The sequence below is a fragment of the Barbus barbus genome (assembly GCF_936440315.1).
Source record: "Barbus barbus genome assembly, chromosome: 7".
NCBI lineage: Eukaryota > Metazoa > Chordata > Actinopteri > Cypriniformes > Cyprinidae > Barbus > Barbus barbus.
Window position 1 is genome coordinate 14,271,154 of NC_136735.1, and position 144,179 is coordinate 14,415,332.

The window sequence follows — 144,179 nt, forward strand, 5'->3', positions numbered from 1 at the left end:
GCCACTTCATATGCATCTTCTGTAAAGATGAATTTTATTGATACTGATTTCATTTGTTTAGTAACAGCCTACATGTATTGTTATAATTGACTGATTAAATGTAAGAATTTTACTCAAAAGATGATGGACACTTTTAGAAAAAAAAAAGGTTTTATAAAGGTAAAAATGCCCATAAAAGGTAAAATCAATTTAAATTTATTGGAAAAGATTCATTTCTATCACTGCTGTGAACTGATCACACAGAATATGAAGGATATCAAAAACTTTAGGAGCCAGCTGCCCACGGCAGTCCTTAAGATACCAGCACAATAACACACTCAGCAAAATATCGTCTAATTATCTTTATCGATAAAATCCCAGAAAATGTTGAGATAATTTTTTTGTTAGTATTGCACATCCCAAGTACTGACGCAAAAGGATTTGCAACGGTAGCTTTGTCACTTACAGTGTAGACAGCCTCAGGCTGTTGGTTTATTTCTGTTGGGGTTTTTTTTTTTGGCTAGTAGAAGTTATGAATGGCCGGTAACTTAAAAATTTAATAGCCAAATTGGCTGGTGAGTGAAAAAGTTCATTTCAATCCCTGTATATATATATATATATACACACACACACACACACACACACACACACACACACACACACACACACACACACACATGTTGGGTTTCCATGTTTTATGGGGACATCCCATAGGCGTAATGGTTTTTATACTGTACAATCTGTATGTGCTATTGCCCTACACCAACCCTACACCTAAACTTAGCCCTCACAGGAAACATGCTGCATTTTTAGATTTTCAAAAAACTTTATGCTGTATGATTTATAAGCTTGTTTCCTCATGGGGACCAAAAAATGTCCCCACAAGATTAAGATTTACTGGTATTACTATCCTTGTGGGGACATTTGGTCCCCAGGACGTGATGAATACCAGGTGCACACACACACACACACACACTGTATGTGTATATATAAATATAGATATATATATACACATACCGTATGTGCGTATACACACACACACACATACTCACGCACTGTCAAATAATCTAGTTTTTCTCTATTCTTTTTGTTCTTATTTCTGTATTTGTAATTTATGTGTAAAATGCATTTTTGCCTTTATTTAAATAATTAAACTAGTAAGCTGTTAACTAACACATTTTTTTTCTGTGCTTCAGATGCAGTTTCTGTCTGTCTTTGCAGTGTAAAAACAGCAAGAAAGAGTTTGATTGATTTAGCATAATATACTTTATAACTACCTGTAATTCTCTGCCTGGTTATTTCTATGGGTTCATGTAATGTCAATAAAAGACTTGACATTAAGAAAAATGTCCAGAAAAAAATGAGCATAGATTTCCCTGTTTCTGGCTGGAATAAAAATAAAGAACTGTACGCTCTTTCCATTAGCAAGATAAATGGCATAATATATATTATCAAAACCACATATTTACAATACCAGAACGAAAAAAAATATGTCTTTGTGTCATCTTTGTGGCATCTACATAAATGTTGCATTTGTGGTTTTCTCTCTGAATCACCTGACGCTATTAAATTATGTGAATTTTCAAGTATAAACAATCATCATGCTTTCATGAACGCCGTCCTGTTTCACAAGTCTATTCAGCTTATTTACGTGCCACGCACATCAGCGGTCTGGCTCATTGTTAGTTATTGGTGGTGCAATCGTTGCGCAACAGCGTTCTTTTCTTCTGCAATCTTTCCCAACAGCCCGTTCCCATTGCCATCACCCCGTATCTTCCTGTGCCAGGTTTCTAAGCTAAACCACTGATATCAATAACTTCGTAAGGACCAGAGGACCACAGCTAGTGTGGCCCGCACAACCCCAGAGCACTTTAAGCTTAAAGAAATAACAACGACATTGCTTTTCAATTCATACACACACTCTGCTGCAACATGAATGTCATAACCCTTATATAAGTATCTCATTTTATAATACAAAACATGCTTGGCCTTTTCCCGCACTCGAGCTCTGATTTTTTTCTCTCTTCAGACATATTCAGCACCTGGTTATTGTTAAAATAAAGTTTTTAATACAGACTTTTTGAACATATTTATCTCTCTATAGCCATTTAATCACAAATCCAATTAAAGCGGTCCTGTCTGAAAAAGCATTAGCCTGCTAAAAAGGAAGCAGGATGCACTAAACTACATATATTAGATACATTAAGACACTCCTAAGATAAAAGGCTTTAGTTCTCATCTAATTGCTTATTAAGCACTTTTGTAAAGTTACCTGAAGTAATTAGGCGAGTGCGTTTTTAAATTGCAACATGCTTGAAAGTGTTTGGATGTGTTGCTTATTAGTACACAATTTTGCATGCTGTAGTGTTTAAATGTGTGTGTGTGTTTACACCTACACCCAGGCATCCTCCATGAAGGAATTTCTGTGCCCTGAACTGCTGGAGTAAGCCGGTTAAGATATTTACAGGATTTGCATTACTGTTGACACATTTTTCTTAATCTCATTAATCTGACACCTATGTCCCTCTTTATATAAAACATAAGGAAAGGAGGTGGACACTTCACTCCACCAAGCAGAAAATCACTCCCAGAAGTCTCTATCACCTCCAATGATTCAGCAGTGTCAGGACGGAGAAGTTCCTGCTTCTCTCCTGTCAAATCCTTTGATGTAGCTTCACAGGCTCTTAAAAAACGGGGCGAGTTTAGATGCCAGTTCTGGAACTTTCTCTCCCTCAGCCGGGTACATGGACTAATGGGAGCGCAACTGCTTCCTTGCTCACAGCAGGGCAAGCTCTCTCATATCTGCTGTGCAAATTTTGATTAAAGCCCCTCAAAATAATGAAATAACCAAAATCAAAATGGAGACACATTAAAACCTCAGTCGGGGAGCGGTGCTAACGAGACCCTGAATAGTCAGTCGAGGTCTTTGGTTCTTTCTCCCGTAGTTAGGGTTCTCCCCCCTTCTCTATCCCTCTTCCCCTGAACCCCCTGTAGTGCACAGATGTGTGTGTGTATGTGTGTGTGTGTGTGTGTGTGTGTGTGTGAGTGAGAGAGAGAGAAACACAGAGGAGCTTCAAACAAACTCAAAATCAAAAACCGATCCAGACAGAGGAGCAGGTGTCATATGATGGCAAGATGGCTGCAAATGACAGAGGAGGCATAGCATTTTCTGCTGGATTCAAAGAAAAGATGAAATTAATTTACTAGAATATTAAATTATAGTAATATTTCACAATTTGTTTATACTGTATTTTCAAACAAATAAATGCAGCCTTGGTGAACATAAGAGATTATTTTAAAAACATTAACAAATAAACAAATAAATAAAATATACATGCAAAATCAAATTAAATAAACATTTACTACTACCATTATTATTATTATTATTATTATTATTATTATTATTATTATTACTGTTGTTGTTATTGTATATATATACATGCATACATGTAACATCATAAATTCAAAGAAAGAAAGAAAGAAAGAAAGAAATTTTTTGCTCTGGTGTGAAAACCGTTTGTGTGTGTGTGAGTGTGTGATTGTGTGTGTATGTCTTTCCCTCTCCTTTCATTCGCTCCCTTCGGGGGAGTGAGCAGGTGTCCAGTGACCCAGGAAGAGGTAGACACGGGTGGGCATGCGGTGAAGCGCATCCCTGGCTCAAATGTCCCCTGGAGACGGAGGACAAAATATCCCTCCTTTGTTAGCGGCCATCTCTCACTCGCCCTCACCTTTCCTTTCTCCCTATCTCTTCTTCTCTGCTGCAGTGGAACACATTGTGCTCAGGTGTTTCTCCCGACCCCTTCTCCATTACAGGATATTAAGTCCAAAGAGCGAGAGTAGGCATTGTGACTGCTCTCTATGCCGAGCCGAGAGTGTCTCTGTGCAAGCGTCTCTTTCAGTGTACTCTCTAATAGAGTTTAAAGGTGAACTTGGAAATGTGGGACCAGAATTGAGATCCTTTCACTAGAACCGTGTCTGACAGCACTACACACATCTCTTTCACTTCCACTCTCAGCTTCGGGTTGACAAATCCCACTTTTTCTCCAAATGGAATTAACCTCCATTGCGTTTGAAGTCAAAAGCCAGTGTCGCGAGGGCCAACGGCCTATACGCACAAACACAATCAAGCTCTGAGGCGACAAGCAGAAAAATCTTGAAAGCTACAAATGACTCCATCTTGAATTCGGTAGAGAGGGGAGTCAGGGAAAGAGGCCGAAAAAGCCAAACAGTGTGTCAATCATTTGGACACACTTTCTTCCATGGTTATGCCAGGCACATGTAAACAGGAAATATTTTGGTATGGCTGGAGAAAGCTTTTTTCAACATTCATGTCAAGAGGCACGACTTGACATGAATGGAAACGGTAGCTGAAGTAAATTCCAAAGATCTTGTAATGGAGAGCAGTGAAACAAACCAAGGAAAGAAAGAATATTTTCTTTTTATTTTCTCCTCATGGACTCACTAACACTGTCTGCAGCTGTCTCTTGTTAGGACATAAGCCTCAGCAACTGCAGCATATGCCACAATTCAATGAGACAATTAGGAAAAAACCCACACGCACTTATGTTACATGTTAACACTAGGAGGCATTTTAAACATCATAGGCTGTTACAAAAGATCTGTTTACTTAATTATGCTGCATTATACAAGATCTTATTTCATAGGTATCCTTCACAGTGAAGACAAGCTCAGTGAAAAAAATAAATCCAAGATGGTGGATAAATGTTGAACATAAATAAATCTAGATTTTATTGCAACAATAATAATTTAGTTCATATTTCATGCAACAATAAGAAAATATTGGTGTTTGGTGATGAGTTTTTCGGCTCAAGGTCTGCATTTAAAGTCACACCAGAGGTGTTCAGCTGGGATTAGGACTTGGCTTTCTGCAGACCAGTCAAGTTCTTCCACACTGACTGAATCAATCATTTCTTTTTGAACCGTGTCTTATACACAGAGGCACTGTCATGTTAGAATAGAAAAGGGTCCTGTTCAAACTGTTGCTATACAATTAGAAGCACACAATTCCCTAGAATATCATTATATGCTTTAACATTAAGATTTGTACTCATAGAAATTACTAAAGTAGTCAAACATGTTCATTAGAAGGGGGTGACCCAATACTTTTGGCAATATAGTGTATATATAACTTAGAAAAATGCTAACATTAAACTCAGAAACAACAAGAGTTGACTTTCTTCTCTTATTGTTTTATCAATCTGAGTTACACACACATACAGCTTCTTTCACAAATATTAACTACATTAAGTAAAGTAAATAAAGAATCCACAGAAAATGCTCTGGTCATCGGAGATATGAGAGTCACCCCACACATTCATCTCATAATGGAAGCAAATTTAACAATCCTCCACACTCAGCACTTTGCTTTCCTTAATTAAGCCAAAAGGTGTTAATGAAAGTGATTAGATAAGGTCTTCTTAAAGGTTATTTTCACACAACACCTGTTAGTCTAAGGAATATTAATAAATGAGAATAAGTGACAGGAGAGTGAGTGTGCAGGGAAGATAATGAATGATCCAGCTCTTCAATTTGCTTCATTTTCCCCCTTTCTTTCAAATTGGCTGACCTTTACCTCATTGTCAGCAGCTTCTCAATTCATTTCATTAAAAAAAAAATACAGAAAAAAGAGAGGGGGGGGACTCCCCCAATTCATTCTCAATTGGACCTGAAAAGAACAAGAAACAAATCTGAGGGATTTTAGTGTGAATAAAAATATAATCAAAAACGCATGTGAGGGCGTAATGACATATCCCCCCCCCCCGCCGAGGCCCCGCTCTGGGAGAGTGGCAGCGGAAGTGTGGCGGTGAGGCCCAGAGGAAGCCTGTCACCTGAGCATTCTTTGAACCATCACAGCTGCTTTGTGGGAATGAACGACGGTACCAAAGAAAAAGATGGAGAGAGAGAGGGAGAGAGAGATCGTCGCTTCCATCACTTCTCCAGGTTTCAAGCATGATCAAATTTGCACTTCAAACCGCTGGGGCCTGTTAACCAGCCATTGTGTGTGTTCGCTCATGCGAGTGGAGCATTCCAATGATGGCTAGGTAAGGTCTCCTAGCGCCCGACACAAAGACGGACCTTTGATTGGGCCGCTGGAGGGTCCCCTCAGGGCCGCGGAAGCAGTAGTATGGGTATAAAGAGAAAGAGTGCATGTGGATGTATTGACCTCCTTCTGCTAGTTATTGACTCTCAGGCCAGTCGTGATAAAAGTCAAAAGAGTGTGATAATGGTAATATTGTGCAAGAGAGAAGTGCATAGTAATTCCTTTCACAGGGTCCTCTATGTTAGAAAAATCCATATTAAGTTTTGGAACATGGTAGCTGATTTTCTAAGCAGTTCAAAATGGGTTTTTGAACACCCACAATTTCCCAAAAAGCAGCTTGAGCACCTTAAGCTTCACCAGACGCTTGTTTGCTGTTGGTCCAAGAGTGGCTAATGACCATCTCAGACCAGCTAGAATGCAGTCACCATGTTCCAAAACAGAGCTATCAGCTTAAGTTGGATTTTCCAGCATGGTAGAGAGAGAGTTGGAGTTTTTTTTTTTTTTTTTTTTTAATCTGTTCGATGTAGCTGAAACAAGACTAAAAGGCTGAATGCAGCTCTAGCGTGGCTCCACTCACCGTTCTCACTGTCTGATTTGTTCTCGTGCTCTGTGTCGGTCAGGGTCAGGGCTGAGTTCGAGCGGCTGGACAAGCAGGAATTGCGGCCAGACTTCACACCCCTGCCCCAGAGGTGCATGGCACGTTCCGGTGACATCACCCCCTCATTCTCAGTGTCAACGTCTGAGCCTGCGCCAACAGAGTAGCCGCGGTGGGGGAGGCCCATCTCTGCACAGAAGGCCAGGCCACGGCGTGTAGCTGGTTCACATATTCCCAGCTGCCTCAGGTTAAAGTTCTGACCTGTAAAAGAAATGCAACACACTAATTCAGCATATATTTATATACATGGTCCAATACAAACAATCTGCAGGTGCCAAATGTTAATACAAACTGGCATTGGTGAGTAATTGAACTCTACCGTTTCTAAGAATCAGTACGCGTGTGTGTTTTAATTGCTATGAAAGAATGAGTTATTTTGCTTGAATTTCACAAGTAAGCAAAGCAAATTAAAGTAAAAAAAAAAAAAAAAATATATATATATATATATATATATCAGTGTCTATGCTACATCTTTTACCATTACCATTTTTATATTCAGTGTTCAATTGTTTCAAACCCTAGAAGTATATGAATAGACACACACACATACTCACACTTCCATTCAAAAGTTTGGAGTAAGAAATACATTATTTACATTTACCTTTTATTCATTTATTACAATACATTTATTCAACAAGGATTCGTTACACTGATCAAAAGTGACATTTATAATGTTATGTTAAAATGTATTTCAAACAAATGAATTTTTAACAAAAATATTAAGCATCACTAATGGAGTAATGTCTGCTGAAAATTCAGCTTTGCCATCACAATAATTATTTAGTATAAAAAAACATTAAAATAGAAAACAGTTATTTAAAATTATAACATCAGTTCACAATTAGTTTTTGTCTGATAAATGTACATAAATGCAGCAACGGTGAACATAAGAGAGTTATTTTAAAAATATTAAATAATCTTACTGACCTCAGACTTTTGAATGGTAGTGGGTGTATATGAAAATGAATAATATATAAAAACAAATTATATAAAAAGAAATAATGATAATAATAATGAAAAAAATAGCTTTTGCACCCAGGCATATTAATCTGTATTACCTATAAATAATTGTAATTAAACCAGGGCTTGCAAACTTTCTAAATCCCTGGTAGCCCTTCGGGCAGGTACTCTTCAGATTTTGGTAGCCCGAAAATTTATTGAACTAGCCCAAATAAAATAAAGACCATAAATGTCAATCAAAAATATTTTCAATACACAAATATCAACGAATATCAAGGAAAGAGTTTTATTTGACTATTTACAAGGTATCTGCAGAATTCTTAAAAATCTATTTAAGGCTATTTGAAAAATTATTTCTTATACCATTTAACATATTTAAAACTGTCTAAGGCCTTAAAAACTCTTCAATTTAGTTGTATCAAATATAAGGACCCGTGGGAGCAATGTTCCCTCTAATGTTTTTTTCTTGCTGAGCAAAACTTTTCTCCATTTCGGTCACCTGAGCAAAAGCATTCTTTATACCAGACCTGCACAGCATGCACACAAAAAAGTGTGTAACTTTTAACTTTAATGTGCTATTTATATTTTTATTGATTTGATTTGACCCTTGATGAACTAAATTATGCAGATTTTAGGTTACCTGAGAAAGCATTCACTGCAGTTCAAAAGTTTGGATCAATTTTATTTTATTTTATTTTTTATATACTGTATTTTTGGGACCAAAAAAGAACAGAGTTTAGTGTTTAGTGTTTTCTTTCATTTTTAAAGATACTTTAAAAATGTTTAAAGAAAGTTAAACTTTATTCAGCAAGGATGTGTTAAATGGATAAAATTGATAGTAAAGACTTGTTAGAAAATGTTGAATAAATGCTGTTCTTTTAAACTTTTTATTAATCAAAGAATCAAAGAAAAAAGTAACACAGGTTCCAAAAAAAATATGAAGCAGCACAACAGTTTCAACACGGATAATAAATCAGTATATTAGAATGATTTCTGAAGGATCATGGGACACTGCTGGCGTAATGATGCTGAAAATTCAGCTTTGATCTCAGGAATAAATGCTATTTTATAGTATAGGTATTAAAATAGGAAACCAATATTAGAAATTGCAATAATATTTCACTATATCACAGTTTTTTCTGTATTTTTGAAATGAATACAGCCTTGATGCACAAGAGACTCAAAGTCAAAGACTCAAAAACAAGGTCAATAATTTATCAGGTTTATAATATAGCCCTAACATAATATATTATCAAAACTTAAGCTGAGATCTGTAAGTTAAATATTAAAACCGTGAACATATGAATTCTTCTATAGCTGTCTAAACATGGTTATGAAGTACAGTTTGTACAATACTCTTGTGTGTGACTGTACATGTTTCAGAGTTTTGTCATCCTCTGCTAGTTCCAGCACTTAATCAAGCCACTCTTCTTTAATACATGAGGACGTTTTATTTCACATGTCTTTGCGTTTGTTGTCTCTCGTGTTGAGCGCACCGCAACTATTGAAGCATTCAGTTTCTACAGCAACTCATTTGGTGCATATCGTTCTCTTTCTATGAAACCGGTTCTAACTCTGTCGTGAGATCAGCTCTATAGCGGTTTGCCCGAGCATTGCTATTCTTTCCCTTTTACTGGCGGCAGTCAATCAAATGGCGGCCGCGGCGGAAGAAGAGCGCGGTCGCGCTCGCGCTCAGCTTAGAGGGAACATTGTGTGGGAGCCCTGTATTTAAGGTAGCCTGTCGGACAGTGATACATTTTGGTAGCCCGACTGGAAAACACAATAGCCCCGGGACGTCGGGCTAGCGAGCTCTGTAAATACAATGCTAAAAAAGACAAAACATACACACACACACGGTTATAATGCAGCAACCGTTTCAAACACAGTAAGACACATTCCACATGCCCTAATTAAGCAGAAGAAACAATCAATCAAAGAGACACTAAAAAGAGCTCATTTAAAATTCTATTTTGAAGTCTGACTGCTGTTTTCTGCGATTATTTCTGCCATGTGCACTTATAGTATCAAGAGAATGACAAATAAACTAGAATTCTCTAATTCCCTGGACACTAGAAGCTCCTTTCTAACACACACAGACGCACACACCCACAGTCCACTGTCAGTATATGAGCATGAGAAAAGTGCGTTTTTTCTCACCGGAGGGACTAGGGAAAGCCTAAGAGGGCTCAATATCACTCACAGGCTGGACGTCATGGTAAGTAGTTCTCATTGTGAGTACAGAGTGGTCTCTTTCACATGTGTGTGTGTGGAGGGGGAAGCTCAGGTATGCTTTGCTGGCCTGTTCTGTGGGGTGGGAAGAGCCCATAGAGTGTTGGTAAAACACAAGCTGACAGGTAAATGGGCCTTGCTGGCATCTGGGGAGCCATTTGGGGAGTGTCGAGCAATGAAAAGATCCACAGCTCCAAAGAAAGGGGAAGAGAAAAGAAAAATAAAACTGTAAATTGATACCGCAATCTATCTTTTTTTATTTGGTTTCTCTTTTTTTTTTTTTACAATGGGAGATTGTATCAACTGACCCAAAAGCCAGACAGAAAGGAAAGCTTCTGTAAACAACTCACACACACTATACGGAAGGCAAACTAACAATGTGTGGAACAAAGAGACTATCAAGTCTCATCAGACAGTCAAATATCCGCAGACTTAGCAGTCTGTTCCCCGAACACCCACAATACACTGCACATGTGAGTCTTGATCGCTTTTTGGAACCACAATTATAAACCCAAGTTACCAGAATATATCTCTCTGCTGAAAGACTATGATGTGTATTCCAGCTCGCCTAGTGACAATACAGAAAGGAGGGGAAAAAATAGAAATATAAAAAAGAAAGAAAGAAATTCAATGAGGACAAAAATGTGGGCAAGTAAAACCCAAAGGAAACCAGTTAAAAAAACAACAAACTTAAATTGAGACAAATGTAGCACTGTTTTTTTTTTTCATTAAGTTTTTTCAAATACAGATACAAACTCAAGTATTTGAGAACGGTGGGCAGTCACTTGACTAATTGTTATCCTGTAGCATCACGCATGTTCCCTGGCAGCCCTAGTTGTGCTAAGTGAGCTTGAAAATGAGCTTGAAAAATATGTTTCACAGTGAGACTGATGATGTTTTCTATGTGCACCTTCTACATGTATTTTGGAAGGATGCAGATAAACGGCAGCAATTAGCCATGAGAGGGAACACCGCGGCAACACGTCTAAACAGCCGTTTACACGCTCTTTAAAAATGTTTTAATGAACTGACTGCAGTCTCTTGGGCTGTGCAAAGTCTCAAACTGAGAGAAAACTGCTACTGAAATAAAGGATTATTTATATCTGTGTCAACCTGGCACAGCCGGAATCACAATTTATATCTGATTTTCTGTAACCAAAACTGTCATATAATTTATTGTAAGACTTAGTTTGCACAATGAAGGTGATAGAATAATAATAATAATAAAAACAGCTCTAGCATGCTGCTGTCTTCAGTTGTCTAATCAGTAGATAATTTAGTAATTAAAATCAAATTATTTTTGCAGTGAAATGATTGAGCTTGAAGTTTGTGAATAGGTGCCGTTTCTCTCTCTCACACACACACACACACACACACACACACACACACACACACACACACACACACACACACAGTATAGACTGTAGAGGAAAAAGTGGTACAGACTAGAAGATAACTTTATCATGCCTTAGTGTGTTAGCAGTCAGACTGGTACGTTTAGCACTTTAAATCTGGATGATGATTTCAGAAATGTCTCCAGGCTGTTAATATCTGACTTCAAAGGCAAGATGACTACCACAAAAAAAGCTACACTATGAAGTCATATTAAAATATATATTTGAAAACACATATGAACAAACATGATTAGAAAATACATCTACAAATTGAACTACATTGTTGTTTTAAATAATATGTACTGCTAATTAAACTAATAATGCTAATACTACGCTGATTATGAATACAGACTATATGAAACATCACTTTTCAAGGATTAAATTACAAACACTGCATAGATTAATTGCATTTTAAATACTGACACATTCAACAAATGATTAAAAAAATTCTCAACAATTAGGAATAACTGAACAAAAAAGTGGACAATTTATACATACTAAATAATGGAGTAATCACATTTACTTCAACATAAAAATAAAGTAATGAATAATGTGCTACTGGGCTAAAATGTGTAAAATAAATGCACAACTACATTTTTGAACAAATAATAACAATTCCATATATAAGAATACATTTTTTGGAATTATTTCACTTGTGTTACATAAACAAATAAAAACAAATAAACCAAAAAAAAAAATCATAAAACAACTAACAACCAAATAAATAAATAAAAATAATCATAAAACAAAAGAAATAATAACAAAATCTACATAAATAAAATTATATACAAATCAATCAATGCAAAAATAACATTATTTATTATTTTACAGTCCATTAAATCCAAACTTAAAAATGTATCTTCACATTAGACTATGCGAAAGGACTTAGCAGCCGCTCGGACTTATAATTCATTTCCTGTTCTTTTTGTCTGGATCCAATGATTTCCAAACTCTGTATTCTGTAGAATTAGTCTGTGGAGCAGACTGAATTCCACGGAGGGAGCTTATCTGCCATGGTGATAGGTGTGCGCGGCTCCAAAAACACTGAGGCCTGAAAAACCGCAGTGCCAGAAGAAAAAAAAAAACTTTCCTCACATTTACTGAGAACCATATATATTGCGGAAATATATTGGTCTTTAAACGGATCATTTATTTAGTCGTTTGCAAGCAGATCCTCGTAAGTTTTAATGGTTACGACTCTTCAAACGACGCAGAGTAACAAATTATTTAAAACTGTTTTTAAATGCATTTAAATGCATCAAAAAATCAGCTAATTCAAATCAACTAAATTAGTTATAAATCAAATATATCATATCTACCTTGCAATTGTTAAATAGAATTTTAAAGTAGTTTATTAAATATACCTAATAATGTAAAAAAATTTAACTTCATAAAGTTTTCACATTTAAGTGACTAATTATTTTAATCTACAGAATTTCATGTTAAATCAATCACAGCAGAAAGCTGCATATTTTATTAGCTTGATGATAAAAAAAGGGAAATAAATGAAAAAGAAAAGCATTGATCCCCTGCATTAACAGGAATTAATAAGGGCTATTAACTACAGAAATAATCGGCATTCCACTGAAGTTCAATTAAAATCATATAAATTCCAAATTACCAATTAGTGTATTTGAAATTGTACAGGATAAGATAATTGAGCAATTACTGCTTTTCTGCTCAAATATTTATGAAGTGTTAATTTGAGTTTGAAAGCAATCAATGAACTGGTAATGACCTTTATGGAACTTTGTAATGGAACTGAACGGCAGCACTTCGCAGCAAGGCTACATTATTTCAGATCTCAGTAATTCCAATCTGCCATTGTTGTGTAATGGCTAATTAACAATTTTAGTTCGCCTGCCTGGTCCTTTCTACTCCACAAATTAATTATCTAGGTATTGCTGTTTGCAACGGTCTAAAGGCTAAAAAATATTTCACACGGGAGGAATTAGCTTAATGACGAACGCGGTTGCGTGCCAAGGTTAGGGCTTGAGACTGGGTTAGGTGACGTCTGCAGCAGGGTGATTATGGCGAGAGTGTTGAAGACCGTGTTGAGGCCAAAGTGCAGTCTCTCAAGAGCTCAACGGTGTCTGCACTACATCTGTGAGCGCCTTTGCTCTCTCTCTCTCTCTCGCTCTGTGATAGAGTGGGCTACCCTGCATAATGGTTGGAGGCAGGCTGCTCCTTTACCCCCTGCTGTAATCTGGTGTCACTTCCTGTGCTTTCTAAAATAAACACACTCAACAGACAGAGCCTCAAGCACTCCAGTGACTGATAACAGCTAGGCTGACCTTCAGCTTAACACAACACTTACGTTAAGGGTACACAAACACGCAACACTAACCTCTATCGCAACACAGACAAGCACGACACCTAGGGAGAAAACATTTGACCCAAATCTACATTTGTGCTAAATCCACAGCGCAAAACTCACCTTTAGCGGTGTGTATTTTGATGAAGCCTTACATTCAGAAGAACAAAAAGAAAACAACAAAGAACTCAATGAATGTGAGTGAGTTTATAAAAGCACGGCTGTGCGAATGCTTGCGGACCCTCTGTGCTCATAATTAGTAATAAAACTGTGGCCGAGCAGGGCACATTGCAAACTTCAGAACAGCGCAATAATGCTGTTTATGTTTTTTATGGTGCCATTCATTATTGCCAATGGGACACATGGGCATATGTTATAAGGGAAACTTCGGATCTGAAAATGAGAGGCTGGGTCGAGGGGTTTGGATTGCGCTAATCAGAGGAAATGTTTTATTTCTTCGCTCTGTTGACTAGACAAGTATCAGAGCGAGTTTGTGTGCATCTAATCTGTTTTGAATCTGCTTCATTTTTCAATTGAAAGTAAGTAAATGTTTTCTCAGAGAAAGCGTGCAGTCATGCCATACCAAACTTGATTTCCTCTAATTATGTGTAATTATGGTCGTACATCTCATATATTATTATTTGAATGCGATCCATCCAAAAGCGCATTCTTGTCGTATTTCTAACACGTTATTTTTCTTTTTTGTCCTCCAGTGTGCGCTTTAAAGCTGTATGACATGTGACCTCTATACTGGATGAAGTCATAATGGATTTCTGAGGGATGACAGGCGCAGGTGACTCACCTTGGTGGCTGTATTCGTCTGCCTCTCGGTGGACCATCTCTTTGACGTGGCCACCGTAGAGCAGGCGTGAGGAGTCGTGGTCGAAGGCCTTGAGCGTCTCGCTGGAGCTGTAGGACTTCTGGGTGGGCACGCGGCAGTCCTCACTGTCGCCGGATGAGCCCGTGTAGCGGCGCTCTTTCTCTCTCCTGCTCTTGGTCAGTGAGCAGTATGGCCTGCGTTCTTTCACATCCATCCTGCCCGCATGACGCGGTGAAACGCAACGCAGCAACCAATCGGAGCGCTTGCTCGTCTCAGGCTCCGCCCGACCGTGAGCTTACTGTTGTCTACCTGGAGAGCGAAAGAAGGGGCACATAGGGATTGGAAAAGAGAGGGAGGGAGAAATGGAGAGAAAGAATTAAAAAAAAGTATAAACTAGCGGTCACACAGCACTAAGCTGTAAACTTAATCTTCCCAGGATTCACAAATCCTTTCCACCTTCTGGACTGTCGGGAGACGGCATGAGGGCGGCGTCTTTCGTCAGACAGCGTGAGAGTGCTTCCCTCAGCCCTCTTCCCTCAGAGTTTTTTTTCTGCAAGAGCACTTCCTGGAGATATTAAATGTAGTATATTGCAATGTTTCTTATACAATGTTTATCTATTTATTTAATTTGTCTAATTACAATACATATTATTTACATTGCAGATATACTCACTGAATATAAAACAAACAGACCGCTCAGATCATTAGGATCGAGCCAGTTAGAAATACCAAGGGTTCACACAAAACAAGGGGAGTATGCTTTTAGCTATTATGCTGCCCACATTTGGAACCAGCTTCCAGAAGAGATTTTAAATCCTTTAAATCTAGACCCAAAACTCCTCTGTTTAGCTGTGCATTTACTGAATGAGCAATGTGCTACGCCCAAACTGATTGCACTGTATTTTATGTATAATCATTTTCTATTCTAAACTGCTTTAACTCATTTCAAATAAATTTTTCAATAACTTTAAAAGTTTTTAAATTCCTTGTTTTTTTTGTTGTGATTGTTTTTGATTATTTTTCTTTCTTTTATGTAAAGCACTTTGAATTACCATTGTGTAAGAAATGTGCTATATAAGTAAACTTGCCTTGCCTTACAATGAAATGTATTACATTGTTTATTTATTTATTTATTTATTTTTGTGAACATACACTAACATTCAAAAGTATGGGATCAGCAAAAATAAAAAACAAACAAACAAATAAATAGGTAGTCCCTTATTCTAAACAAGGCTGCATTTATTTACTCAAAAATACAGCAAAAACAGTGATACTGTCAAATATTACTGCAATTTAAAATTATTATTATTTTTTTAAATATATTTTAAAACTTTTTTCTGTGATTTTCAGTAGTGATTACTCCAGTTTTCAGTATCACATGATTCATGAAGCAATTATGCTGCCTTATAGTTTTGTGGAAACCATAAAACATTTTTTTTTCAGGATTCTTTGAAGAATAGAAATTCAAAAGAACAGCTTGTAATTATAAAATGGTATATAATGGTCTCTGCTCAATAAAAGTTTGAAACAAACAAACAAACAAACAAACAAACATACTGAGAAATTAAGTTATTAATAACTGATAATGATGAAACATTATATGTATTTGGATTACACTAATTGTGTATAATTGTTTTTGCATGTAGCCAACAAAGGAAATATGATAGAAGGTGTTTTGTGCATTTGCATTGCATTATTTAGTGAAACACAGTCTTTTTAGAACTCATAAAACATCATTTCTTTTGCAATAGCGCTGCGGCTGAATATAGGTGCCTGAAATATTGCAAATAAAATCTTTGTGAATGTGTATAGGCTTTGAGCTGAGTGTGAGTATACATGTGCTGTGTGCAGGTCTGTGTGTGTGTGTGTGTGTGTGGAGGAGTGGTTTGTTTTGGGAGTTGATAAGCTTAAGTGTAGTGCTGAGAGGTCAGAACGGGACACTCGTTGGGGGTGGTGTCGGTTAATTGATGACCGCTTTTTGTCGGCCTATAATACGCCAAGAGTTACTGATAACAACGATACAGCCATTAGAAGACCGAAATAAAACACCGGATCAGTACATCCCAAGCGGAAGGGACTGAGAAAGGAAGAGGAAAAAAAACAACAACAACCTTTCATTAAGCCCTGCCAGCAAGAATTAATAAAATCTACCTAAAACATCCTGGGAATCGATGAAGAAAAAAAAAAAAAAATGAAGAAACCGAAAAAAAGAAAAAAAAAAACACATTAATGGGAGATGGTGGAGTAATAAATGATGGTGAGGGCCCTAGGGTGCGTTTCAAATGTTTATTAGTCCAAAACCCTCTGCTTCTAATTCTGGGTCCCGATAATCGCTGTACTTTAATTTCTTTCTTGGCTGGCCCTTTTTGGAGCTCTCCCAACATGCATGCTTTGCTTTTCATGCTCAAACATATTTTTTTCGCCCTTCCTTTCATCCACTCTCTCTCTGAGGTGGACCGCTTGATTTTTTGTATGCAGTGTGCGTAGATAATTTTAAACAGCTTCCATATATAGATGTGTTAGAGGACAGGAGATTCGAAGGGCCCTGAGACCGAGGGGTTTGGATGTTTTACTACACAAAAATGGTTACTGGTCACTTCCACGTGTGACGTTAATGTGTCAGATAGCAGAGAGAGAGAAAGAAAGAGAAGGTTGAAAGGCAGAATAGAGGGGTAATTGTGATGTTTCTTAAGTGTGAAGGAGTGTTTGAGTGCATGTGAGTGCTCTGTTGCTAACTGAAATGGCAGAGAGCATTTTGAGGTGCTTCCAACGCAGATCACTTCTCTTATTGGTTTGTACTGAAAGTGGGCGTGAATATCTTTGATCTGGCATTAATGTTGTATAAGTTGACTTTTTTCATATGCTTCTTTTATGTGCCTGCAGATATCATGTGAGCCTGAATTGCAAATAAATGCATGTGTATACACACACATACACACACAAACACACACACATGATATTGCTCTTCAGAGCAGAAACAAAGACTTTTGCTTGTCAGGCCCATATGCTGATGTCACTGCAGTATGAATTGCATTGTTACCAGAAGTTCCACTTTTTATTGACCATTTATCTTCTCACCACCATCATAACCAGCAAACTTTCAGAGATATTTATTAGAGCCTTTGGCACCTAGTGTGGGAATGTAAAAAAATATTCATCGTGCTGTTAAACATAGAAATAAACTTACAAAAAAAGTTAAATATTATGAACAAAATGATAAAAGACCAAATATATTTTCTTATCAGCTGACTTAACAAAGAACACTTTTGTCTACGATGAATATGTGTGCCATAATTATCTGATTTCTTTCTGTCCTCATAAATGAATTAGAAGCAGCTGATCAACTGCATTATTGGTAATTAAATTCTTAATTAAAAATTGCTGCGGTTCAATGACTAGCACAAACCCTAAAATAGAAAAACACTGACATCACTAATATGGCAAACTGTTACACTAGGTTTGTTGAGGTAATTTGAGTATTATATTGGCATGGGAGTCTGAGGGAAGAAAAAAACCTGAAGGATCATTTACGTTTGCAGTCAGACAGAGTGAATATGTTAAATTATCAATGAGGATATATTAGTATGTCATGCTCCAATGCACGTATCAGCACTGATGTCCTGCACAAATCAGCCAGTATCATTTAATATAAAAAAATAATGTTAACGTCAACGTACAGTTCGAATTATTACAATGTGATTCATATAGAAAAAAGGATGTCCTCTAATAAATTAAATAAGCAGTATTTACATCATACATATATGGATGGCCCATCAGTGTCTAACACAGTGATGTTGTTGTGGGGCAAAATGTATTTATGATAAAGAGTATTAATGACAGCTCACAGCACAGATGAAATTTGCCTGAAAAATCGGAAGTTTTTTGTATTTTAATAAATAAAGTCCTCCTCAACAAGCAACAACAGCTACAACTGATGTTTTCTCCTTTCATTTCTACCCTTAATCTCTATTACTATTTAAACAAACACTGTGCGACAGTCCACAACTTCCTCTGCAACAGTTTTAAACACCCACCAGACTGTGAACTCCTCGCCTAAGAAACAGCCCTAATCAGTGTGCATATGTCTTTGTGTGTTTGTAGAGTGAGTCACTCAGTGTTGAAAGAGTATGTGTGTGTTTTGTGTCTGCGTGTGTGTGCTTGTTCGTGAGAGCAGATGCAGGAATCAAGCTGAAAAGTAACACTTGGCTCAACAGGGGGAATTTCGGCTTGAACCTGCTACAACCGAAGATGAATATGCAGTGTTTTCACATGTGAAAATGTGTGCATTTGTGCTTCTGTATGTCCCTGCTGGCTTCATAGGTGACCTCAGTCAGCGCCAGGTGACCCGTGTGTCTGTCCGTGTGTGCATTTCTGTGTGTGTGAGTGTCATGCATGTGACCAGAGACAGTGTTGGGAGGAGGAGGAGGCGACACACCAGGATCACAAAAACTATACTAGGAATAATTGTAACACACAGCATAGCTGTAGCAACAGAAATTCTGCCTTGCCTTTTTTTTTATTAAAGGTATTACCTATTTGTTCCTAAAATGGACATTATGTGGAGCAGCCTAAAAAAAATAAAACAAAAATAGAAAACATACACCATCAGACAATTTTTATGAACAGTGAGATTTTTCATGTTTTTTTTTTTAAAAAGTCTCTTGTGCTCACCAAGTCTTCATTTATTTGATCCAACGTACAGCAAAAAGAGTAACATTTTTAAATATTTTACTATTTAAAATAATTTTCTATTTCAGTATATTTAAAAATGTAATTTAATTCTGTGATTTCAAAGCTGATTTTTTTGCATCATTATTCCAGTCACATGATCTTTCAGATATCATTCCAATATTCTGATTTGCTGCTCAAAAAACATTTATATACTCAATCCAAGCTGTTGAATGGTATAGTGTATAATGTTACAAAAACTTTTTATTTCAGATACAAAAATTGCAGATAAATCTTTAGATCTGAAAAAAATGTACTTGATGGTTTTAAATATTAATAATAATAATAATCAGAAATGTTTTTTGAACAGCAAATCAGCATATTAGAATGATTTCTGAAGGATCATGTGACACTGAAGACTGAGTGAAGACTGATCACAGGAAAAAAATGCATTTTAAAATATATTTAAATAAAAAGCAGTTATTTAAAATAGTAATAATATTTCACAATATCACTGCTTTTGCTGTATTTTGGATCATATAAATGCAGGCTTGGTGAACAGAAGATAATTCTTTAAAACTAAGCTTAAAAATCTTACTGTTCAAAAACTTTTGACTGGTATAGATTGCTGTTTTCTCTTTGTCTGGTCAGAATGATTAATGGAATGAATACATAAAAATAAATACATATATAACCTTTTTTTTGCAGTTTGAGCTAAAGAAACCAAAACTTGAAAAACTGTGGCTTTTGCACAACTTTAATTTTGAAAATTTCCTTTTCTTCTGTCTCAATGCACAGGTTAATATCCTTATCACAACAGCCAGAAAGGGAGAATGGAAAATAGAGAAATGATCAGTGAGAAAGCCAGCTAAATTACCGGCTGAGCACACTTGACGATGACTTCATTCAGAAGGTTAAAAAGCAACTAAAATAACTGGAGAAAAAAATATATTCCCTTTCCGTAACACTGCCAGAACTCCCATCATTCTCAACAGCTTGGAAACATCAGCTGGGCATTTCCACTTTATGAGAATTTCTTCTCTCCATCTTTCTTCTTTTTTGGCCGGTGGGAGGGTTGCAGGTTTATGTTTTGCCAGCTTGTATGATATGAAAGCTCAAAAAGAGAAGAAACACAAGCCAGACCGGCACAACTGTATCCAATATAAAACGACCTAGGTTACGTATGTAACCCAGGTTCCCTAAGGGAACGAGAGCTGCATCCGAAGACGCTATGGGAACGCTCTCAGCGTCATTCCGCTCTGAATATCGTATGCAATCAGTCCAATAGAAGGGCGAAGCGTCACGGGCGGGGTGACGTCACGACCAGGAAGTATATAAGCACATGAGGCGGCGCCTGCGTTAGCTCCATGTCATGAAGCAAGCGCTGGCAGGGATGCCGGAAGTATGGCTGCGAGACGCAGCTCTCGTTCCCTTAGGGAACCTGGGTTACATACGTAACCTAGGTCGTTCCCTTTCAGGAACGTTGAGCTGCGTCCGAAGACGCTATGGGAACGCTATACCAACGCCTCCATACTGACAAGTCCCTGTCTGTGTCAGGACAAGAGGACAGAGGAGCCCGGAGTGGCTCGGACATCAAGGTTGTAAAACCTCGCAAAGGTCAGGGGCGTGGACCATCCCGCAGCGTCGCAGATGTCCCGTATTGGGACACCTGCCCAAAGGGCCTTTGAGGCCGCCATACCTCTAGTTGAGTGCGCTCTGACTCCCAGCGGATGGGCAAGCCCAGAGGCCTCGTAAGCAAGGTTAACAGCATCCACAATCCACCTACTAAGAGTGGGCTTCGTAGCAGGAAGACCCCTCTTAGGCGGACCATAGCATACCAGCAACTGGTCCGTCTTTCTCCACAGGGCAGCTCTGTGGATGTATGCGCCCAGTGCTCGCACTGGGCACACACAGTGGTGCTTCTCCTGGTCAGGCTCCCTGAAGGGAGGAGGACAGAAGGCCTGCAGTACGACCGGCTGTGGTACGACTGTCGGGACTTTAGGAAGATACCCCGGACGGGGGTAGAGAAATACTTTCGCCATGCCGGGCGCAAAGTCAATGTGAGAAGGGGCCGAAGAAAGAGCCTGAAGGTCCCCCACCCTCCTCAGAGAGGTGATGGCCAACAGGAAGACAGTCTTAATAGTGAGGAGTCTATCAGTTATCTCCTCAAGAGGCTCGAACGGCGCCCTACTCAGAGCCTCCAATACCACAGCCAAGTCCCACGTAGGGACTCGTGGTCGCACCGGAGGCCTCAGCCTCAGCGCACCACGGAGGAAACGTATCCCCAGGGGTTGTCTGCCCACTGACTGGCCATCGATAAGGGCGTGGTATGACGAAATAGCAGCCACGTAGACCTTAACCGTGGAGTGGGTTAACCCTGCGGAGAACCGGGCCTGCAGGAACTCCAGCACTGTACCAACTGGGCAGTTAACTGGGTCAAATTGGTGGTCTCCGCACCAGGAAGTGAAGAGTTTCCACTTCAGGGCATACAGTTTCCTCGTAGAGGGAGCTCTGGATTGAAGGAGGGTCTCAACAACCTCAGTTGACAGACTGGAAGCTACGAGTTGCGCCCCCTCAGAGGCCATACCCACAGCTTCCATAGCTCCGGGCTGGGGTGCACAAGACCCAGCGGGGCTGGCGGAGCTAGAGAGAACCAGAGGGGACATTGCGCTGACTCTCGAGTGGCGAAGAGGTCCACCTGTGCCTGGCCAAAGACCTTCCAGATCTGCTTCACCACCTCTGGGTGAAGCATCCATTCCCCGGGCCTCAGCCCCTGCCTCGACAGAACGTCTGCTCCCACATTGAGATGCCCAGGGATGTGAATAGCTCTCAAGGATAGGAGCTTGCCCTGGGCCCACACCAGGATCTGGCGCGCCAGCTTGTACAAGGGGCGCGACCTCAGACCTCCTTGGTGGTTGATATAAGAGACTACTGCCGTGCTGTCGGTGCGCACCAGCACATGGCGGTCTCTTAGGTCCGGGAGGAAGTGCTTGAGTGCACGGAACACAGCTAGGATCTCTAGCAGGTTGATATGCCACGACTGGTGGCGTCGACTCCACAGACCATGGGCAGGGTGGCCACTCATGACCGCACCCCAACCGGTGAGGGATGCGTCCGTCGCTAGCGAGACACGGCGACACAGAGCTCCCAGCACCGGGCCCTGAATCAAGAACTGAGGATCTCTCCACATGTCTAAGGCACGGACACCACGGCGTGACACTTTGACAGCGCGCAGCGAGTCTCCCCTCAAGGAGACCCCCCTGTTCTTGAGCCACCACTGTAGGGGCCTCATGTACAGCAGGCCAGAAGGAATCACGCTGGACGCTGCTGCCATAAGCCCTAGCAGCCTCTGAAACTGCTTGACAGTGAATGGCTGGCCTTGACGCACTCTCTTGACTGCCGTGAGAATCGACTCGATCCGAGCAGGGGTCAGCCACGCCTGCATCGTGGTCGAATCCCACACCACGCCTAGATAAGTGGTTCTCTGAACTGGAGACAGCACACTTTTCTTGGCGTTGAGTCTCAACCCCAACTCTCTCATGTGGGCGAGAACGACATCTCGATGCCGAACCGCCAACTGCTCTGTCTGAGCGAGAATCAACCAATCGTCGATGTAGTTGAGTATGCGGATGCCCTGCAGTCGCAACGGGACCAGTGCCGCATCCACACACTTGGTGAAAGTGCGGGGTGAGAGTGCTAGGCCGAAAGGAAGAACCCGATACTGATACGCTTTGCCCCCGAAAGCGAACCTCAGGAACTTCCTATGAGAGGGAAGGATGGATATATGGAAATAGGCATCTTTGAGATCTATCGAGACAAACCAGTCCTCGGACCTGATCTGAGATATAATCTGCCTGACTGTAAGCATCTTGAACTTCAGCTTTCTGACTGAGCGGTTCAGAGCTCGCAGGTCCAATATGGGCCTCAGCCCCCCATCCTTCTTTGGAACAATGAAGTATCGGCTGTAGAAGCCGGCGCGGGTCTCGTGAGGAGGAACCAACTCGATGGCTTCCTTCCTCACTAAATTCTCGACTTCTTGTTCCAGAACCAGAGCCTGCTCGGGGCGGACCGTAGTCACGCAAACCCCGTTGAACGGCGGAGGTGGCCCATCGAACTGGATGGAATAACCACGCTCTACCGTCCGCAGCACCCAAAGGGACACATCTGGCAGCCGCCGCCAGGCCGCCAGATGATCTACTAAGGGAATCAGTCTCTCGAGACTGACCTCTGGTGTTAGAGATATGGCCAGACCACTGTCTTGCTGCGGCTCTCCGGAGGAAGACGCGGTCTCTGGCGCTTGAGGCGAGTTTCTCAGGCCCGCAGTCAGAACCGGCAGGGAACTCTGAGAACAGCACTCGCTGGGACCTACTGTGCCCTGGAACTGCAGGGTTGACAGACAGATCCCCGGAGGGCACCGAGAGGAGACGGTCACCGGGTACCGCGGTGTAAGCCGCTCCACCCCAGTAGGGGCCGCCCTCCGAAGTCCTGGAGCACGCCCATCAGGACTTGTGTGCCGAGGACCTCCTAGCCATAAAGGTATCCCGAAGATTAGCCTTCGGCTTAGAGGTACTCGGCGCAGAGCGCTGCCGCACTCGGCTCCGCCGCGGGGGAGCACGAGTGGCCACGCTCTGCTTCTGCGCAGCCCGGTACGAGGAGCTGGTATGCGGAGGGGACTGCTCCCGCCCAGCAGTCCCCCGAGTTAGAGATCGGCGAGGGAGAAACCGCTGAAACGTCTCCGCCTGCTTCGCCGAACAGACCAGAAGGCTTAAGCGGGGCGTCCATGAGGCAGAATCTGTCTTTCACCTGAATTTCAGACAGATTCAGCCACAGGTGCCTCTCCGTCGCCACCATAGCTGCCATGGAGCGGCCGATGGCACGGGCCGACTCCTTGGTAGCGCGGAGGGCAAGATCAGCGGTCTTCCTCAGCTCAGAAATATCTTCTGGCCTAACCTCGCCGCCCTCATCTAACTCTCTCAGCAGTTCGGCCTGGTACGCCTGTAACACCGCCATGGTGTGCAGACATGCACCGGCCTGGCCTGCTGCCGCATACCCCCTGCCCACTAAGGATGAAGTCGTGCGCAGAGGCTTAGTAGGCAGGGTAGGAGCCTTCAAGGACGACGCCGTGAGCGGGGACAGATAGCTCGCAAGCGTCCGTTCAATCCGTGGCATCGTCCTGTACCCGCACGCGTCCAGGTCCCGCACATTGCCATAATATGATGCGGGGACGAACGGGCGGGACGAGAACGGTCTCGACCACGATCTCGACACCTCAGCGTGGAGATCGGGGAAAAATGGAAGGCTCCTGCGGTGAGGTGGTTGCCGCGAGCGCAGAAAACGCTCATCTAATAGACTTGGCTGCGGCTTTGTTGATTTTTCGGGGGGCCAACTGATGTCAAGCTTGGCCACTGCCCTAGTAACCACCTCTAAAAGCTCCTCGTACTGCAGTGTGGGCGGCGAACCCTCGTCGGCGCTCGACGCCTCAGCCTCCTCAGGGGACGAGAGACGGAGCTCCGAGCCCTCGTCTCGAGAGGAAGGAACCGCTCCCTCAAGAGACGGGGCACCAGATCTGGCGGTTACGGGAGGAGATAGGGAAATTCCCGTCTCACTCTCGTCCGCCAAATCAGCCTGTGAACCCCACGAGTGCAGCCGCCGCTCTGCCTCGGCAAAAGCGGGGCCAGCACCATGTGGGACGCTCACAAAGGCTCCCTTCTCAAAGAGAGCCCTCCGGGTGCGGAGTGTGCGCAGCGAGAGCCGCTCACAGTGCGGGCAAACGGCTCCCTCGAGAGCCGCTGCCGCATGCTCCGCACCCAGGCAGACCACGCACAGATCATGTGTGTCCTCAGCCGTAATGTAGCGCGGGCAAGGACTAACACACAACCTATAACGTGATCTGAGATCACCCCCTGCCTTGGTCTTAGCTTTAGGCATTCTTGTCACTTTCACTCAGGACAAACAACAGTAAATAAGACTCACAAGACAGATTGGACTGACACACACACAGAGCGCTTGCTGAATGACAGAAAGCTAACGCGGGCGCCGCCTCATTTGCTTATATACTTCCTGGTCGTGACGTCACCCCGCCCGTGACGCTTCGCCCTTCTATTGGACTGATTGCATACGATATTCAGAGCGGAATGACGCTGAGAGCGTTCCCATAGCGTCTTCGGACGCAGCTCGACGTTCCTGAAAGGGAACTTAAGAGTTCTGTATGAAAGAAAAGTGAGTGAAAGAGAAAGAGAGAAATAATGGGAAGGAGCTCTGTAAATTGGGATCAAAGAAAGAAAAACTTTAGTGTTAGCTGCTGTCGAGATCTTTTGTTTATCCCATAAATGCCATCATCAAAAACGCAGCTTTTCCCTCCTGCCGTTAATCTTTCCTATGACTATTTGAATCGGTTAGATGAAAGGAGTGTGGAATTAAAGAAGAAGAAAGGGAGGAAAGGACAGGAGACACTAAAAGAGGGAATAAATCAGGTTTGGAATGGAAATGACCCATTTTCCAATAGCAAGGGATTACATGCCTAAACACTGCTGCTCTTTTTCCTTTTGTCTTGTTCCTTCTTTCCTATTCCAAGACTCCTCTGTTGAGGAATTGTGTTGGGTTGAACTGAACACGACTAAAACTGCTCACTTGACCTCAGTCCTAAGGAAAAAGATTTCTCTTTCTTCTTCTTTTTCTTCACAGACTATAAATGCAACTAATGGAAAAGTTGTAATGTTGAGACACAAAGTCCTAGAATGTGAAGTTATGTGAGGCAAAACATCACACTTTTCTATTATCTACAGCAGCTGATTATGCAGAAGCTCTGTAATTTCGTTGTATCTTGTGTACAATGACAATAAAGACATTCTAATTCTAATTCTAATTCTGATTAAAAGCATGAAAAAGTAGTGAAATATATTAAAAAGGTCACAGCCATGATGGACATATAGTGTGGCTAATACTGTACAATCATAAAATACCGCAAACCTGGCTTTTGTGTTTAACACCTAAATTATATAAAGAATTGCAAGTTGCTTTTGTCAAAATAAGAATGAAGATAAACGTAAATAAAATTAAACCCTTTATGCATGAATTATTATATCATAAATTAAAATTATGTTCTTATTATGCAAGGGTTGAATATAGTTAAGTAATATCAACTGAACAAGTCTACTTTTGTTCTGAATATCAACATGATTGTGAGTGGGATACTAAATACAACCGTTAAATAATCAGCAACTTAACTTTTAGATAATATAGCCAATTATTTACATAAAGGAACAGCACTGGTGTTTCAATAATGAAGAGAGTGGACCTGTCACAATACCCACACATGCTGACTTGGAGCAGTATTTGAGGCTAAGCGTAACATGTTTAGGAACTTATGTGCCCCAAAATGGTAAGAATTGCAAAATTGATTAAATTAATTAGAAAAGACAGATAATTTGGGAGCAAAATGAAATGTGCTGTACACTGTAATGGTGATGAGGATACAGTATACTGTATGTATTTTAGTAAGACGTTTGCATTGGTTTTTTAACAAGATTAGAAGCACCACAATTATCAAATTGTATTATATGTTGCATGCACTGTATTTTTTATTTTTATTTTTTTGAAGTTGTAAAACAAACATTTTTGGCGAATGTTTTACAAGAAAATACAATAAGTTTTTCTAGTTCAATATTTCATGTTTAATTCAATTTGTTACTTGCTGTTTCTTTGTAAATGTTTGAGTGAATTTTTGTTCCACACCTCTTTTTTTCTTAGTGCAGAGACTACTAAACACACACTTAGAAGTTTATTTTAAAACACAAATAATTAAAGTTTAAATAAAGCTCTATACTTATACTTCATCAGGTAAAGTGCGACACAATTCAAATCCACTTAAACACTTGAGCCAAATACAGTAAATATATCATGTAAGTAGATAAACTTGCAAATACCACAAGTGTGGGTATTGGGACAGGCCCGGGCACTTGTTCAGTTCCTAAATTAATCTCTATTTTTGAATTAATCGTTTAAATGTGTGATTCAGTGATTCACCAATTAAGCCAGACATCTGCAGAATGATGTAACCTGCAGTAAACTTGGTGCTTTACCATTTTCATCAGCCATTTTGAATTTGTATTTCACACACACACACAGAAAAAAAAACATAAAGAGGCAGTCACAAAGAATAATGATCAAGGGTAAAAAGTCACTCACTCACATCTTGGTTGACTAAAATGGCTTTTAAAGATGGATATCATGCATCAAAGGGTTAACAACAGAGTTCAGAGGATGTTACACTAACATGGAGGGAGAGAGCAAAGTATTTAGAGAGACGGGTGTGTTAGAGTGTGTATAGTTGTAATAATTATCTCCATCAGTAGAGTGATTTAACTGTGGGAGCAAGACATTCAGGCCACATGCTAATAATCTGCGATCTGTTAAGAGACAGACTCAACAGCTTGAGCTCATCAGACACACTCGCACTAAAAAGATGGAAAGAAACACAGAAAGAAAGGGTGCGAAAGACAGAGGGCGCGAAAGTGAGAGAGAGAGAGAGCACAAGAGCGTTTTTCACCCAGAAGAACACCCAGACACTGACAGTGAGGGCTGGTAAAATTGGAAACAGAGGAGCTATCAATGTGAGAAAAAAGGAAACGTATCAAGGTAGGTGGGGGGGTGGATTTTACAGGGGTTGACAGAGGGTCCTTGTGGAATAGGAGGGTTCGATGCGGCTAAACATGGTGTGAAATTGAAACTTTTGGACGACGTTGCAGCCGAGCGGCCGCATCGCCAACGCTACATAATCACCGGAACTGTGGTGGTATGGAGGGGAGCGGGCCGAAGAAAAGTAGCCAGAGACTTCATTTCCAGCCGGCTGGAATGAAAGCTCTGCTCACTGAAGAACGGTCAGAGATAATATGTGGAGGCCTGGTGGCATCAAAGCAGGATTTGCTGGAACTCCTGAACACAGCGCGACTTTTCTTTCTCATTCTTTTTTTTTTTTGCCATCGCCTCTGCCTGGAAGTACGAAGGCATCATTAAAATGTTTCAGTTCAAATGGTTGTCACTCCGCGCTTTCAGAAACATTCAAAAGCGTGTCACAGCACGACTCCCTGCATCACTCTGCCACAGCGCCCGTGTCAAGCGCTCCACGCCAAATGTGCAGGAATGACAGGAAGTTCAGGCCCATCTCTTTCCCTGAGAGAGAAGAAATGCGGAGGGATGAAAGAGTGTTTAGGCAGTGTGTGCGTGTGTTGTGTGTGAGTGAGTATGTGGGAGGAAAAATAGAAAAGAATGAAGAGGGATGAGTGCGAGACGGAGAGAAAATGAAATAGAGCACCAGTCTGTTAAACATCGCTGATCACCCAATATAAACGACATCATTCCTCTCAACAAATCGCACCCAAATGCTTTCAGCTGGAAGTGTTTACCCTCTCCCCCGTATATATGTCTCTCTGTTCTCTGTGATTTATACTGCGTTGTGGTGATTGGCTGTAAGTTTGAGCTGCCACGGTCAACAGGATGCCACCCAGCTCCAAATTGGAGAAGCCCGTTCTCTAAACTTCGTCATTAGCGGTTCTAATTACAAACAGCCTTCAGTTAGACCAACGCTGACACATTTAAACACACACCTGGATGGAAAACTTCAACACGTCTGAATGTTACAAACTCAATAAACGTGTCTAATTTAGCTTCGAGACATTGGAATAGCTAAAGATGCTTCAATCATAAAAAAAAACAGAGACCTCAGTGCGAGATTGTGTTGCTTTAACCTTGGTTGCCAGTGGTGACCATTTATGTCGATGGTTTGGAATCTGCCATGTATTGTTTTTTTCACTTGATACATCCGGTGAATTATGTTTATCACCCGAGGTAATCTATTACACTAAACTAATGTATCTATGTGAATGTCTATGACATGTCAGTCAGAAGACGTGTGAATATAGGACAGCGGTGCTGAGTGCTAGCTGAAACCTGAGCCGGTGGGACAGGCCTCTAATAAATTAGCCCCGCTTCTCTTAATTTATGTCGGGTGTTTCAAGTGGGGCCCAGTTGTTTCCAGATGGCGGAGGGCTGAGTTGTGTATGTGTGTGTGTGTGTGTGTGTGTGTGTGTTAATGGTGGTCAGTGGGTTTTAGTGAGGTTAGGGGGTGAGGCTCTGATGGCAGCTGCATAAGACACAAAAGAATGGCCTGACATTGATGGCTAATTCAGATGAAGACGAAACTGATCCGTTTACACAACAATGTACAGCTGCGCAGAAACTACACCTCCTTTAGCCACAGCAGTCACAGGCCCGATAACTGTTCACACAAGCACAAAACACGGTCTGGAAAAGAGGGGATGAGATAGCAAGGCTATTTTCACCAATTCCAGATACCATTACTCAGACAATTTATCCTTAGTACAAATTGCACATTACTTATGCAGTACTTTGTGTGAATGACTATTGCTCTTTTATTTGCTGCCTAAAAATTGTTTTTTCATTTTATCGGTCTAATGAAGACATTCTGTTTTCTTTGTTATATCAGTTGAATTTTATATTTCTTTATTTTTCACATAATCTAATTTAATCATTTAAAAGGTTAAACATCCTACATTTAGTCTTAAAACTAAACCATATTCACAGAAGGTATTTACATTTCATTTAAAGGGATAATTCACCCCAGAATAAAAATGTAATCATCGTTTACTCACCCTAATATCATTCCAAAACCACAAGGCTTTGGAACACAAATAAATCTATTTTTCATGTTCTCTTAATAATTTAAAAAAGAGACAGTAAAAGTATGAATCAATGTGAATCAGGTGGTTTAAGCCTAGTTTTCTTAGAGACGCAATTACTTTATAAAATAAACAGATTAAATTTGGGATTTTATCACCTCATCAAACACATATACAATATGGTAAATGATGTTTATAACAAATATGGTTTTTATGGGTGTATAATAACATGAAGGTGAGTAAATAATGAGAAAATTTTTGGGTGAAATACCCCCTTTAATATTTAATCAGTGTTTGTTTGTTTGTTTATTTATGCACTTTTTGTATTTGAAATGATCTATTTTTTCAATTCCAGAAATATTTCAAACAGAAGCATGTTAAGAAGACATTTTATAATCCACAATTTCATGAAGTAAAAGTTCATGTTATTGTTAGGGTTACATTGTGTCTTCAATGAAAAGCTCATGTTGTGAGATGCTAAAAAACACACATCCAGAGTGAATGTCTCCCAAGACCAGCAAATTAACCTAGGTATATTAACTAACTTTCTATTTATAAGCTTTCAATTAAAACCAAAAGAAGAAATCAAGAAAGAAATCAAAATCAAAAAAGAAGAAAAAGAAGACACTGTATCGTACAAAAATATACAGCAAAGGCACAACCTATAAAACACAAATACATATGCACACATGTCACTGAACATGTCTGACACGCAGAGAGAGCAATGAAACAGAACTTTGGCCCAAGAGCATCACTGAGCTTTTGGAAGCACTTGTCTCTCACTCCCTCCTCTCATTTAGCGGTGGCATAACCCAGTCATCTCTGACACATCAGCCAATCTGTTAAATGAGAAAGCCATCATTTGAGAGAGAGCGAGAGAGCCTGAAAGAGAGAGCAAGAGAGAGAGAGAGATTCATCTGGTGAATTTTTTAAGAGGAGTTCCAGTAAAGCTCCATATGGCACAGAGCAGCAACAGCAGGCAGTCAGGGAGGGGAGGGAGACAGAGAGAGAGAAATGGCTATAGAGAGAGATGGAGAAAGAAAAACATGCAGTGAAACAGCAAATCAGACTGTAGTCTCCTTGATAAAGTCATAGAAAGTCAGCTCAAACAGTGTCATGTCTACTTGTCTAAGGGGCCATTCACACAGGACGTGTTTTTGCCTTCAAAAACAGCGAGACATGTCTCAACAGCTGAAGACATCCATCTACGACCTGATTATGCAGGAAAACAGCACCTATGGATGCAAAAAAGTGAACTTTTCCAGGTCTCCTCCACTGTCCCTCTACTGCGTCACTGAGAAACACTCTCTTCTTGCTTTACACCATCCCTCAATGGTCGTCTGACCTGATAACCTCCCTCTTATCTGAGCAGAGCAATGAGGTCATAATTACACAAAGAGAGAGTATTAATCCCACCCAAGAGAGCAGAAGGATTAATGCCCCGATACAAACTCCTGTTATCGGCCACAGAGAAAGAGAGTGTGAGAGATGGAGAGAGAGAGAGAGAGAGAGAAAGAGCTCTGCAGGAGAGTGGAGCTGGGCAGCACATTGACAGCTCCCACTATACGAGGGAGGTCGAGTAATTTAATAAGCCACTCAGGAAACAATAGGGAGGATGATCAGCACGCCGGGAGCTGCTTCGTCTGAGCTCAGAGAGTGAGAGCCAGAGGAGCCATCCAGCTGTTTTAGCCATCAAACACACACTCGCATAGCTAATTAAATCATAAAAGAATATGTAGCATGCTTGCACCGAATGCGCAGCAATATACACACACTTACTTAAATATATATATATATATATATATATATATATATATATATATATATATATATATATAATTTAAAACTACATCTGTTAGTTTAGAAATGAATTGATGATGAAAAAAAAATTAAAAAATGACTAAGAAAAAAAGCATTCCAATTAAAAAAGGCTTGTACTCTCAACTGAATAATGAACAGATTCCATATAAAGAACAGGGATCAGAAAAGGAGATTTGAGTTATGAATATTTGCCTTCAAATTAGACTCCAGGCTGAGGCAGCAGAGGATGGTGAGGCATGGCTCTATCATCTGTATTTCTGAAAGTCGTTTCTTTCCTCTTGGGAAAGTGATCAGAAGAATTAGCTTCTGATTTATTATTATTATTAGATTAGAATAGAGTAAGACTCGAAGTTCAAAAGTAAAAAATTGTAATAATAAATTAAAATGTACAACACACTCTCAACGACATAAAAGGGAAATTATCTAGGCGCAAACCATGTGCCAAGATTCATTGCTATGTTGTGGTATAATCTCACAGGTAAAATTTCAGCTAACGAATGCTATGAAATAAAGTTACATGAGGACGCAGAAGTGATCATATCCTAAGATAAAAGGTAAAAATACTGCATCAGTAGTAGTCAAACTTTTTTACAATTCCACAGTTGTAGCTGGTACTGCCTATCTCTTTTTCAAACTTTAATTACGAAGTATAAGGTAGATATACTCAAAGGACTTACAGAGGGCAACAATCGATCTGAGGGAGAAGTACCAAATCAAGACTTCTCGAACAATTATATAAATAACAACTGTGTAGCAGTCAGCAATAACGGAAAATTAATTTCCTTTTCATCTTGTCTTGTGTACTAGGGCAGCACAGAAGCTGCATCTGAAGTGGGATAAATATGAATGGTGCACAGATTTTTTAGGCACTGTAAAAATATTAAGAAAAATATCTTAAAAAGCCTATTTCGACATTAATATAATTGTGAATTATAATAGTCATTTCTAAGTAATTTTTAAATTGTTTCTAAACTTTTTTTCAGGAATTGCAATTACAAAACAAACAAACAAAAAACGTTGTTTTTACTCTTTCCCTTTTTTCTACTGTGCTGTGTACTAAAACAAGGTAACCCAAATAGCAGTTTCACCTCTCCTCCCTATTGCACTTAAAAGTTACAATGAATCCAAGTTAATTTTTTAAATAAATAAAGTAATTATTATAGCATTAATGTTCAAAATAATAAAACGTTAACTTACTGTATAAAATGAATGAAAACTGAAACAATTAAATTATAACATTAATAAAAACAAAACATACACACTACCATTCAAAAGTTTGGGGACAGTTTTTTTTAAATAAATTAATACTTCTTCAGGATTAAATTGATCAAAAGTGAAAGTAAAGAAATTTATAATGTAACGTAAAATTTCAATTTCTAATGAATGCTGTTCTTTTTAACTTTCTATTCATTAAAGAATCCTAATCTTAAGCACCAAACCAACATATAAATCATTTCTGAAGGATCATGTGACACTTAAGACTGGAGTAATGGCTGCTGAAAATTCAGCTTTGAATTTTAAGCATGAACTTCTGTTTTGAAGTTTTAAATTGTAAAAATTGTAAAACTGCTCAGGCCAGAAGAAAACAATATATATAAATGACTAAAATGTAGGAGTATTGATTTTAGTCAAACCTCTCATATTGCCATCACTTATCTTAGTAATAGCAGCACCATCAACACCAGTTTCTTCTATACCAGTTATTTATCTTACTTCTAAGCATTCTCTCAAAAGAAACACTCTATTTGCTTATCACTTGTTGATTTTTAGGCGAGCTAGCTGACAGAAAAAAAGACAGGCACTGATTGTCATGACAACAACAACATTTAAATGAAATAATTCAAAATTGTATTCTGGATATTATGGGCTAAAATGGGTCAGAGCCAGCATATTTTACAATGACTTTAAGCAGCATTGCATTTTTTACCCTGCTCAAAGCAGCCGCACATCAGATACTTTTGCTCAGGTGGACGTCTTTAGGTGAAAATCAGAAAGGGTGATTAATTGGCTGGATCTTAATGCTTTGCTCTTTCTCTCTCTATTGAGCTGAAGAGGAAGAAGGTGGAGGAAACATAGCCCCTCACAAAGCAGCCATTGATGAAACACTTTTTCCGTGCCCTCTACTCTCACTGATAGTACCAGGTAGCAATTTTCAACCATGCAGACGCTGGACAATAGCGAGATTGTTGGGTCTCGGCTGCAGGCAACTTTCTACAGTATCAGACACCGGTTACCCTCAACCACTCTCCTATACAATCTGGAGCCTAAGAAACAAGGAGGAGCGTGGGGAAATACAGTTTCCACAATCCTCTTTTAATGGTACACAAGAGAGGTGACTCTGAGGCTTCTGGGGGAGAGAGGACAAAACCTTGGCTGGCACAACGAGGACACTGGCAAAGCATGAAAAGACAGGGTACAGAAATACTTCCTTTGAGAGGAAAACAATATTCCTGACCTACAAGAAGGTGCGGTCTGCGGCCTTCAAGATATGGACCATCAAGTGAGCGCTTTCATAATGTGACAAACATCTCACCTTTCCTTCACTCTCACTTTGTTTTTCTCTCTCACACTCTCAGCCTCTCTCATGTCTTGTTTTAAGCACGCATCAAGTGGCTTTTAAGGGTCAGGGTTATTTCAATTATGCAGACATAAGACGAGATCAGAACCTTATGAACAGCATAATCACTGCAGAACAAAAGCCTCCCAGCCCAGAATAATATACAGATTAGAGCCTATTATCAGATAAATTTACCTCTCGTTGTCTCTGAACTCCATCGTCTATTGCATCAGAGGTGACTCGCTCACCCCTGAACTGAGATGCCTTCCTCTGGTCTTTACCTGTCGTCTTTTCTTGATGGAGGATTATGCAGAACAAAGCGAATTGTAAAGTTTTAGAGAAGCGTGAAAGTGAAGAAAGTTGGGCACTTAAGTTAGTGTGCAAGGAAAGCGATTAAAATGTCTTTTTTGTTTTCAGAGCAGGCTAACGATAACTTCAGAGAGTCGGGAAGAGACTTAGTGGAGACTTGGACCGGCTCGGTGCGTATACTGGATACCTTCGGTAGTATCAAGTCACAGATATTTTGAAAATATACAATTTCATGACGCCTGCATTCCCAGAGCGCAGGAAACAGATTAAGATCTCTGTCCCTACGGTCTGATGAGTGTGCAAGCGTGTGTGTTGTGGGACTAATCAGAACACATTTGGGTGGTGTGATATTACCAAAGACAAGTCTCTAAGCTGTGTACTGATAATGCCATTGACAGGTAAGGTCAAAAGCGAACAGAGCTGAAAGCACACACTAGTTCGTTTTTATACCACAGTGGGAACCTTCATATCATGGGACCATTGACTTTTATGTTTATATTTTAAGCTAATTATATCTGCTACACACTAATACCAAAAGTATGTCTTCGTTTTCCATTTGCCGCTACATTTAGCACACAGTGCGTGACAAATTTTGGCATCAACAAGCTCCACGCAGACTGTTCGCAATCAGTCAGAGTTTTACAATGCTTTTGCGCATACTTTGCATCATCCGTGCACGTACCGAACTGAATTAATTATTTGGTCCACTAGGTGGCAACACTCACAATTAGTTGAAGAAAATGGAAATAATAATAATAATAATCTGCAATTTTCAGGAACAAGCATAAACCATATACTGGAAAAAAAAAAAAAATGCAGATGATTTCAGGAACATATCAATCATTTGTATAATCACTTTTAATGTGACAATTACTTTTGACCAATAAATGGCACAGTGACCAAATTGATGTGACACAAAATGTGGTGTAAATGTGCTAATGCATTGCAGAGACATAGTTTGGATACATTTTGGCATCATGTCATCATTCATTTGAACAATACATTTTAAAAGAAATTCAAAATGTTCAACCAACTATGCCATTATTGGTAATGACTTCTCAGCATAACGCAATGAATTTTCAAATTGAAAAATACATTGGATTTCAAAACCCAATGAATTTTTTTAATTTTTTGCCTAAGGATAACAGGCAAAAATTCATTTTGGCATCATGTCACCAAATTCATTGATGCATTAGAAATTAAATCTATAACTTTTTGCTGCAAGGTCTGAAGATGATCTCAGTCTAATTTGGTGAAAATCGGATCAACATTCTAGGAGGAGTTAAAAAGTAGCTTTTCAAAGAAATTGAAAACATTAATTTTTCATTAAGTTTTGCGTAAGGATAATGTCACGGATTTGTGGTTGTAGGAAAATAAACAAAAGATGAAATAGCATCAACACACTTTTCCATTTATTAGTCGTTAAACTCAGACAAAGACTGAGGACTTATAAAGGAAATTGAACAAAGGAGTTAACAAAATGATTAATGTAAGACAGGTGATCTAAATAAACGAAGATTAACTAATGACAAGAACCGGAACAAAACCAAATATGGGCAAAACTGAACTAAACAGAAACCAACACGTGACAGATAATAGGCAAAATGAATCAAAAGCTATTAGAATCTTATTTTATTGTAATTTTGACCACAAGGTGGCAAACTTCTGTTCCCAAACTTAGTGTACCCTCAGCTCATAGTGCCAATTATACACATTATGTCTCATAAAGACATAATGTTACATAAAATACATTATTTTGAACTGAATTTCAAAATGGCTGGCATCCAAAATGGCCAATATGGAAAAATTGGGCATTGCTTGATGATGATCTCATGTTTTACTATAATTTGGTCCCCATAAAGCTAGTAAATCCAGGTAACACAATGAAAGCAGCAGGTGTTGCAATACCTCTTTTGGCACTCATGATCAACTACTACCGCATGTAGCAGCCGAGTGCCGATTTCCTCTTCTCACAAAACAAAGTCACACTTGAATCTGCGATCTATCATCGACTCATCTTGAGGGAATAATTGTATTATGACATATCTGTTTGGGTTTTGGGTCTGTCCATCATCTGAATCATGTATCAAACATCAGACAGTTTCCCTCTCAGGTCAATGGATTGTCGGAGCACTTCATTACGGGCGGCAGGACACAGTGATGTGATTCTGCCTGATTCCCCCTTCCTCTCCCACCCTTGCTCCAGGCCTGGAGTCCAACCTATAAAAGCACACTTGAGTCTGGGAATTTGCAGCTGCAGTGTTGATTTCCCAGTGCAATACGGCGCTCTTTTGTTAATATTGAAATCAACCCAACTGTTACGGCGGCCCACATCAGCCCCGACGAGCCATTATGTTGCTTTAAAGCAAAATCTCAGTAAGGAAGGCAGGGAGTGAAATGAAATCAGTTATGGTTCTTACATTCTTGCGACAGTCTCACAAGGAGTTATCAAAGCCCTTTTCCCCCCACGACTGACCTAATGCTCACCTCCTCATTTGGCTTGGACACATCATTAAGAATATGCATGAGAGCGATGTTTTTCTTCTCTGGTGCTGTACTACAGCAATGTTGTAGTTAGCTCATGAACCCTCAGGGCTTTCTGTGGGGTTTGTTAACAGAATGAAGCATGAGAAAGGGTCCTGGATAAGGACCCAGGGCAAACACATGTGGTTTGGCTACATTTTTACCCAATACCATTTATCCTAAGAAGATTTTATTAAAAGCATAAACGGCAAGCACGAGCTGAGAAAGAGGCAGTAAAGGAGACACAGAGTGTAGGACACATAAAGGGAAAACGTGTTTTATGGTTACGCTTAATAACGAAGGAATATAATAAAACTGACCACTGTAAAAATGATTACTACTTAAACATCAATGTTTTCCATTCAAGCCTACAGATTGCAGTAGAAAACCTTTGCAGCTGGAAAAACGACAAATGTTTTATGCAATGTGAACTGATGTTTTGACAAACGCATGTAAATATGTAATTCAAACCATACAAAGACAGAATAACTTGATCTGTGAGTGCACTGAATGTTTACTCTTTCCATACATTAAATAAAAAGAGAAGTTCTACCATTTCAAACATGCAGCTGGAAAAAGTAATTTTGTGATGTTTACAGCTTATGGTTTATTAACCCATGAAGCAGGTGAATACACTCAAGAGGAGAGGGCCTGTTATGCTTATTTGGCTTTTAATGCTAAAGCTACACGTCACCACGGTGTAATGCATGTGTTACAGAACTTACTGGAACAGTTTGTTATAGACAGCAAACCTGCCAAGACACTTACCCGCACCTGAATAAACAATCCATCCATTTTAAAATCACACAAACTCACACACCCAAAGCAAAGGGGATACTCGTCCTATGACAGGAGTCACAGGCAGCTTCCTGTCTCTTCACATTACTTGGTATCACATGGTGTCAACAGTTTCCAGTCACTGCGGGCTACACTCTTCACTTCTCTGAGGAAGCGCTCATCGGATATTTTTAATCAGCCTGTTGCTTGTCAGGTGGCTATGATTCAGCTACCGTCACTGCGTGGTGTGCTGAAGTCATACCTTTCCACATTGCTCGCTGAAGCCCATTTTCTGCCTCAGAGTAAATAAATATAACAGATAATTGTGAGATATAAAGTTGCAATTACAGAAACGATTGTAAATGCAAAACACGAAGTTACAATAATAAAATCACAATGAAGATATTAGGAATTGTGAGATAAAATTGCAATATTAAATAATAAAGTCAAAATTGTGAGATATAAAGTTGCAATTATAAAAAAAAGTTGTAAATGTAAGTAAAGTCAAAACAATAAAAGATTAAATCTAAATTGAGATATAATAATTGTGAGATAAAATTGCAATATTGAAAAATAAAATCACAATTGTGAGATAAATTGTAATTACAAAAAAGTGGCAACTGTTTGTTAAGTCAAGTTAAGATAATAAAAATAAATAAAAGTAAAATCACAATTAAGATATAAAATAAGAAGTGTGAGGTATAACGTAACACTGTGAGATATATCATCACACTATCAAGAAACAGTCTTATGTGATATAAAGTTGCAATTACAATTGAAGTCAAAATAATAAAAACAAAATCAAAATTGAGATATAAAGAATTGTGAGCTAAAATTGCATCAATAAATAAAGTCGCAATTGAGACATATTAAGAGATATTAATTCAATTAAGATATAAAGTAAGAATTGTGAGATATAGTCACTGCGAAATATAAAATCACAATAGCAAGAAAGTCTTTTTTTGTGATATGAAGTTACAATTACAAAAAAGTCGCAATTGTGAGTTATAAAGTCAAAATGGTAAAAAACTAAATTACAAATACACTGAGATATAAAATCACATTATCAACAAATAAACTCTTAATTGTGAGATAAAGTTGCGATCATAAAAAAATGTATTGAAGGTTATGAAGTCACAATGATAAAAAAATACAAAATACATACAATACACAGACATAAAGTGAGAACTGTAATCTCACAGTTCAAGAATTTTAAGATATAAATTATACTTTGAGATATAATGTTGCAATATCAGGAAATAAAGTCACCATTTCTGAGATATAGAGTTGCAATTATTAAAAAAAAATAAAATCACAATTCTGATACACATTGCTACATGTGAAATCACAATGGCAGCTAATTAAGTCAGAAACATGAGATATAAAGTTAGAATTATGAGATATAAAATCCATTATTTATTCTTGCGTAATGAGTGTTTTATTCTTTTAATGAGTATTTATCTTATTTTTAATTATTTTTTATTTTACTCTAATGCAGGAAACTGGCTTCCATAGCTATGAGAAGAGAGAATGAAAATCCAATTTGAGATCTGACATTTACATTTGGAGACGATGGTAGCAAAGATTTGTACAACCGAAAACAATTGAAAACATCTAAACATGTGGCTTACACACTCCAAATTCACCGAGTTGAGTTCCACGGAGCCCCGAGCCCACGAGCAAAGCTTAAACGTCAACAAACCCAAGCACTCACCTTCCTGACATTCCTGACGGAAAATAATCCCGCTTCTACAAACAAACACTCCAAAGGCTGCTGGGTCTCTACATACATCAAAATCTAAAGAGAGAGAGAGAGACAGAAAAACCTCTGAGATAAGCACCCAGCGCTAAGCTGGCCATTATGATGTTTGCGGCCTGAGACAGCAGAGGGTGATGTGGCGGCAGCAAGCCTGGGCTAAGACGACTCCCTTGAGTCGTGCCCTCTTTCCCTTCACCTCATTGAAGAGCCTTACATAATCTTGACAAACAAATAAACAACACAACAAACAAGCGGCGCATATGGTTTAAGATGCCACAGCTGCAAAAAGAAAAAAAAACAAAAGATAAAGGACAACAACAAGGGATGTTCTGTCATGTGTCCACCCAAATACATCAAAAAGCGAGCTCCAAGACAGGTTCGACTCATCAGAGTGTCTTCTTTTTTACCTTCACCCTATCCGTCGCTCCCTCCCTCAGTATCAGCCCCCCAGCTGAGGAATGTAGGTCATGATACAGAGCTATTTCAATACAGGCAGATCACAGCACAGCAGGGGCACACGCACGCATTCACAACACACACACACGCACAATAAAAACTTCTTTCATGAAGGAGAAGCACATTCTTACAGAATAAGAGGGCTTGCGAGTGTGAAAATTTGGAATGGATAAAAATATCTGCAGGAGTGCTTCACAGTGGTGCGTCATTTTGCCGATTCCATTCGTTGACGAGCTAAAACAGGCTCTTTTCGCTTTCATACATGTAGATTTGCACCTCCTCTTGCCCTCGCCATCTTCTCGGGGGTTATGTCAGCTGAATAATGTAGAAGGAGCAGTCGAATGGTTGGTTGGGGGTCCTCCCGCTGGGCTGGGATCCATGGGCCAAAGAGATGGAAATCTCTCAGACGCAGGAGCCTGACACATCTGGGCCATCTCAAGCGACAGTGCCGAGCTCCCGGGTCCACGATGCCTCACCCCTGCCGTGTGCCGAACCGCCGAACTGAGCCCTTTATCTCCGTCTCCCTTTCAGTCTTTTTCTCCTCTGCCGCTGCGTCTCCCACGTTCCTTCACTCCCCGCTGCCTCTCGTCTATAGGTCGGTGCGTATGGATGAAAGAAAGGATTTTACTTCGTTTTGACAACGAGAGAATGGCTGCTTCTTTTGTATTGTGATGTTTGGAGAAATGTGTGCATGTGTATGTGTTGGAAAGCTTCCCTGAAGGATTTTGTGTTGACACTTGGTTTGGAGTTAAACTGAGAGAGTCTGGCAGGCTTGGGATTTATCTGGAGACAAAGTGTGTGTGTAAAAGAGAGAGAAAGGACACATAATATTGTGATAGGCTGCACTCACTAAAACAGAGGAAAACACACCGAGTCCCTGATGCACATCTGCAAACACAACTTATTTTTCCACATTTTTTTAAATTCTAAAATAAATATAAACCCATAATATGAAATGCTGCAATTATGGAAAAATATTAAAGAACATTAAAGTTTATTCAGTTTAATAAAATGTTAAAAGTAGTTTTAGATAAAATATATATACAATGCACTTAACATTTGCAATATTAATGGGATAAAATTATAAAGATTACAATGAAACTGCCAATCAATAATAATTTAAATAAAAATATTAAATTATAATATTAAATGAAATGTGTTTAAATGATAAATTACTTGATGTTTTGATGTATGTAAATAAATTATTACTAGCATCTTATGTAGAATTTACTGATTTATGAGTGGCAAAAGACATTCCTCATATTGATTTATTGTGAATCATTATCCTCCATTGCTGCTTGATTTTAAATTTTGGTAAAATGCTTTATTTTAAATGTTATGCATTTATATTGTATATACAATTTATATATGTATTTATGTATTTTTAATAAAAAAAATAATAAAATGCTATTTACTCATTATACTGCCAAACAGAAAAATCATAATACTGCACCATGTTGACTGTTATTTAGGCCATGACTTGGTGCTCCAAGAAAAATAAATCGTTTCTGAATGACTGCACCAATTTCTTAGTTCTTGGTCACCAGGTATTCGACCTGAATTCACATGGTCAGATGTGACTGATGGTTATGTGTTAGATTTCCATTATGCCTCCTTGTACAGAAAGGCTTTACAGATCCGCTGTGCTGTTCACTGGATATTAACATCAGTCTACAGAACTTCAGAACAGAGCTAATGGACATATCGCTAGTCCTAAAGCTGTATTCTCTTTGTCTCTTTGTCTACCACATGCTGTCATGTACGCTCTGCTACAAAACCTACTGAGCCTCACTGCCTACATAGTCTTGTGTACAAAACCGTAAAAAAGTGATGGATCTGAAATGCGCTACATAGACAAAAACGCTGTGTTGTGACTCAATTCACAATCGATTTCAATACAAGCGATGTGACGAGAATAATATAAATATACATAGAACACATACATTTTGAGTAAAATAATATTTTTTAAACATTTCTTGTCGATTCTTTTCAGTGTTTAATTATGTTTGTAATATAGAGAAATAACATTTCACCTTCTTTGGATCATTTTTTTTTCAATAAGCTTATTGTAATTCATTCTCTTTGATGAACACGTGATGCTGCATTAAAATGAACATTTATTTCTTTTGAAACAGCCTTCGAGTCGGAAACATGCCTATAAGGAGGAAGCTCACTAGGTTTTTGGAACAGAGCTCTGAAGTGTTCTGAACTAATACCACCATTTAGTGAATTTAGGCAGATTTAATTCTCTACCGCTAGCTAGAGAAGCACATTTCTGCTAACACAAACACTCACACACACACACACACACTTTAGCAGCCTCAGCCAGGGATGTGATAGGACACAGCTGGGAGGTCAAGCTGACAGTAAGATGGAGCGGGTGTGTGCGACCTGACTAAATCCCCCCATACATTCAGTCCTGGACACACAAACACGGGGTAACCTGAATGCGCAGAGGCTACCGTCACCTATTCACTCAGTCTCACTTTACACGGGGCTTATTTGCAGCTAGAGGCAGGAAGAAACATTCTCACAACTAACGTGTGTGTCACCGTACATCTCATCTGGATGTATAGAGAGTGTGAGAGTGATCGGGCCTGTCTTACTCCGGGACTAAAGAGTGTAGTGTGCACTGCAGCTGCGCCCCGCTCTGGTGATGCATCACAAACCAAGGGAACGTCTGAAATATCTCGACGGTAAGCACTTTTGTACACACTGGAGTAGATACACATGTGAGAGACAACAAATATGCAGAAGAAAGGGGTGGGGGGTGCGTGAGAGGGAAAGACAAATATAGAGAAAGCACGATAAATTACTGGCCACAGCACATGATTTCTATCATGCGTAAACTGGAAAATTGCTAAATGATTTAGCTGTGGCCAAACAAAAGAACACAATCCACAGTTAACATTTGAACTCATCTCAAGCCTTCCCATTAATTAAAAAAATGTTTTTGTATGAACACAACATGCAAAATAATTGGCACACACACACAAAAGCAATTTAGCACAATGACTGTAAACAGACTACTGAGTCGGGAGAAAGAGGGTTCCTCATTATAAAGAATAGGGAGGGAGTCTAATTCTTTATTAAAAGTGGCGAGAGAGACAGAGAGAGCACTAAAATACAGAGAAATACAGCACTAGCACTACGCCAATTACTAACAGCCCATAACTGAGTACAAAACGATAAATTTAGGCAAGCCTGGAGGAGTGCACCTATACGGGTGAATCTAACGAATCTTATAATAAAATATAATTAAATGAAATCAAATTAATATAAATAAAATACTGTATAGATAAATAATTACACTTTGTCCTCACAGTGCTGAATCCAAACACTTTTTTAATTAGTTTTTCATTTACTTCATCAAAATCATCATAAATTAACTGCAACACAAACTACCATCATGTATAAATACTTTACCATTTATTTTCTCACAGCACCATAATGTAGATGACATTTTTGCATTATGCTAAGGAAAATTTAGGAGCAAATTTGAGCAAATTATAATAAACACATTGTTACAAAAAATTACACATCTTGTCCTAGATAGTCTTAGTACAAATGTAGTATAAAATGTAAATATAGATTTTCTTAATTTTGTTTTCTTTTAAATTTGGACTGGATATGTTATTGGCAGGTTTCGTGAGATTTGCCCATATGATGGTGCAAAAGCCATATTGAGTGACAACTGATATTAAACCATACTCAGTCAGTAGACAACATGAAACAGATGCTTGGGTTAAACAGCTCAACGCTGTCTTTTTTGTATGACATTTTATGTAAACCAGAACTTGGGACAATGAAAGATTATAAATGTGTTTTCCTGCCTAATTATTAAGCTGAATGTCACAAGATACACAGAGCTAATTTGGTCTGTGCGTTAGCCTCAGAGAAATAAACATTCCCCAAGCACACACACACACGCACACACACACACACACGCACACACACACACACACACGTGAACACAGCCAGCCTTCAGATTATAAGTATACAGTATTTAAAGTACAATACCAATTACGTAATTACACACATTTAGAACTCAGAATATCTCACTGGTTTAAAGGTAAGAAAGACAAGAAAATGTGACAAGACAAACACACACCAATGGGGGCTGTTGTTTGTTGTTAAAGCGGGGAAACACAACACACATCACACATTACTTAAAATGAATAGTTTCTCCCTGTTACTGAAAAAAACAACCCTGCTTCTCAAACCACTACTCAGAACTGTATGTATATATAATTTTTTTGTTGTTGTTTTTTTTTTAATTACAATATTTAGAAATGGCAATAAGCTTTTTTTTTTTTTTTTTTAATTTCAAGATTCGTCAAGTCAAATATATTTCCATTTCATTTTTGGCCATCTATTGCAAAATCAGTGAGAACTCATCCATTTATAATATTCCAGGAAGAACAAAATTACAGTTATTGAAAGCTCATGTCTAATGAAAAAATCATATATATGACTCAGAGTGAAGTAGAGTCCATACCAGAACCAAAATGTTGTGTTTAGAGCCTTTTGTCCAATCAACATCAATCTTTACCGCTTTCAAATCACTGATACAGCTATCTGCCATACACTCCAAGTGAAGCATGGAATCCTATGCACAGATTCATGTAGATTAAAGCGGATCACGAACAGCATGACAGAGCTGCATTATATTAATGCAAACACTAAGAGCAAATGAGGTGAGACACAAATCACAACCTATTTGCAATTCTTTGAAGTGCACAGATACTTAAAACCCATTTCCCACACAATGACTAACACAGTATCCAGAAATAATGAGCCTGTGTGAGAGTGTGATTTTCCAGTGTGTGTATACAGTGATCAATACCGTCGTTTTTGCGAGGTGATTTAGCATTCTGTGTAGCGCGCGTACAGAAAATGTAGACTGGCATTCTGTTCACTAGGGAACATGCTCCTTAAAGGCTTATCTGTATTAACAAAATAAGCTGTGAAACATCTATGCAAGCTGGACTGCAATGCAGACTAAGAGGGAGAACTAGATGCCTGGTCCATTACTTGGGGGTGGAGGGCAAATTCAGTCACTCCATCAGCTAAGCATAATGGAAAACATGCCTCTCACCTGACATGCCTTAGTCATGTCCAAAAACATGGCAGAAGGACTGTAAAAAATAATTGTTGGAAACTAATATAAGAGCAGCTAGCATGAACTAACAATGTCAAAGACCCCCGCATCCACCAACACAGAGCCACACAGTCTGCGAGAGGAGACACCTGGTTCGCCTTTCACACCTAAATATAAAGCGTGAAGACTCAATCCACTTTGAGGACACAATTCTTGACAAAATGTCCCGCGTATGCCTCTGCGCAAGTGAAAATCACTTGCTTGACATGCTAAGGGTCATTAAGGTCCAGACACAGGTGGGTGGACAAATGTCAACAGCACAGGAGGCTGTGGTGGAGCACTGGGAGGACTCTCATTAAACTCTGACAAATCCACACATTCAGAGTGCTGCGCCTTCAAGCCTGGACCTCGACCGGGCTGTTTCCATCATGGATGGATGAGAGAGCCGGATGTAGTGCTAATCACTACAGGGTGCCTGTGGGTATTGTGTTAAAGGACCAGAGCAAATCTTCAAAACGATACGGATGTTTCATTTACATTTTTGACGTGCTGGAGATGAGAAATCAATGACTAGATATTTCATATCCGTTTGTTTTCGGGATGTTCACTAGTGTATGGAGCCCAAAACACGCACATACACAAACCCACCCATTTACATAAAAAAAAGCTTTGAAATGAAGCAAGAGAACATCAGAAGCTCTAATAGAGATAAAACAGGAACAATATCACAAAACAACGCCCCAAGGAACATCACCACATATCAAATCGCTAGAATCAAAGCCAATGATGTTGTCGCTTTAATTTGGCAAAGCCCGCAGCTAGGACCAGATCCAGTGAAGATGAAAACTACACACGTGTGAGAAAACAAACACTTTAGTTGGTGGCCATTTATTTGCAGTCTTTTATTACTGCTGGGCATCTTTGGTTATCGGCAGGCAGGCGGAAAAAACGGATCTTTCATTTCGCGCCAATGTTTGCTGGTGGAAACAGTGGAATGTTTGAGATCTGTAGTGTTGAGCACATGTCTCTGGGGTCTAACTGGCTTTATGGCCATTAGTTTAATTTTGAAATACGTTGAGTGTGCCAGGCCAATGCATGGGGCTCTCTGGTCAACACGAGCACTGCAGTAACAGTTACAAAAGTTGAGCTCAGTCAGTGAAAGCAGTGCTGGATGCTGATATTGATTGGCTTGCCTCATGGTTTTTGTGAGTGACAGCCAGCTCTATGGCTGTTGATTAACACCATGTAAGATGCTCAGAGTACTTTGTCACAAGATGAGTAGACACTCTTTTTTATTTCATACTCTCTATGTCTCTTCTCTTCTTTTCTTTTGGAGTAGAAATGATGCTGATCGATCAGTATAGTGCTTTTAAAAAAAAGTTCCAAAGATGTGGGTATTGGTGCAGAAAAACAGCCTTTGTGTGAAAAATGGCATGCGCAGGGAGGTGGGGGTCCAGAGTTTTGGCCCTGAGTGCTGGGAACTGTGCACAAACACATGAGAGGAACAAAGTTCATGGCTCTGGGAAGGAACCCTGACTGCTACGGATATAAAGCATTATCCTTGAAGATACACAGTCTTCTAGCTCTAAAGACTTTTAGGCTTTTATTCACTGCCAGTGAACTTTTGTTCTCTCTCTCTCAGATTCCAAGATAGAAATCACTATCATAAAAGAATCAGAGTTCTGTTGATTGTAAGCACACATCTCTTAGTAAGTGTTATTTGCTGGTTGATGGCGAGTTCGGTGCTAAATAGACCTGTCACCACGTGGCTCTCCTGTGAACCCTATGCGGAAAGGCTTCCAGATGATGGCGGCATGAACAGAGAGATATTCCTCTCTCCCCACTCAGAGAATTCTCCGTTAGGACGGCCGATAAATCAATGAGGACAATGTTTTCTTTGGGCTAATTGTTTGAACAGTGTAAGGTCATTTGCTGGTAACGCTAAAGTGTCCTGTTAGGCTGGGCGCCGGGCCGTAATTGACAACATGTAGGATGGAAACAGGAAATAATCTGATCCCTCTTTGCAAACTGACTCCGCTGACTATGTCGAACTGTGTGTACATAGGCCTGCATGTGTGTGTGTGCTTAAGGGGGGAAATGTTAGCTATGGTTAGCATACATTCCCTCGAATGCTGAAGGGTAACCAGGTGCAGTCTGTCTCCGGAGGCAACGGGATTAACCCAGTCCTCTAGTGCCCGTTTAATGAAGTCATCCCACTCTAGAGGCCTCAGCTCTACAGGGAGAGAGCAAGGGAAGTCTGTAAGTTTTCCATCATCTTAAAAAGAGCATTCCTTCCCTTAGGATACAGTGGAAGAACAGCGTTAACACACTTTCGATAGTTTCAAAGTGTATTCTGCCTGAGCATTTACTATTAAGAAACAAGAACACATAGTGTTTCAGATAAAACACTGTTACAAGTGCACAGACGTACAGTGCTTATGAACCCGTTCAATGAAGTCTTCAAGAAGTTTTCTCTGAATATTGCATGAAAACAAATCACAGTTATCACAGTTATCTATTCATGTACTATTGAGAGAATGATGAGACATTTCATATTAAGTGGCATTTACAAAAAAAAATATATATATATATTTATTTTAAGATTATTAATAAACTACTAAAGGTACGTACATGGTATCCCTACTAAAAAAAAAAAAAAAAAAAAAATATATATATATATATATATATATATATATATATATATATATATATATTTAAAATCCAATTATTTCATACTAAGTATGGTTCAAATTTATTAAAAGATTTACTGAAATATCGCTCAAGGCTTACTGATATAAAAATAATTATTACAATTTATTGGGAGTACTACTTGTGCACAATGCACATTTCTCAATATTAAACCTAAAATGTGTTTTAATGCCACTATTGATGAGGATTTGTGATCTTTGAATAATATATGTCTTTTTTTAATACAATATATTAAAAGTGTACCTGAAGTATACCTGAAATAGTTCCACTTTAGTACAATCAAATATACTTCAGTATATCTTTAGTTGGACTTCTGCACTACTTTTGCACAATTAAAGTGCATTAAGTACACAATTAGTTGTTCCAATTTAGCAGACTTTAAGTATACCAGTTTAGTATATTAAAAGTACAATTGCAGGGCATTTTTATTAAGTATATAAATATGTAAATGTATTTATAGTATACTTATCATGAAATAAATGTATTTCAAATACATTTTACTATATTTGTTTTTCACTAGGAATTAAAGATGCTTAATTATTTTATTTTTCCAAGTAAGACCTTTTTTTATTTTTTTGAGACAAATATGACTTAAGAAAATCCCTAAGAATATCTCAAATATATATAAATAAATAAATAAATAAATTGTCCTAGAAGAGGATTGATAATACCAGTAAACAAGGGGGAAAAAAACCTAGAAATATCTTTAATAAATAAATAAATTGTTCTAGAAGACTGTTCATAATAGCAAACCACTAATTATAGAGAATTATTAACAAAAGGGATTTAAGACTTAACTTGGACTAGTGACATAAGACTAAAACTTGATTTAATCATTCAGTTATCCTCACTCTTAGGCATTGGTTCGTGGAGATGCTGAGGATTGGAGTTCTCTAAGAAATGTCAATGTCTATTTCAGCCATTTTTGCCTGTGGGAACATGACACTTATCCATAACTGTGAGACCCTTTACAAAATCTGAGGCCTGAAGCACAAGCCTGTCGAGTGAGATAGCTTTTGTGGACACCTTGCTTTTATCTTTCAGTTTTGCATGTGTGCATGTCTACGTGTTAAACACAATCTACAGCACCTGTTGAGTGTTTATGAACGCCACATCCATTTGATGCACATCGAAAAAATTCTCTTCACTGCGTGATCCACTTGAAACTCACTATCAGACTGCTGCACAACAATAGAATGACAGACATGTGCAGTGCAAAGCAGTGGGAACTGTCACGTCTATGAGTGGGAACAGTGCCCCTCAGAGTGAAAAATGCTACTCACAGATAGCGACTCATTTTCAAACCGGCATTTAAAACCAAACAGCCACTCTTGATTAGTGAGTAGATGATTCCATTTGAGTTTATCCAAACAGCTCTTTGACACCAACACAGAGTTAATGGCATATTGACACACAGCAATTAGTAAACACGACAATCTACATCCTTTTGCACATTCAAAGTAGTAATAATAATAATAATACTAATAATAATAATGGTGCTGAGTGCATGAAGGGGTCTTGTATTTGCTAACAAATGCTGTTCTCCACCATGACTAGGATAAATGTCATCGTGAAGGAGGCCCCCTTTTGTACGCAGACTGTGCTAAACCTGAGTTAGGAAAATACACTTGGCTCCTTCTGCAGAGACAGGCCGTCGTAGTGTCTCTGGGCCTGTGGTGTTTAATTGCTCTCCTGACAAGCAAACAATAGCCAAGGTGCAAATCCTCTCATTATAAACATATGCGGTGTGTCAGTCACGCTAATCTTCCTGTTGTTGGTTTATTGCGTATTAAGATAATCCCAATGACAACACTAAAGGCCTTTGCCCAGCGAACATCCAAATCCTTTTCAATACTGTATCTGTGCTGTAGGCTGTCAATGTATTTAAGTCTTTACGCATGTTATTATCTGATCAGAGGACAGGAGTTTATTATGGTGATTACCTTTATTTAAAACAGACCTTGAAAGTATTAGTGGAACTATCAATGCAAAGAATCATGGTTTAACTTTGGTTTGAGGATTTGAACAAATCCGTAACCCTAAGTATGAAACTTTGGTACGTAACTCACCCTGCACAATCTGGACTACATGCATGAACAATACTTTGAACTGTGTGGTTTTGGAATACACGTGTTGTAGTACATTTCAAGTTTCGCCTGACAGACAAATTTCCTCCAATGTCTTGAATATAGTATGAATCTCACACTGAAGACTGGAGTAATGGCTGTTGAAAATCAGCTTTTTTTTTCTCCAGATTTTAAAATATATGAAATCATTTCATAATATTTTACATAATATAAATGCAGTTGTGGTGAGCATAAGATTAGAAAGTTAGTAAGAATAAGAGAGCCGTTATATATTTGCATATATTTGCATGCATATCCAACAACAGTAGCATTACATTGTGACCTTTTGTATGCGAGTATCAAAGGGCAAGATCATGTGTTTTGGTGTTTAGATACACAAGGTTCATGTTGCTCCAAGCCAAAACTGCCACAACATGGCTAACTGCCAACTAAGGTCAAACGCAACAATAGAGAGCTTTTCTCAGAAATTCTCTTTCTTTCTCTCACACACACATATCTCCCAGTCCACATCAAACCACTCAAACGCAATTAAACCTGCTCTCCATTGTGCAAAGTGTAAATGAGATAAACAGTGAATGCATATTCTTGTTGCAGGCAGGCAGCATGTTTTCTGGACCATTAAACAGACAGACCAAGATCTTATCAAAGCCTGTGCGTCCACAGAGGAGCGTGTCATAAAAATGAGAAACTCTCTCAGATAATGAATCTGTCAGGTCACAGGCAGTCAAATATGGTAGCACAATGGTGTCTCGTTGCCATGCATGTTTAATTAAGCTTTAATTTCCCATGGAGCAGCCATTACGTCAAAACGAGGGGCCAGGATGAGGCAAGCGTGACTGAAGCTCCAAAATGGGAACTTGACCCCAGAGCAGGAGGTTGAGTGGAGCGTGTCTCAACGCCTCAGTGTCATACAGAATTCAACCACATAATGCTTTAAACAGGACGGCCCATAGGAGACAGTAAATAATGCAGTACAATAGAGCAAAATGCTGTTTTCATTTACTGAGCCGTCAGTGATGTGGGCGGCTCACAGATTATCTGCGAAGGTGTTATGTAGAGGAGAAGGGTGGACTAAACCAAACTACAACTATTTTTGGGACTATTTTGGGTATTTGCACACACATAGGCAAATCTCCTCTTGTGGTGAGAGCGAGTGCTCTTTTATGGGACAGGGTGGTGTTGGTAAAGGGCTCTCTTCACTTTGAAGTTGATTATGATAATGGCTGATGATTGCAACGATGTAAACCGTTTTCTAATTGCTCATCAGCACACGTTGTTCTAGATTGATTTGAAACGGCTGCACATCCTGCTCGGATCCAAGCCAGGCCTGCTTTGGCAAATTTAACACTCCCTTTCCACCTTTGAGTTATTTTCACAGGACACAAAACAATCAATAAGTTTGAAGCTTGAAGGGTACAGTTATTCTCTGAAGAACTTCCCGTGACTGCCGCTTAGTGGTCCTGTGTGATTTCTGCTCTATGAAAGACTAAATTAAATCATCAGAACAAAGATTTCTTCATTAAGAGACAGAATAACCAAATGGCTGATCTAGGGTTTACTGTACCGACCAGTATGCTAATCTCACAATAATTTCTAATCGGAGTCAATCTGATGTACAATCAGCCCTAGAGGGTTCTTTTTCACGGGATAACAAGAACCGTAATGCCATCATCACTTACAGCTAACGCCACTGATGGAACGCATGCGTTTGGCCATAGACTTCTGGTTCTGGAAACTAAGCTATAAATGTCCAGTTGATTTATACATCTGTACCTGTCCAGTTAAGCACTAAAATTATTGTGCATTGACTAAACTACAAGTTACAACCAAAACCACTCTGTGCTGAGCAACCTCAAAAACCAGTGGCTCTCAAACACAGTTTAATACAGCTTACTGGATAAATGGGACAACACTTCTGGGGTGTCACAAAATAGATTTCACTAGATTAGTGCCAGAAAGTTGTAGAAGCATAGACTGACAGTGGCATACATGTATTCTTAGCAGTATTTATTTAAGCTTAGAATGACCCGTTTAACATTTTTTAAGACTTGTAAATCTCAGACGGATAAATCCTCCAGCACTTGGAAGAAAGAGTGCTGACACATGTGGAAGTGCTGGGATGGGTCGCTTTCAGCTAGGTCACAGATACTCCCTCACGGATCGAGAAAACCAGAATCATGTGGGAACATATTGTGAGCATGTGTTTGAAGCGCAGCAGAACATTGTTGATGATTGTTAAAGTCCTGGCTGTAAACTGAAGAAAATGTAAGCAGACACAGACAGGGGAAACGCTGCATGATTCTCTCACTCTTGAATCACAATGCTTGTTATGTCTCAATCTTTTCAACTAGTTGTTCACCTAAAAAATAGTTGTCACTATTTACTAATCTTCAAGTTGTGCAAAACATATGACTTTATTCTTCTATTCTGTGCAAAACTATTTTAAAAGTAGTTCTAAAGAATATATATGCAGCCCTTTTCCATACAGTGAGAGTTCAAAGTGATCACAGTTGTTTGTCTAAAAATGTGAAATAAAATATATATATTTATGAACATACTGTGGCTTGTGTACAACTTGTATTCTATGGTCTTTTGAAGCCAAACAATAGCTGTGTGTGAACAAACTAAAACAGACCACTGATAATTATAATATAATAATATAATAATATTATAATAATAATCTTTTTATTTTGTATTTCAAAATATAGCATTATAGATTCTGTTACCTTTTTTACTATTGAAAAAGCTCATACCTTTTGAGAAGTGGTGGATCCATGTGAATGACAAGCATACAGGGAAGTTGGAGTCAAACAAATATGCAGCCTAATCAGTGGCAAAAAAAAAGAAAAGAAAGAAAGGTAAACGTTTTGATGTTTCACCAATGGTAAGAAAGGTTTAGGTAAGAACGCACCAAACTGGCCATAAACTGCATGCCTTCAGAGTATTCTAATTACCAAGTACTATTAATTCCTACATTTACTGATGAACTACATTTAAATCAAATTTAATTTAATTAAAACAAATTCTATTTATTCGTATCACTTTTTAAATTATTTTTTAATAATTACTTTAAATTTTATCTATACTATTTGATCAATGTTCTTTACACCAAACAAAAAATATTTTCACAAATATGATGGGAGCAGCTGGAATATCAATTAATAATTGCTTAAATTGTGCTCTGTTTCTCACAAAAAGTTAGTATATGGCTTGAGAAGATGTAATGCAAAAGTTACATGAACTGGTTTTATGATAATTTTCTGGTCATTTCTATGGCTTGACAAACAAGATGACAATGTGTTATGCAGTAAATATCCCATATAACACCCATATATAATTTAACACCTGAATGGCTTAGCTAAAATGTTTGTGTTGCATAGAAAAACAATACATTCACATACATACACTATGCCTGAATCAACATGGGGATGATTTTTTTTTTTTTTTTTAGGATGAACTACACCTTTAAATGTTATCATTTATCTGACGCAAGTTGCTGCCTTTGAGGTGATTTCTCATGTTATGGTGATTGTTCATAGAGATAAGCAGCAATGCAACTAATCAAACAGAGATATGGAGGATTCCTACAGTTTGGCAGAGCTTCAGGACATCTGGGCCAAGAGCTTAAAAAGATTTGTCAGAGCAAGACGCCGATATGCTGTTAAAACTGCTAAAAACACAAGTGCATGCATACAAGAAACAAGCACACACAAACAGGTAAGACACAGATTGTGTGAATAACAACACCAGTCTTCAGATGGTGTAAAAAGGATACTTGGGCTTTACTGAAGTGTGAAGTGACAGTCATCTGAATGCCAACAATATATCCATATAAAATAGAATGACTCTGATCTGCATATTGCCATCCACTAAGAAGAACAAAAGATCACTTCACAGTAACTAGCTACATAAAAACTATAGAAATACATACCTAAAAATATGAAACATATTATGCTAATGTATTAAAATAAGCATGTATAATGTGTTGGTCAATATTATTAGTGAATGGAAATGGGCAAACATGAAGCAACAGTGTGTGTGTGTGTGTGTGTGTGTGTGTGTGTGTGTACTCCAGGTGTGCTGACGAATAGTTGTTTCAATTAGCCTTTATTTTAGTCATCAAGCGCACTTGTCTGAATGAGGAATATGTCAGTGGATACTAGAGAGCCACTCTCTTTTTGTTGGCATGTAGAGATGTAGATAGAAGGAGAAAAACTGGAAATAAGTTTTACAGATACCTCACACCAGTGATTTAAAAAATGGTACCCCTGTAAATAAAAAAAGAGTTTGTGAGATAAGGAATTTGGGTTTACAAGTGCGTGGAAAAATTGCCAGTGGGTTTTAAAAACATGTGCATGGTAACTCTGAATTAAATTCAGCCTTCCAATGACCTCAGTCTAAAAACATGAATGTGTCAAAAGCATGTGGGGCTGTTGAAGCCTTAAGCGAGTAATCGACAATGAAAACAAACAGTAAACTCTGTTTTGGAGACGAAAGGCACTATTGAATTTGGTGTTCGCCGTTGAGTGCCCGTAGCTACATCAAGCGAGTGGAAATCTCGGTGTGTGACACCTTAAGGTAAAAGACAAGCTTTATTGTTTGGTTAAAACCCAACGCTGTGACATATGGTTGTGCATAACGGCGTCTACTCCAGGGACCGTGTGTCTAAGCACCAGCCGTAGTGGGATATCAGTATATCAAAGCTTTCCTGGAGAATACAGTACAGTAAGAGCTAACCACAGTGGGTCTTCTTCAGGCCCCGTGGTCCTTCACACAACAGCATTCAGCCCCACTGTGCAGCTCTATCAATGTGTGTGTGGTGATGGATGGATAACCTTTACTGGCTTTATCTGCAGCATTCACTATGGAGCTTCTAGCTGTTGCAGTTAGGCATTAGTGAAAATGTCTATCAGAGACCTGCACCATAGAAAACATCAAAAACCTCCTCAAATAGGCAAAGTGTAGAAAGAAACTACAGGGTTGTTGTGACTTTGCACAAAATCGCCATTGCTATATTGTTGCTCCCTCTCCATGCAAGTAAAGCATATGGGAATGCAGATAGCAACTCTGTGTTTTATCATAGTACTCTGAAGTATCACTGTGATGTAATTTTCCATGATTTTAACAGACATTCCCAAGTCCCTGCATTACATTTGACAATTTTATATTTTACTTAAATATGAACACATTTTTCTACCTATTTTCATGTTTCTTACAGGTTTGTTTATTTTCACTAAGCAAAACATAGTTTTGGACCCTTTTCACAGACTGGGATGATGCGTTTCCATAGTTATCATCATTGTAAACCTAGCAGAGTTTATATATATATATATATATATATATATATATATATATATATATATATATATATATATATATATATATATATATATTCACTTTTTTTAAATTGTGATACACATTTATAACACTATACCTAGGGGTGCCCATAAGTTTTCAATCTGGTTCTCATAAGAGCACCTGGAGATTTGGTTTGGTGCTTACACTGCACATAGTGTGACTCATTAAATATAACTATAGAAATAAAATAACAATCATAGTAATAATAGTACAATTGCGCTTTATTTAATTTATTAAAAATAATAATAATAAACAAAATAAAGTGTGATAATACCATTTTATTTTAAAATAAAAAAATACTATTAATTAGTATTAAATAAAAATACAATTATTTTATAGTACACTTAAAAATACAATGCTAATATAATTTTTTAAAAATATTTATATAATATAGGTATTCATTTATTTGAATTTTCAAACCTAAAATCAGCAATTTTTTTTTTTGGCAGGTTGCTGCCTCTAGGTCTGTGCACTGCCAGTGTTATCGCTGCTGCTATAAATGTCAGCGCGTAACCTAGATTTATGTTTTCAGTTCGTTTTGCAGTTAGTTGATCTAAAATGGTGATTGTGCATTAACAACTGTAAACCAACAGTACGCAACTTATTTACCCAGCGCATTGCACATTTTTTTTTATTTGGGTTTCGCATCCCCTGACTATACTTCAGGTTATATTACCCTAAATTTACAAAAAATTACAGAAAATTAATTAAGGCTGCTGTGTTTGTAATCCAATGGCTGAGAGAGTGATATTTTACATCTTTCTCTTCTATGAAAAGGGTCTATTGTGCCATCATTTCATGATGTTTGATCATAACTGTGGAACATAAAAGAGGGTCCCAGAACTGAATGAGGAAAAATGGATGATTTTAGGCTGCTTACTTCCAGGGGGGTCTTGGGCCAGTTGAGCAATTCTCAAATTGAGATGAATGGGAATGCTAACCGACAGCTTTCTCCAGGCATTGTAGAATAACACGGTACATATGCTACTGTATGCATTACCTCCCTCGACCTGCTCAAACAAGCAGACGTGTAGAGACTACACGACTCGCCCTGTGATGGGGGGTGTTCACAGCAAAATCAATACATGTATTATGAAATAAAAAAAGTAAGAGAGCTTGGTTGGAGTGTACCTGCCGTCGAGGGAAATTAGCTGTTGACTTGGCCAGCTCAACCTCAGACAAAGGCTTTTCTCCCCTTCTGATGTGCCCTGCACAGTGCAGGAGACTGGTGTAACCTGGGAAACTGGAGCACCTTGCGGAGGTGGGAAAAAACAACTCATAAAAATTAAAGGATTCAACTTTCAAACATATGCACTAACCACTTTCTATCATGCTGTGTTGCAGTCTATTGACAGCATATAACATTTCATTTAATCATTCAGGGGGCTAAAAATATAAGAATGTCCCCATGAAAAAGATGATAAGGAAGGATGGAAAATGAAAAGCAGATGGGAAGATTGCCGTGGCGCTGTCAAGACAAGAAGACCATGTGGAGCTGATCAGGAGAGGATCGGTGCCCGTGTCGAAATCCGATCACGGCGACGTGGGCTTGTACTGAATGCTTAACCAATTAGGCCGGACATCAGAAGCCCCGCCACCCCGGCCACTCCAGGCAGAGGACAGGAGTTACCTTACCGAGCCCAGCCGTTGCGGTTTAGCTCAGGTTTATTCACATCCAGCTCAAAACCTCCAGACTGAGAAACATAAGCCTGTCTCCAATCACATAAATAAGAGATGTTTATGCCTCAGACATGACCAAACACAAAATAGGCACATGTCAGGGCTGCTGGTGGTATGGATGTGTTTTTGGGATAGCTTACATTAAGCACATAAATACCTGCCCTGAAGCGCTTCAATGTTGAGGAAGAGGTCCAGAGAGACAGGCAGAGTCATGCATTAAATGCCTAGGATAGAGTGGATAGTTTGTTGATCCCAGCTAATCATAACAGATTTGGGGCCAAAATCACATCACAATCAGGCCTATGCAATATAGAAATCTTTATGCAAGCATTAGCAGAAACCTAATATACAGGCCACGGCAGCGCCAAAAAAACACACACAAAAAAACCTTATTTACATGCAAGATCGCATCCATGAAGTGTGGGGAAATTACTGTTTTAATAATTTAATTGTTGTAGATTGTTTGCATTTTCCATGCATTCAGAAATCTAGAATTGGTTTGTTTTAATGAGACCGGCACTGTTGCATAAAAGTACTTCTTGTCTAGATTTGTACGTTTATTCTACCATGAGTGTCATCCACTCAAATTGCTTGCATAATTACTCATATTATTTGGTTTTATTTAAGGTAAATGAATGTTAATGTGTTAACTAGCAAAACAATAAAAAAAATAATTAGGAGATCAATCAAAATTAAGTATTTTAATCGACTGACAGCACTAATTAATATTGATACTTGCACTTCCCTTTGATCAATTATTTCAAGCGGAACAGGAACAGACAGTGTGTTATGGACAAGTCAGATGTGTTTAAGCAGCTAATGCAGCCCATCATCAAAATGTGAGATACTATCTAGGACAACAATGCATTAGACTGGGACAGAGAGAGAAAGAGCGACACAGTATAAGGGAAAAAGCATGTCCAGTATCATTACACTAGAACATTGCACTCTGGGGTATCATTAAAGGATTCAATTGTGTTAGTGCCGTTAAACATGGCGCTAATTCGGGCCCTCTGAGAGGTAATGACCAATCTGTCAACCGCCATCCAAAGGAGGTAAAGGGAAACGCAGCAATACTAAAAACAGCAGAGACCAATTACGTCTTTATATCATATTACACATGGCCAACACAACCGGGCCAAGCAAGTGCATTATGACATTAATTAAGTTCTATGATGATGTAACCACCGTTCAAGCTGAAGTACATTCTGAGAATGCTGCGATATTAAACAAACAGAGCATTAATACAAGTCTGCTGCGAGCTAGTTTGATTGCTTACCGATAAATTCAACAAAGGTCAACATGAGCAAAGATAGAAGACATATTCAAATGGGTCTGATCACTAAAAGACTAAATCAGAGAGGCTCCACAGAATAAAAAAATATTACTAAAAAGAATGAACCTGTAGAGGTTGTGTAAGCATTAAAACTTAACATGGTCTTCTTTAACCCCTATAACAACATATACAGTGTTCCCAGACACTTTTTTTCCCATTTAATTTTGAATAATCATATAAATAAATAAATGAACACCAAACAAATAAATAAAACGATTTAAGATAAATCAAAAAATTATAACTGCAAATGCAGTAGTTAATTGGTATTTTTGAGTCATCTGAATTATTGGCACAAATTAGAAGAACAGCAACTCATACTCAGGGATTATTTTATATCATCTAGTTTCCTGATGTATTATATATTTATCATATACATTAACACACTCTCTGCATTATATAAAACCTTATGATGTTCTCAGAAGCTAAAACGTCAAAATTCCTAATATTAATTCCAATAATTCTAAATTATGTTGTCCTATTAAGACAGTTAAGACTTTGTATTGTAGCACAGAGGTCATGCAAATGCATTTACTTAGCAAAGAATATTGTTATTCATTTTCATGACTGCTCCAGGTCTGTGAGAATCCTGTATATGGAACTTGAAATATAATGGTGGTTTAAAGTTTTAATAAAAAATAAACTAAAATGAATAAATTACAAGGTACTTTATATATAATCAGAAACATATACTGTTTGAGTATACATGTTTAAGATAAATATATGTGGAAGAACAAGAAAAAGCAAAGAAAGGAGTGAGGAGACTGCCTAAACCAAGCCAAGAGGAAAATGTGACTAATGGTGTACAAAAAAAAAAAAAAAAAAAAAAAACAGGGCCCTAAAAGTGCCAGCATGTTTTTGGCAGGCCAGCGTCACATATGCCGTCAGGTCCTGAGAATCCGTATGTCATGTTCCAAGTGACAACAAGTGACAACTGGTACTGCAGTCTGTGCAGCATCCCTGATTGCTGGTTGGGGGAGACTGGAGTGTCACACAGAGCTCTGATTCGCCACCCACATCATACCAAATATATTACACCCCTTACAAATTCAGACAACCACAGCTACTCTTCAAAGTCAAAGAGGGAAAGTAGCACACTTTCTATAGAAATGGCACAAAAATACATAAACTTGAATATCACTTGACTTCATTGAAGGTCAAACCTGTTTTTTATTTATTATTTTATTTTTATTTTTTACTTATGCCTGTTGGAGGTGGATGTATAAGTGGTACGACAAGGAAGGAGGGGAAAGTGGAGTTGAACAGCATGAGCCCGAGGAATCATTTGCCTCCACATACCGTCATCAGCAGTGTAGAGAGGGAAAGCGATAGCAGAGGTGAGTGCTTTGTGAGCTTGACCTCGCACGGATCTGATAGTTTACTGCAGGGGTGCTGCCATCGAGCAGCTGGGATCCCTCCTCCAAACCTTCTGTTGAAGATTGAATAACAGACACTGAATGGTCAACAGACAGGGTGCAAAACGCATTTTCGGGACACAGCAGATACATTCTGTGATAGTAACAACAGGGGACGGCGAGCGAAACAACAGAAAGTCAATTTTGGAAGCGAGGAGCCCTTAATGGAGCTGATGCATGGGGGTACAAATAAAAAAGCAGAACGGCGTTGCGATGTACAGGGCAGATAAAAGGGAGCCGGCTCGCTCCGCTTGACACAGGGGAAGATGCACGACTGGAGTCATTGCAATGGTGCGGCCCAGAGGAATGAGCGTCAAACGTGGTAATGGAGTAACGGTGTCACTGAGAGGGCAAAGGCGAACAGCGGCACACTCCATGAGCGATAACAAAACGATAATTGTAAAACTCATTTGCATTAAATGACAGAAACCATTAGGGGCTAATTAATTCTAGTGGATGCGTGTTCCAAAATGGGAGTGTCCTGCTGGCTGACGAAGAGGGGTTCTTGAGGAAGAAATCACAAATGGGAAAAGTGTCTACTGGCAGCTGCTCATTAAGGATAATGGGGCAATGGATAGTCACTTGCGCTAAGAGAATCATCCATTTCAGTAAACAGAAACTGATTGATATTTGAGCTATAACTGCCACCATTAGGGCCCTCGAATCGTGCGATGTGTGCAATTTCCCTTCTGTATCGCTTTTAATGGATCTCGGCATTGTCAGGCTTTGATATTTCCTGCGAAAAAACAGCAAACAGCATAAATCATAATAACAAAGAAAAATCTCTCTTGATAAGTTATAATTGCTTAAAGTGCTGGTCTTGTACAATTGAACACTAAGGGCAGAAAAAAGTTTTCCACAGGACCGCTGGCGAGTTTCCCCAAAGGAAACGGCTTTGAATGTAAACTCAAATTAAGGCACTTGAAAAAGTATCTTTCGGAGAAAACATTTCCGCACCGGTCGTTAAGCCATCAGAAGTTTGCTCTGTGAATGGCTGCGTATGCTCCAGTGGGGACCATAATGAAACAGCATTATGGGAATGGGCAGCAGGGAAAGCAGCCTTCCTCCAGGGCCAGGGGGAGCTTGTTAGCTAGCTGAGGTAAAACACTGGAGACAATCCCAGACACCTGGCTTCCCAAGGACCACCAGGGGAAGATGCGAAGGGGGGCAGGTGTATCTGAGGGGAGCGAGCAGCCCACTTTAAAGAAAAATTTGAAGCGGACCCGGAGACCAAGCAGCCTCCAAACAATCGGAGCTTATAAACGAGACCCCTGATTCCGTATCGGTTCACGGGGGGACTCGGTGCATTGCTGAGAAGGCAGGGCGAGTCTGCTGCACCACTCCAAACTCCTCCCTCCCGACTCTCGAGAACACAGGGACAAACCAAGGGAGGAAGAAAGGTCTCTGGAGGACAATGTAGCGTGTTCCAGCAAAGCAGGCAGCAGACTAACCACTCCAAGAGCCTCTCCCCTTTCCATGCTGAAAGGTTCTCACTGTGGCTGCTGCTCCAGCCACTAAATGGAGTCTTCCTCCTCTATAGAACATTCCAGAGGGCTGAAACAACACTGAAGTGGGCGCCTCTCAATGTCGCTCTTTAGCGCAAGGGAAAGCATTATCAGAGTGGAGAATACGGGAAGAGAGGCCAACATTAAACATGTATACGCTCTCCAGCTCTCATTATAAAACACCCTCTTGAAAACTCTCACCCGCTTCAGAGCTGAGAACAACGCTGACCGCTTACTACGAGCTTTCGTTCCACCTAACGTGGTTAAGAAATGTGCTTCAGGACATCTGATTCCCCATCCCATCCAACTATAAAAGAAGCCATTTTGCGATCTAACAGGAGGACTATCAAAATACGCCGTTTTGCAAACACAGGTCAGAGACTTCAAAGCTGAGCCTTGTCATTGACCTCTAATATATCTGAAGGTCCTCACCACAGATGATATGAACCCATCCATATGATATGAAAATCAATAGGCCTGCAAAGGCACAAAGCACTTGAGGAGAGCAGCTCCACTACATGCTGCTAGCTCAAATTGCTGTGTCTGTGATCGTATGATTGTGCTGTAATTGGGTTGTGGCGGGGAAGGGCTGCATGGGCATTTGACTTGCTGGTAGGGGGTATATGTGTATGGACAGAAGGTACGGTAAAGGGGCAAAGGAGTTGCCGCTGGACGACTAATAGACTTCACTCGACTCTGAAAAAACCGTCACTCAGAGTATTACAATGTAAAGTCGAAGCGAAGATGCTACTTGATTTTAGACAGACAGACAGACAGACAGACAGACAGACAGACAGATAGATAGATAGATAGATAGATAGATAGATAGATAGATAGATAGATAGATAGACAGACAGACAGACAGACAGACAGACAGACAGACAGACAGACAGACAGACAGACAGACAGAGAAGAAATGGTTTAACCACTTATTTCAAAACCCCCCACAGAACCAAGGACGGCAACAAAAATCATCACTCATATGGATCTTACAATTATCATGATAAATTTGGCAATAAACTATCAGCACTATCATTCACTTTTATTCATTCATATTTGTATCATGCAGCATTGTGCCCTCGTTGCCCCAAGCGATACCATTTCCCCCTCATAAGTCTTGAGTGCACAGCAAGCATCCTCTCCCTACTCTCTACTTTTTTTTCCCTCCGTCCTCTTTTCTTTTTTCAAAAATTGCATTTGGTGTCTCTATTTTTGGTGCGGCTAATTAATCCTCAGCATTTAGACAGAAAGCCGCAGGAGTAACAAGGCATTTAGGGGCCGGTGGGGCCCTCAGCGTCAACGATGAGCCTGGTTATGGAAAGCCCCCCACCGTTTGTCATGTCAGCCACCGTGTGCTGCTCCTATTAGGCTTCGCCCACACCATTGCCAAAAGGCAAGGGCACCCACGCACACCATAGGACAGCCATGTCAGAGAGAGTGTCTTCACCCACGATATCAAGACATGCACGTACTATCCAAGGAGGTCTATAATAGCTATCTGTTAGGATTTAACATCTCAATGGCACACACTCGGCTTACGCAGGTCACCCCAGTCTTATTTTTTGCTTTCAAATTAGGCAAATCTATGTTTTTAAGCAACTGACTTAAAAAGTTACGAGCAGTCTTAAAACAGATGACTAACTTGTAAGAGAAGTCTAAGTATTTAATGCAACCAGCCACAGATGTTTGTTTTGAGACAATCAACTAAGCCATAAATGCCATGTTACAAAAAAGGTTCTCATAACAAGGTAAAGTATATAATTTAAATATGTTTATCAAATTTTAATAAAATATATTATTGACAAAAAAAGCAGGACATAATTATAGTGTGTTTGTGGTTTCTAAGCAACTTTTTTTTTCTTCCTCAACGTTGTTGTAACACAGCTTGCATCTTTTGTGTTTTCCCAACTGGGCTTTTAGTGTTGAGAGCGTCTAGCTGTTATAGGCTCGGTGTTTCAGTGGCACTTGTGCATTCCTGAATATCAATTTCTGTGAGAGCAGATTAGAGGCTGCCTCCCTCTCCCTCCCGAGCTCTTCAAATTAGTTTGATTTTCCCCCAGATGGTCAGATTAAATTACATAAACGCTGTCAGCAAAGTCCTATTCTCCACTGTATTCATGCCATCCTTACTCTGAGGCCCTACCTCCCAGTTCTTTTGAAAACTTTTTTTTTTGCCCTGTCCTCTCCTATACCGATTTAACCTGCAAACATAATTATTTTGTGTTTGAGTTTTTAATAGATCCTGAACCTTTCACTCTTTCTGTTCCTTGTTTAAGAATGTGTGTGTACCAAAGCTGTACAGCTGACAACGTCTCTGTAGATGAATCACGGTAAAACTCCTTCCTGTGCCCCGCTGTGTGTCATTCTGACAGAAACCCTGGGCTTTGGAGGAACTCCAGTGCCAATTATTACAATAACAAGTGTTTAATGAACAAGACTGCACAATTATAGCACTTAATTACTCGCTTTAATCCGCATAAGATTAGAGATTGCAGATCTACCGCTACTATTTTCTTATGCATGTCTGGATAAATGGAACCGAAACATGCGGTTCGGACACCAAAAATAAGATTTGGCAGAAAAAGAAGGAATTTGTCAAAAGTATAAAAGTAAACCGGTTTGGTTGTTTTTGAAATAGGATAATGGAATTAGAAGGGAAACAATGATACCATTTTAAAAGACCAAGGATTTTTTAAGGAGTGCACATTGCGAGATTTTAATCTCTGTCTCCCACACAAGCACATCTACTTTCTGGCTTGTCAACATAAAATGTCGGCCCCTGCAAAGCCAAAGAGGCACGCGGAGGATTTCGTTTACAACTTGGTGGCTGTTTAGGCCGGAGAAGTAAACTACTTCTGACAGACTAAACAGAAGTGGAAGCGCTGGGTGGCCCGCTCAATTAACAACCCCAAAACGTCTGGGTGCAACTGTTTTTTGAGCTAACACAACATTCTTTGTGGCATTTCACAAACTGCAATAAACAACAAATGTTGAAAAACCAGTGAGAGAGTGAAATTACACAATTTCCCCTCTCTACCCAGCAACACTAAAGATACCATCTGGTCATCTTGTGTGAGGGAAGCAGAATCCTATCATTGAGGTGTGTGTGTGTGTGTTATGAACATTGTGAAACCGCCACTTCCTCGACGGTGGGATGAAGTCTGGTATCACTTCCTGTAAATCTGGACAGTGTGCTTTGAAGTTCGATATGGTGTAATATTGCTGGAGTTTAATGTTTTCATTTCTCGCTGGACTGAAAACTAATTTATGCACCAAAAAAAACAACAACAAAAAAAACAGTTGCAATTTCCCATAAATTATTCAGTTATATAAATAAAGAGAACAGAGGACACCCCTTTTAAGTTTGCCTTTGTAAAACGCATCATTTCCATCCCTCCTGTCTAAACAGATGGACAACTCTGTCTATAAGCTGCGGGCTCATATGGACAGACAGTCCCTTGAGCTTCCAGCCAGACCAGAGGTAAATAATACCCTCTGTGCGATGCTATACAAATGAGAACTGGGACGTGGGTACTCGTCGGCGGGTCCATCCAGAGGCAAAGGCTTGGGCAACAGAGACCTTAAATTTGTGAATTGTGCAATGGGTCCAGATTGTAAACATGTTTGTTCTGCAATTGGGCCAACACAACTGAATGAGAGAGGAAGGCAATTAATGGAACTTTAGTGGAGGCTGGATGCTTGAGGACATTGGGAAAGACGGGGCTGTGCTCAGCTAATTGCCCTGCTTTGTCCGTTTTAAAGTAAAGTGTAGGGTTGAAGGTCAAATCCCATTCAAACGCAAACAAGAGGTATTTATGTTAGACAGCCTGAGATGAGGGAGACAAACGTTTGCCCTGTGAAGTTTTTAAATATGAATATTTCATTTTGTCATTACTGTAGCCCCTCGTATTAAATTAAAGAGAGTGGACCATTATTTTCAATAGGATTGGATAAATACCCTTGAACAAATGATCGCAGAGAGCACTGAAAAACATGCTGAATGAGTATCACATGAACTATCAACAGTGAAATTTACAGTAAGAAGAGCCTAAAAATGCAGTTGCAATTAAATTCTAACAATGATCATTCAATTATAATCATAACAATAATGAAGAAGGGCATACTGTAATTTAAGTCACGTCACTTGTTTTCCCAACTGATGCAAAGATTGTTTATGCACACAGTTATTACTCTCAGATGAGACACTGATAAAAGCAGAGTGTAATAAGTGTTGTATTATTGTCTGTCACGTTTTTAACCAGTCAATATTCTAAATAAACAGCAAAGTCAATAAGCAGTTTTTTTTTTTAAATGGAGTTCTTTAAATATATCATGTGGTAAATACAGAAATACATGTATTAAATTATTACATTTTAAATTTGACATTTAATAAGGTGTGAGTAAAACCTTATAAAAAATGCCAGACTTCAATTGAATGCATTTTTTTATATCATATCTTTATTTCAGTGCTTACTCCTCATGCCTATGACCAAAGTATTGTAGAGCGGTACATAATTTAGTCATTTGTTCTACAATGGTTTTATTTAGTTACTTCACTCTTTGCTTATTCTGAATGTGACACTGTCAATTAGGGTAGAATAAAGAACACAATTTTGATGAGGATTTTCTTTATTGTACTTTGTTCTAACCCTCTACATCTGTTGGCAGCTTGCTACATATTACTGCACTGGAAGCAAGAAGAGAAGAAATGTGTCATATTTCAAGTCCATTTAATAACAAGTTGTCACTTATCAGGCTTAGCATCAGTCATGCATTTTTTTTATTATTAATTTAATGAGACAGATGTGAGAGAAATATTAACTACGGCATTAAAAACAATATACTTTGGCCAGTGTGCCATACACAGACATTGTTTTAGCTCTTCACTGAATACTGTTTTCATAATAGTTGCAAGAAAAAAAACTACTGACATTCAAATAAATAAACAGAAATTTGCAAAAAATCTATGATGATTAGTTTATGTATTTTTTTTTTTTTTACTTTCACTTTTTAGGGATGGAGGCATTTAATATGCCTTTCTTGGTTTATGGCAAACTTCTGGATCTAAATCACACTGTTGTTAAATTTGGGAATTATTAACTAAACCTTAAAATAAAAGAATAAAAAATAAAATAAAAAGTAGTGAAATAAAATAAATAAAACAAAATAAAATAAAGCTATGAATCATTTGTTTATAAAGAGTTTGGAAGCTGTGAACAATTTTTCAGAAAGGGAATATGGTAACTGATATCCCAGACAAGACAAAGCTTACAACAGGAACAAACACACCTCCATGGTCTCATTCCATTTCCTCTGAACCATCATTAAGTAAAGGGGGTCAATTTGGCTTCCATTCTGTAATCGCATTTGCTCATCAGACCCTAAGTACAGAGAGAGACAGTTACCCAACCACAGAATGCCTGACCCACCAGCATGACCCAGACCCTGCAGTCCCTGTGGTGGAAAGTCATCAGAGGGTTGGAGATGCTGAGGTGCTTGCTGCAGCGCTGCTTCTCTGCGGGGTTGTAAGGCTCATTAGTCATGCGGTGGTCGCTTCTCACCAAACACAATTAAGACTATTTGCCCTCCTGCAGCAGATGCTGATGAGACAGGCAGAGAGGAGGATTGTTTGAATGGCCCGTGCTGCTACGAGAGGACCACAGCGATGGAGGCAAAAATTGAATTTTGATAATGGAGTACATCCATTTGAGGGGCTTGGCAGGGATGGCGAACGAGCAGGAAGTGAAAGAAAGAAAGAAAGAAAGAGGGGTGAGGGGAGGGGGGCAATAATGACCTTACCGGAGTAAAAATCTAACAGTTCCATTGCATCCGATCTGTTATGCACATTTCATAAAACCAGAATCATTCGCAGTTGTTACCTGTCACTCACCTCTAGAAAGGTCAAATGAGATTAGAAAACACAACTACAGCCCTGAGCCTGTTATCAGAGCTCTCTATTCAACAGGTGAGCTCTAGATGCTGATGCTTAGATATTCCAAGATGCTAAACGTTTTATACAAAAAAAAAAATCTGTTTCGGCAGAATATGACATATTTTTTGCTTTTTACAAAAAAAATAGTGAGTGGCCTATAAAGGCAGCATTTTAAGGTATTGTAAGCCTGCTCTGAATTGTTTTCAAAGGTCAGAAAATTATGCTGCCGGTTAAAAAAAATAAAATAAAAATAGTTTAGTCATACTGAAAGAAAATAGTTTAGTGTTAGTAAAAAATACATATACCAATGTCTTTAAAGTCTCTTATGCAGTAAAACCCGTGAAACTGTAAAATAAAATAAAAATATTATGGTATAAAATTCATTTTAAAATAATACACTCTATTATAATATGTCAATTTAATATGTTAATTCATTCTCATGATGGCAGAGTTTAATGTTCAGCAGCTATTACCTCACACGATCCTCCAGAAATCATTCTAATATGATGATTTGTTGTTCAAGAAACATTTCTCATTATAATCATTGTTGAAAATGGTTGTACTGCTTAACATTTTTTTTTTTTTTGTGGAAACCATGATTAATAATTTACTTGATGAAATGAAGTATTTATATGTAGTGTTGGGGGTAATGTGGGTTACATAATCAGATTACTTTTTTCAAGTAACTAGTTAAGTAATGCATTACTTTTAAATTTAAAACAAAATATTTGAGTTACTCTTTCAAATAAGAAAAGCAAGTTACTTTGTTTTCCCATTTATTCTCTTACACCTCTCCTGTCTTGTATTAAGAGAAATCGGGAGTGAGGTGCAAAGGCACTTACTTCTGCCAAAGGCTTATTCATTTAACTTTTGGTGTGAAACAGATTTTACAGTTGCAAAATATTTCATTTTTGAAGTCTAGCCCAGGTGAGTAACGATGCATTACTTTCCATAAAAAGTAACTAAGTAACACAATTAGTTACTTTTATAAAGCAACACGACATTGTAATAATAAGCAACTTTCCCCAGCACTGTTTATATGAAATATATTTATTTTTAACAATGTAAAAATATTAACTTTGATGCACCCGAACTGAATACAATTATGTATAAAAAAAATGTAACTTTTGATGTATACATTATTATGTTGTTTTTCTCAGTAGATTATACATATTATACAATGCTGCTACCCTAGAAAAACGCGGCCATCAATCTCTTGAAATCAATTGCGAGTCCACTGTATCTGCTGCTGCCTACGTTGAGTGTTCCAAATCTGTCACTTACGAGGTTCCAAGCGTCAAGATGCTGCCTAGGTAGAGAGCAGCAAGGCAGCTAACTAGGTTTTGGAACAGAGCATCTTTTTTTAAAATTTGCAGGAATGTTTGCTTAACAAGAGATGAACATAAGAATGAACCTAAACTCAATGGCTGCAGATAACACTTACGTAAAACAACAAAGTCAACTACTTTTGTGTACTTTGCAAAACTTGCCTTCAGAGATTAGGATAAGTGGTGACTTTTTTTAGGACTGAATCAGAACGCTGATATGACAGACCCTCCTCTTAATTACTACTGTAAGAGCACCAGTGGCAGGCCTGATTTTGTTCAAAATGTCAATGTGCCCACTTGGGAGAACGAAAGGGGGGAGGAAAAACAACTAAATTGAGAACAAATGCAGAAATGTTGATGTCAACAGTATTTTAGAGCGCAGTGGGACTCTTCCGCTGCACGACAGACAACAACATATATCATATCATGCTGCTTGTGGTTTTTAACCAAAGGAGTTTCTAGATTTATTGTGAAGAGAGACAGAGAAATACCACAAAAGAAAGAGGAGGGTTGTTTGTGTTTCAAATTAAGCAATAAGATGTGTGCTAATAGTTCTAAGATGCTGATTTAACTGTGCTATGGGGCAGCGGTTTCTGAGTATGACACTCTATCAGTCTTTTACTGTTTTTGACATGAATACAGCCACTGCCACTAAAGTAAAAGATGCAAACCTTCAAATCCCAAGCATTCATTGGATTCACGAGGAAATCAATCCTGTTTGGTGAAGTAGTTATTTTCTCTCATTGAGTACAAGAGTCTATTTCCACCATTACTCTGGCAAGCACGGACACCTGTAGCTTACAAGCTGTCGCCATGTCAACAGTGCGAAAGAAAGTAAAAATATGCAGGAAAGAAGTGTGGGGAAAAGAAGACTCCATTTGAGGGAACGGGAGTGCGGGAGAAGCCCAGTCGAGCTCATGGGAGGGGCAGGAATGATGAAAGGCTGTTGAAAGCTCTTCACTTACAGGCTCCGGGAAGAGATGTACATCTCACAACATACGACACAGTCACCTAAACCACTCCTCTGAGATGATGGGTGTTGAAAAAAGCTCCAATAATGGATGTTAAGGGTAAAATATAAAGTGAGTGTTTCGACAACACCCTCGTCCAGGTGTTAGAAGCATCATCTGGTAAACAATGTAACATGACAACCACTGAAAACACAACAATGGATAAAAATAATCCATTATTGCATTAGATTGTGTCAAACCAGAGAACGAAAACGAACACACTCTATGCAACAGTGTTTACACACCATTTCATGCTGCTTTAAAATAACTAACTCAGATCCTATTTAAGTGGATCAACTCCTCCACTCAATTGAACATTACTGTAACATAAAATTGATGATTATGATATGAACATATATATTTAGACGTCAATTTCAGCAAATTTAGTTATCTTCGATTAATCATGTTAACTACAAAAAAAAAAAACTTGCAATTAATTTTTACATTTAAAGTTATTAATTTTTAGTTTAATTGCAATACATTTTTTAATCAACTGACAGCCTAGGGCTTAAACAAACCTGTACAGAGAAAACAAAAGTGTTACATTTATGTTATAATTTCTTTTATATTTTACATTTTGAGTTGCAAATTGGTCCGGTTACACTCTTGAGCCTGAGGCAGAACACTGAAGGGAAAGCTTTGAATTTCTGTTTGTAGTTATTAATTTTTCTTTATTAAAATACAATAGGCAGTTCATCTCTTCTGCGTGTCATCATTGTACGGCACTCAAAGGCCAAAATTATTTGGCATCATGGTTATTATAGTTAACTGAAACAAAAACTAATACCATAAATAAATAATAAATAAATAAAAATAAACCACCAATATTTTTTTATTTCATTTCAGCTAGTTGCAAACAAAGCATTCCTCATTTTAATTTAGTTTAACTTGATGTACGAATACAACTAAAACTGATAAAAAAAACTGTATAGACACACAAAACAAAACTATGCAACAAAATTACTCCAATTTGAACATAAAATGAACATAAAACCTTAAAATATAACTGATTCAAAACATTAATAAAACTAGTAACTCAATACTAAAACAGCACTTTTCAGCATAATACGAATGCAAAATAAAAGTGTGAATAAAACAACTAAAAAAGTGTGAAAACACCTTAATTTGAATTAGCTACAGTTCCTGATATCCAAAAAGAAAGTTGAGACTGGCATGTTAAAAAACTTGTCAAACCGCATGTGAGCCACACATTTTATGAGCAGCTGTATTACTATGTGGCTTCAATCAGTGTCTTCATCTCATAAAGTGTATCTGACTGCAGTCTAATGTACATTCTACTGCCGTCCATCTTAATTACATTGAGATGCACTTAGTGCCATGCAAATGCATCGCAAGCCAACTGGCTCAATGTAGTACCCATTGTCCTTCACTCGCCTGGGTCTCCGTCATTAGTGACAGAGGACTGCTCTGAGCAGTCACTGAACCCTGCAGATGAAATTATCTCTCCGTTACTGGTGGGTTATGGCTGGACGGTGCTGAAGGGACCAGCAAGCGGTCCAGCACCTCCTCCGATTCTTTAAGGAATGTGGGTGGGACGACATAAAGGACAGTAAGTACATGTGTAGTTATGATCGAGCTACACTTTTTTATTTATTTAACAACAATTTCGGGGCCAATGCATCAATTAAATTTTTATTTAAAAAGTACAAATGATTAGTTTATGTAGTATATAGTAATGATTAATTTAGTCTGACTGAAATCAAACTTTTAAAGTGCATGTAAATGTAAAACTTGAATTTACCTGTTTCTTACACCTTAGTTTTGACTTTCAAAACCTCAATAAATTGCCCAGATATTATGAAATCTGGACCTAAATTAAAGTAGCATCTGATGGATTGCAGTTGCACTTTTTTTTTAAAATTTCGTTCTGTTCTTGTACTATAAATTCTGATTGGATGAGCAACAATGAAGCCACACAGACCACACATCATCTGAATTCAATAATAATGTACTCTGTTTCCTTCATACATAAAACCCTCTTACCTGTGGTAAAATCACTACTAAATACATCTACTTGCTTATCGCTTTAAGATACATCCTAAAATCCTGCTTTTGTTAAAAATCAAATCAGAATCACCCAGTTCAGCATAACATAGAAAGATAATTTTTGACTAAATAAAGTGCAAACTAAAATATTCTATTAATTCTGAGGTTCGCATTCAGTTTCCTTGGTGAAAGCAACTTAACTTGCATAGAAAACATCCTCTCTCCTTCCCAAAGGAAATGGATTTCTCCCCTTTCAGCAGACCATTCAATCCAGGCCATTGTACAATTACCAGGAAATCAATGTTTTTTTCCCCACTCTAATTTTTTTTTCTTTTTCTTTCCCTTTTTCACACTCACACACACACACACACACACACACACACACCTACACACACACAAGCAGGGCTCACACCCACACACACCTGATGTAATCTGGCAGACAGTGCCATCAGAGTGAGCCATCAGAGGGAGTGCACGCCCGGTCTAAAGCATCTCCCAGCTGGCTGCGTGAGCTGTGCCCGTCTGGCTGGAAGCTACAGATTAATTAACAGTGTGCCATGAGAGCACCGCACAAGTGTGTGTGGAGGGGGCGAGGTGTGTGACATTCAGCTCGGCCTGCTCACGCACCCAGCAAGCTCTGAATCTCACGTCTCTCCGCCCTCGCCATCATCATCATGGCCTCACACTCTCACCCCGTCTGCTCGGTGACCGCAGCCAATCGCCTACCAATCAGGACGGATAAAGATACAGCACTTTGAGACTGTACAAAAGGAATACAAGCTGTGGCCGCTGCAATAAATAGGCATTGTGACTAACAAAATTTTGATTTCTTTTCTTGTTTACCTTTATAGTAACACAGAACAACTATCAGAAGAGCAATACAATAAGGATACTCTGTTGTTAATTGCTTCTTATCTCAAAATAACTGTTCCTTCCATTAAAAAAGAAAGAAAAATATATACATAACGCATACATATGTTCGCACATTTTTGCACATTACTAAAACCGGACGAGAAGTGTCTACAGTGTCTACTCATGAGCCACACAGTTGATAAAATGTTCAATGAAAATTTATAATATTTTAATTATTTATTATACAGACAAAAAACAACAACATTAACACTTATTACTATTACCTGATAAATATTACCATAAAATCACAACAGCATAGCCCATAAATATGCAAAATACTTTGCTGAAAATGTATAAAATTGTAAATTCATAGGTGAATTTGTGCAAAAATAAGAGTTTGACTGAAGGATGGCCTTGGAAAACAACAAAATAAACAATAAAATAAAAAAAAAGGAAATGTTTTCTCCTTAATTTGATAATTTTCTCCTTAAAGTTGATAAGTCTACTTATTTTACTATATCAAAGTTTGGTACCCTATAGGAAAATACCTGCCTGGCATTTTTGGGTTGCAACCCATTAGTTAAGAACCTTTAACTAATGGGTTGAAAATTTCCATACAAATTCGAAAGCAACAATAGCGCATTGTGAAGTTAGCTAACACGAGTAAACTACAGTGTCCATATCAACAAGCAGAAAAATATATTTTTGTTTCACTTTGAATGGGGGCTAACAGGGTTCAAAGAAAGCTCCAGTGAAATGACAGAGGAAATATCTAACCCATTCTGAATTTGCACATCAATAGAGAGACAAATCGAGCGTCCTCTCTTCCTCCTATAATATATACAATAGAGAGAGCGGCAGTTCAGCTGTGACTGAAACCCGAGATACATGTGCTCTGAATCATCGGGCAAAAGACTGTCCCCGCTACCCTCTCAAAATCTTTCGTAACACCCATTCTCATTAGAGGGATGGAAAAACTTGGGGAACGGATCGATGTTTTCATTCTTCAAGTGCTTGTATCCATTAGACGGGTAAAATTCATCCATCAAGCAAATTCCTTTCTGGTTAGGCCCTGTCGCTTTAACAAGTAGCGAGCTCAATGTGCAAGATGTATTGCTCTCCATTTCACTAACCTTCATTACGTCTTTCATGTGTCTCTCACCCCCTCCTCATATCTCTCTCTTGTTTAGAGAGCCAAAGGATCTGATTGGCCAGAGACACTACCTGCCATGTTCTGTAGTATACAAGCCTGACAGTCAACCTCTCATGTTCTTCACATTAATTCAAACGCCTTTTTTTACAGAAATCTTTCAGCATGAATTATATATGATGGCCCCTTTTACCTCCTCACTTAGGGGAAAATATAATTCTATAATTTGGTGGTTTTCATATGGTATTTAAAGCAATATAGAGTGGGCCTTCCTGTAAAGCTGAAACTAATGGGAAAAGGGGGTTACTGCATTCCAAAAGTAAGTGCTCAAAGTTATGTTGAAATACACATAAATTACAGTGGCAAAAAATTTCATCACAGCCATTAGAAAGACGAATCCCTCATCCTGGCCTCTCCACCTTCGTGATCTTAATCCAAAGAAAGCTATCAAGAGGACTGTTCTGTTTCAATTTCTGGCGCTCATGCTCCAAAAAAATGCAAAAGGAGCTAATAAATTATGTGGTAAATTACGGCACACTGAGCACTTTCAGGCAACATATCGCAAGATAAATTTCTCCAGCGTCTACAAAAGAAATGGTCCAGCTGATGGGAGACTGGATAAAGGAATGATGCAGAGGAAGCGAGCGAGAATTTAGATTTTTTTTTTCTTTTTTTTATACATTTAAAATGGCTATAATTTATCCCCCATAAATGACAAAGCGGGGAAAAAACACATTTAAATCGGCACAACCTTTCCACCTGAGCTGCTGTGAGATCAAGTGGGTGGTTATTTGAATAAAAACCCAGCTTGCCCGCAGTCTCTGCTGACGGGGGAGACAAAAGCCTTGCTCCTCTCCTTAATGAACATATCTGCCGTGGAACGCTGCAGCTGGACTTAAAAGGTTACGTGGGGCTGGCCATGCTGATCACAAAGCTGCACCCGCAGGAATGCTGAATCCTCTCCAAGAAAGCCGAAAGGAGTTGCGGGGGGGGGGGTTGGATTGGCTGTATCAGTGACAAAAGGGAAGACTGATGGCCTCACCAAGAACCAGAAAGACCTTTGCGCGAACCCCTCTTTCGCCACGGGAGAGCACGGTTCATGTTTACATCCCTCCCTCGAACATCCTCACACACTTACATACAGCGGCCTCCATTTTATTTACTGCGGCATTCATAAAATATGAATGCCCAACAAGATACTGGAGGACACATGAGAACAAAATGGGAACAATGAAGTATAAAAATATCACAGCATCTGGCGCTTGGTGACCTATGACCGCTGACTTGCTCAAATAAGTATTTTCCCTTCAATCATTTTAATGGCATGGCAACCCTAAAGGCATTGCATTACATCCTCAGCAGTGAAAGCATTTTAAACTGTAAATTTCACGTTATTAAATCTTGACAGTCTAAACGGATGACATATTTATTAGCAAAGGCCATACAATCGTGATAAACTGCAAAAATGGAGTACAAAGCGTACCTGGCTCTCGAATCCAATGAATTAGGGTCTTAAGAGGTCATTGAAGAAGTAGACCGCCTGTGATGGGAAGTCCTACTGCAGCGGAGTGGAGCGCGTGAGAACTTAAAAGGTGAAGCGTCTTAAGGTGGGTGTCGTAAGGTACAGACACACAGATGACTGACCTGTCCTACTCTATAAAAGTGTCTGACGCCAGGTATGCCGTCAGCCAATCCGAACTCAGCGCTCCACGAAGGACGCACAGGTACATACAAATGGAGCAGGGGACTAGGACACACATTCAGTCATAGGAGAGGACAAGTGCGTCAGGAATGAATTTCTAACCCTGTGAAAAAAAGAACAACTATAAAAGAACTACAAAAGACAGACACGCGCACACACGTGTGCTACTGTTCCAAAGTTTGGGGGTAGTAAGTTTATTTGAAAGAGATTACAGTAGGCTAATCCTTTTATTCAGCAAGGATGCATTCAATTGATCAGTGACAGTAAAAACATTTGTAATGTTACAAAAGATTTCTTCCTATTCAACAAAAAATTCTAAAAAAGAAAAAAATATATTAATAATATTAAGCACCACAACTGTTTTCAACATGGATAAAACCAATACATTTTATTTAAGCAATTACAATGATTTCTGAAGGATCATGTGACACTGAAGACTGGAACAATGCCATCACAGTAATAAATTCTATTTTAAAATATACTAATCATGAATTGAAACACATTAATAATATTTCACAATGTTATCATTCTGTATGATAAACAAATTAATACAGCCTTGGTAAACCTGAGACTTTTTTCAAAAACATAAAAAAACTGGCCCCAAACTTTTAAACAGTACAATATATATATAAATACTGGGCATAATTTTTTGAACTAAATTATGGCTGTCGCGATTTGTCGATTTTAGTCGATTTTTAAAAATCGTCGACTTCATTTTGCTTTGTCGACTAACCTAAAAATACCGGAAGTGGCGCATTTCACGGACAAGAATCCATAAAACACATTTTTAGGCTATTTTCCAAGGCTGCATGATATATTAAACCCATTTAAAAATCATAATTAAGCAGAATTGTGAATTCAAAAACGCTATGATTTAATTAAATAATGATATGCGATGCAGTTCTAACACAGTATATGCTCTTTAATTATTTCCATGCGTGTAGTTAAGCACGTGCGACTCACAGCGGCTCCGTTCACTGTAGCTCCACAGAAACTGTTATCATTTACATGTGGAGCGTCTCAAACTCCATCTCTGCATGTTGTTGGGAGTTTGTGTTTAATATAACGTTCATCTGGGAACGCAAAGCGCGCCATTTCATCAGATTTATAAGGTAAATCATTTATAAATCTACACAAACACAGGAGAAAACATCAAGATTTCAAAATAAAAGCTCAAACCCTCACTCTGAGTTTACACGTTTTGTTGTCCACATATTCATTTAATTACAGTGGCTGTAGCATTTCTGTCCTAAAGAAATGGCCAAATATTAAAGATTAAGTGTACATCTGAATTAAATGGTGCTTGGTCAATATTAAACAGTAATGTGTAAAACTAATCATCAGGCCGTTTGTTGTAATGCGTAATCTACATTAGCTCTATTGTTTATAATACATTATGTATTTTAACAGTTTTGTTCAATAAAAACCATATGATTTCCTTCTTTTGATACTTTATTTGAACTAATTATTATTGCATCATTGCTATTATATATCTACTTTAAGTCATTTTAAAAGCTATTGTTCACTTAAATCCATTTTTATTACCACAAAAAAAAATTATAATTATAGTTCCCTGTGTAATCCGTTTTATTTCCAAATTCAGTTTTTAAAATTGTATTAATCAAAAAGCCTGTCTAATTAATTGAGTTTTACAGTTTTATCTGTACCAAATTCTGTTTTCCATTATTTTCTGGATTCCATTTTAATTGTTCCATTACATTTTAATAATAAAACGCATCTCCAATTAATTGATTTTATATTTGAAAAAAGTATATATATATATATATTTTTTTTTTCAGAAATACTGCACATTTACATTTTTCAACTAAATAAATTCTGGTAAATAATATTTCTGGTAAATGCTCCTTTAAAAAGTGTTTTTTGATTATAATTTTATTATTATTAGACTAGAACACGTGGATATGTTGTCATTCTTACACTATAATACTGATCTTTGATTTCAGTGATTTGGACTCTGAGATGGACACTTGCTTCTTACACTATGTTGCACTTCACTTTTGCTTTAAAAAAGGATTTCATAGAAATTTGGATTTCATTTGGTTTAATAAAATATTTTGAAGTAAAATTGTTGTTGTTGTTTTTTTTGCGGGAAATTAATCGTTTAGATTAATCGATTAATCGAAAAATTAGTCGATAGATTAATCAAAATAAAAATAGTCGTTAGTGGCGTATATAATAATCCTATAGCACAGCATAACAACACCAAACCCGCCTTGTATAATAACTGTTGTCAAATATAAATCTGATGACATTTTCACAAGATGGCAAAAAGTTAGAAGAAGGGGGAAAAAAAAAAAAACATAACAGATTTAAGGTTGGAGGTGGAGCCTACTTAAAAGCTGCCGGTTATTTCCCTGTTTCACACTCGACAGAATTCACACAATCTTTGTCTTCCGCACTGGTCGCACTGCATATTTCACCAAAAAGACATACGCTTGCATGTAACACACCAGATCGGTCCAACTTTTTTGATGCAACTGGAAAGTTTTATTTATTTATTTGCCAATCCCAAAGTGTTGCCAGCTCGAGCTGGTGGTTTTTGCAGTTTGTTTATCATTGACCATCACAGAGGCGCCAGTGTGAAATAAAGTATTTTTAGATGTTGACATAATGGCTTGAAGAGGGAGGAGACCATGAATTTTTCATAGCGGCTCACAGAGAGAGGTCATTTGCCACTCTTTCTCTATAAAAGCGGGGAGAAAAAAGAATTTCTGGAAGGCTGCGAGCGGCTTTCACTCCTCTGAAAAATAAACCGATCAGCCAAGTACAGCGACCTAGAGACACACAAACATAAAACCCTACTGAACGTTGAAAAATGGATTCCCTCATTGTCCAGCTGTTCTGAAACAAACTCAAACCTCTTATTTCCTGGTACCCGTGAAACTCTCCTTGAATTCCCAGCAAACACAAACAGCCACCATCTACTGAACACTATGCTGGCAAGTCAACACTGTCTGTTGAGAAAAGGTGTCCGGTGCAGTAGTGTCACACTCGCCTAATAATTATTTGGTAGTTTCCATAAGAATGGATTTGATTTGTTTGACTGTAACGACATTATTAGACAGTTCGCAATCCGTTTTACCATTGAAAAACTATTTACAGCTTTGGCCGACTCTAAAGAGTGGATTCCAACCAGAGTGTGCATCTATGTGTGTGCCTGCGTATAATCTTATTTGAAGTATTCTCTGCGTTTTCAATGCATTGAGGAGTTGAGCATAAATCAGAGTGACAGACTTAAAAGAAAAGGCTTTGCATTAAAGAGTCCAGGTCAAGGGGATGGGTCTTAAACACAGACAATTCCTTTCTTCTCTGAAATATTAGCACACTCCGACCGTTACCAGACGAGTGAAAGTGCATCCCTCAAAGTGTCAATTAAGCGGCACAACAGTGGCACATCAATACTTTCAAGCTGCTGCGTGACGTTTTAATTAAGCCTTGCATAGGTTGCACATAACATTCCATCCGGTCACGCAAGTCACAAACATTATTTGCTTCCTCACCTCTCTTCCTGATATGTTACATTGCACTTATGTAGCAAGCACACAAAAGAACGTCGTGAGAGGCATGAGGCCCGTGGTTCTCCGGCTGTTGTTTGGCATGTGCACTCAAGTCAGTGAGCTTTGAGTTGGTGTTGGGTTGCCGGCAAAAACACCAGTGTCTCCGTCTTTAAGCATGACTGGGCAGCAATGAGCCTGCTCCAAATGTTACACGCTATTCAGGCCTCATTGGTGTGTGTGCGTGTGTGTGTGTGCGCATGCAATGCCGACTCCCAATTATTCATGCACTGCATTTAACAAGCTGGTGAATCAGCCCTATACCATCAGAAAGGAAGTCACATCCATTCACATGCACAAACACACACCGGTGTCAAAACAACAATGCCTATTTATCTGTTCCCAATCATTGTGCTCCTGACGATTATTAATCATGTTAGAGTCTTATTGCCTTGAAAATGAAATAACATGAAAATAAATGTTTCTGCAATTAGCTGTCATGCCTCCCATTGACAGGGAATGATTAAAACGAAGACACTGACTAATTGGGCTTTGAATAATGAAATGATATGTATGCTGACTTTTAAGCAGGTGTGAAAGCAACAAGGAAATTATAAAACATCTGGCCACACTGGACAGGTTCTGTCAATCAATCCAGCCTCTGTGAATCCCATTACCATGACAACCCCCAGCCAATAACATCTGTACTGGCCTTTATGAGGGAAAGAGGGCCACTATATGTGACAATATTAGCATCATTACAGTAAAAAATGGTGCCTTCTTGCTCCTTTATTTGATGTGAGATCAAACATGCGCACACTCTCTCCATCCCACACGCTGCGGCCTGCCACGGGTCTTTAAAAAAAAAAAAAAAAAGCTCTTTCTGTCAAGATATAAATGACACTTCATAGTTTGAAAGTGCTCCTATCAATCACTCCAACTTTAATGTGAAATAATAAAATCAGTTTAAGTTTTTCTGTTGTCCGTTTCTTTCCCCCCTCCCTTTCTCTCAAGTGAACAAAGGCCAAGTTCAAGGCAACATCAAAAATTGATTTCAGCTACACTTCAGATTAGTCAAAGGTCTCCCAGCAGGCACATGCACACACACACACAAGCAATGCTAAATCTCTCCTCGTTTTATTACGTACATCATCCATAATACATTAGTCTCCTTACAGATGCATTTTCAAATGTTCCAAATGTTTCAAATGTTAAAAAATATATAGATTTTTTAACATCATAGGAGTAAAAAAATAAAAGTAAAACATGCATAGGCATGAATATCTATTCATACAAAAATGGCACTATTATAAAACATCTAATTTCCACAAGACGCACATATTTGCATCTCAGACATTTTTTACATATGTAAATGATTGAGTCTCTGTCACAGATTACAATATCAAATCGATCTTACGGACCTAAACTACTGTAGAGAATTCTAATAAACAGAAACAGGTACATGCTTAAAAAAAACACCATTAAATAAATCACCAAAACCCCCAGTAGAAGGCCTAAACTAGTCAAAGCAACCAGAAGATTGAAACATGTTTTTGAATATAGATATTTAAAAACTAAATATAATATAGGAGGCCAGTCCAGGAGCATGATTCAATGGGAGGTAATGTCTGACTTTAGCGGGCAATATACACTAACATTTAAACAAAAGACCATTTAGGATGGGCCAGGAATCTTTCACCAATCACTATCATCGGTATCAGATTTCAGCGCAATTACAGTACATGGTGATACCTCAGTACCATGCTCCCTTCTACACTTTTTTCAGTCAGTGTGTGTGTGCGTATATGTCAAGTTGTTTCTTCTTTATCTGTCGAAACACAACCTCAAGGTATGTGTAAACAAGTGAAATTTAACTGATAACCTTTTTTTTCTTTTTTATCATATTGCTTTTCGGAATACTGTATGAGTGTTTGAGTTGTCTACAGTGCATAATGTGCTTTAGAGGTTTGGCTCAATTATGTACACATCAATTTGACATTATAAGTAATTTAGAGACTCCCTTACTGCCACTGAAGTCACCAAAACAATATGTTGAAAAGTCACCAAAGCAAACGTTGTAATTTGTCTGACATCGGATATTTAAATATTACATTTATTTCTAAAACATAAAAGAAAAAGTTGCTTCGAAGACACACTCACATATACACACAGACCAAAAAAAAAAAAAAAAACTACTGCCAGAGTGTGTTTTGTGAAAGTGTGCTGCCTATTTTTTTTACTTGCAAAAAACTTGGTTATGAGAGAATATTTGTTTATAAGCATCAGCTAAGCATTTAATTTTAAATGCTCATGAACAATCAGTAAGCATTCACTCAGAGCTGAGAATAAAACCTAAACAACATGAGAGAAGAACTGTAGTGAAAGAAAAATGACTAGGTGAAGGTAAGTTAACGATTACAGATTTTCTGGAACAATATGGATATGAATTATTTGAGGCTGTACACAGCAGTTTCCGTCAGATAAAGCAGGTCTGTATGAAACACTCACAAACAACTTTAACACTTGTAATCTGAGCAGAGGGATATTGTAATATTGTTCACATAGTATACAGTAACAATGTCAATACAACTACTTTCATAACTATATTTGTATTATTTCAATTACTGTAACTGCATGTAAAACACAAGCCTACACTTTAATAAAAAATGAGTTCAAATGTGACGTATAAGTTATATAGATACAGGTATAGCCTGGCATTCTTATGTTATTTATTTTTTATAGCCTATCTATTTTATATATGACTTTATTTTTTGTTTATTTTACTGATCTGACATCTTTATCATCCACTTGCTGCACCCTGTTCATTTTGAACGTCATTACAGTAAATGCATGTAAGTTGTCAGAAGTGTAGAGCTAAGAACTATTATTTTTATGAAACAGTTTCAAGCTGTTGGGGTGTATATGCACATTTTTTTATTTTTCACTGAAAGGTAACGGAGAAGTCAAGTAGGCTAGATGAAGTTATTAAAACGACGGTGAAACTGTGTGCACTTATTAATATACAGTGAAGCTTACACGCACCGCACGTGAACATATTTACAACCTGTGTGCACCTACTGTCTTTACTATGATTTACATCAACATGCACTTGACTAAACTATAAATTCTGAAAGTAATGCATTGTATATGCGACGAACTCATTTTCTCTGTATGTTTTGTATGTACATTTTCATTAATGATGTGATAAAACATTTTTTAATCTAGCAATAAAACAATATTTAAATCAATTAAAAAAATAATAATAATAATATAAAATGACCCTGCCTTGACCCGTTTTATTTTCTATAAAAGGGTAAGGAGTGTGTAAATTAGCGTTCGCGCATGCTGAGGCCATCGGTGTTCTTACCTGCTGTTGATGTGTTTCAGCATCCCATTGAAAAAACTTCACTAAACGACGGTCAACTTCGGGGAAAGACAAAACAGAGAGATGTTTCTTGCAAAACAAGTCCTCCTCACTCGCTTCAAGCAGCAACTCCCGTCCAAACGATAGTCCGGAGAGCGCGAGAGTCACTCGGATGTTGACAGATAGATGTTTCTATCTCCTCTCTGAAAACAAGAGCAAACGGAGGAGATTGGTCGGGGGTGATCGATGTGTCCAGCGCTCATGTGCGTAAATGACGAATATCAGCCGCCACCGTCCGGAAACACCGAGATACGGAGTTACACGAGCAGCCGCTGTTTTCTCATAGAGATACAACAAAGCTGGGAGTGCGCGCGGGCATGTCTACCTGAAAGCGCTGCGAGAGTACAGATAATTCGCGCAAGAGTGTGTTTCCTCAGCTCTGGATCTAGCTCGGCGCTACTGGTCCCCCCGCTGCGTGCAATCAGTGCGCTATGTGTCTGTATCTAGCACTGGATCAGTGATAAATGAAGGGTCATCCATGACTAACGCCGAACCCTGATGAATGACTTTCACAAGCTCGTCGTCATCATCGTGTCTCTGGCTGATAGCGACTGTAAGCAGCTCATGGGTTTGGCTCTGTTTTACGTTTTCATTCTGGATGCGAAGTTCATTCTCATCGAGGAGCAGTAGGGCTACAGCGCTTGCAAGTGTTATTTTGCATGCTCAAAGTTCATGCTTCCCCTGTCCCAAAACAACACAAAACATGTCCTGTATAATAAAACAGAAAAAGAACTAACTGTTAGATTTAATTTTCTTTCTTTTAAATTGATAGTAAAATCAAAATGGCAGCTTCCAGAACTTTACTGTATTTTTTTTTTATATATAAATAAATAAATAATGTTGTTGCAAAATTGCTGTGGCAAATGGCGTTACATTATCGGGTGGTATTTTGGTGACATACGACCAGACAATGCTGTTATCATTAAATACAATGCTAATATACTGACATAGCCTATTTGAGTTACACAAATCTGAATCTGTTTGTAAAATGATGAATAGTTGTACAAAATAAAGCGATACTTTACCTAATACTTAAAACAAAAAATATAATTACAATAACATCTGACATAAAATTATACATATTACCTTGTTAAATAAATGTTTTCTCTGTAAATAAGGCAATTCACATTAAAAAAACTAAAATCTGTATTTCACAGTAAAAATACATAAGCTGTATTTTAACAATTTTGTAATGCATATCGCAAGGCAGCTTCCAGTTAAACAGTTTTTACTTAACCATTTTAACATTGACATTTTCTTTGCATATTTTATTTTATTCTTATTTTTACAGTGTACTACTGAAAGCCATGCATCCAGTAAGATTCACTAACCTCCTTTCTTCTAATATATTTTCATTTTGAAATACTATATACAGTATGTGATATTTAACAAGATTTTCAATTAGAACAGTTGCCAATTCTGTCACATTTACGAAGCCAGTGCAGGTGTACGTTACAACAGTACAGTGCCATAACCATCCATTTCCTCAAACACCAACATATATATTGCAAAATAAACCTCAATAAGATGATATCACCCTGAATAGGTTTATTGTGTTACAATGATTGTCAGACTGCTACTTTCCAAATAAATAAGTGAACATGAAATATTGATCTGAAATAAAATTATTTTATTGTGTGAGGAGAAAGAGGCCGGTGAGTTTTTAGGTCAAGAGCACTAAACCCTCTTCCCTTTAAAGCCCTGACCAATGTGTCAGTGTGTTTACTTTGTGACAATGACTGGACGACTACATTACACAGCCACATAAAAAATAAATAAATCAGTAAATAAATACATGGACATGAAATATTGTTTTATAATTGTTATATACTGATTTGAAAAAAAAATAATTACATTAAAGTGACCGTAGGTTTTTCATTTTATACACTGTATGAACAGAATGTAAGAACATGAGGAAAAACAACACAAAAGCAAGATGCCTCCATCCTGAAGATGAATGAAGAGTGCATAAACAGTCTTGTAAGTTAAAACTGCCACCGCCACTGAAGCAAACCTCCAATGACCCCTGACCTCATCCACGTGCTCCCAGCACCTACACTGGTGAAAAGTTCAAATATTTCCACAAAGTCCTGTGAAGCTGAGCAGCAGCTGCAATTTTAGCAAGTTTTGGTGCCTGACCCGGCTTAACCCAGAGTGGTGTGCTTCTCAGTAAAAACACCTGAAGAGATCCTCAGCCCCACACTTCATGCAGGCAGGAGAGCACTCAATTACCCTCTACCAAACTCACGCAAATTCAGTGCATCCTTGTTTCTATGGCAGATTTCTATTTTAGTATTTTCCATGAATTTTTTTTTTCTTTCATTTTGTAACGGAACTGCAGGACACAGAGGTGAGTGGTTCAAGTGAAAGGGTTTATTAACAGAGTTGGTGAACACACAGCTAAGGTGGACGATGTGGTAATAGGTGAGTGGTGATTCTCCGTGAGTTTGGTGATAGATCGTCAGGATTCTAACAGTCCCTTCTTTCTTTGCAGGTCTGTGGATAACTGGAGTACCAGAGAGCTTGGGGAAGACGGCGTTCACCAGGAGCTGGATCGTGGTCAGTCCTTGTAGTCACAACAGCTTGCAGCATGTTACTTCAAGATCGGACGAATGTGGTGACTGAGGTGAGTGCCTTTATCCTGCTCTGAATGACTGTGGTGAAAAGGATCAGGTGCGCATAATGATTAATAAGGAACAGGTGAAAGTGATCAGTGAAGGTGAAGACGGGCCATTCTGTGACACATTTACAGTTTCACACATTTAAAGATGCCTTTGACTGTTTGTCCATAGAGTTCAAAGCAACTCAGTATGCAGAACAACACAAACACCTTTTGCTTTAATATGTAAACTGTACCTTGGTTTATCTAGAAAGTTTGCAGTAATTCACGTGTCACATGTCAAGATTTAAGGGTTTTAGAAGCCTGGCTTAAATGTGCTGAGCTAAATGAATGTAATCAGGTCTTCTTCTCAAGTTTCAGTCAGGATTAATTTCAGAGTTACTCTGTAAATGTTATGAATTATTAATTTCGCTGACACCCAGAAGAACAAAAGTACAAGGGAGTGATATGTCGGCACAATCTAGAGCTTGTGCTGAAAGGCTGAGGTATATTTTAAACATGGAGGACCCGTTTACCTATTACCTATTCTAACTATTGTAAAATGGGACATTTAATTTGTAATTCCAGTTTTTATGCATAATGAAATTGTTCTTTGAGGGATCGTCATATAACTAAAGGTCTATTTTATATCATTTATTGTTTAACTTTCCCCATAGTTTGTTCTGCATATTCAAATACACAAAATAAACCAGTGTTAATAATTCTCTTTGTCAGTAAATGTGATGCAAGCATGTAGCAACATAAATTCCAATATTAAGACAACTCTCTCAAACCATACATTTGTACCACATGTCCTATATTATTATATGCATGCTCTATATTTTCTAACAAATAATTGTTTTAACGCAATCTGAACTCGAGCACACACGGAGTCAGCATGCACTAACCCAGCAAATTTATCTGTCGTTTATAAAATTCTACACATCCCTTACAACTTACTATCTTGCTATATTAATATTATGGATTATTTAAACAGCTGCTAGACTTTTTCAGTGTAGATGGCGTATATATGTAGTATTGAACGGACTATACAGTACTTCTATCTCTCACAACCTTGTTTTCATTTGTGAGCAATGCAAATACACTTCTCATTTACGATAGTTAAATCTATTATGCAGAATCTTACAGACTCAGTTCAATAATTTTAGCGGGGAAAAAAAGACATAGTATATCAGTATAATACTTATATATAACAGAATGTGTAAATTTTTTAATTGTTCATAAAGAATAGTCCATTCAGAGAGTTTTGTTTTTGACTGCTCAGAACCATTTTAACAGGTATCAGCCATTGGCCAAATTCAACATAGGAAATTTTACTTACGTCCAGACTTTGCGTTAGGAGCCACTTTCAATAAAGATAATTGTTATTTTGCTCTTCAGACCAGACTTCCCATTTATCAAAATCAATCCACATGGAGCCTCTTCTCTAAACACAAAGGGAACTAAATTTTCAATGAAGTGAAATGTTAACAAGGTAATCAAAACAAAAGTAGTGTTCAGGAAGATGTGGGGTGAAGGTGGGGGGTCCGGTGATAAAATAGGTAAATAAATAAATAAGAGGAGGAAAGATAAAAGGACCCCTGGTGTTCTAGATGAGCTCCAACCAAACAGAAATCATTCATACCATCTGTGAGATAAACCCAAAATTAACATCATCAAAGTGTCTCATCTCCCCCTGCTTTCACCCTTCATCACTTCCTCTCTCACTCTCACTCTTTTTTTTCTCTTTCTCCCACTGCAGGACACAAACACCCCCTCACACACAGCCCAATTTTCCACCCACACCAAAACATACCCACCGTCCAACCCACAGACGTGCACACACTCACACACCTGGGGGTCCAGATTGGAGAAATGCAGTCCAGGATGGAGATCCATTCACCTGCTGCACTAAAGTTGTGAGCACACAAACAAAAGATTTACTTTTTAACTTGTTTTCCTTCAGGCCCCAGATTTATATACAGGATATCAAGCGGCGACCTAACACGGGACCAAAATTTAGTGTACACTTTCTACCGTTCAAAAGTTGCGGGTCAGTAAGATTTTTATTTTTTATTTTTTTAAAGAAATTGACACTTTTATTCAGAAAAGATACAATAAATACATTAAATGGAGACCAGTAAAGATATTTATAATGTTAAGAAGAGATTTATGTTACATAAATGCTGTTCTTTGAAGCTATCTATTCATCAAACTATCCTGCCAAATAGTGTGTGTATATATGTACTACTATATCTATCTATCTATCTATCTATCTATCTATCTATCTATCTATCTATCTATCTATCTATCTATCTATCTATCTATCTATCTATCTATCTATCTATCTATCTATCTATCTATCTATCTATCTATCTATCTATCTATCTATCTGTATGCATGTATGCATGCATGCGTGTGTATATATATATATACACATATACATATTATTATTATAAATAATAATACATTTAACACTATACTTGTTATATTGCCATTAAATTACATTAGATCATGCTGCCAAATTTTACATCTTGCTCTCTTCTGATCAAGATATTGAGTCCCTGAATATTCTTTTCCTCTTTTGTAAAGTCAACGAAACATTATTGTGATTTTTTGTGTGTGTGTGTGTGTCTTTTGCTATTGGAGAAAATGGGAATGCAACAATTATATTTTATCATTCACTACTATAAAAGTTTACCCAACTATGAGAACTTCCACTTTTGAGAACCCCAGAAATAAAAAGGTAAAAAGTGTCAACGGTTTTTATCATTGATAATTATAAAAATAAATGTTTCTTGAGAAGCAAATCAGCATATTAGAATGCCTTCTGAAGGAATTTGACTAATTTGAAGTAATGGCTGCTGAAAAATCTGCTTTGCCATCACAAGAATAAATTACATTTTAAAATGTAATAAATTAAAAAAAACAGCCTATTATAAATTGTAAAAAATATTTCACAGTGTTACTGTTATTACTGTATTTTCAGTTAAATATATGCACATAGCCACTTCTGGGTCGCAATCCAACAGTTGAGAACTAAACTCCAGAAGAAGAAGGAGAAAACATGTTCCTTCCCACTTCTTTGGTGCTGGCCCAGAGTGCGTTGAAGTATGTGTGTGTGAGAGAGAGACTGCTGCCGCTTGGACAGTGCCTATGGGGTGGCCTCGAGTGGGCAGCAGAAGCTGGCAGTGACAGACCCTGACTTCACTCCATGCTTGACTACATACAGAGCCGTCTACATCCTGTCCCTGAGTGTCCACAAATGCAAAACTTCCCTCTTGTCCTGCACGCTGACAGACACTCAGCTGGCACACACAACTCGCTGCACCAGAATAGGAGATTAGAATCAGATATCCACACAGAGGCGCTGAGCTCTGCGTGTGATGGCTATGCCGATACAATCCTACTTGCTGCACAACAGCGACATGATACACAGAATAATAAATAGTCCATAATACATATTAATGTATATCTGCGTCACCCGGTCTTTCACACATTCCTATTCCCTCTCCTAATTATTGTATGGAGTTCTGCTGTGGATGTGTGGGAGTGTCTCAGTTTGGCATATGTATGCCAGGTGGATGCTGCACACTGGTGGTGGTTGAGGAGATTCCCCCCTTGTATGTAAAGAGCTTTGAGTGCCTAGAAAAGCGCTATATAAATGTAACGAATTATTATTATTATGCTAGGACGGTGCACTGACAGTCCTGCACCATGAGGCAGTGAGAAATAGCCCTACCCCCACCTCCATGGGAGCATCCCTCACACGGCCACTGAAGTGTTAGGACGAGTCAATGTCATCCCTTTCTCTCTCTCTTCCTCTCTCTTTAGACTGTGAGGTCCCCCTCATCTCCAGCCAACTAGGGCATAGAACTGGAAACCTCCAGATGTGTCACGTGACCATCGGGCTCTGCAGATGCACATCACTTGTTATTTCACTACGGGGGGTTACGTGTGTTCAAGTGCCAGAGAAGCTTTCAGAATGCTGTGTACACAATGTTGTGTAAATAATATTGGTATAATTGCATACATGAAATGAGAATTGAATACATGATGTGTACATATATTTTGCAAACGTGATAAGACTTGCAGCAGACGGTAGATGGGAGTGCAGACAGATGGATAAAGTGTTTGTGTACATTTACAAAACAACAACATTCATATTATTTTCCATTCATAATTGAAACAAAACTACTGTTAACAGAAAACATCTGTAGTCATCTGCAAAACATACTGTAATAATTAGGAAAGGGGAAAGGTTGCAGCTTCGGCTACATGAGGAGTAGGGACTTAACTTCTTATTTTCTCTTTATTTCTGTGGTTGGACAGAAATTGTGTGCAGTGGACAATTTTTGAAACAGACGGTTTGGTCTCCACCACTTTATGAAATAGCTTGTAGCAAGAATGTATATAATACTGTATAAAGGAAGCATTTCCATTTCTTGAGCTACAGTTTTCATTTTGTTAATGGGTATTATAATGGGAGGTGATCTGGCGCTGAAATGTGCCATTTTTAATCTTCTGCTGAGAGGTTGTTGCGGTTGTCATCAGTAGTGGAAAGCACAGCAACAATGTTGTCTCAACTTTTCTTTAGATACTCCACGGCTCGATATTCCTTCCAAAAACAAACAACAAAATTCAAAATTCATGTGTTGTCCTGCCACAGTAGCATGAAAAACACAGGAAAAAAGGGGGAAGAAATGTGCAGTTTTTTTTTTTTAATTGCCTTTTTTGTTGTTGTTCTTGCACAAAAGAAAAAAAAAAGAAAAAGAAAAAAAAAAACCTTCAAATACATAATTAAAAAAAAAAAAATTTCCATCAAGACTGCACCGAACCTCTTCAATGTTTTGTAGTTTTTAATTTAAAAACACTTCTATACCATATAGACTTCTATATGTCTTCTATAGTACCATATAGACTTCTATACCATAATCTTAAAACATTTGAGCATGAAATGTAATTTATGAGGAGCTAAGCCTTTGGCATGTCATGCCATCAAAACCAGCACATTTGAACCCTCCTTCCCTTCAAAACCTGACGCCCATATAGTCATGGGCCCTTTTTTTAGGAGCTCCGTGTAATCTAGTATGCCCCTTCAATTTAGCAAACTGAGTTTTTTAATAATATGCTTCCAGTGGGCAGAGAAAATAGTGTTTCAAGACTGCATTCACTCTCCCAACACAAACTGTGTGCTTGAGCCGTACTGCTCCATGTATCATGCACAAGCCATGATAAATTCATTCCCTTTATTCTCTGACCTCCATCAATTTGACAATATCACACCATATTTCATGGCTGACCCCATCTGCAGATATGGGTCCATGCTGTACTACATCTGAATTGAGCTGAGCAACAAGAGCAGCTGATTAATTTAACCTGTTCCCGCTTTACCTGGCACATGTTACAGACAGCACTAGATGGAATGCATCCATTTTCACTTGCTTTTCTCCTGGTAGATTAGTGTTGCGATATTGAAAGTCTTGGACAATGATTCCAGTCTCTTTCTTTGACGTGTGCAGCATTTTCTGTTCTTCTCTTTTGTCCCTAGACGTTTACTCTTCGTTTTGTTGCACTTTGATACTTGATTGGATTTTCTGTTTGATTGTTTTTTCCTGTATATTGAGGTCTTGCTCTCTTTCAACTGTCTGCCTCACACTTTGTTCTTCATTAACCTGTGCAATCAATAAAGTTTCTTCAAGGCAATCCATATGTAGCCTAATGAAGAATACAGTCAAGTTCGGGCGAGTCATTCTACTCTGAAATTCTCAGTGACATTTTATGACTGAAGGGACTTGCAGCCAAGATGCATCGGGGTTTGGCTGCTTACAGCTTTCTGTGGCTTTCCTGTAAGATTTGTCACAATGAGCAGTTGACTTGTTCACACTAAGCTGGATGCAACAATTCACAAGAAGGTCAAACATACATGCACATACACGTACTGGATCAGACGTGAGAAGTTGTGACAACACAAACATAATAAAAGAAAATCAGAGACACACTCATATCGGGGGCATTCCAACCGGGGGTGGGCCTATTGTGGGATGGGGGCATTGAGAAAGTGCCAGCAAAGTGAGTGACGTGCATGTGGGAGATCATGTGTGTCTATCAGCGGCTAGTCTAAACACAGGAAGTAGAAGAACAAATCAACTGTTGCCAACATAAACTGATCTGATCTCATTTCTGAATCCTACAGAAATGACTTCACAGACTGGACCAGCGCTGTTTGTGTTTAAGCAGACACAATAAACCACTTTCCATTTACAGTAGCGATGCCATTGAGATTGGAGCATTAAGAGCTTGTCCTGTTTATAAATCTGCGGGAAACAGTATACAGTGAAGTTTGAACAACAGACTAAATCAAAGAAGAAAAAATATTAAAAGCAAACATCAGCAAAATAATAATAATAATAATAATGTATTGTTATTACATTATATTTGTTTTATAATAACAGTACATTTAGTTTAATTTAATTAAATTTAATCACTTATGTTTTAACACAATTCTTCTCCAAAGATTGATTGAATTCTTTTTGCATTCATCTGTGTGAGTAAATATTCTACAAAGACTGATGATTAAAACTTCAGCGGTTGATGATAAATGAAGCATACATGATGTGAACTCAGCAATTAATCAAACATTTAATGTGCTCCATTTTGTTTATGATTTCTGGCTGAAAAAAAAAAAAAAAAAAACTATTTAAAAATCGTTCCAAGTATGTGCAAAGAAATCATCAGATTTAATTTGCCACACTTCATTTAATAAAAAAAGACAGATTATGTCAAACACTGCTGGACTGGAATAATGCTTTGCTTTCAGGTAGGATATTATCTGAGGCATTATGGCCGTTTATGAACTATTACTTAATTGATAAAAAGCACTGTAATCTTTTTCCTCTTAAAATAATTGCTATGTACCGCTATAGCTGTCAGCGTCAGTCTCTACATAGACAATCACAAGTCCAGACGACCAAGTCGGAGTTTGACTGACACTTTAGATAAGGAACGCACATTTGATTCCTTTAAAAAGAAAGGTATAACGTTTCTGTTTAATTTTCCCTGTGGAGAGGCTTGCTTTCTAAAAGAAGAATTTGGAGAAAAAAAAAATCAAGTGGCGGAAGCCAAGAAGAAAATGGAGATCACGTTATTACAACACGCTTATGGCGTGCCATGGTTTTAATTTTGGAGCACAAACAACAGGTCGGCAAAATAAAACAACAGGGCTTTGGAAAAAGGGATCCCATTAAAGTAAGTTGGCACAGAGTGTAAAAAGAAAATGTTGTAATGATTCAACTCATGTGGTGCTATGCAGTAGTAGATGGCTGGAAGCATTTTGCTTGAGGAGACAGTAATCACTAGCAGGTACGCACTGGCGGTGATGTCATTCCACAGAGGGGCTGTTGCAGGCTGTATTAGAGAGGGGTAATTCGATGCTTTCGCTGCGGCTGTGGGATGATGCTCTAGGTTTAGCCCCATAGGTACAGTCCTACATGGGTGCTACATGTATCGTCTTACTAAAAGCACTGCGTTTATCACTGCGAATCTGGCCATCCTGGGACTTTTCCATGTGCTTGCAGGAACCCTGAGAGGTTGTTGGGGACAGGGCTCCAGATGACCTTTCAAGCTACATGCCAACGAATGAAAGATGCAATCTGCCACCTACTGACGTGATATGTCTCATTATGTTAATACAGGGCTGTTCTCAGTCTCCTGTGACAGAGCTGACTTTCGACCTAGTTTTAAGATGCTGGGAAGAGCCCTTCAGATTCTACGTATATCGGGCCTACTTATGTCTAACAGAGGATGAATATTACCTGCTGAAAGCCTATTATTAGGGTGTTCATACATTTGAATTTGACTCTGAATAGGGACAGCTTGCTCTCAAACAACACTAATGTAAAGTCACCGGAGATATCTCTCTCTCTCTCATTTTTTCAATTTTCTTTTAATTTATGGGCTTTCAGCCTTTACTTTATTGGACATAGAGCTGACATAAAAGTATAGGGAAAGAAAAAAAAAAGTGGCACACGACGTAGGTCGAACAAACTTGACTCCCAGTGAGAACATAGCTCTTTGTATATGTATATGTGTTGTATGTATGCTCTAAATATCCCTTTTATTAATAAACAATGAATAAATTAATTAAGCAGTGAATATATATGTACTACTTTATTTATAGTTCATTAATTATATAAAATATATTAAAATAAAGCAGTTCTTTTATATACGCATCTAAAAAACAGTTTTTAACACATTTTTAAAATGTATTTCTCTGTTGGCAAAGCTGTAATCATTCTAATATGTTGATTTTGTGATAGATTATTAATAATGGTTCTTATTATTATCGGTGTTTGCTGCTTGATATTTTAGTGAAAATCATGATACATTTTTTTCTGTGAATCCTTTGATAAATAGAAAATTCAAAAGAACAGCATTTATCTAAAATATAACAAAATGTCAAAAATGTCTTTACTGTTACTTTACTGTACTGTATTGTTTTTTTCCTCTCACTGCAAACTTTTGGTAATGTATCATGGTTGCCACAAAAATATTAAGCAGCACAATTGTTTTCAACATTGACGATAATAAAATGTTTCCTGATCATCATGTGGCACTGAAGACTGGAGTAATGGCTGCTGAAAATTCAGCTCTGCCATGAAAACAGTTATTTTAAGATGTAATAATATTTCAGATATTACAATTTTTTTGATCAAATAAATTTAGCCTTGTTAAAAATTCACACATACACTGTTTAAGTTTAAAGTTTAAAGTCGTGACGTATTGTCAAGTATGGTGACCCATACTCGAAATTGGTGCTCTGCGTTTAACCCATCCAAGTGCACACACACACAGCAGTGAGTAGTGAACAAATGCACACACACACACACACACACACACACACCGTGAACACACACCCGAGCAGTGGGCAGCCATGCTGCAGCGCCCGGGGAGCAGTTGGGGGTTCGGTGCCTTGCTCAAGGGCACCTCAGTCGTGGTATTGAGGGTGGAGAGAGCGCTGGACATTCCCTCCCCCCACCTACAATCCCTGCCGGCCGGGGACTCGAACCCGCAACCTTTCGATTACGAGTCCGACTCGCTAACCATTAGGCCACGACTTCCCACTGTTCATTAATATAATAAAAATTACAATGTGTATGTGTGCAAATTCTAAAACAGACAACAATTTTTTTTTTCCATATGCAAGACATGCTAGAAAACATGATGAGTTTCACACATCTGCTTACGAGGCTATTTCAAGAACCACTGATTGAGACCCGCTCAGTCCCCGAGGATATTTGGGCCTCTTATAGATTCACTGTATATGAGTGAGGGTTTGTTTTCACTGATTAAAAAAAAGCCCCAATCAGATCTAATTACACAATATTTCTCTGACTCAGGCTGCTCGGCTCACATCCCGTCATGTTCGTAATGTGACTCACTCCCTCCGTCCCATGTGGAACAGCTTTGCATGTGGTTTTCATAACTCAACACCTTTAGAGAAATAACCCGTGTGATCTGTTGGGAAGCCAAAGTGACAGCTAACAAAAATGGACAGTTTTTGTCTTCATGAGGTAATGATTAGTATTTACTGAGCTGCCTTGAGGGTGTAATTGACCACTGGAGTGTGTGTAGTAAGAGAGCGAGGGGGGACACGTCAACGCCGTGGTCAGCGGTGTTATTCACAGCGGGGGCCGGCTGTTGTGATTAGCATGTGGAGTTATCTGATTCCTGCACAATGGGAGGTGGCCATGCAGGTGAGCTGATATATCGTCCGTTGCTATGGAAGAGGACATCTACCTTTAATGAAATAGGCTTTCTCTTTCTCTTTTCTACATTTTGATGTGACAAATGGAGACGTGTTTACGAATGCAGCAGACGCTTTGTGCCCGTCTGTCCTAAGAGTCTCATCTGTAAAGGTCACCTTTCAAACGTTTCACCAGCATTTCCATTCCCTTGTCAGACTCGATTACAAAATTCAACAACTCCATTTTGGGATTGTTACTATGATTAATACCAATAAAAAAAGATTGAAAAATTAGTGAGATGGACATATTATTTATGCAACTGTCATTCAGCTGCTCATCAATGTTGTTATCTTCAACCTGTCAAGATGCTGTTTTGAACTGAATGGTGCATATTAATAAAGTCTTATTCATATCATTTCAATTCCTTCTTATCAGTCATCAGTGGAGCACAAAACGCTGGCCTTTAAAAGAATAATGCTATTGAAATAATTTTGCCTCTGTTTTCAAGATCAATTGTATGGCTTTTATAGTCAAAAAATATGCTTTCTAAGCTAGGCCACATTTCTCAAAACCACTTTTACAATTATTGGTAACACTTTACAATAAGGTCTTCATTTATGCATTAACTAACAATGGCAATATAGTTTTACAGAATTTATTCATGTTCATGTCAATCAACAGAGCTAATATGAACAGATACAACTTTTGATCTTAATCTTTGATTAAGATAAACATTATTAAAGATCAATAAATATTGTAGAAGTATCGTTAATTGTTAGTTCATGTTAACTAATATTAACAAATGAAAACAATAAACAATACTTCAACATTTATTATCTTCAATCATGTTTAATAAATACATGTATTTTGAGAATTTGTATCTGTTAACATCAGCACTGTTAACTGACATTTCATTACATTAACAAAGCTTAATAAATTCTGAAAAACTATATTGCCATTGTTAGTTCATGTTAGTTAATGCATGTTAACAAATGAGACCTTATTGTAAAGTGTTACCTGATTATTAGATCTATATATGCCTAATCTTAAAATAAGACCAAAAGAGAGGAAGAAAAAATAAAATAAAATAAAATAAAAACCACCTATACAGTTAACTGTACTGAAAACTATACTGTCAAGTAACTGGGCCAATTCTGTTACTGCTACTTTCCAACCTGAGCCCACAGCTATTGTGTGGCCAAAAACTGTGTCCCTGAGAGGTTTAACCGCTGACAATAATAATAAATAAATAAAAAGGCTCTCTCTTTATCCACTACTATAGTATGACAACAGTTCAGCTTTGTCTCTAAAGTAAACAATTACTCATTCTAATTCTCTGGACTGGACTCAAGGCTCAAGGGATTTGTATGCTGTCTGCCGAACAATAAGAGGAGATATGCTTTAAAACTGACCGGATTTGAGCGGGAAAGACTAGTTTGGTCGAGAACTGAGGCTGGAGGATAACAAAAGGACTCAAGGTACGGGAGCGCAATCGCTGTGGGTTTTCATATTAAAATCCTCATCCTATTATGTTATTTGTCTAACTACGCAGTTAGTTGTCTGTGGGTATGTTTATTGTTTGGCGCATTTCCATATATGCCACCATGATAAAAGGGCCTATTTTAAGAAGTCACCATAAAAACGCATTGATGTTACTAACAAAAATACTAAATGGAGCTTGCGGCGATACTAATAATAACAATATCAATAGTGTGTGCAACAGAAGCACCAACACAACAAATATGATCTGTTTTATGCTCAGCGGACATCATTTTTCTTCTCCAAATGCATTATGTGGGGAACGAGTGCGGCTGATTGCATTTGAAACGTATTATGGGACATCTGTCTAAATCTGAGATGATGTAATTATATAATTGAACATGTGGAGCTCTTTCCTGGAATATGGTTATTGGTAGTTGGCACGGGCCGAGAACGGCCAACCACAGCCGTTACCAGAGGAGAGAGAGAGAATATTCCAGAACATGATGTCGGATGCTTTAAAAAAAAATGCTTGGGAACTCTACGGTGTGCTTAGCCATCTTTTAGAAATCATCCTTATAGAATTATATCCTGCCTTTGCACTACAACACTGCCATACATAAATAAACCACAAGCTCTTGGACTGAGAATATTACTGATTGAAATTTGTTTACAACATCATGGATATATGTATATTTCAAGTCAGCCTGACTGATCTTTTTAACCTTCTAGTGATTTTTAACATCATAATAAATGTCCTTCATCAAAAGAGAACGCTGCTGAAGAAGAGACTTGCACGTCGCATAACTCAAATACGTAAATGCGCCTGTTTTTCATCAAGCACAGATGAATTATTTGTCTAAAACAGTGCGCACAGCTGTCAGTGCACACAATAGCTATTCTGGTAAGTTTGTGTCAAGCACACACACAATATGCACATTTCTTGGTGGGGTGCAACACAGAAGCAGGTGCTGCAGAAGTTAGTGCAAAGCCTGCTCCGACCATTCATCAGACCTGTTATTCATGAGCTTGTCTGCACTCCACATGCTAAAGAGAAGAAACATGTCAGGCAACTGTCAAACAGAGCGTTCACCTGCACACCTGCACGATTGGCCCAATCAGTATTCATGCATCTAACTACAGTTGTTTCAGCCCACAGCCATGAAAAATGGTGCGAGGAAATATTTTATGCATAGACATGTTGATTGCAGGGAAAGATTTTTACTGGTGTGTGTTTGTTTAACACGTTGAACACATGTACAGGGAGAAAGAAAAGTGTTTTAAGGTGCTTTTGTGTGTATAAATGAATTTTTTATGATTTTTTTATATTCTATGGCATTGATAAAAGGACAGCTCAGAAAATGAGAAAATAAAAAATTCCGAGAAGCCCCTCCAGCTAATGTGTGAATATATAAGATTAATAAAAAATGACCATAGACACTGATGAGTGGATGCTCCCTCATCGTGATTCTCTATTAGTTACCTTTGAGAACAAAGAGAGAGTCACATTAGGTCACAGAAAGTGAAATCTAAGAAGTACTCTTTTTGTCATAAAGCACTCATCTGCACACACACAAAGAGAGAGAGCTAAATGTTAGTGATCCATCAAGCGTCCAAAATTACATGTGAACACATGTGCATTTAATTCACCACAAAATGTTTTATTCTGTAATCATTTACTCACTCTCGTGTTGTTCCAAACCAGCATGACTTTCTTCCATGACGCACAAAAGGGGGAATTATTCATTTACTTCTTTTGAAAAATACTGGTTGCTCTTTGTAATGCAATTAGAGTTAATGAAGCTTCTAAATTTCAAAAATGACGGCACCATAAAATCATATGTATATACCACCGGTCAATAATTTGAAATAATTAAGGTTCCCTATCTGTCGGTCACTACGAGTTATGTCGTGACGACATTAGGGGATTTACTTGGAAGCCCCAATCATCTCTGACTTAAGAGAAAACGCCAATGAATATTGGCTAGTGGATTTTGCATACCTGAGCCACTCCCCGTGCATACGGGTATAAAAGGGCGACAGGTGCATCCACTCATCAGATTTTTGCTTCGGAGCCGAGTGGATGAACGTGCTGATCTCCACAAAGCCATTCATCATCTGTCTGGAAGCTGTTCTGGTTGGCGTCACGGTGCAAACAGCGGTGTCCTGTCTGCAGCGATTCCCCTGGGCACTTCAACTAAAAGAGCAGATTTCCTAAAAGAGCAAATCATGGTCGGTTCACGTCTTTTTAAAAGACGCTGTTCCGGCCGTGTCCTCTTGGTTGCGGTCGTTTCCTGTCCTCCGTCAACAGCCACGACCTTTGTCTTCAGTGTCTGGGGCTCCAGCACGCTGAAGCTGCGTTTGTGGATGGTTTACGCATTCACTGAGCGTGTAACCATAGCAGCGCTGCGATCGCGCCTCTCTCTCCTCACGGGGATGGGAGGGGCTCCCTCTGTCACTACCCACGCAGCTGCTCTGTGCGGCTCCCCGATGAATCTGCTGTGCCATCTTACGGCGTGCCAAGCATTTTTACTCGGCACGCCGATAGAGGATTAAATGTCGATTGCGGCATCGGGGGATGGGCAATCGTCCTCTGAGGATGAAGGTTCGGCGCAGCTGCCCCCTCGGGGTTCGCGGCCGCCGCCGAATCGGACCCAGAGTTGACGGCCGTGCTTTCCCGGGCCGCCGCGAGATCGGGCTGGAGGCGTGCACACCTCCCAGTCCCGAGCCCTCGCGGTTAGGTGATTGGCTCCTCGGCATGGGCTGTGGCTCGCGACCACACCCTGCCTTGGGTCCTTTCTTCCCGGAAGTGCACGAGGAGCTGATGGAGTCGTGGACGGCCCTTTTTACGGCCAGAAGCGGCGCGTCTGCCTCCTCAGTCCTCGCTACCCTCGATGGCGGGGCGGCTAAGGGTGAAGCTGACATTCCCCAGGTGGAGAGAGAGCTCGCAGTGCACTGGTGCCCGCGAAACGCCGCCACTTGGAGGAATCATCCGTGTCTCCCGGCCAAAGTCTGTAAGTTCACGGCCGCGCTTGCCGCCAAGGCTTACAGTGCTGCGGGCCAGGCAGCCTCTGCCCTGCATGCCACGGCTATCCTGCGAGTACACAAGCCAAGGCATTAAATGCACGAGGGTAGTACCAACCCGAGGTTGACGCAGGAGCTGCGCTCAGCGACTGGCCTTGCCTTATGGGCAACGGAAGTCACGTCGCAGTCCCTCGGGAAGGCGATGTCCACACTCTTGTGGTCCAAGAGTGCCACAGGGTTCAGCCTGGTGAGAGGGACGAAATCGACAAAGTGCACTTTCTCGATGCTCTCGTCTCACAGGCCGGAGTGTTCAGCGACACTGTCGGGAGCTGTGCCAGCAGTTCTCGGCAGTACTGCAGCAGACTGAGGCGTCCAGCACATCTTGCCCCGGCACGTCAATTGTGCCTTTGGTGCCACTTGCACGGTATCTGGGGGCGTGGCTTGCGCTTCCCAGCCCGTCTTGTTGGCTCATTCGCACAGTTCGACTCGGCTATGCGATTCAGTTCGCCAGGCGGCCTCCCAGGTTCAGTTGGGACGCACCTGTCTTGCGCGAGGAGATTGCTGCCCTTCTGGCAAGGGGCGCAATCGAGCCGGTCCCTCCAGCCGAGATAAGGCAGGGGTTTACAGCCCCTACTTCATCGTGCCCAAGAAAGGCGGTGGCCTTCGGCCAATCCTGGATCTGCGAGTCTTGAATCGGGCCCTACACAAGCTCCCGTTCAAGATGTTGACGCAGAAGCGCATCGTCAAAAACGTGCAGTCCATGGATTGGTTTGCAGCGATCGACCTGAAGGACGCTTACTTTCATGGCTCGATTCTCCCTCGACACAGGCCGTTCCTACGGTTCGCGTTCGAGGGGCGGGCATGGCAGTACAGGGTCCTCCCCTTCGGGCTCTCCCTGTCCCCCCGTGCCTTCACGAAGGTGGCGGAGGGCGCCCTTGCCCCGTTACGGGAACTGGGCGTCAGGATCCTCAACTATCTCGACGATTGGCTCATCCTGGCCCGGTCGCGAGAACAGTTGTGTGGTCACAGGGACCTGGTGCTCCGGCACCTCAGCCAGTTGGGGCTTCGGGTCAACTGGGAAAAGAGCAAGCTCTCCCCTGTGCAGAGAATCTCTTTTCTCGGTGTGGAGTTAGACTTCGTGAGTATGACGGCACGTCTCACGGACGAGTGTGCCCAATCAGTGCTGAACTGCCTGAGTTCCTTTAGAGGCAGGACAGTGGTTCCGTTGAAACAGTTTCAGCAGCTCCTGGGGCATATGGGATCCGTAGCTGCAGTCACGCCGCTCGGGTTGCTTCATATGAGACCACTTCAGCACTGGTTACACTCACGGGTCCCGAGATGGGCATGGCGCCGCGGGACACGTCGTGTGACCATCACGCAATCGTGCCGCTGCTCTTTCAGCCCCTGGTCGGACCTTGCATTTCACAGCTCGCCCGCCATCTCCTCATCTGGAGTCAGTCACAGCTCAAATCGCTGCGTGCCGTTCACATCCCGGGGGAGCTCAATCGTGCAGCCGACGCGCTCTCACGACAGCTCACGTTCCCTGGAGAATGGCGACTCCATCCCGAGAAGATCTGGCTGATTTGGAGTCGATTCGAGGAAGCCCAGGTAGACCTGTTTGCTTCCCGCGAGTCCTCCCACTGCCAGCTGTACTTCTCCCTGGCCGAGGCCCCCCTCGGCACGGACGCACTGGCACACGGCTGGCCTCGGGCTCTGCGCAAGTATGCATTCCCCCAGTGAGCCTGCTCACACAGACACTGTGCAAGGTCAGGGAGGACGAGGAGCAGGTCCTGCTGGTTGCGCCATATTGGCCCACCCGGACCTGGTTTCCCGAACTCATTCTCCTCGTGACAGCCCCTCCCTGGCGTATCCCTCTGAGGAAGGAACTCCTCTCTCAGGGGCTCGGCACCATAGGGCACCCGCGTCCAGATCTGTGGAACCTCCATGTGTGGCTCCTGGACGGGACGCAGCAGACTTAAGTGGTCTACCACAGGCGTGGTAGACACCATCACTCAGGCTAGAGCTCCTTCAACAAGGCAAGCCTATGCACTGAAGTGGAGTCTGTTCGCGAACTGGTGTTCTTCTCGCCGGGAAGACCCCCGAAGATGCACGATTGGAGTAGTGCTTTCTTTCCTGCGAGAAAGGTGGGAGCGTAGGCTGTCACCCTCCACCTTGAAAGTGTATGTGGCTGCTATCGCAGCCCATCACGATGCAGTGGACGGCCGGTCCCTAGGAAAGCATGATCTCATCGTGAGGTTCCTGAGGGGTGCCAGGAGGTTGAATCCCCCTAGGTCACCCCTGATGCCCTCCTGGGACCTCTCTATCGTCATGGCTGGACTTCAGAGGGGTCCCTTTGAGCCGCTGGACTCAGTCGAGCTGAAATTCCTGTCGGAGACAGCGCTCCTGACCACGCTCACTTCCATCAAGAGGGTCGGGGACCTCCAAGCATTTTCGGTAAGCAAAGAGTGCCTTGTGTTCGGGCCGGCTTACTCTCACGTTGTCCTGAGACCCCGGCCTGGATACGTGCCTAAGGTTCCCACCACGCCCTTCCGCGATCAGGTGGTGAACCTGCAAGCACTGCCCTCGGAGGAGGCAGACCCAGCCTTGGCGTTGCTGTGTCCCGTAAGAGCGCTGCGCATATACGTGGACCGCACCCGGAGCTTCAGAAGCTCTGAGCAGCTCTTTGTCTGCCACGGAGGTCAGCAGAAAGGGAAGGCTGTCTCCAAGCAGAGGTTGGCCCACTGGATAGTGGATGCCATCGCCTTGGCGTACCAATCCCAAGGCAAGCCGTGCCCCCTTGGGGTGAGGGCTCACTCCACACGGAGTGTTGCCTCCTCCTATGCGTTGGCGCACGGCGCCTCTTTGGCAGACATCTGTAGAGCTGCGGGCTGGGCGACACCGAACACCTTCGCAAGATTTTACAGTCTCCGCGTTGAGCCAGTCTCTTCCCGTGTGTTGGGTAACAGGTAAGTGGCGGGAAGAGTTGGCCGGTGTCACGCTTGCTGCGCCATTCCCCCTTACCCGGGGATATGAGCGCCTGTTTCTCTCCTCCAGTTTAGTTCCCCGGACGGCGAACCCTGGGTGAGTCCTCCAGCACCCCCGGCAGTCAGACCGGGCGGAGCAGTCTGACGCCAGGCCCAGTACCGGTGTTAGCTTGCCCGGGTCTCCGGTCAGCCCCTGTACTCGGCTAGGTGCCCGTGTGGCCTGATTCCCTTCGGGTGATCCCACACGTGTATTCATCCACGGTACGGTTTCCCTCACGGTAAACCCGTGTCTTCCCTTTGACAGAGCTCTGTCAGACCCTGCTGGCAGCCCTCCTCCCTACTCCTAGGTAGGATCTGCCTCAGGGTCCAGGCGTATGTAGCACTGCCCCAGGCCTGGGCCAGTCCATACCAGTGTCTCCACATGTTACCTCCCTTCGGGCAGGATGTGGCCTCCGTAGCGCCCTTCTCCGGAAGGCTCGCTTCCCCGTCGTTACTGCCAAGCTGTAACAACAAATAGGAAAGACTTGAAGCGGTCTTTCATAGAAGGTCGAAATCCCTTCCAATTTCTTGGGGAAAGGAACAGCGGCTTGGCTATCTCCAGCAGCAATGTACTCAATGGTCCCTGCGGGCGCCAAGGTTAGCGAATTTGCGCTGGGGTGGTGGGAAGGTTGCGACCTTCGCATGGCATTTGTCTGTCACGCGCTAGCTTGTCAACATCTGCATGCCACAAGGTCGTGACGGGGTTCAGGTTGTGGCGCTTTCCATAGACCCCTAATGTCGTCACGACATAACTCGTAGTGACCGACAGATAGGGAACGTCTCGGTTACGTACGTAACCCTCGTTCCCTGATGGAGGGAACGGAGACGTTATGTCCCCATGCCACAATCTTGAATCATCGCTGGTTGCCAGGGACACGTTCTCGGCTCCTCAGCGGAAAACCTGATGAGTGGATGCACCTGTCGCCCTTTTATACCCGTATGCACGGGGAGTGGCTCAGGTATGCAAAATCCACTAGCCAATATTCATTGGCGTTTTCTCTTAAGTCAGAGATGATTGGGGCTTCCAAGTAAATCCCCTAATGTCGTCACGACATAACGTCTCCGTTCCCTCCATCAGGGAACGAGGGTTACGTACGTAACCGAGACGTTTTTTTTGAAAGAAGGATCTTATGCTCAAAAGGCTGTGTTTATTTGATTCAAAAATACAGTATATATAATGTAATGTTCATTATATATATATATTCAGTATATATATATATATATATATATATAATTTGGTGATTTGCTGATTTGGTGTTCAGTTATTATCAATTATTCCTCAATTAATAATAATGATTAATATTATCAATGTTGAAACAGCATTTAACTAAAAAAGAAATAGAAATTCTTCATAATGTTTTAAATATCTTTACTGACACTTTGATCAATTTAACGCAGCCTTGCTCATTAAAAGTAATATATATATATATATATATATATATATATATATATATATATATACTGTGTTCGGTATTTCTGATCAAACAAATGCAGTCTTAATGAGCATAAGACACTTGTTTCAAAAACATTAAAAAAGGTAATTATTCTAAACTTTTGATAGGTGGTGTAGAAGTATCACAAACAAATGACTCAGACATTATATTCCAAGTCTTCAAAAGTGTAGCAAAGTAAAATTTAAGTCACTATTATCTTATTATCACCTCCAAAGGGCTATTTGCTGTTAGATCAATTTATAGAACACGATTTATAGAAAAGATTTGACTCAAAAGAATGATTTAGAAATCTCATGGGGTTGGGTTTTTAATTTTAATTAACAACTTAAATTCAAAGACCACTACTATGGCTTGGCTCCAGTAGACTTGGAATTTAGTTGTTGGTTTTAACTACTTTAATGTTACTTTGTGTGTTTTTTTTTTTTTTTGACAGCCCCATTCCTCCAGAGTGTCACCAGGATATTTCTCCCCCCCAAAATATGATATATGGTTTTGCAACAACATGAAGGTGAGAAACCAATGACAGAAATTGTGGGTGAGTTATCTCTTTAGCATGTTTCCTCATACCATATCTAAACAAGGGCACCGTCGACAGATCCCTGAGCTTAGGTACAAAATAGTGGAAAGTATATGACAACACCAAAAAAAATAAAAAATAAAAAAATGGGCCAATAGCTAATCTGAGTTCAGTGAAATGGGGAGACAGACCTATTCTTTCTTGTGAGGGGAGAAAAGAAAGAGGGGAAGACAGACAATGGCATAGCTGATCAGAAACATTAGGCACGGACCAGGCCTGGGCTCCCCGGCAGGTGGTCCGAGTCCAGAGCTCTTCGACGGCTCCTCTTAATCCCCTTTCAGCCAGGCTTCTCTTCCTGCCCCTGACCCCACGCTGTGATGAAGTTATCACCCAATGCAGCCCGGCTCTCTGGCTGCTTCAAAAAACACTGCAGCTTTTATCGAACGCCCATTTATCTGCATGAAAGCCGTGCAATTTGCCCAATAATATCTCCACTCCATATGGAAAAAAAGAAAAGCTGGCCCATTTAATCAAGAGAAAATATAATTCAAAACCTCTTACTTTTTGAATTTGAAGGAAGAGTCTAACAATATGTACTATTACTACGAAGCGAGGAGTCCAGAGAGGTCATTTGCCAAGGAAAACATGAAGCCGAAACAAATCAATGAAAAGAGAGATTTTAAATGTGTTAGGATGAACAACTGGGGCGGGTTAAAAACCTGGATGTACAACTATATAACACTGGAAACTGGAACAAAACAAATAAAGGAAACGACAAGGGCCAAGATGGCGGCGGTAAGAATTGTAGACTGCACTCTAGTTGCCCTACTTCATCGAGGTGCAGTCTCTCAAGCTCACAAAAGCTCAAGGAGGCAGCTGAAGTGGCAGAGATTTCAAAGCGAGAAGTAGGACAGTCATTGGGTGCCCACCCGCAGAGACATTTGGGGAGGAATACAAAAAGTTTTTTTTGGTGGAGTGTGTTTTTTCTCCCCTCGCCCTCCCCCTTTCTCTCTTGGTTTGGCGTGGTATGAACAAAGACAGAGTGCATTTTAATATCATAGGAGTGCTGTGCCTTTGATTCCAAAGAACGAATACTATCCAATTGCATCCTCATTGGCTCATCTAGGCAGCGCCTGTCGCTGATTGGATGACGCCGTTAAGCCTTGGAGGGATGGGAGAAAGTATGTCTTGTACACACTGACACACTAACACGGACACAATGTGCATTCACAAAAATGCTTAGGCTTTATTTTACAAAGAAAATCAAGCCGTATTTCAAAATTGTAATTGTTGATGGGCCAACCGACTGGTACACATCCATCGTGTGCATCGCAGCCGTTTGATCCATATGGATTTCGAGACTTATTTTTGTACACCCCATTCTTTTGTGCCTAGTTTTTTGTCTCTGATTCATGCATACTGTAGCATTACATCCCATTCATGATCTCTCATTCTCAGGGTTAATCTTTCTAACAGCCCTGACAAAATGGAGTTACTAAATGTCATTTCAAACAGGGGCATCACTCACCTGACCCTCAAGAAGTGACACATAGGGATGCCATCTGGTCAGTTAGATCTGCCTCAAGCGTAAAGGAACTAATCCATGGATGAAGGTCAAGGGCCAGCAGACATCAGAGCATCAAGGCTGGGAATCAGCAAATCAACCTGCGAGGAAAGAGAGAGGAGACATTTATTGCTTTGAAGACCAGAGAACACAAAAAAAGAGCGAATTGATGTCATGCCTCACACTGTGGGTTCACTGCACAAGTTCTCTCTATAGACAAAGGTCTCTTCAGCTTAGAGATTGAGGTAACAGAGGAATCTGGGTGTAATTAATGTAGTTCTAATGACACAGGCTGTGATGGACACTTAAAGTTCAGTCAAGGACGACAATTAATGCTAGTTAAGTTCCAAATGCAAGTAAAATTGGATTTGGAGAGTAAATACAAAAAGCGGACTGTAGCATTATTAGAACTGCAATATGCTTGCAAATGAATTTGGAAGAAAATAATAATTTAGGATGCATTAGATTGATCAAAAGTGACATTAAAGTAATTTTTTAATGTTACAAAAGATTTGAACTTTAAATTAATGCTGTTCTTTTAAACTTTCTATTGGTCAAATAATCCTTGGGGGGAGGGGGAGGGGGGGGGGGGGGGGGGGGCTATTTTAAACAACTCATCATGTGACAAGACTGGAGTAATGGCTGCTGAAAATTCAGCTCTTCCATCACAGGAATAAATTACTTTTTAAATATATTGAAATAGAAAACTGTTATTTTAAACTCTAAAAATATTTCATGATATTACTCATTTACTGTATTTTTTTAATCAAATAAATGCAGCCTTGGTGAGAATAAACCTTGGTGCTTTCATTTTACACTTAATTTTATTTAGTTGTTTCTAACCAGCAAGGGTCCAAAAATAAGCTTCAAATATGAGTAAAAATATTTAGAGAATAAATAAAACAACATTACTCTAGTTTGGCTAGTAACTTTATTTGGAAATGTAACATTAGGTGGTTTAAGTCAACTTCATGATAGTTATAAGGAACTGCAGCACTCAAGTCAAGTCAAGTTGTAAGAACAATAATATGAACCCTACTGATGCAAGTTACATGAACAATTCAAACTAAATCTACTAAAGAAAAACTCTGACTATGTGACTCTGTATCTTCTAACAACTTTTACCTCACTTGAAAATCAGAAGTTGATCTAGGATGCTTAGGGTTTTTGTTTTTCTCCAGAACTCATATGTCAAATACGCTTCACATTAAGCCACCAAAATGAAAATATGAGAAACAAAATCATGTGTTGTATATTTTTGAGGCAGATGCAGTTTCAATGAGTAAAGGAGACTACCACATCTGAAACAATGACTTGCACTGTTTATCACAAAAAATCAAGGAATAAACAGCTAAATAAATGTTATAAGGACCAAAATACATGCAATATTTTATTTATGAAAGTTTAAAGGCTGATAAAAAAAGCCAGTAAAATCAACATATTTCTCTCCACCCTAACCACACTCAGCCTGCAAAAAAAAAACCTGACAACCTCCTGACGGGACATTTATTCCCAACGAGAGGCAGGACACAAGCTTTGATACTACAACACACTTTATTGAAGGCCTGATTATCATTCATGGATTCACCTAATCGGGGCCTAATTGAGGGCTATTTGCTGAGTGACACAGTTTTGCATATCCTCGTCTCATTTGCAAGAGAGTGCGTGTGTATATGACAGAAGGAGAAGAGAGTGAGGGGCATTAGTTCCCTATGGAGACGGGGATCTGGACAATGGGCGGTTGGAAGATAGCATGAGGGGTTTGGGCGGACCTCCTGGTGAGCTGTAAAGCACAAACAACTCAGTGTTTCAGGAGATAAGAGAGAAAGCCTGTCTCAGCAATCACTATCATCTATTCCAAACCAAAATCATGATACAACATATCATACGAGACCACACTATACTACCGAGCTGCATCAGTGCAAACATCCACCAAACGTATACATCTAAAGGTATACAGCAGATTTTACAGATAGTTAAAGAGATAATGATATGCAGAGATGTGTAAAAGAAATACTGTAGTGTAGACATGCATTCTCATTCTCTTTTAAAAGACGTTTGGGGGGAAAGTGCGCGCATGAACGTAATCTGCGTATTAACCATTGTTTACGTTTAGGGGAAAGCGTGCATATGTGTTGTGATGCTCTCTAAAATTGCGGACGACGTAACTCGGGGGAGAAGAATGCAAATTGTTATTTTTATTTTCTTTGCACAAAAAAATTATTCTCGTAGCGTCGCAAAACTGAAGTTGAGCCACTGATGTCACATGGACTATTTTACAGATGTATTTACTACGTTTCTGAACCTGGGAACATTTCAGTTGTGTTGCTGTCTATGGAGTGTCAGATAGCTCTCCGATTTAATCAAAAACATCTTAATTTGTGTTCTGAAGATGAACGAAGGTCTTATGGGTTTGGAATGACATGAGGGTGAGTAATTAATTAAATAATTTTCATTTTGGGGTGAACTAACCCTTTAAAAATATATTTTTAAAAGGTGCATTATAATTTTTGATTAATTATTATTTTTTGCATTTATTTTAAAGATAAATATTCTGTAACATTAGAATCGTCTTTACTGTTGATTTTGGTCAATTGAATGCTTCATTGCTGAATAAAAGCATTAATAAAAAAACAAAAAAAAAACAAACACTTATTGACATTAAACTTTTTAATAGTAGTGTAAACTTTTCACTTCACTCACCATTGACCATTTCACCACTCTCGCTGTATGTGGCAAAACGTTATTTTTGGACCCTGTGTAAAAACCAAGCACTGATGCAAGTTCTGTGTGTGGTTGTCCGTGTGTATGTGTGTGCGGGAGAAAGCGAGAGAATGTTTACATGCACAAACTCTCTGGAGGCCATGTCTGATTATTCCCTTGGCTGTTGTGAATCTCCTCTACCGAAGTCATGTGGGAAATGTAAATCCTCGAAGCAAGAAGCCTCTCAGATTCAAAGTTTTCCAGTCTGTGTGAAGACTACTCCCTGTGAATGATACTATAAACAAGGATCACTTCATAAAAAAGAAAAATGGGATTCTTTGAGCAATGTGTTGGCATGAGAACCTCTAGTTCTGTGAACGATGAAGACAGACTGACAGATAGAGAGAAAGATCAGTTTAAGTCATGCCCGTCCACACAAATCCAAGCAATGAATTTACAAGACAGCCCCAAAGAGTCTTGGGACATGTGGTCTTGCTTCAAACAGATTTATAAACTTTAATGTACTGATTCATGAAGATGTCATGCTGTTATACAAACTGCATATGATAATATATAAATTGATACAATTTTTAATGTCACTTTCCACTTAGTGAACAATTTTCATAAAATGGGGAGAAAAACACTAAATCAAGGCCAACGTCAATAATGCTAATTTGACATCATTTTCACATCTGAATGTTAGCAAAGCATCATAAATGCAACAAAAAAGTCATAAATGCATCATAGCTATAGCAAACGGAGGACTAATTTATTTTCACAATGAAACTATCCATGCTTTTCACAACTGATTACAGCCATTACTCATTATCAATGGTATTTATTTACAGTAAAAAATACCACAGCTACAGTCATGCAAATGTTTTATTGCTACCAATGAGAAATGAGAAAGACACGTCAATGAGCATAAATAAGTTCATTGTATCTGTATTTTTAAAGTTCATCTAGCTCCTTCTCGTCTTTGTGAAACTAGTCAAGAACAAAAAGCCTGCATGTCCCTGGGATGAAAAAGCAGAGCGATGGTATGTGATTGATTATAATTGTGTCGACAGTCTCTTCTCATTCCTGGAATTGTTGGAAGATGAGTTCGCAGGATGATCCACAAACTCCTCATTGCTGCTGCAGATGATCTGCACCCTACACATCGCGACTGACTGATGTCAGTGTTACAATCTATTTGTTCAATTGCAAAATGTGATCTGAGGACTACTTGGTAATTCATTGACTTTAGTGTTACTAACTTTAGTCAAACTTTCCAAAACAAGACTCTTGGCAGACTATGATGGAAGCAAATGCAGAAAAACGCAATGGAACATCTGAATTTGCATATCTGCAACTGAAATAAATTCACAAGAGACTCTTTTTAATGATATTCAATTATTTAATCCTAAATTAGACCCAATATGCATTTGTCATGATATACAATAACAATAATACTAATAAAAAAATAAAAAAATAAATAAAATATTAGATTTTTAATATACACTACCATAAAGAGAATTTTAAGTATTTATTTATTAATTATTTTGTGGGAAAAAAAATGTATTATGTTTACCAAGGCTGCATTTATTTAATAAAAATACAATTAAAAACATTACAATTAACATTAAAATTACATTACAAACATTACATTAAAATATTACAATAGTAAATAACTGTTTTGTATTTAAACACATTTTAAAATGTAATTTATTCCTGTGAATGAAAATGGCAAAGCTGAATTTTCAGCAGCCATTTCTCCAGTCTTCAATGTCACGCAGTCCTTCAGAAATCATTTTAATATGCTGATTTGCTGCTCAAGAAACATTTCTTATTATTATGATAAACGTTGAAAACACCAGGATTCTTTGATTAATAGAAGCAGAAATATTTTCTAACATTATAAATGTCTTTACTGTCACTTTTGAACAGTTAAATGCATCTTACTGAATAAAAGCATCAATTTCTAAACAAACAAACAATTTTATCATAATTTCAACTCAAATGTATATTTTATATCCATTTATTTATTCATTTGCTTAAATTGACCATTGACAACACAGCCAAAGACAGAGAACCAGTGTCTACATGTGAACAATGTGTAAAGCAATCGCTCCTAGTATTACAAGCATACAAAAAACATTACTTTTTGCTTTTTTTCTCCTTTCCTTCCTTTCTCACTATCCTGTCTCGCTTTTCCGGAAGCCAGACTTTTCAGTTCATTAGTAGTCCATAAAAACAATTTCAATTTCAATCATTCTCATTTTTACATGTTTACAGCTTAGACTGGAACTCCCTGCATCGGCGAAGGGAGATGTTTTATGCATCAAGGCACTGTGCGCGAACACGATCCTCTCAGCGCTGAGGTGGGACTCGCAGGAGGTTAATCGTATGAGTTACAGAGCATTAGAAACAAGGAGAGAAAAAATGTAGTGAAATGACAATCTGCTTTTCTCAAGCCAGCGCTGGTGGGAGAAGCGCCGAAAGGTTTGAATTTCCTTTAGGCTTCTACTGTCTGCCTCGTGCACCTGGTAGCAATCAGGAGCAACCTTATTACATAGAATAACAAGTACTATTTATACCACTGATCACACTTGCCTTATTTCTCTAATGGTGCCAAGATTCAGTTGCAAATTGCTTGTGTCACTTTCCCCCCTCAACTCCTAAGAAGGTGTTGCTGACCTGTCCAACTGAATAAGAGACGAGAGGTGGAAAACGGGAGAGCAAGAACGATAAAATAAGTACTAAAAAGCCCTGTGCACATGGTGAGTAAATAGAAGGAGGATGGAGACTGAACTCTAGAATTTCATAAAATCGGACTGGAGTAAATAAGCTATGACAGCTTGTTTGAGACGCCTCTATTTTTAAAACCAATTAAAAGATACATTAACACCAGTGGTCAAGGGCACTGCCATCTCTGTAGTTACAGTGTGTTTATGCAATGAGGCCTTTGCTACATAAATGTTTAGCTATATTTCTACTTTAAGGAAACTTAATCCAATTTTATGCAATTGATGGTCATTATTAATTTTACAATTTGATTATGAGTGATTTTGTATTTAAAAATAAAAATAAAAGAATGCTGTACCCTACTTCTATGTTTAGATTTCGAGCAACGTCTCATCTCTCAACACCATCCCCCCTCGCCGTTTCCATTTTCATGGCAAGCTCATAGCGCTTTGAAAACGGTCTGTCCCGTCTTCATTCACAAATAAATGAATGCTGATACAGCACCATAATTCTCAATCTGTCTTCCTTTGGGACTGTCTAGTCCACCAAGGCAAATTAGAGCTCATGTTCTCCCCTGAGAGAGCTTGCCCCATTTTACGACAATCACAACTGTAAAACACGAGCACTGATTTTTTTTTCAAAGTCTTTAAGGCTCATATTATGAACACATATAGCATTTTCAGGCCTTTGCTGTCCGTCGCTGTCACAAACAATATGTTCTCAAAGCAGGAGCTGAGAGAATGAAAGCATTTCAATCCCAGACACATCTCCACTCGGTAACTGGACTTCAGACTCAGCACACAAAGCGACTGAAGGAGAGGAAATTTGCTGAAGAGGTTGCACGAAGGATTATGCTGTGATTTTAATTGAAAGGATTGTGAAATCGGCCCTATTCAGCTCATGGCGTCTCACAGCTGGGGCACTGGGATGGAGGCCTACTTTAACAGCACACTGAATAACCACCCTCTCTACCCACAATCCACCTCTGTAGCCTGATCTGGCATGCCAGCGTCTCATTGGCTTGTCGTCTGATTTCAGTTAAAGACCCCCTCCCTGGCAACCCATTTGATAGAGATGAGAAAAAAATAGCACCAGCAATCACTTGGAGGAGCCAACCAATCACGTTATTCGCACTAACATGGGCGCTATTACCCCCCGGTTTTACTTTACAGAGAGGCGCATTTGAAAAGACGCAAAAAGAGACATGAAAAAAAGTGTTTATCAGCACAGTAGCTTGATCCTCTCAAAGATGTATAGTTAGAGAGACAGAAATAGAGATCAGCAATAAAGACAAGTAGATGGGTAGAGAAAAACATGGCTGCCACGAGATAAAATAGCTTGTGCGTATAATGCAAACAAAACAGAACTGAGACAGACCTGCATTTCCTGACTGAATGCACAAAGTTCAGTGAAACCCAAACCCCAAATTAAAAAGATATATCCCAAATTTGACAACATGCCAAGCCATGAAAACCTTTCCTTTCTATTAGGGAAACACAAGCACAAGCGTGTAGCATTGTGTATGTGTTTACTTGCCACAGTATGATGGCATAGTGAACATTCTGCCTTACTTTCTCGTCTCTTCCACCACACTTCATTTACTTTTGAACTTTTCTTTCTTGTTTTACTATTAATATTTTATTACTAGTATTATATTTCACTCAATACTATTGTTTTTAATGTCTTGTTATACAATATATTATAAATTGTATAACAATAATATATAATAATATAATATATATATTAATAATATATATATTATAATTTATATATATAATATATATATATTATTATTATTATTATTATTATACACACCTACCTTTATATATAATAAATATATTATATATAATAATATATATATATTGCATATTAAGTATTTTTTATACAAGAAGTCTTATTATGCAAGACTTCTATTATTTGTCATGCCAGCGAAGTACAATGAAAAACTGTGAGAAAGAGAGAGAAATGTATGCTATGAAAATGGGAAAGCAGTAATGCAGTAAAGTGAAAAATTCAAAGGTGAGGGAGAAGAGGCAAACAATAAAAAATGATTTTCATTCTTTATGATATTTATGAAGGCCAATGGAGAAGCGCTCATCACTTTCTTGGCATCTTCTGTCCTTGCAGAATTTGTGCGTATGTGTGAACCATAAATACTTAAAAGATGCATAAAAATATGTGTGTGTTCATATTAAAAAAGTAAAAACATGCCTCTACTTTTTATATAATTGTAAAGAGTTTAATCATTTATTTATTATTTGCATTTGTTTAATTGCAAATGCAAAAAAAACTTTTACTTTAGTGGTATGGATAGTCTTTAGTCATTTTAAAAAGGGTTTACAGAAAACGTTAGTGAAGCCTCTGTGAAGCCCTCTTTTAGACAACTAAGTAAACACGAGAGTGTATATGTGAGAGAGAGAGGGAGAGAGGGGAAGAGACAGAGACATGCCTCTGATGGGCTTGAAATCTGCCACAGGCATGAATGTCTTCTTGTTCAGATGGCCAATTATCACAAATCAGGCAACAATTAAATAATTAGCTAAAGCCCGATGTAACAGGCTCTAGTCACAATTAAGACAAAAGACGGGACACAAAGCATGTGTAATTAAAAGAAGTCGGTGGAAACACTTAAATATATAAAAGCAATGCTTCGCTAATCATAAAGAATAATATTGTACACCTGTCAGAACAACATTATTCATGTTTATTTATTAGTTGAAGTCATAGTTTTTTCTACCTGGTCGAGAGATTTTACTCCTTTTCACACAAATTTACAGAGTTTTGATTAACAAAGCATAATTTTCGCACAATTACTTGAAGAATATGATGTAACGACTTCAAAACAATATTAATATGCTGGCAGATTTGAAAACTGATGCTTATGAATGTTAGCGTCGCACATATCCAGCCTCGTATCTCTGGGTTTTCATAGACAGTAAGTTTGTTCGGTAGCTCACAGGCGAGGAGCTCCGGTTCGAATCCCGTGTAATCACGGTTCTACAAAGCAGTTCAAATCAGGCACGGTTGCATGAACAAATTCATTTTTATATCAGTTTTGCATTTGTTAACACTATCGGGTAGGTTTAGGGTTGGGTTTGATGCAGGGCATATTTCCAACACGAAAGAGTATTAATTTTTAGGGACAGACCCCGGATATTTGAATTCTGAACCGCGCAGTACGTACCTGTAGCAACGTAATAGAAACACAGCAATATGTACCTATATCTACTTAATAAAAACATGCCAGGGTTCACGTATTTAACCTGTGTTTTAGCGCCACTCAGTGGACATTTCTCTTTGAAACTGCGGCGAAACGTGCAGTAAGGTACGTAAAACGGTGTCGCACAGAGGTACGACCAGGTTGAGACCAGGTTGAGTTTTTTTTACACCAAACGAGCAAATAAACAATCTTCATTGTTTTTAGTTTTAAATGTGACTAAATGTAAATGTATATAGTGCTGGGTAGTAACTGATTACATGTAATCTGGATTACGTAATCAGATTCCAAAAACTAAGTACTTGTAATTAGATTATATTACATTTTAGAATACTCATAATCAGACTACAGTCCCTTTTTACATTATTACAAAATATTCACACAATAGCAATACATTTTTCTGAATGTATTGATTATCCCTATTATCCCTATTCTAAAATACCACGTATGTACATTAAGAAAGTCTTGAAGTTTTGTAGACATTCACAGTAAGACCAGTTAATAGTTAGGTGGTTTACACTGAAAACTGAGAGGCCACACAGGATTTAACCACTGTATTAACAAAAAGTTTTCTTAATTTTTTTTTTAGTGAGTGTTTTATTTTGAACACTGTTATTTTAAAATTATTTATTGTAATTTGACATTTTCATGATTTAAATAGTTATTTGCTTTACATTAATCTCACAAACCAAACAAATTGGGAAACCTTGATGTAATGCAACGTTTAATGCACTTCATGTTGTTAATAAAAAATGGAAAATATTTCCTTTCTGTTTGTATTGCATATCAACAAGATTTTCATATTTAAAGCAAGGTGATAAACAAGTTAGGTCAAAAGTAATCTAAAAGTAATCAAGAAGTAGTCTTATTATATTACCTAAAATGAGTAATGTAGATTATGTTACTAACTACAATTTTTGTCATGTAATTTGGAATCAGTAACAGACTACAGTTCGCAAGTAATCTATCCAGCACTGTACACACACACACACACACACACACACACACACACACACACACACACACACACACTATACATTTAATTTAAAATTAGATTTTCCCTAATTAGAATACAACAAGAATAAATAGATTGGAAGAGAAAACAGAAAAAAAGGAGGAGGATAAGAAAAAAGCAGCTATTCTTCAAACTGTGCAGGGAATATCCTCATACCAGAGCAACAAGGTAAGTGGAGCTTTTAGATGTAAAAGCCGCATGTGTGTTAGTGTGTGTTTGAGTGCGACACAGAAACAGCATCTTGCCGCGGCACAACAAATCTCCTTGGCTCAAGGATTTCGCACCTAGGTGTAAATTGGAGCCTGTTTCGGCCAAGAGTAAACAGGTCTTTTCGTGTCGGGACCTGAGCACCATGCAAATCTAAATTCCATCTGTGTTACTACGTAACGTGCGGGAGATTTGCAACAAGCATATATTTGAAACACAGAATGTAAACAGCAGATCATATCTACTCTAAAGACACTTAGTGCCGAGCGTGAGACAGGAGGGGGTGGGGCAGAGGGCACTGTGGACTCCTGCTGCGGAGAGCCAACTGTGCCCTCTAATGGCTGCATATCAGCTGAGCAGAGACAGAAACATAATGAATATTTCAGCGAGCTGACTTCCAAGCTGTTCTTTCAGATGTTATCTTGCTGTCGCATTGGTGCCAAGACCTGTTTTGACTGTCAAAGCATTAAAAGCACATATCAATAGTAGTGAATGGAAAATGCATCTGGTTTCAAATCTACCATTGTAAAAACATGAAGATCGCATGTTGCTGACAGGTTTTAAGAGAAGTCAAACAATATGAGACTTCATTGCGACATGTCTGAACGTGCTCCCAAATGTAGATGCTCACAAGCTCAGAAGTGGTCTCGTGTGTATTAAACAATATCAGTACGGTGATTTGTAATTAAAACAAATCAATACAAATAATGAAAAAGATAAACTTTGACCTGCATTAGATGGATTAATAAAATTTAGCCACTCTTACCCTTGTGAAATCCCCCTTCACCTCCATGATAACTGCACCTTCTCATCGCAACATTATGAGCTGTTGTGTTTTTAAAAAATACTTTTGATAGATTAGTGACGAAAAATCCCATAAGCATGGACATTAAAGTTAAAGGTAAGCTCTGCTCAGCTGAGAACAGCTGTTATGCGAGGTGTACTGCCGATGGGTCGATGGGATTGAGAGAGAGAAGCATCAGAAGGGGTCAGTGCCATTGTGCACATGTCAAACAGAGGGGGCCATCGCACCGAAGACACTCGTCTTGCTGGGCTCTTGTTCAGGCCGCCCATCCTCGGCTAAAGATGTTTAGATTGGCTTGGCGGGAGGGGGATATTAGCTTTGGTCTTCACCCCACCTAAGGTGAGGAAACAAGGGAAGCGCAGCATTAACCCAACCCACCCAAACACTGGGCAGGAGAACCGCAGCGGCTGAGATCAAGACAGTGGAGCTCCAGCAGAAAAGCAGAGAAAAGATTCTGTGCCAGGGGTGGAGGGACGGAGACATGCGGGCGGACAGGGGGAGGGCTCACAAAGGAGCGGCGCAGGGATGAAGACAGCCTTGAAGACACCTGAGAGACAGCGGCAGAGTGGAAAGCCATGGCTGATGTGTCAAAAGCAGCAAATGCGCTCTGACACGGGTCAATCCCTCCCTTGCCTCTATAGGTCAGAACCCCGTCACCCTGGCAACCGCTCAGATTGTGCATGTATGGTAGCAAGCGAAACAATTCACACAGATAGATTTCAGCACTCCTCACTAATTTCATTAAGGATTCAGAACTGCAAATAAATAGATATGTTTGCACTTAAAAAAAGAAACAGACACTGTACTTGACTGTGAAATAAGGACAAACTAATACACTCATTTTATTTCCCCCTTCTTTTTTTTGTCACATTCTCGTATTCAGACTTTGTCTTGAGGACAGTCCCAAGAGAATCACACTAGTGACTACAACTTGAAGTATGTATTTAATAATAAAAAAATACTGATAAAAAAAAAAATTAATCAAATATGTAATTAACATTTCATTGTTTTAGAATGTAATAAATAAATAAAGAAAAAATAAATAAATTGTGATATATATAATTGCTTTTTTTCTTAAAGATAAAATGTTCCTTTCAAAGACATTATCTGTGCCCTTTTCGCTCTAAATGAAACCCCACCCTGAAACGGCCCATTTCTCCCCTTAGAGAAATGCGCCGTAACATAAGCTAAAACAAGAACAATCTCACTGCTCCATCACACTCTCTCTCTCTCTCTCTCTCTCTCACACACACACACACACACCTAACTTTAAGTGCATAAAAGGACGAGCGCATACACACACATTGAGGACATCATCTTTCACAGGCTACGGTTAGAATAATATTCTACCTTTCAAATTTATCTTAAGTTTTGGTTAAGACTCAGATGAGAAAATTGTTTTAATGACATCTGAAATTAAATAACTTCAAGCATAAATGTAAGGTCACATGAAATAATGAGACTTTTTCTATTCTGCTTGATGAAATATGAAAAATTGTGTAAACTCTGTTGTTAAAAACAAACATGCAACATCTAGGATCTGCATATAGATATTAAACCACTCTAGAAATGCTTTAAGAATTAAAATGACTTGCTGTTGTTTTATTATTATATTTTTATCTCTACTTAATATGTAGTCCTGCAGAAACATTCTTACAAAATAAATTCAAGTCCTGAAAGCAACATAGAATGTCTTCTATGCAAATGAAAAATACTTTAGATGCATTCTTGGTGAAATGGCATGTTAATTGCTTCATTTTATACTTTCAAAAATGTAAACCTTGTTGTTATATAAATATTTATATTACAAATTTCTTTTAGATCATTTGAAACATTCCTAGAAGAAAATGTAAAAAAATGTAAAATAATAAAGTGCATTGTAAAATGAAGATAAATGGTCAGATAAGGAAAACTATATGGAAAACATATGTGGCATGCTTTTAATTATTACAGAAAACTGTTTTAAACCATCCAGTTTATAAAAAACAAATAAATAAACATAGACAGCTGTACATGCAATAGAAGTGCATGGGCGAACAGAAAACATTTCAGTGGAAATGGACTGTATGCCACAGCTGCTGTGCATGGAGCTTTACTCGTATTTAACTTGCATTCATATTCATTCATTTTTGGGCACGATCAAATTATAAAACCAACAATAGAAAAGTGTATTACATTTGTATTGTCGTTTCATAATTTTATTATGATTGCATGGTCACTTGCATATTAAATTAAATTAAATAGATTCATTAAATGTAAAATAAATGTTATTTTTTTGCAAAATGTAAATAAGTTCAAGTTCAAGTTTATTTGTATAGCGCTTTATACGATACACATCGTTGCAAAGCAGCTCTACAGGAAATTAAGTTTCCACAATAAATTTATATATTGCAGAACCTTAATATATTTAACTTATGGCAAAATTGGATAATTCTGTATGTTGTCTGAGCGTTGGCATCCTCTGAGGCCCCCTAAGGGGTTGGCATTATCTTTTCTCAGGTGTTCGGTCATCTCAGATCATTTAAGGGTTGGATCCAGACTGAAGCTTCTGTAATACCAATACCAAAATGGCAGAAATTAATTAGTGGTATTTCAGTTAGAGGGAAATTTTGAATAGCTCTCCTGGCTTAATAACTAAATAGATGAAGTTACTCTAGAAAGTTAGGAGGAAAAAACAAACAAACAATAATAATAATAACAAAATACAATAACCAACTAACAAAGTGTACTTTGTAATTCACATGGTTTGAATGTTTTCTCATTTTAACTTTCTAAGAAAGGGAAATAAATAACACTACAAGTGAAGCACTTTTCAGGGAAAATTCTGTGTTTAAGTATCTTTGAGTATCCCAGGAACAGAGAAGACGAATTCATTATAAACCTATTAGCATTTCTTTACATCATGTGAACAGCATAGCATGACTAATTAGTTTATCTCATCACTAAAATACACATGTGGTGGCTCCTAACCCTATGGAGTATGGAGCTGAAATAACAATAAAGAAACACATACAGCCATTACTGGGGCACTGAAAAATGTATTCTGTTTAGTTGCACACACACACATACATATATATATATATATTTATCATTGATTATGAGTTTATAATAAATTATACAACTATGTATAAATTTGGTCACTGAAGATTTTTTTAAATACAATTTAGGTAGTTACAAATATTGAAATGTCTAGGTTTAGTTGGCTCATTTGAAATAGCACATATTATAATAATGAACAAATAATAATAAATATATATATGACATTACAAACTTATATATAAATTATAAGTAATAAACATTGACTTTATCATGGATTAACTATATCTAACTATACTTATAAACTAAATATTGAAAATAAAAAAATGTCACAAAATATTATTATTATTATTATTAATAATAAATTAAAAATAAGACCCATCATTGCAATACTTTTCTTTTTCTCGGTCTCCAAACACTGGGACAAATGGTCATAAATCAGCATTTCTTTTCCAAAAGAGCTTAAAACTGATGATGACATCAGCACCTCATCAATATTGATGTGTGTATATGGTACACAGCAGAGATGGAGGGCTACCGTAATGAGCTCCATTATGAGTTAAGGGAGGAGCAGGAGAGTTGTGGTAAAGAACAGAGGCGCCACAGTTCTGTGCACTTTAGAAGGTACGGCCATGATCCAAAAAACAGCTTCAGCCCCATCGAGGGACTAATGACTGAAAAGAGAAATGAAACAGCAAAGGGTGTGGGCTGAAACACCGAGGACCAGAGTGCTGTTTTTAAACTGTAAACAGAACCAGAATACTGGCTTCTTCAAGCATTCTCATGTCACCTTGAGGTGACTTCTGAGGCAAAACTTAATGCAAAGGCCCACTCGGGCTCCGAGAGCTACTTCAAAGGCAAAGCCACAGCCCTCTTTCCCAATGTGGTGTGGCGAGCACTCTGTGCCCTGACCTGATCTGGCAGACAGCTGGGCCACATGGAGCCCCTCTCCGGAGCTTGGAGAACCGGTGCATCTGCCGCTGAGCCGAGCGCGGGTATCTACTGTATATTTAGAATTGACAGATTGCTGTGTATATTTCCCCGAGTTTTCTCTCTGACTTCCACAACCTTTTCTCCTCTCTGTCACTCTTTGCAGGTACAGTAATGAGGCCTGCGGAGAGAGATAGAGAGATAGATAGAGAGAGCTAGAGAGTGGGACTTCTCAGGAGAGAAGCAAGAAGTTGCAGAAAGGATGTTTGCATGCTGGTGTATGTGTGTATTTGTTATAGAATGCTGGATGTCATCCCACATGTTGCGACTAAAGAGGCGGAAGACGAATTAAGAAAAAATAGTAAACTTCGAGTCTGAATGCCAGTCTCCAGGTCCAGCTCGGAAACTGGATTTTCGGGCACTGTACTTTACATCAGCCACAAGCTTAGTGTAAGTTTAGTGATAGAATATAAATATATATCATCTTTTAAAGCCACTTATTAACGTAAATTCTTTTCCCCATCTTATTTTCTTAAAAAGCAGTTTATGTAAGTCTTTTTTTATATATCCCTAATTATGTAAATATATATGTAAATATAAACAAGTTCGGACAACAATTTCTTGTGATTATTACAAGGTTTTAAGGTTTTATATTGATTCTGGCATATTGTTATATCGGAAATAAATGTAGTAAATAATAAATTTACCACTGTCAGGTTGAGTCTTCTCTGTATTGTTAATCTATTGAAGTAAATGTTATCATGCAAAGCTATATAATAATGGCTTAGGATACAGTGAGTGATTAAAAGATCATTTGAGTACAAGGATTTTTTTATGTGTGTGTGCCTTGATCCCAAAAGGTAGAATGTGCTTTGCCATTTCATTGTGTTGGCAGTTGGAGGCCATTTTGTGTGGGCACTGGAGGAGATGACAGTAGCTGCATATAGACCAGATGCCTGCCACTGACAGAAACTTCATCAGGATAACACACTCTCTGAGTAGATGGGGAGAGAGAAAGCCTGGAAGACCAAAAAAAAAGATGAGATGCACGCACATACACAGAAGTTTGACTTGTACACTGATCTGCTCCATCTCTCTCAAAAAAAAAAAAAAAAAAGCCTGGCTGTATGAGGACCTCTGCCATTTACCTCTTACAGTCACGCTGACCTGACTGTAACCCTTCACAGCAGCTTTTTGAGGTCTACTAACCATCATTTCAAGCCCTTGCACCCAACATTTCAGCAGTGTTTACAAACAATTAGAACAGTGTGCTCTATAAACAAACCAAACCTTCAGCAAGGCCACCAATCAAGGCTATAGTGTTATCAAGTAAAGAGCACTATGGATGATCATCAGGCCTCACCATACCTTCTGACTTAAAAGCACAAGGCCAGCAGACAATCTACAAAGAGGTCAGGTACAACAACAATCAAATACAACAAAAAAAGGGATGCACACACACAATACTGGATCACAGTGTATCCTTTTTAATGTGTAAGTGCTTTATTATTAAAAAAAATAATTATTACTAGTAATTATTAATACTCAACAGCAATATGAAAAATTGTCTTCATAAAATATATGTAAGAGCTTCTCCCCCTTAACACTTTTACAATAACAGTACATTTAACATTATTAATAAATATTAATAGTATAACAAAATATATATATATATATATATATATATATATATATATATATATATTTTCTTTGTACTGCAGCGACAATATATTCTAACTTTTCAGTTGGATTCAATAAAAAAATAGATTTTTGTTTGAAGAAAACCAGCCTCTGCTATTTTTTGATGATGGACAACATGGAGTGTTTGATCTGATAGGCTCTGAGCAGGAAGAAACAGACATACGTTTTCAAGGACGGCAGACTAATTGGTCCTGTGTGTTTTATTACGACACGGGACTGTATCTTTGATACTGCTAAGCCAGGGTTGATTGCTCCAGGCCGGCCTTTGTGTGGGCAAATGTGCGTTTAATACGTTTACGTCCATATTTCCTTTCACACAGAGCTGGGATGCAATGGCATTGGAGACATTTTATTTTGCAAGTAAATGAGAAGGCAGTGCTACGTGATGCCAGAGGAGATTCCAATTAGCCCTTGAGCTCAAGCAGGAACAATCCGTAAAGTAAGACTGAAAGGCACAGAATTCAAAACCAACAGTAATAAAAAAGCAAATCAATGTACAATTTTTTTTTTTTTTATTGTAATGATTATAATGCTAATTATTAAAGGTTTAATCATGCAACCTGAAATATGCTTCTTTATTATTAAAATTACTATCATTATTTATAACAATGGTTTTTAGGTTTGATATCAAGTAAAAGCTTAAAGCAGTATTATCTTAAAGTAACAGCTGCACTTTTACTGTGTATTTTAACATTTATACAGTATATATTTTAACTTTTTAACTTATTCCTTTCCCCAGTAGCACATCTGTGGCACATCCTCCTTTTGTTCCCTATTGAAAGTTTGGCCTCAACAAGATGAAAGCTTGTCAGAGAACAGGTCAGTTTTAATCTGACAGGGACATCCTCACAGCAATGTGCCTCTTACCCTCTCTAAGCGTGCCCTTCCCCCTTAAACAAAACTGACATCTTTAATAACATTTCTCAGCCCCTCAGCTACAAGTCAGAGTCTGAGCAAACAAGGTTCTCTTCCATACTAGCTCATAGAAGAGTCTATTACTTTAACCATGTTAGGTTAGGTCATTTCATCTCAGAATGAATGGCTGCACAAGGGATCAGTAAATGAGAAGGAAGGCTTTTTTGGGGGCTTCTTTCAAGTGTTGTAGATGGTAACTTTGATCAAAAAGGGGCTTGGGCGACTACTGTTGTTATTGCATTTTCTGTCATATAGTCTTTCATTTCTACATTTTGCACACTTCTTCTCTTCTCTTTTTGACTGAGTTGCAAACCACAAGAGAAAATATTCAAAAGCAGCTCCCACTGCTAATGTTATGGATGATCAAAGCAAAAGATATTACGTGTCTGTTGGTATATGGACAGTGTAAGCAGGGGGTGCTTTATTGTGCATGAGTTTATGAGCCAAGTGTCATGGCAAAATACACAGAAACATATTTGAATATCTGAGGCGATAAATAAGTGTAACTGCAAATGAAAGCACATAAATCTGATCTGCATAATGAGGCATTAAAGGGCCACAAGGAATGACCCATGGCCACACACATACCTAATTAATGAGATAACAATATATGAACTCTTATCTGAAAGTCAGTACACTGTAATATCCAAGGCACTGCTTAAGAACTGTCCAATATTTTTTATGTGAAGCTGATGTGGTATACAAGGATGCTTGAGCATTAGAGATAAGGTCTTAGAGACCATTGTGTGTGTATAAAACCTGTTGCTGAGGTTGTGCACTGACTGTGTAGGACATGCCCTCACACTGAGCAGCTTGGCTCCAGTCATGTCTCCAGTCTTTCTTTTCCTGAGTATAAGAAGAAAAATCTCTTTCTCCCACCCTCAATCACTCTCACACATACTTATAATGGTGCTTTTGACAAAGTGAATCATCTGTATTATCAACCATTTGAAACTGAGCATCACTGAAAGTGCTCTCTACTGGTTTGAGTCCTGCAGAATCCCATGAGCATGCTTTCATGGAGGAGAAGGGTGTTTGAATCACCCTAGTAAACCACTGGAGTACCCTTGGGATCAGTGCCGTACCCTTTTTTTTTGCTATGGAGCTAATAGGCAGTTCTTTCCTTCCAACAATCTAATGCTCTCATCACACATCTCTGCCTACATTTATGGCCTTTCATCTTGAACTTCTGGGTTCTTACGTCATACCTGCTACACATCTATATGTCATTTTATTAATAATATATACGTTATACATTTTTTTTGCATTGCATTGAATGTCCTTTCTCATAGTAAATCTGCACAGTATGAGTAGAGGCCTAACTTGTTTCAGGCTCAACTTACTTTATGTAAAAAAAACAAAAACTACTCCATTAGCAGCATCCAGTGCCTCCACACAACACAAGTCCTACTGTACATAATAACTGCGCATCTGGCCACCTGTTCAGTAAGGGGGAGAAATACCTGTGCGTAGGATATTCAGAGGAGCCCTGACACATTGTGCTCTATTCAAAAGCAGGTACATAATCAGGAAGTGACACCAGTGCTTCCTCCATCTTCAAGTCAGCCTGCCAGCCTTTTTAATTAGCCAGGTAGATGGGGCTAATCACAAACACCTCCGCTCTGACAAAAATAGAGGGAAAAGAAAGGAATGGAGAATGGAAAATAAAAATAACATGGTCCGCAGATGGTGCCTGTGAAATCCTGTTTCGCTGAAGATGGATAGCAGGGGAGAGATGGATACCACAAGCCCATCAGTAAGGGGAGAGAGACAGAGACAGATGAGGAGAGAAATGTGCATATGCCAGCATGTTCACAAACTCATCTCCCTGTGAAGGCCCACAGCACCTTCTCTCTCCCTTCCCATACCTTCCCTTCTTCTCTCCACTATTTAATCAAAATGTCATCTTGATCTTTGCTAAAAGTTTACCTCTCATTTTAAACAGTCTTTTGGCCATATTGTTTGTGTTTTCCTTTAAAATAAAAAAGGTCACTTTGCCCCTGACTGCCCCATCTATCTCTCTATTTCTATCTTTCTATGAAAGATTGAGAACGAACTTTGATGACGAATAAGCCATGGAACGCTGGCAACAGTTGCCTTGGTGATCACAGTGGTAGTTGTCACTGCTGGCTGAGCACAACGCACGTCAGCAACTGCTTTTAGAAGCTGAGCCACTGATTATGGCACTTGACCAGACAAAGACACAGGTCAAGAGGAATATCTAGAGGTTACTTGATCAGAACTCACTTTTGTATGTCACTCTGACTCAATATGAACCATATATGATCCTGTGATGACGTTTTTTGCCAACTCATTCAGTTACCCCAATAGCATACTGAATTGAGGAAACCAAAGTTTGGACCAAAGAACTAGTGAGCTCTTGATAAAAGCATACATGAACCAAGTACTTGAATGAAGGGGGAAATTAAAGTTCCCTTTCAGGAACGTCGAGCTGCGTCCGAAGACGCTATGGGAACGCTCTCAGCGTCATTCCGCTCTGAATATCGTATGCAATCAGTCCAATAGAAGGGCGAAGCGTCACGGGCGGGGTGACGTCACGACCAGGAAGTATATAAGCACGTGAGGCGGCGCCCGCGATAGCTTTCTGTCATTCAGCAAGCGCTCTGTGTGTGTGTCAGTCCAATCTGTCTTGTGAGTCTTATTTACTGTTGTTTGTCCTGAGTGAAAGTGACAAGAATGCCTAAAGCTAAGACCAAGGCAGGGGGTGATCTCAGATCACGTTATAGGTTGTGTGTTAGTCCTTGCCCGCGCTACATTACGGGTGAGGACACACATGATCTGTGCGTGGTCTGCCTGGGTGCGGAGCATGCGGCAGCGGCTCTCGAGGGAGCCGTTTGCCCGCACTGTGAGCGGCTCTCGCTGCGCACACTCCGCACCCGGAGGGCTCTCTTTGAGAAGGGAGCCTTTGTGAGCGTCCCACGCGGTGCTGGCCCCGCTTTTGCCGAGGCAGAGCGGCGGCTGCACTCGTGGGGTTCACAGGCTGATTTGGCGGACGAGAGTGAGACGGGAATTTCCCTATCTCCTCCCGTAACCGCCAGATCTGGTGCCCTGTCTCTTGAGGGAGTGGTTCCTTCCTCTCGAGACGAGGGCTCGGAGCTCCGTCTCTCGTCCTCTGAGGAGGCTGAGGCGTCGAGCGCCGACGAGGGTTCGCCGCCCACACCCCAGTACGAGGAGCTTTTAGAGGTGGTTACTAGGGCAGTGGCCAAGCTTGACATCAGTTGGCCCCCCGAAAAATCAACAAAGCTGCAGCCAAGTCTATTAGATGAGCGTTTTCTGCGCTCGCGGCAACCACCTCACCGCAGGAGCCTTCCATTTTTCCCCGATCTCCACGCTGAGGTGTCGAGATCGTGGTCGAGACCGTTCTCGTCCCGCCCGTTCGTCCCCGCATCATATTATTATGGCAATGTGCGGGACCTGGACGTGTGCGGGTACAGGACGATGCCGCGGGTTGAACGGACGCTTGCGAGCTATCTGTCCCCGCTCACGGCGTCGTCCTTGAAGGCTCCTACCCTGCCTACTAAGCCTCTGCGAACGACTTCATCCTTAGTGGGCAGGGGGTATGCGGCAGCAGGCCTGGCCGGTGCGTGTCTGCACACCATGGCGGTGTTACAGGCGTACCAGGCCGAACTGCTGAGAGAGTTAGATGAGGGCGGCGAGGTTAGGCCAGAAGATATTTCTGAGCTGAGGAAGACCGCTGATCTTGCCCTCCGCGCTACCAAGGAGTCGGCCCGTGCCATCGGCCGCTCCATGGCAGCTATGGTGGCGACGGAGAGGCACCTGTGGCTGAACCTGTCTGAAATTCAGGTGAAAGACAGGTTCTGCCTCATGGACGCCCCGCTTCAGCCTTCTGGTCTGTTCGGCGACGCAGTCAGCTTGGTCGTCGACAGATTTCAGGAGGCTCGCAAGCAGGCGGAGGCGTTTCAGCGGTTTCTCCCTCGCCGATCTCTAACTCGGGGGACTGCTGGGCGGGAGCAGTCCCCTCCGCATACCAGCTCCTCGTACCGGGCTGCGCAGAAGCAGAGCGTGGCCACTCGTGCTCCCCCGCGGCGGAGCCGAGTGCGGCGGCGCTCTGCGCCGAGTACCTCTAAGCCGAAGGCTAATCTTCGGGATACCCTTATGGCTAGGAGGTCCTCGGCACACAAGTCCTGATGGGCGTGCTCCAGGACTTCGGAGGGCAGCCCCTACTGGGGTGGAGAGGCTTACACCGCGGTACCCGGTGACCGTCTCCCCTCGGTGCCCTCCGGGGATCTGTCTGTCAACCCTGCAGTTCCAGGGCACAGTAGGTCCCAGCGAGTGCTGTTCTCAGAGTTCCCTGCCGGTTCTGACTGCGGGCCTGAGAAACTCGCCTCAAGCGCCAGAGACCGCGTCTTCCTCCAGAGAGCCGCAGCAAGACAGTGGTCTGGCCATATCTCTAACACCAGAGGTCAGTCTCGAGAGACTGATTCCCTTAGTAGATCATCTGGCGGCCTGGCAGCGGCTGCCAGATGTGTCTCTTTGGGTCCTGCGGACGGTAGAGCGTGGTTATTCCATCCAGTTCGATGGGCCACCTCCGCCGTTCAACGGGGTTTGCGTGACTACGGTCCGCCCCGAGCAGGCTCTGGTTCTGGAACAAGAAGTCGAGAATTTAGTGAGGAAGGAAGCCATCGAGTTGGTTCCTCCTCACGAGACTCGCGCCGGCTTCTACAGCCGATACTTCATTGTTCCAAAGAAGGATGGGGGGCTGAGGCCCATATTGGATCTGCAAGCTCTGAACCGCTCAGTCAGAAAGCTGAAGTTCAAGATGCTTACAGTCAGGCAGATTATATCTCAGATCAGGTCCGAGGACTGGTTTGTCTCGATAGATCTCAAAGATGCCTATTTCCATATATCCATCCTTCCCTCTCACAGGAAGTTCCTGAGGTTCGCTTTCGGGGGCAAAGCGTATCAGTATCGGGTTCTTCCTTTCGGCCTAGCACTCTCACCCCGCACTTTCACCAAGTGTGTGGATGTGGCACTGGTCCCGTTGCGACTGCAGGGCATCCGCATACTCAACTACATCGACGATTGGTTGATTCTCGCTCAGAAAGAGCAGTTGGCGGTTCGGCATCGAGATGTCGTTCTCGCCCACATGAGAGAGTTGGGGTTGAGACTCAACGCCAAGAAAAGTGTGCTGTCTCCATTTCAGAGAACCACTTATCTAGGCGTGGTGTGGGATTCGACCACGATGCAGGCGTGGCTGACCCCTGCTCGGATCGAGTCTATTCTCACGGCAGTCAAGAGAGTGCGTCAAGGCCAGCCATTCACTGTCAAGCAGTTTCAGAGGCTGCTAGGGCTTATCGCAGCAGCGTCCAGCGTGATTCCTTCTGGCCTGCTGTACATGAGGCCCCTACAGTGGTGGCTCAAGAACAGGGGGGTCTCCTGAGGGGAGACTCGCTCCGCGCTGTCAAAGTGTCACGCCGTGGTGTCCGTGCCTTAGACATGTGGAGAGATCCTCAGTTCTTGATTCAGGGCCCGGTGCTGGGAGCTCCGTGTCGCCGTGTCTCGCTAGCGACGGACGCATCCCTCACCGGTTGGGGTGCGGTCATGAGTGGCCACCCTGCCCGTGGTCTGTGGAGTCGACGCCACCAGTCGTGGCATATCAACCTGCTAGAGATCCTAGCTGTGTTCCGTGCACTCAAGCACTTCCTCCCGGACCTAAGAGACCGCCATGTGCTGGTGCGCACCGACAGCACGGCAGTAGTCTTTTATATCAACCACCAAGGAGGTCTGAGGTCGCGCCCCTTGTACAAGCTGCCGCGCCAGATCCTGGTGTGGGCCCAGGGCAAGCTCCTATCCTTGAGAGCTATTCACATCCCTGGGCATCTCAATGTGGGAGCAGACGTTCTGTCGAGGCAGGGGCTGAGGCCCGGGGAATGGATGCTTCACCCAGAGGTGGTGAAGCAGATCTGGAAGGTCTTTGGCCAGGCACAGGTGGACCTCTTCGCCACTCGAGAGTCAGCGCAATGTCCCCTCTGGTTCTCTCTAGCTCCACCAGCCCCGCTGGGTCTGGATGCTATGGTACAGACGTGGCCGAGGCTGCGTCTGTACGCCTTCCCCCCCCGATCGCTCTGCTCCCGGGAGTTCTGGAGAGAGTGCGCCGGGACGCGGTCAGTCTACTGCTAGTAGCACCGTTCTGGCCGGGCCGAGTATGGTTCTCGGACCTGATTGCTCTTCCCGACGGCACCCCGTGGCCGGTGCCTGTCAGAAGAGATCTCCTCTCACAGGCAGGGGGCACCATTGTGCACCCCAGCCCGGAGCTATGGAAGCTGTGGGTATGGCCTCTGAGGGGGCGCAACTCGTAGCTTCCGGTCTGTCAACTGAGGTTGTTGAGACCCTCCTTCAATCCAGAGCTCCCTCTACGAGGAAACTGTATGCCCTGAAGTGGAAACTCTTCACTTCCTGGTGCGGAGACCGCCAATTTGACCCAGTTAACTGCCCAGTTGGTACAGTGCTGGAGTTCCTGCAGGCCGGGTTCTCCGCAGGGTTAACCCACTCCACGGTTAAGGTCTACGTGGCTGCTATTTCGTCATACCACGCCCTTATCGATGGCCAGTCAGTGGGCAGACAACCCCTGGTGATACGTTTCCTCCGCGGTGCGCTGAGGCTGAGGCCTCCGGTACGACCACGAGTCCCTACGTGGGACTTGGCTGTGGTATTGGAGGCTCTGAGTAGGGCGCCGTTCGAGCCTCTTGAGGAGATAACTGATAGACTCCTCACTATTAAGACTGTCTTCCTGTTGGCCATCACCTCTCTGAGGAGGGTGGGGGACCTTCAGGCTCTTTCTTCGGCCCCTTCTCACATTGACTTTGCGCCCGGCATGGCGAAAGTATTTCTCTACCCCCGTCCGGGGTATCTTCCTAAAGTCCCGACAGTCGTACCACAGCCGGTCGTACTGCAGGCCTTCTGTCCTCCTCCCTTCAGGGAGCCTGACCAGGAGAAGCACCACTGTGTGTGCCCAGTGCGAGCACTGGGCGCATACATCCACAGAGCTGCCCTGTGGAGAAAGACGGACCAGTTGCTGGTATGCTATGGTCCGCCTAAGAGGGGTCTTCCTGCTACGAAGCCCACTCTTAGTAGGTGGATTGTGGATGCTGTTAACCTTGCTTACGAGGCCTCTGGGCTTGCCCATCCGCTGGGAGTCAGAGCGCACTCAACTAGAGGTATGGCGGCCTCAAAGGCCCTTTGGGCAGGTGTCCCAATACGGGACATCTGCGACGCTGCGGGATGGTCCACGCCCCTGACCTTTGCGAGGTTTTACAACCTTGATGTCCGAGCCACTCCGGGCTCCTCTGTCCTCTTGTCCTGACACAGACAGGGACTTGTCAGTATGGAGGCGTTGGTATAGCGTTCCCATAGCGTCTTCGGACGCAGCTCGACGTTCCTGAAAGAGAACGACTTAGGTTACGTATGTAACCCAGGTTCCCTAAGGGAACGAGAGCTGCGTCTCGCAGCCATACTTCCAGCATCCCTGCCAGCGCTTGCTTCATGACATGGAGCTAACGCGGGCGCCGCCTCACGTGCTTATATACTGCCTGGTCGTGACGTCACCCCGCCCGTGACGCTTCGCCCTTCTATTGGACTGATTGCATACGATATTCAGAGCGGAATGACACTGAGAGCGTTCCCATAGCGTCTTCGGACGCAGCTCTCGTTCCCTTAGGGAACCTGGGTTACATACGTAACCTAGGTCGTTTTTCTGGTTTCTTATGGTTTATGAAAAAAAAAGTGTTTTGTTACTTCACTTTATATTCTTTAGACATGTGAAACATCTAATTTTGCATCTTTGGGTGCTTTAATAATATACAATGAATATAATATGAAAATGTAGAACTGCAATTGAACTCCTCTATTTTCTGTTTAAGATATATAAAGACTTTATAAATGTTGATTTAGAATAGAAAACATACATTTTATTCTCAACCATGTGAAAATAATACACTAAAAGTGTGAGACGCATACAAGGTCAAATGCCATTTAGTAATAAATATCTTAATAAATATCAGGCTGCAATTTTGCCTGTTGCTTCTCATTCTTACATTTGTCATTTTTTGATTACAGCTCATAATAGATGCACTCTCTACGGCTAATGTGGACGATGCATTCTAATCCACATTGATTACATGTCACATTGTTGTAATTACAAGCCCGACATGTACACTTTCCACGCTTGCTCGCTATTCCTCTCCCCCCGCCTTCTTTCCTTTCAAGCCCTCTGACATTTGTGTTTTTCTTTGCTTAAAAGGACCCTGATGGTGTTCAAGGGAAGTTAGAAAAGGACAAAATCAATAATCTAAAAGAAACAGACCCTGAATACATTTCTCTCTATCTCTCCCTCTATTTTTTTCTAGGGTGCGGGCTATTTTTCCATCAGATATTGACTATAAGGACAGTATGCTTTATGAATGGACACTCTCGAAGAAAGGGTGCTCAATTTGAATCATGCCTGATGAAAGCTGGGTGATTCTACTGTCACGAGGGTAGAATTTGAGGATGCCTAAAGTAAAGCTGAGAAACAGGTTCACGTCCTCTTCAGAACCCCGTCCCAATAGTCTCTACTTCAGTGTGCATTCCCTCCCACTTTGCTTTTCCTTCTTTCTGTTTCAGCCCTGGACTATTAATATTGGTCTTATATCAGCCTTCCGTTTCCTAAGTGACCCGCGGCCTTCCATTCTTCCCTCAGATTTCGCCATCTCTTCAGATAGAAGAAACTGCAACAAGTGGCGAATGTCTTTCCGAACACAAAGCTTTCTGTTTGCAATTTTCTCTACCTCACTGTACATCACCCTCTTCCCTTTTTACGGCAACCTCACATTGCTCATCTTGGCCGGAGCTTCACATTTTTTTTCATAGCCTCTCGATTTTTACATTCCCTTCTGCCCTTTTAAACAGGCAAATTATTTTAATTATTTTCTCTGGCATTATTCCTTTTTCTCTGCCCCACTAATTCATTTTCATGAGTCATTAATGTTACATTGTCTCTCTCCCCTACTGTCCATAGAGTAGTTGAACTCATTTGTGCAGGGCGAAAGCCCATTCAGAGGACAGTGAGGACTCTGACATGCTGATCATATGACCTATACCCTTGTAATACAAATTGCCCATCACTCCTACAATCTATTGCCTTCAGTGTTCTGGTCTGCCTATCAGGCTTCACAAAGAATCCTCTCCAGCCAGGCCCAAATTATTTTTCTTTTTCAGTTCAAATAAATGACTTTAGATGTCAAATCTTTGGCTGTCTTTTGTTTTCAATACAGAAATCTTTGAAGAAAAAACGCATGAGCAGTTTGCACATTATTATGAAAATTCATTGTGCGTCCATTCAACAATTAACACTTCTGATCACTATCCTCTGCAAACCACACTTTCTGTAGAATACTTCATGACCCACTTTGCAAGCAGTTCTCAAACACCCCTGACGCGACCCACGGCCTGGCCGTGTCACCTTGCTTGATACCATCTCATATGAGACAACACTCAAGTTCCACACTAAGCTTCATGCAACGACCTGGTTCTTGGTTTCCCCACTTTTCCACTATATCTCCTGTGATCTTCTGCCTTACTTTTATAATATCCTCAACTAGTGGAGCTGACCCATTAGAGTTCAAACTTGCTTGCGCAAATCCAATATTAAGACACCTTACACCTCTAGACTGTGAATTTGTGGTGGCAATTTGCTTTTACTTTTCTAATGTAATTATTTGTGACTTTTTTTGGCTTGACGAAAAGGTTGTAGAGGATTAGATGAAGTAGGCAATCCAAGAAGGAAAAACATATGCACTCCATTAAAATTCTAGTACTAGTAAAAATCTTTCATAGAAGTAAAATACCAAAAAATTAAAGACACTTTAGGTCTCCATGCTAGGAAGTATTGGTACAATTGACCTATCGGTAAGTCCCGCCCCCCTTAGTTACTGTTGCTCCCTCGAACAAACAAGCAGACTTGCTCACTGTCTTACAATGACAGCTGCAGTGTGAAAACCTTGTCCCATGATGTTTTTACACAATTTTGGGCACGGAAGGCCACCATATGGGAATTAAATATTCCATGGAGGGATTTATAAAATATTTAAAAATAAATACGGTGGGTAACTCGAAGCGAGGGTTTATAGATCACAATGCAAGTGGGAGATCATGATCGCGGATGACAACATGCAGGATCAACACTGTTCATGTATCGCAGGGTACGATTAAATTAATTTACATTTAACCAGTTTAATATGAAGAGAGTGAAATGTTGACCTTCGTTTATGTGTTTTTTTACCTACACTGTACAAGACGAGAGAACAGTCCGATATTTAGGTTTGTACATTAGCATGGACTCGCTAACTTTAACATTAGCTAGTTTTAGCCAGAGATACCTTGCTAAAGCACAAGATAACATTAACATTCTGCTTAAGCAGATGAAAATTGTAACTTAATGAGTGTATGACGACCCGAAAATGAACGTTTTTGTCTTCATTTGGGATTGGGGTTGAATACTTGAATACATTTTGCTCTGTTTTGTTTTGCTTCAGAAAATGTAATAAAATAAATTATATTGCCCATCCTCTCAGGATACCTAGAATCAGTGTTACAAGTACCCCAGGCACTTCTTTTTTCCATTTTTGAAGCATAAACCCCATAAAACCGATGCAAGCTTCGGATCTTCCAATGTTTTTCTATGGCGCTGAAACCTAAAGATGTCCAAGTTCCGTTCCCCGTGCAACTGATACTTGAAGGCCATTGGCTAGTCTGCGTTCGAGGGGAGGGGCTTAACGATAGGTCAATTATTGTTATTATTTATGACTCTTTTGGTTATTCGTTGCAGTTTTCTTAATTATGTGAAGCCACAAAATTGTGTGAACCAATTTGAATAGCACTGCACAAATAAGTGTAAAGCGTGTCATTAACATTTTTAATTTATTTATTTGAACAGAATCCTTACTTACTATTGCTATTGTTCAATTCAGAGATAAATTGCGAATGCTTGCCCGAACTATTGAGTTTGAATTGAATTGGAAATAAGATTTTATTATAAAGGTAAAGCAACTTGAAAAGTTTGGCAAGATAGCCTTGCACTTTGGAATTCAAGGCTTGAAGCTTGACAAAAGCATTGTTTGAAAGTTTTAAGAAGCTTAAAATCTCTTATGGATACAGAGACTGACAGAAAGACAGAACAATAGAATGATAGACACTTCCTATAGGATTTTTTTGTTTTAACTAAAGTAAAGGAATAATTGTTATTGTTGAATTTCCTTGAATAGCAATTCATCTTGCGGTCATGTTGATTCAAATGCCAATTCAACATCCTGTGTGTAGTGGCCAATTCAATTAAGTGATGCAGTTATGGTTGTACAACGATATAACACGTTTTGGTTTATTTATATATATATATATTCTTGCCTTGCTGGACTGGATAGAAAGTTGTGGAGTATTGGGTAGAGAGATGAATCAAAATGGCAAAACACATATGCACTCCATTAAAATTGTTAAAAGTAAAAACAATATTTCATAGAAGTGAAATACCAAGAACTAGTGAAGAATTTATTGGAGCTCAAATTGACTAAAGTCCTTCCTGTCTGTACTGAGGTAAATTTAACTAGCCTAAAATAATCAGCTGATTTTGTGACAACCACAAAATAGCACTTAACATGAAAAAAAGAACAGCTGAAAAGTTTAAACTGCTACTTGCTTCACAAACCACTGCAAAACACAGTACAAATAAGTGCCAGTGGACAAATTTGGCATACAGCAATTTCCTCTGCTTTCGCCGCTCATAGCCATTAATCAACATTTGTGAAGGGCACAGTGTGCTGGAACCCAGAGAGAAAGACTTATCTTGAAGTTGAGCTGAGTAATTGTCTCAAACTTGTGCTTCCATCGCTAACACACAGAGAGCTAATCATACCTCCGATTGCTCTGCATAGCTCTTGAGAGAGGCATGCTGGGACAGGGTTTGAATGAGAACCAATGGGGAACCTTCTCAAGGAGGCCAGACGCTACCATGGTTACTATACTGCAGGGCCTTGGAGGCTAATGACAGGATGTTTAAACGCCATAGATTTGAAAGGCTGACGCGTGAATAAACCACTCAAAACCGTGCAAAACCCGAGCTGAAAGCTGCGGTCGGGAGGAAGGAGAGGGGGAGTAATTATTGGTATACGTTGGTTGTAATGACTGGAGGTGTCAAAGCTTTATTTCCAGATGATGGCACATCACCGGACTCACTAAATACAGCAAGGGCCTTTTGCGTTTAATACAAATTAACTCCTCTCAGTAGCTTGGCATGCATTCGAACACATCAGCCTGCCTGGCCATGCATTATTCAACAAGGCAAGGTCAATGGTTGAAAATAAACTTCTTATTTGTGAAAATGGCTCACTTAGCCAACCTATTCATCATAACATGGTCCTGTAAGCATCAAACAACCGACAGGCTGTTATTCACTGGCACAGGATGACCCACAGAAATCCGTACTGTGCCACGCTGCTATTTTAACCCCACAAATCCTGGGGGGTCAACCATGACATCTACAGCTCAAATGCATCAGCTTCCCATGCAAATGTAAAAGAACAGAGAGAGTGATACCAGAGAGACAGAATTACACAGACAACAAAGGAAGTGAGACTACTATGCCCATTTGTTTTCATTTATTTTGACATATTATAAAGACATATTAAACAATAGATTTATTATTTGTTCTGTAGACAAAAATATGTTGTCACAGTATTTTTTGTTTGTTTGTTTTGTGTTTTTAATAAATAATCTTCTGTTGTCTGACAGTCACTGTAAAAGTCTTATTGAAGTCAGGTCTGAAAATAATTTTTAATTAAAGAGGGGAAAAAAAATGCAACATCATATGATTTATTCAAATTATTAGTATATAAAATAAATATTCTGAAAAAGACTGATCTCAGTTTACCCTATAAATTGAGGTCTTCTTTCCACCAAAATCTGTTGTTCTTTGTAAGCAAATAACCCATTACATCACTAAATAAATAAACATGCATGCATGCCTAAGAGAAGCTTGCCATGACAACTGTGTAGGTCTCGCAAGCAAAATATCTAGTTGATGGAAAGACACTGAGATGTTGCTGACACTGACACTACCTGAAGAAAATTTCCTCTTGACTAACTTGTCAATAATGTGTTTCAAACCACCTCCCTCGAGGTTTGAACAATCAGTTTCAAGTGCATCATTAATGCATCTTGGTTGAATATAATGTTTTCTAGCTGTCCAATCAGTCTGTGATCCAAAAGGGCAATTTAGCAATGGGGTAAATGGGGCCTTAGCGACTGCACAAGTGTGTTAGATACTGAGATGGGAATTCACATGGTATGAATAAGGAATTAGGAAAACAAAGCTATGGTGCAAACTGCCAAATGGTGCTGATTGCAAATTCACAACGCAATTCCCCATATTGTTGGTCAGTTCTGAACACTAGATTGCAAATGACGCAGCAGACTGTCATGATCTGGCATAATTTGAGAATGTACAGCCTTTCTACACCACTACAAGCCAGGCATCTGAATAAAATCTAGTGTACAGAAATATAACTTATCTATGCCCATGTGTTTTGATATATGTCTGTTCTTCTCCATCATTTGATCAACATTTGATGGATTACTGCTGCCAAAATTGCTAGAAAATGTTGTGGTTAGTGAATAAAGCGGAACTGGTGGAACTGTTTAATGAATCTGCCCCCAAATTGCCTATATGGAGAGGGAAATCATAAAAATATATGATTTGTGTCATGTGTATCTGTCAGTGAGAGCTTGTGCTACACAGATGTGATTGATGTTGAACCAGAGATGTCACAAAGATGGAGATATGGAGATTCCATCTCTACAGCTGCAGTGGAATCATCCCTCAGCTGACAGTGACACTGTCAACACACACAGACGCGCGCACACACACACACACACACACACACACACACAGTCTTACAGATTAGCTCTCACCTTAAACATCTCAAAGCGCAGTCACTGTTCAAACTGCTTCCCTATACAAGTATTGGAAAGTGCATACCCCAGAATGAAAAAAAATTCCATCTGAAATGAACAACAGAGGGAGTAAAACATTGTAAACTTTTGATCCTTTTCACGCAAATTATGATTATAGGGCATACTATGGATTAATAAAGACTTATTTTAGTGTGGTGTTCTTGCACAATATTGTGTTATGACTTCAAAACACTTATACCTCCCATCATTTGTAACCCAAAACATTTTGACATTTGCATTACATAACCAGCTCCATATTGTATGGCTTTTCTGACACAGCAAACTTGCTTGGTGGCTCACCCAGTACTGTAATGCATTTGTGATACAGAGCACTCAGATATGAGTCTTGTAAAACACAGAGTCACATTTACATTTTATCTCATGTTTGCATTTATCAATACAGGTTAGGTTTAGGGTAAGGTCTAGAGTAGATGGTATGCTATCTTCAAATGCGACAGAGCATTAACACTTTAGCGTCACTTATCGGACGTTTAATTTCCGAACTGCCACAATGCATATAACGACCAATGCTATAAACGTTGCCAATTTGTGTTTATCCGTTCAAATAAAATGGAATATTTCTCTTTGATAATGTCACAAAACAAACATAAAAGGAATGTAATATGATTTTGCAGATATGTTGCCACAGGCATGTATTTCCAATGAGACTGAGCTGCAAACTGAATACATAAAAAAATAACAGGCAACGCATATAGGCCTTTTGTGCACACATTATATTCTCAGTTTAAGCTTCATAGTTTCATATCCAGAGCCACTATAATGGATTATTTCACAATAACTGAAGCAAATGAGTGTCAAACAAACTTGTTTGGAAGCAATTTAAGGCTATTTAAATGATTTAAGGTCACGTTTGTGTTTTCGAACTAGTTTTAAGCAAATAAAGCTCATACAGGGACAGCTGTTCCTGTAAGAGGTTTCAAGTGAAGGAAAGTAACTGGAGCATCAATCGCGGTGTCAGGGGAGCAAGTAGGAGCTGCTGAGGCTCTCTGGGCCCCTGGAATGTGCTTGGCTTGTGCTGCGTACAAAACTCCTATTCCTGGGTGTCTTGTTATGGCTGCAAACATTCGCTCGGTAGAGAGAGAAACACCTATTTCTCCGTGTTGCATCCCAGGAGGGTAGGACGCTACGCTAAACAAAGCTGAAGGAACAGCGGCACACGCTATTATTTCACCCCACTAAGCTAATGATGCGTCAACATCGTCAATTCAGCCACGCAACCCAGACACTCTGTCAGCACCCACCCTGTGACAAAACCTTGGCTGCTAACGAACCCACTTTGCCTGTTTGTTGTGCCTTTTTTTACACGTTGCACATGTAGGACTCATTACATCTTGTCATCTTGTCGAACATACCCATGTGTTCTCTTTATTGAATAATCTGCAGAAAAACACCTGGAACTTCAAAAACAAAGTCCATTGACATTTTTCACAATTAAGATGATTTTATGCACAACTGGGGTCTTTATTTTCATGTTTATGTTTCTTTTTTTCTTTTTCTATAAATGTGGAGTGAGAGATCAAAACCTAACCTTACTTCAGCAGAGGTGCTATGTTTTTTTGTTTTTTTTTTCAATCTCAAAAAAGTCATGAATTAATATAAATCCAGAAAAAGCAAAAGCAGCATATCAAAACTGTAAGTCTGGGTGCAAATGTCAGTGCTAGTAATGCTTCCCAACTGGTGCTCTGATGTGACACTGAGTTTATAGGAATGATTGTGCGCACTGTGTCAAGGACGATATTTGTTTCACCTTTTTACAGGTGCCACTCTAAACCGTCCCTGACAAACCAGCCATTTTCCTGAAGCTTTTCAGTTTTTCTATTCGACCGCTGGCATATATATTTGATGCCAATTTTACACCAAAAATAGTTTTTCACCAGCTTGAGTGTCATTGCTTCCTCTCCCTCACCAAAATTACTGGGAATGTATTTTGCCCGGAACTAAAATGTGAAACCTTTGAATTTTATTTCACTCCTGCAAAGTGCCTCCTGAAACAGCACTGTGATTGGCTGATGAGGCAGTGTACCCTTTGATGATGCGTTGACTAATATTAAACTTGGCAGCTCACAGTCGTCCTTGTCAACCTTGAACACCTGAAGACTTCATATCTGCAATATAAAATCAATAGGCTGCTGACAGCGCACATCATTTAAAGGGGCTGAAGGTGTTTTTGGATAGGAGATGAAAGTGTTCACACACCAGCACCTGCCCTCCTATTGCTAATAAAACTATATGTGACTGTCAGCAAGAGATCTGTGATGAATTCAGGAATATTGTGTCTCAATCCCCAACACAGTGTTTTAAAAGGAGACAAATATCTGTGGAAAGTGGGAAACCATTGTGATTGAGATGGCTTTAAGAGTGGTATCTTTATTGAAGCAGCAAGCTTACAGCAACATGTGTGTCCTTGCTGAGAACACGTTTAGCATGCTCAACCGATGTCCTAAGAAGGAACCGCTGGCCAAGTCTATTATATCTCACTTTGCACTCACTCTGTCCATCTCTGTGTATTTCTCGCTCCTCTCAGGGGAAGATCTGAGCAATTCTCTTTCCCTGAAACTGTCTCTCTATTCAATAGTCTGCAACAATAAACTCTCCACCAAAACTGCATTGTCAGCACTGTGTAAAGAAAAAGGATTTGCAGAAGTACATTCAAACACACACACACAAATACAGACCCAGCTGTATGCCGGAGTATACTTTGAACACTTATATGTCAGTAAAAATCGATCAAAAGTAACGGCTCTTTGTTATAAGTCTACATACCGCAAATACATAAAAGCAAAAAGCAACATGTTTCAATGCGATGCTGTACTGCATTTCTTGTGAGAGCAGCTCAAAGATTAAATGAAAAGCACTATCACGTTCAGGCACCTATTGCTATGTGTTTCATCTCCCATCAAACTGTCTCCAAAGCAGATGTCTCAATTCAGGTAGCTGGTCACACACATGGAAGGCCAGCTGCCTCATCCTAATCCATTTGATTCACTATATTTGCGTGACTAAAAGAGGTGGAGACTGCCTCGATCAAAATGAAAGAAACAGGCAAAAATAGAGAGAGAATGAGTTAGGAAAAACTAACTTCCAGACCCATCTGTTATTGTTCCACTGGCTATGAAAACAAACACATTTGAAATGGTGTTATGGACCTGCCACAACAATTATGGTAAAAAGAACATGAGGAAACCCGAAAATAAGTTTTTAATTAAGGCTGCTTGGACGGTTGTTGTAATAATAATAATAATAATAAAAGAAAAATATCTTTAACACATGAAAAAAATCTGGAAATCATAATTGTACATCATTCAAACCTGTTATCTGACCAATGGGAAATGTTAATTTAGCAATAACAATAAACTATCATGTGGTCCCTCTAATGAATGAATTGTTTTCTGTATTTTATACATTAAGAATTTTGTCTTAATGTATAAATCTTAAATATTTAATATTAAATGGTCATCACAAAATTACAAATTTGATTAAACTTTTTTTGCCATTTACTAAAAGTGTCAATGAAAATACTCCACAGTGTGCTAAGGAGAAAATAAAACTGGATGTGAATAAAACCCTGGCTATGGATAAACTGAATGAATGAAAAGACACGAACAGACATTAGTTCTGGAGTCAGCTTATGAGAGTGATGAAAGAAGGAGAAAGTCCAGAGCAAGAATGAGAGAAAACATCAAGGTTAAAGCCTGCTCTTTGTAAGAATAGTTTGCCGAGGCACGGTGTCTGTGCGCTGACTGTGTACCCACAGAAACATTAGTATGGTACTTAAATCTGGAGAAAATCCCTTATCATAGATTTTACACATGGGTCAGGGGGCACGATTAATTGCGTTTTAAAAATTAATGACATTAAATTAACATCAAATTAACAGGCCTAAAAATACTGAAAAAAAGACTTTAGAAAATGTAGGCCGCAGAGAGCGCTGACACAGTATTTTTAATTTAAAAAAAAAACCAGACATCCTCAAACGCAAGTTCAGTGCTGAGTCTCGTCTTTTAGGCAGTACTGACTCTCCTCAGTACATTTAGAAAGCTGAACCATTGTGATGAACTCATCAGGAAAAAAAAGCTAAAGAAAGAAAAGCCATTTGGCTACTGACCAAACACTGGCTATTAATCCATTACGGTAATGTGCATGCAGACCCCTGAAAACATGTTTTTTGGGAATCCCTCATAACTAGTGGGTCACTGTAAAAAGACAGCTAGTGACTTAAAAGCTGTAAAAAGCAATTACTCCTTTGTAGTGCAAGTAGAAGACATCATAAAAGTATAACTTTAATTGCCATTAATTGCACAAGGGTGACTGCCTCTGCATGCCTAATGTTCTAAGTGCCTGTAGACGTGATTTACGAGCTTTGATTAACTCTGCTCACAGAACGTTGAGGATGTATGGAGATTTTACAAGCTTTTAAAGAACTATGGTGTGTAGAGGTCTAAAAATTGCAGATGTGCAATTGTTGGCAAAAAAGATTTAATTTATTGTGTATGCACTGTAATTTATCCATTTATTTATTTTTGTCTAATTGAAGGAATTTCTTGATTGAATAAGTGACCATTAGATTGTAAACTTTCATTAGATGAAGTGCCTTGTAAAATTCGACCACAAAGAAGATGCTAGAAGATGCAATTGAAATGAGGCTTGAGAAAACTGACAACTGAAATGTCTGGCAACCGACATGTTCAGGTCTAGTCTATTTTTATTTATTTATTGATGTGTTGCAGGTGTGTGAACTTAACATTAACTTTATTTTCCCCTCTCCCAAGTCTTAGATTACACTTAATTAAAATTGCAATTAAAAACTAGAGGGGGGAAAAAAATCTAAAACTTTTCATCTGATTAAAGCTGATTGGCTGTGAGCTTACATGGTACTCTGGCCATGTGTTCATTTGCATCGTACTGTACAAATGACATTGTCTATCATTTAAGAATATGAGACAAACATAACAAGCACATAGGCACCACTGAGAATGAGATTTATTTAAAGTGTGATATTGTAGACAAGTTGTAGAATACTAAATGTGGAAGCCAATGTTTTCCGATTTAAATTTAAAGAATTCGAGATGAGCTGCTTTTGCAGCTTAGCCTCAATTGACAGAGGAGTACGTTTTCAGATCTGAAACTTAGTATATCCTAAGTTTTAAATAAAAAAGTTTTTTTTATTTAAAAAAAAAAAAAATTTAAGATAATTTAAAAATTACTTTTTAAGTTTATTTTATGAAAGCTCTTTGTTGAGCTCAGCTGAAACAAAAGTGCACTGTATAGGGAATATGGTGGGCTTCAAAACGAGAGACTGCTGTATACGTGCACACACACACACACACACACACACACACACACCTTGTATGAGCGACAGTCGAAAGCCCGGCATGAAAAGATGTTTATTTATAAAGTAGCTGCAGGCAGGACATGACAGAGGTCACTAAAGGCAGGGTCAGCACGAGTCCCTATGAATTATTGATACTCATCATGTCTGAACGTGTGTGAGAGAGGGAACAGAGCACACTATAAGCACCGAAGACAAACTAAGTCACAAAATTTGACACCAACTTTTCCACTAAAATGTGGCCCAGTTCAACATGAGGAAATGATTGGTTATGAAAAATCAACATTATGTTTTTTTTTTTTTGACAACAGGGTGATTACAAATATGGAAAACAGCACAACAGGGAAAATAAAACTCAACAACAATAATAAAAAACAAAAACAAATATGTCTCACCTCTGTTCTCGCATTTCCTCTCAGACTGCGCTTAATGGTCAGACTGCGGAGTTGACAAACAGATGCATTTCTGTAATGAACACATAAAGAGAGGAAAACAATTATTCAATAGTAAAAAAAGAAGAAAAATAAGTAAATTAATGTGATTTATAATTTAAAAAATGGCAAAACATGTAATTAATCATCTTTGCTGACCCAAACAAAGTCCTTTAATAGGTTTTTCAAACCATCAAAGCAATTCAAGCTCTTGCACCACCTTCGTGTTTTTGTGAATCCAAAGTCAGCGCAGACCCAGCTGCTATTACATTTTTAAAAACGTGCCACTTAAATGTGAGACAATGAAATACAAATATGCTCAACAGCCAAAGGCATATTTTATAAATAATTAAAACAAATCTCAAAACAACCATATTCCAGTGCACTCTCAAGTGCTGATAATATTTCATACCTACTGAGCATCTAATTTCTATCATACTGCAAGAATCTTCATAGTAAAACATATTTATGCTTATTATAATTACTCTTTAATGTTTTTGATAGCAAAAAAGCAAAAAAAAAAGTGGATGTAGGTGTGTACATAAACATTTAAAAAAAATGCAAATTGATTTAAAAAAAATACTACTTTAAACTACTTTAGACTACTAAAGCCACTTTTATTATGTTTGTTCAACGGTTTCATCTGCAACAGTAACTGAATGCCTTTTAGTTATCTTTTAATTATACATGTATGGTATTTTCTTAGCAAATATGCATGTATGATATTTATTTGATGAACTATTCAACATATAATTATTTGATTCGATTTGTTTTAATGATTGACCACTCTAGTAAATGCGATACAGAACAGAAACAGAAAGCAGAGTTAAAAAAAATAATAATAATAAAAAAAACTCAACTAGGCACACGGATAGCAGATTTTAGCTGTTTGCAAAAGAAAATAAAACAGCCGGCCCACTTCAGCAAGATGTAATCTGATCCATTACTGTCCTATCTTTCAACAAAAAACACTCATACATAGTTTCAGCATAATCTCAGAGGAGTGAAAAAAAAAGAAAAATTGCAGGCACTCTGACCAACCAGAAACCTGTTTGTTCATAAACCGCAGCAGATTACACCTAAGAGGAGAACAAAGTTTTGATACCACAACTTCAAATAAGTGGCTGCAGCTTAGGTCTCAAATAAAAGCACGGGTGATGATTGACTCGCTGTAAAACACAGATTTAATTGGTGCCCTTTAGGATGGGCCTGAGTGCACTTTTCTATCTCTCTCTCGCTGTCTGTCCGACTCCGATGCAGACACTTCACCTCCTCTATATTAAACCACTAGACAAGGCACACAGGGTCCCAAACTCATTTCGAATGGTATTGATCCCTTCCACAAATAAGAACCCACACCACAATTTATTTGCGTCCCCTCAGGTATCATCTGTTTAAACATTTTCCTGAATCAATCAGTGTGGGCTCTGCAGGGGGACGCCGTCTCGCACCAGTCTGGTTATTATCCCCTGCTGATGAAAGATGCGCCTGTCTGCACAGGTCTGGGAACAGCTTTTAGGAAGGTATACACTTAGGATTCTTCAAAATATGCCTCTTTTGGGACTATTACAGCAATTTGATTCTCTGGGTTATCTAGAAAGGATCCAACATTTTCTGTCTTTTTTTA

The 144,179-nt window shown here is 39.5% G+C and overlaps 1 protein-coding gene across 1 annotated transcript; it reads right to left on the minus strand.

Annotated features, from left to right (window-relative positions):
* Window positions 1–6,549: 6,549 nt before the first annotated feature.
* Window positions 6,550–82,683, minus strand: LOC306872706 (teneurin-3-like; the record flags this gene model as incomplete). The annotated part of the gene is made up of 4 exons (XM_079421464.1): window positions 82,031–82,683; window positions 56,366–56,486; window positions 14,395–14,721; window positions 6,550–6,896 (listed from the first exon to the last, which is right to left on the minus strand). Exons 3-4 carry the CDS (start codon window positions 14,624–14,626, stop codon window positions 6,550–6,552), a joined length of 579 nt encoding a protein of 192 aa, XP_079277590.1. The 5' UTR covers window positions 14,627–14,721; window positions 56,366–56,486; window positions 82,031–82,683.
* Between the last annotated feature and the right edge of the window lie 61,496 nt (window positions 82,684–144,179).